The 113004-nt window shown below is 47.2% G+C and overlaps 3 protein-coding genes across 6 annotated transcripts; 2 read left to right on the forward strand and 1 right to left on the reverse strand.

Moving 5' to 3' along the window:
* The first annotated feature begins 16374 nt into the window (after nt 1-16374).
* On the forward strand, nt 16375-19827 carry LOC144094390 (uncharacterized). The gene is made up of 2 exons (XM_077628356.1): nt 16375-16875; nt 17833-19827. The coding sequence occupies exons 1-2, from the start codon at nt 16414-16416 to the stop codon at nt 19825-19827; spliced, it is 2457 nt and encodes an 818-aa protein (XP_077484482.1). The 5' UTR covers nt 16375-16413.
* A 14651-nt stretch (nt 19828-34478) lies between these two features.
* Nucleotides 34479-47551, forward strand: LOC144093848 (3-hydroxyisobutyrate dehydrogenase, mitochondrial). Its single transcript, XM_077627573.1, has 6 exons — nt 34479-39237; nt 40864-41125; nt 43796-43917; nt 45894-46104; nt 47056-47212; nt 47304-47551. Exons 1-6 carry the CDS (start codon nt 39147-39149, stop codon nt 47460-47462), a joined length of 1002 nt encoding a protein of 333 aa, XP_077483699.1. The 5' UTR covers nt 34479-39146; the 3' UTR covers nt 47463-47551.
* Nucleotides 47552-47673: 122 nt separating this feature from the next.
* Nucleotides 47674-82614, reverse strand: Lnpk (zinc-ribbon metal-binding protein lunapark). 4 transcript variants are annotated; one of them, XM_077627569.1, is made up of 10 exons: nt 82412-82614; nt 79593-79634; nt 79165-79352; nt 73311-73497; nt 70083-70128; nt 66010-66186; nt 57575-57769; nt 56520-56687; nt 50709-50950; nt 47674-48842 (listed from the first exon to the last, which is right to left on the reverse strand). In XM_077627569.1, the coding sequence occupies exons 1-9, from the start codon at nt 82436-82438 to the stop codon at nt 50748-50750; spliced, it is 1233 nt and encodes a 410-aa protein (XP_077483695.1). In that variant the 5' UTR covers nt 82439-82614; the 3' UTR covers nt 47674-48842; nt 50709-50747. The 4 variants fall into 4 exon arrangements, with proteins under 4 accessions (XP_077483695.1, XP_077483697.1, XP_077483694.1 ...); XM_077627571.1 differs by having other exon boundaries at nt 57575-57748; nt 82412-82613; XM_077627568.1 differs by lacking the exon at nt 50709-50950 and having other exon boundaries at nt 82412-82612.
* Nucleotides 82615-113004: the final 30390 nt, after the last annotated feature.

A 113004-nucleotide genomic window follows, 5' to 3' on the forward strand; every position in this document is an offset into this window, starting at 1 on the left:
ACTGTAACCTCTGCTATAGAGTTTAGTTATTTGGCTTAAAAAAAATGATATGTGCATTAGTAGAATAACCGTGTTATAGGTATTTTTACTAATACCCTCGAAATGTTGCACCAGCTCCCGATGCACGATCGGTGGGAGTCGTGAGACATCGCTCGAACAACAGCTGTCAATGAACGGCGCCATCCTTTGCCAATGATTGGCCAGAAGACACGTTCTGAGCGAAACAGCGCTCGCAGACAACGGACGACAACAAGGAAGACCACACTGCAGGACAACACAAAGCGAGGACAAGCTCTGCGAGCGCTCTTTTGCTCGGAATGTATCTCAACCAACTCGCCCAGAAATACGCACTTTGCCAGAAGACCCGGCTCTGATTGAATGGTTCTTCGAACGGCTCACTGAACGAGAGAGAAGCGGCCCTCCAGAACAGCCGCACGGCTCACTGAACGAGAGAGAAGTTGCGGTCGTTTGTATCGGATGCTGTCGTATATCAGGCATGTGAGCGTGCGTCGTTTTTACGTCGGCAAGATGCATATTTTCTATTTTGTACTCTTTTTGTGCTCGTGAACAAACTGCAAGAATGCCAAGCTGCTGTTGCGCTCCAACTGCAAGTCCAACTATGCTGGAGAGCCGCGTATGTGTGTGCACGTGTTTCCGAATGACCCTGCGCGGCGAGCAGCATGGACAAGAGCGGTTCCCCGGAAGAATTTTACTGCTACGAAGAACACAGTGGTAAGCTATCACACAGTAGTATATGATATGGCTTATGAGTCGATTCGGGGGCTTTTTATTAAAGCAATGTGTGTTTTTCCAGCTGAACGTATCCAGCAACAGCCGAATCGGCTTGCTTGCGTTGTCGGAGCCTGAAACGTGCTCATTCTTTTTGTAGTATCGAAAGCCGAATCGAGCCATTTATGTTTCTGGCGGTATGAAACGTATATGTACAGAATTTTTTTTTTGTCATTTCAGCTCTGCGAGAAGCATTTTGCGGCAAGCGATTACGTCAAAACATCTAAGTACACAGATGTGAAGACGGGGAACGTTATTGAAGTGCCGCTGAGAGTCTTCAGGCTGAAGCCGGATGCGGTACCAAGTGTGTTCCCTAATAGCCCCCAGTACCTTCCGCGGCAACATGCGAGCACTCGGGAGGCTCCGGAGGATAAACGAAAACGTGTTGAGGACGAATCACTCCGCATTGCCATGGAAAAATCTCTGGAAGAAAAGCAACAATACCAGCTTCACGCTCTGCCAAGCTTTAACACTTCGCCGTTTTGGTCTGTGATCAAAATGGAGTCCAAGGTTCTATTCCTGGATTTGACTGTTGATCAGGGCGCCTCTGTACGTTTGTCGGTGGTAGTTCGTGACAACATGTGTGTGGAAGTGTATTACGGGGAAACCCGCATTGTGGAACTTCATGGTGTCAGTGTGCCTGCAGAGTTGCAGGATTTTAGACAACTAAGTGATATCCTTCAACGTGTTGAGTCTGCGCACTGCTCATTCTCCCAACAATGACCAGCGGGCTCGCCATCTGCTTGCAACTGTGGTGGAGATGTTGGAAGAGTTAATATGCAATGATCAGCCCCAGCTACACGGATGACACCTCGAGGTCGTGAAGTTTATAAAATCCCAAGTAGACCTAATCCTCAACAACGCTGCACGCTACTCGTCAGACCTTCTGGTATTTGCAAGCCTCCTTTACACCATTTCACCGCATGCGTATAAATTCCTCAGAAGTTCACTGAAGGTAATGTTGCCTCATCCAGAGACAATAAGACGTCTCTGCTCTGCTCAACAAGTTAGCCCAGCCATAGAACAGCAAGGCTCCTGTTTCCTGTCATATGCTAAGAAGGTTGCTACCACATTGAAAGAGCAAGGAAAGATGGTAACTTTAATGATGGACGAAATCCACATTGAGTCTTACTTTGATTTTAAAGCTGGGTCAGTAGTAGGTGCAGCAGTCAACACTGCAAGCCCGGCAAAAACAGCGTATGTCTTTATGACTCAGAGTCTGCTTTCAAATAACAAAGATGTGCATATTTTGCCAGTGGCTACAATTGATGCAAAATGCTTGCATGATTTTCTGCGAATGCTAGTCGTCAAGCTTGAAGATACAGGATTTAAAGTAATTGCCATCATCTCTGACAATAATTCCATCAACAGAAAGACAATGTCGTTGTTTTCAGGCCCTCCGAGACTAAAGATAGTTTATCAGCATCCAGCTGACAGATCACGACCTTTGTTTTTTGTCATAGACCCTGTCCACGTGTTGAAATGTGTGAGAATTAACTGGTTAAATCAACGCAATGCAGGAAGGCGCATGTACTTCCCAGATCCAAAAAGTACAGACCCCGAACCCAAAATCTTGGCAGCATCATTTAACACTTTATGTGAGCTGCATGAGTCCGAACAGAATGAGCTTTTTAAGATTGCTGCGACATTGTCACTGAAGGCATTGAATCCTTCAAACATGGAGAGGCAAAATGTAAAGTTGGCATTGAGAATATTCAATTCATCAACTGTCGCAGCACTTCATAATACCAACATTCAGCTTGCTAATGGCACGGCTCAGTATATCAGCATGATGCTAACATGGTGGAATGTTGTTAACATTAAAACTCCCCGAAAGGGCCAGCGGCTTTCAGACGACCTGCAAAAACCCATAACGTCGACATCTTGTCCCCAGTTAGAGTTTTTGGGGAAAATGATGCAGTGGCTCGACTACTGGGAAAGTTTGAATCATGATTCAGGACATTTGACAAAAGAAACACACTGTGCTTTATGTCACACAACTCATGCGCTCCATGAGCTCACTATCTACTGCCTTGAAGAACTTGGTATGCAGTATGTTTTGCTAGGCAAATTTCAGACAGATTCCCTCGAGGATCGCTTTGGTCGGTACCGTCAGTTGTCTGGTGCCAACTATCATGTGTCAATTAGGCAGATTTATGGGGGCGCTGCAAGCAGCCGAGGCGAGCGGACGCGTGTTACATGCGCTCCGCAATTTTCGGGTGTTTTGACCCAGTCAACCCTATTGGATCCACCAAATTCTTGCTGGATCCGATGCATAAGAGGAAGAGGACCACGAGGACACCAAATTCAAGCCGGTACGTCCAGATTTTTGGAATCTACCGACCTCTGAATTTCCCACGTGGGCGGCCAGGCGTTAAGCCTAACGAGGGTTAGCACGAGTACGGGGCCCGGAGGCCTACCCCCGGCGACGGTCGGCCGGGGAAGCGGACCCGAGTGAAGGCCCGACGCGACAACCTGAGTTACGACCCCCACCTCCCATCACTTTCAAGGGATTCCGGCATGGAAACCCAGGATATTATGGATCAAGACCTGCAAGAAGCGACCGCCGACACCGCCGACGCTGCCACGTCGACGGCAACGGCCACGCTAGGCCTAGGCCATAGACCACCCCAGGCTTTATTGAGCGGCACCCCAGCCTCAGCGCCGGCCTCTGGGCCAGCGCCAAGCACGCAGGCGCACCAGTCGGTTCAAGACACGGACGCAGACTGGGAAATCGCGATGTCGAAGAGACAAAAGAGACGCCAGCGCGGCGGGCCGGCCTCGGCGGGATTGGCGCATGGCAACAGCCAACCACAGAGCTCGATCGTGACGTCAGGCAACACGCCACCCGCACCCGGGGAAGGAGGAAAAGAAGGAGCGCAGCTGCAGACGCCGCCAAGGCGAAGACTGTCGCTGCTTCCACGCGAAGACTTAAAGGTCGTCCTGAGACCGAGGGGACTGCCAGTCAAAAAATTGCACACACACCAATTGGCACGAGCAGTAATCACTGCCACCGGCCAGACTTGCAAGACCGAAGACTTTATAGTACGGCTACGAAACGGATCGAACATCATAATTATCAGCACTAACAACGAAGAGGTTGCCCGAAATACCAGACGGATCACCGAGCTGAATTTTGGCGGGAAAGCCTTCGCAGTCAACTGCCATATGGCGGCACCGGAGGGAACGCTGCGCGGGGTCATCCACGGTGTAGACCCGGGAACCCCGGCCGAAGAACTTAAGGCACACTTGCGAGTACGCACCCAGGGAGTCAAAATCCTGGCGGCGAGAATGCTCGGGCGTTCGAGTACCGCAGTCATAACTTTTGACGGCCCGCGTCTCCCCAAGCAAGTCATCTATTACGGCGGGGAGATGTGGTGCTACCCATACCGACCCACGAGGCAAGTCTGCTACACCTGCGGACAGCAAGGACATCGAACGGACGTCTGCCCGAATCCAGATTCCAGAACCTGCCGACAATGCGGAGAACGGAATCTAATCGAGGAGCACGAGTGCATACCCAAGTGTCTGCTGTGCGGCGGTGGCCACGTGGCAGGAACCAGGGACTGCAAGCAAAGACTGAAGACAGCGAGCGAGCTAAGATGGGGGAGACCCCAACAGCAGCAGCAGAGGCAAAGTCGCAGCAGGAGCAAAAGCCGAGGCGGCGGAGCCAGACGCCAGAGGTGGTTCTCGAGGGAAGAAGGGGACCATAGCGGGTGGAGCAGCAGCCGCAGCCGAGCCCGGGACGGATCATGGACACCGCCACCCAAGGGGCAGCAGCAGCAGGCTGAGAAACAAACAGCAACAGAAGAAAAGCGGCGGCACGAAGGTGAGCTGGGGAGCCGGCCCTCCCATTACAATTCACCCAGATACTCCGCACTCAAACCCAAATGACCACACAAACAATGATAAACAAATTATAAACGAGTTAAGAAAGGAAAATCAACAGCCGAGGAAACAGCTAAATAACATAATCAAGGAACTACAAGAGATCAGGCGACAGGGTCTAACACCGGCAACACCATACTCAGCACCCATAAGGGTGGCCACTCCGCCGCCTAAGTCCCCTAGCCCCGAGCCACCGGCAGCGGAAGGGATTAGCGAAATCAAGAACATGCTACTAAATCTGCAGTCACAATTTCAGAACATACAGAAGGAAATGCAAACCACACAACAAAAAGTAGCCCTACAAGAACAGGGATTCCGCAATTACATAAAGAACCAGAACGTGCAAAAGATCCATGACTCTAGAGATAGACTATACAACGAGCGCCGCTTCGGCGGGAACGCAGAAACCCCAGGAATAGCTAACGCTAATATTCACAATAATACCAACGCCCCAATATGGCCGGAGGCAACAAATTAGAAATTTGGCAATGGAACTGCAGGGGCTACAGGCATAAACAGGGGCTCCTGCAACAATTCATCAATCACAAAGGTACGATGCCAGACCTAATACTATTACAAGAAACCTTCACTACTCCGACACTTAGGGGCTACACGTGTTTGGAGAGAGGCAAGGTCGCAACCCTCATAAGCAACAAGATAGTCACCATCGCACACGACGAGATTAAGGACACAAACATCGAACACACAATAACGGAGATCATTCCGAAGAAGAAGAGGAAAGCGAAAAGCACTTTTGTAATTAACGTATATAGTTCACCAAAACAGAGGAACGGAGAGTTTATAAAGCTCTTCGCCGAAGCTAAAAAACTAGCGGGACAAAACACGCTAGTCGTAGCAGGAGACTTCAATGCCAAGAGTCCACAGTGGGGTTACGCGAAAGACGAGAAAAAGGGTAGAGAGATTAGCACTGCGGCAGAAAACGTAGGATGCGAGCTCCTAACCGATGAAGACCAACGAACCAGAATAGGAAACAGCGTCAGTGTAGACACCTGCCCTGACCTAACCTTCGTAAAGAATGCCAGAAACGTGGAATGGGAAAATACGCTCGAGAATCTTGGGAGCGATCACTACATTCTACGCCTGCAACTGGAGGCAGAACATACGAAAAGGACGATCGGCACAGCCAAGCTAACGGACTGGGACGCTTTTCGAGAACACTGCAGAGGGATGAGCGGCGACATAACCTCCCGGAGGAATGGAGCCACCAGCTAAAACAGATCCAAGAGATGTACACCCGAGAAGTGGACAGGACCGAGGAAGCACCGGAGGTAGATAGACGGCTGCTTAGGCTATGGGAGGCAAGGCGCGGTCTCACCAAACGATGGAAAAAACAGAAACTAAATAAGAAACTCAAGAGGAAGATTGCGGAGATCAGTAAGAAGGTGGAAGAGTACGCTACGCAACTGGCTAGACAGGGGTGGCAACAATTCACAGACTCGCTGAAGGGCACCCTCAGTACAGCCAGAACGTGGCAAATACTCAGAAGCCTGATGGATCCCAGCAAGAGCAAACGGGAAAGCAGCAATTCTATCCAAAGATTAATACACCAGTATCAAGGAACGGACGAGCAGATGCTCGAAGAGGTTCGCAAGAAATGCTAGGGAACGGGAGAACCGGAGGGATACCACGGTGAATACCGAGGCGAAGAAAACCCGAACATGGATCGACCCACTCTAGGAAAGAGGTCATTGAGGCAATTAGATCAGCCACCAAGAACACAGCAGCGGGAGCAGATCGAGTACGGAACTCCCTCATTAGAAACCTCAGCGACGAAGCGATAGACCAGCTAGTCCGCTACTTAAACAAATTATGGCAAGAAGGGAGAGTCCCAGCGGCATGGAAACTCGCCGTCGTAGTGATGATCCCCAAACCCGGCAAGAAAATCCAAATCGATAATCTGAGGCCGATCTCTCTCACATCGTGCCTGGGCAAACTCTACGAGAAGATAGTCACCAAACGCATCCAACAACACCTGGAGAGCGAAAAGTACTACCCAAACTCAATGTTCGGGTTCAGAGCCAACCTCTCGACGCAAGATGTCCTGCTACAGCTCGAGAAGGAGGTCTTAGAAACTATGCCAAGAAAGGGCGAAAACGTGGTCATGGCGCTCGATGTCAAAGGCGCCTTCGACAATGTAAGCCACGAGGCCATCATGGAAGGTCTTATCAACGCGAACTGCGGGAAGAGAACACACGATTACGTGAAGGACTTCCTTTCAAACAGAACGGCAACAGTAGGCCTAGGAGAACTAAGGAGCGATATCTTTGCAACGCCTAGCAGAGGTACGCCCCAAGGCTCTGTGATCTCGCCCGTATTATTCAACGTGGCGATGATTGGCCTAGCAAGAAAACTCGAGCAAATCCAGGGAGTCCGACACGCGATGTACGCGGACGACATCACGGTCTGGGCTACCGGAGGGACCTTAGAAGAAAAGCAAGCCGCACTGCAAGAAGCGGCGAGATGCGTAGAAGACTACGTGACAGCTAGAGGCCTCAACTGTTCTACCGAAAAGTCTGAACTCCTGAGAGTGGGCCGACACCAGACTAAGGCGAAACTGGAAGTCACTGTTGAAGGACAACTCATACCGGAATGCAAAATGATCCGCATCCTCGGCATGTGGCTGCAGGGTAGTAATGCGACCACACGATTTCCCTACTCAAGAAATCAACAGAAAGTGTCAGCAGAATGATAAGCAGAGTCTCTCAAAGAAGACATGGGATGAAAGAAGAAGACACCCTAAGATTGGTCAACAGCCTCATAGTAAGCAGAGTTACGTACTCGCTTCCCTTCCACGTAAGGACCAAAACGTCTAATGAAGAAATCGAAACCATTCTAAGGAAAGCATACAAGACAGCATTACACCTGTCAAGAAACACACCCAACGAAAAGCTCATGCAGCTTGGCGTCAACAACACCTTCCTAGAAATGGTGGAAGCGCAACGAAAATCGCAAATTAAAAGACTAGGAGGGACCTACACTGGAAGAGCACTGCTCGACAGAATAGGCTGCGAATACATCGACACAAAGCGGTACGAAGACATGCCTACCAAAATAAGGAAAACATTTTATGTCAGACCCATTCCAAAGAACATGGACCCCAGGCTCCACGAAGGCAGAAGGAAGGCCAGGGCAGAACACATTGAAAGAGCACTAGCGGGGAAGGATAACACCTTCTACACGGATGCAAGCGCTATGGATGTAGCAAGCGGCAGAAGCAAATACATAGGTACGGCAGTGGTAGTAAACAAAGATGGAAAACTAACCTCCGGGGCATCCACGGAAATCTGGAGTATAACGGACGCCGAGGAGTTAGCCGTAGCGCTGGCGGCAGCAAAAGGATATAGGGAGAACAAATCATTGAATATTCTCACGGACTCAAAAGAGACCTGTCGAAATTATACGAAGGGCAGAATTAGCAAAGCTGCTCTTAAGGTGGCGGTCCCACTCTGGCGGTGAGCGGGAACCATTTTTGGTGATATTTGTACGTCGACTGTACCTCGCTCATTCGCTTCATAAATATGGTTCAGATATCTCCGAAAAGCTAGTTTTCTCTGCTTTCAAAAGACGCATTTGTTTTAACGGTAGCTGCAAATTTGTTTCAACTGTAAAAGAAAACGCAAAGATGAAAACTGGCAGTTGAGCTCAACTTGTCTCAGGAAATGCAAAATTGTGAAAAACCTCTTGCACCTAGAGAAATATCTTTCGAGATACTTTGAGATGTGATGCCAGTGCGCATATTTAAGCATTTAGAAGTACGTGTATAGATTAGTTTATTAGCCACGCTTGTTTGAAAAGTATAGAAAACAGAACAATATAATCTGCAATAACTTTTGGGGTATGCATTGCACTGCGGCGAGTTCTTGTAGTTTGAGATCGTCTAATTGCTCATCTATTCTGAAAATTTCATTCATCTGCCTTGTTTAGTTTAAAAGTTATTCCTGATCAAAGTTAGCGTTTTTTCGAAATATTTAAAAACGGAATGCAATACTGTTCAGTTAACCAGCACTTCACAATTCTGAGATTTTGCGTGAAGAAACTTAGTACTGCGCTCTACGCGGCTAAGCATCGCCTTTACTCTACGGCTTTTGGGCAACGTGCACTGTCTAGTTGAAAAAATGTTGATTTTAGCTACCTTTTTCGTTGTGCTTATGAAGGGCACAAGCTCTCGGAACGTTCCGCAGCTTCTATTTTTCAGGTAAATATACTCTTAAAATATCGGGCTCTTATTCTTTTATTCAACTTGTAAAAATTATCGACTATAAAGTCCACAAATTACAGACAATAATAGCAATAACGCAGCGACATGCGATAAATGTAGTAAGTAGCGCCATCTACATTAGTGCACATGTACTAAATGGTCACAGTTCAGAAAAATGACAAGTGTGGCGCTGCCAAACACCTAAAATCAGGAGGTGTTCACGAGAGCGAATCATTTCTCTACGATATTTGCACGTTCCCTTCCATTTTGCCCTCTGTAGCTTCCGAGCAGATTTACACCATATTGCTTTGCTGGATTGCTTTTTGCGAAAGCAACACTATGCGAGTTGCCTAGCCATTTCGCAGAGTTGAGGAAAGGAGGTACTGCGCATGCGCGAGCAGTGACGTCACACGGCGCCCGTCGTCGCTGCGGCGGTGACTCAGAGGTGCCGCCACCGCACTCGCCAGTTGCGCATGTGCAGTAGCGGCGCATAGCTAGCGTGCCGGGGCCACCGCCGCTGCCGCGCGCTCTCCATCGCCTCTCCCGTCTCTCCCTGACGCTACGAAAAGCATTCTAGGCGTCGTCTTATTTTTCGAGGACAGCTTTGGCATTGCTGAAGAAGGAAGGAGACAGGCTTTTGCCTCGTGCCGCCGGTTGTTCGTTGTTCCGGCTAGCGCTGTGGAGGGGAAGTTGGAGAGCGCTCGATTCGCCTGCACTCGCTGTACCATTTCGGCAAATCTGTGCGGCGGTGCCCCTGAGTGTGTAGCGCTAGTTCCGGCAGTTTGAGCCACGGTGTAAGAGTAGGCTATGTCTTTCACCGTGGTTTGAGCGCAGTTTGGCACTGTCTGCTTCCAAAACGGATGGTCGAGTGCAGGCCTAATCGTCTGCTAGCCTTGGTGACGCCAGTGAATTGCAGCCAGCTGTTTCTGTTTACACCCCACATCAGCGGCTGCCAACATCTCGTATCTCGTGAAGAAATCTTCAAAGAGCACATCACAATAAAATGTTGCCATGAACCAGCCTCGATGCGTGCATGTGCACCTCGTGACAGCTGGCGCGAAACGACGCGACTGAACTGCGTCGACGTGCATCATGCTGCATGCACGTCTTTGTTTTTTACAGTGATGTCAGTTACGTGTAGCCGTTTTTTTGGAGAACTCGAGCAGTGTTCTAGCTTGTCGAAGAGTGGAATTACTTGAGTCTCCGCCGTTTATCACTACGCGCAAACCATCATCTGCCTTCATGGCGGCTGCAGCTGCACTATTTCGGCACTAACCACCGAGAAGGGTTGCAGTTTTCCTGAACTACACTCGCACTACTTTCAAACGAATGCCGTGGTTCAGAGCGCACCGTGTTTCACCGCTGAAATGAAGCCATGTGAGCTGGAGTGCCGCGGGAACCAGTTCATGTGGTACAGGCGAATCGAACGGATCTATAAGTCGGGTACAACCAGTGTTGTAGGCGTTATCGAAAAAAAGTAACTAAATACGTTACTCGTTACGCTAAAAAAAAAACGCGTTACTGCCTAAGTTACCTACCATTGCTGAAAAAAAGGATCGCACGTTACTTTGCCGCTACTCCATGGCCATAATTACACTGCGGCTTCGCTGTAAGAACTGAAAATAACAATTTTATAAAGCTCATTTTTCACATAATTCCGACCTCACAAAGAAAACATCGCTGAACTCAACAAATTTACAGTAATTCTGGTGTGCTCCTGCTTACGAAATTACGCGGAAATTGTGTAGCAATAAAGGAATGCTTAGTTCCGGAAAAAAAATGTATTTGCGCACATGAACATTTTTTGCCACTTGAACCTGCATAATTATCACAAAAATGTTAGTGTTTATGTCAAGGTGTTCAAGGTCAGCCTCGCTCGCTTAGGAACTCAATAAACAGAAACGTAGCCGCAGTTGCAGATAGAAATAAGCAAAATTTATTTTGAAAACAATGTTGATAAACAACGACAACTTTCTAATAGTTACAACTTGCTGTTACTGCAGCTGCACTGCAAAGCTGTCATCGGACAGCTTGCCTCGCTTCCTAGTGGGGTTGTTAGTGGGGGAGTGGGCTGTTCCTTGTTCAAGATAGGGGAGAAAGGGGGGGGGGGTGTTATGACTATGAAGGGAGAAAGTTGGAGTGACAGTGTTGTTGAGCAGAAAGTTTTTAGAAAGTTTAGTATGAGGTAGCTCACTACTGCCGGCACAGGGACAAAGGCCCATTTCCTTCTTTTTTCCGATACTTCAGTGCTAAAGCCGGTTGACTGCATTCCCCTTTTCTGTTCTGTACCATTGTACTCTTTCAACGGCTCTCTTGGCGCCATCTTGAAGTAAACTGGCGACATTCCTGAGTTTACTCAGAGGGGGGAACTGCTTCCACAAAGAATGCGAGAGTGTTGCCTAGGATCAAGACCTTTTGGTTGGAAAACAAGCTTACAGAGAAACTGACTTACAGATTTCTGCAAATGGTCTATTGGTGGCTCGGCATGCGTGCACTCTTTAGAGAGTTCCGTGCGTGAGTGGTGTGGGGACAAGTGTGTGAATGCGTGTTCGTGCATTTTTTTTTTTACTTGAGTGCATCGTCAAGGGCAGGTGTTTTCTGGCATGCATGCGAGCCCCAACAAGGGTCGTTGAGAGCACCTGTAGATGTTGTTTATTTGCAACAACATTTTCGACGTTTCTTTTTCTGAAAAATAGGCGGAGCGGGGCAATTGAAATAAGAAATAACTAGTAACGTGACACCTCAAGTTATCGAAAAATGTTAACGTAAGTATGTTACCCGTTGCAGTTCCGAAATGGTAACGAGTACGTTACAAAGTTACCGAAAAAAAGTAACGCGTTGCCGGTAACGTCGTTACTTGTAACGCGTTGCCGACAACACTGTTGAGTTGTACCCAGTGTTGTCAGTAACGCGTTACAACGGCGTTACCGGTAACGCGTTACTTTTTTTCGGTAACTTTGTAACGTAATGGTTACCATTTCGGAACTGTAACGAGTAACGTACTTACCAGGGGCGCAGCCAGGGGGGTGGGGGTGCTTATGGGGCTTCAGTCCTCCCCCCCCCCCCCCCAACCCCCCGAAATTTTTTCGAACTGCCAGCACCGCTCACCAAAACAACCACCGGAAGCCATTCTGTATTTTGTCACATACAATGTCTTTTTCAGACTAGAAAAGACATTTTGGCGCGAACATTGCTAACACAGGTCGTATTTCGTGGCAACGCCCATGCACCTGGAGTCACGTAATGCAAGCATCAGTTAGCATAATGATCAAAATTACCCTCTGAATGCGAAAATTTTGAGGACATCAATAACCGGCCTTGATTGACCTAGCTTATTGAAAGCCCTGCCCACGCGGCGTTTCCCAAAATACACACTTGGATATTGGTTATTTCAACTTGCGGCATCATTCGTGGCTTTCGCTTGTCCTTCTCTTTGTTGTTTATCTAACTGCTTTTATTTTTTTCTTTGAACCAAAGGAATGCCCTTCTGTAATTATGGGTGCAGAATAATTGTCGCCGTGCAGGCAGTTGAAAAATACATATTTTCCTATTGATTTCTGCATTGTTCCTCCATTATTCTAACCATATGGTGCCGTCACGACCGCAGCATGGCCCAAGTACATATCGCGACTTCCGCTATCATAGTTTTGGTCTTTGCTAAATCGTCTGTCTTTCCATGTGCAAAGTTTAATATTTGTGATTGCGCAAGATGTTTATTTGCCTTGTTTGACGCCTCATGAAGAGTGAATGGAGACATACGTGTATTTACATATCTTGTTGCGAGGTTTTGTGTATAAATACAGTGACTTTGTTTTCATTGACACTTTTTTGTCCTTTATCAAGTTTTATCTTCACATTTCTAATACTCCATTTTATCTCCGCACTTCTAATGCATATTTTGCAGAACTCCTCGTTTATACATGCGCTCGCTGTTGCGACTAAAATTTCGGTGCAATTACTCGCAATATATGACCGGTGACAGCTGCTCTGCGCAGTACATTGGAACGAAGAACAGCGTCGTTGAGATTGTTTCCTGACCGTTGCACATGTACAAAAATGTAAAGGTTCTTGAACGGCAAACAGTCGTTAAATAATTGATAATTCCATGGCCCTTACGTTGTTCATATCAGCGGCGTGCACTGCTTTGCTGGTTTCGGACGGATATAGATTTAGAATTCGTGTGATACTTTCTTGAAGTATTGGCATCAGTTATGTCTGCCACGGTATTTACGACATACGAATACATTCTTTTATCTAAAAAATACGTATTTCACTTGTCTAGATAGTGCGTAGCGTTATTAGTACACAATGGCATTGCCAATATGGCAATGCAGTTATTATTCTTGCGTTTGATCCCTGCACAAATTCTATAAGGAGGCCGCGCTGCAATGTGCGCAAATATATTTTTCCGGAAATATGCCATTAGCATTCCTTTATTGCTACACAATTTCCGCGTAATTTTGTAAGCAGAAGCACACCAGAGTTACTGTAAATTTGTTGAGTTCAACCATGTTTTCTTTGTGAAGTTGAAATTATGTGAAATATGAGCTTTATAAAATTGTTATCTTGAGTTCTTACAGCGAAAACGCACTGATTAAAATTTATGGCCTTAGAGTAGCGGCAAAGTAACGTGCGGTACTTTTTTTCGGCAATGGTAACGGTAACGCGTTATCTTTTATTGTAGGTAACGTAGGGCGGTAACGTGTTCTTTTTTATAGCGTAACGAGTAACGTATTTAGTTACTTTTTTTTCATAACGCCTACAACACTGCAACTCGAGAACGAAGCAACACATGCCCATCAAAGGAGACCGCCCAGCCAAGCGCGTAGACCGAACAGTTTTCTGTTCAGTCTCTACCTGTGCGCCACAACAGCACCGGCAGAGACTGAAGTCGCCACGACCGACTGTTGCCGAACACGACCCCAACGAGAACATTCAGCGCTTTCGCGCGGACATGTGGGAAAGGTGAGTGCCCCCGCGTCCTCCGCACCTGCAGTGGCCAGTGAAGCTGAGACAATAGACAGGGGTGCCATACCTACTACTACCCTCTCCTTTCTCCCTCTCTTTTCACATTTTTATTTCCCTCCTACACCTGTCAGCTCGCCTCTCCTGCAGGCAGGGTAGACTGGTAGCGCCAGCTATAAAAGGCACAGAACAGATTGGAAATGCCTTGCTTCTTGACACCTGTTTCATCTCTATCGTATAGCGACCGAAGAGGTGCCTGTTTTTACATTTCGTTATTGCGAATGTCGGTGTTAGCGCCAAGCAAGCGTAATTTGCTTCTGGAGCACTAAACAATCGTGACGACTGAAAGCAACAGAGAGAAGGCATGGCGAAAAACCGTTACCGGCCTCCGCCGAGGAGAAAAGGACCGAAGGCTCGTCGAGGAAGGGCTCAACTTGCCGTGGCAGCACGTTGGAGGTAAGCCTTTCGTTTGTATTGGGCTCATTTCCGATTACTATTGCCCTCTAGCTCCTATTGCATGTTCTGCTTGTTATATATTTAACGGTTAGCGGTGACGTCGCACTGCGCAGTGCTCATTCGCTCATCCCCATTCCCGCTTTTTTTTACATGAGCAAGAAAGTTTGTTCAGCAACGTGCGATGTATTTGTTGTCGGCAGGTTGTCCTTGTCCGCCGGTGCCAACACTTATACGAGTGTCAAGAGTTGCCCGCACAGACCAGATGTAATCAAATTTATAGTTCTCGAGCCGCTAGCAGTCCGTGCACACGAACGTTCAAATCACACTAGAGGTCTAACACCTTCAGTATGTGCCGCATTGGTTCAGTACTCGCTTGTACCATAGATTCAATTCTCGTTATTCGTTCGTTTCCAGTTCTTTGTTACTTGCAACAAGTTTTTATCCATTGAACTTTTTGGAGATCGTACTAGCCCTGCGTTGGCTTGTGTCACGACGTCCTTACTTCCCCTCGTGTGCAACAGAATTTTTCAGATAGTTTCTCTGGAGGTTATAGTTTTGTCTTTGTAGAACACTAGGCAAAGCCTTGCCAAAGAAAGCTTATAACACTTCAAGCTGCAACCCTTTGACTTCGTAAATATACCTACAACAACCTATTGTTGTGTTTCAAGGTGCTGTAATGTCCAGGCTGTAGTTCCTCAATCTATCGATTCATCAACAGAAACAAATCTCAATCCTAAACGCTGCCAAGATGCTTTCTGCTGGCCTGCGATGGTTGAAAAGCAGGCGCCGGCAGTGTATGCCGAAATCTGTGAGTCGGCTGCTATACAAAGATTGCTTTGCAACCGAAAAGTGTCTTTCCCAGGCGACACTCTTGCATTCTTTTTACAAACGTAAAGACTCAAGTCCCCCTTTCGTAAACTGTGGTTTGCCGCATGCTTACCAAAATGACTCCGCGCTTGGTCCCTCATGGACGACTGGTGTTGGACGATTCGTTGCGCTCCGTACCTGGAGAGGGAAGGAGCTGCTCTAGACAGGGAGGGAGCGCAACAAATCGGTCAAAACCAGTCGCGAACAAGGAGCGAGGCACAGGACAACCATCCGTTCACTCTCTTCTACTGCAAAGGGGGTAGTATAAACCACTGTACCCTTGCACCTCTGCCTGCCCTTACGACACTATCATTGTCCACTGTCGACATTCCAGCGCCCCTGTGTGGGTCGTTCCTCGTCTTTTCGTCCTGTCTCTTGAGCTTTTACGTCTGAGGGGATTCCTCAGTTGACGCAGAAGGGGAACCTCGACCCTTTTCGTTTCCACAAAGAATGTGAGAGCGTCCTCTGGGAACGAGACCTTTTAGTTAGAAAACAAGCATTGCGGAGAAGCGTACTTAGATTTCCGCAAACGGTCCGTTATGGTTGCGCTTGAACCATGAATCTCTTGCCCAAACATACTCGAGTAACAGTGTGTAATTGGCTTTTTCCAGAAACAAACCCTACGCTCAAAGGTAGAAAGTGCCGAACTGTTACATGTTGAAGCACCCCACCCCCCCTCCTCGCTATCCTAACTTATGAATGACGTATTTCACATTCATAATAACAGCATACTGCAGAAAGGGCGCAGAAGAGAAAAACGACAGCGAGTGCTAGTTCTGACCTTTTTCGTTTCTGCGTCGGCTCTACACTGCGCTGTTATTATGGTAATGGTAATTATGGTATTATGGTATGGTAATATTATGGTATGGTAATTATAAACGTATACACATCCTTAGCCCGTGTTTCTCAACGTTCATGTAAGATAACCATCTATTTGCTTTTACTACAGTTCCCTTTTTTTCCGGCGCCGTATTGAAGTGTCGTGCTTACTAGCACAGTCAGCCCTTTTCATCTATAATGCACACGAGGTTTACCTAAATTGCGATGCTGGCAAAATTATTTGGCATCTTTGTTTTGCCTTGCCTCATTTTAATATTGTTTGTTTCACTCCTCACATTGTGCTTTACAGAAAACAGGCAGCGCTACCGACGAACAGCAGCCCGGCATCAAGCAGAACACAATGCACATCACCACAATCTGCGTCATGTGCTTCTAGCTGCGAAGTCACAATGACTGACTACTGGGATGGCCTAGGAATTGAGAATCCCTTGCCAGAGCTCGTCTTTCAGAGGGACAGCAGCTTCCCGACAGCGCAGGATGCGGGCATATGTGGAAGAAGAGTTGTGTCTGTGGACCACTTCGTAAAGGCTGTACAAGAGCTTGGCGAACACCGCTGCCCTTGTCCTAATGGAGGGCGCTTTGAGTATAAAGAGGAAAGAAGGATCGGCCTCTGGTCGGAGTTCAAATTCCAGTGCAATGGTTGCCATGAACTCAGAAGAGTCGCTACCGACCCTGTTGCAGAGCCAACGCCTCTCACAGATAAGGCAGCTCTTGGCATAAACGATGCTACTGTGTGGGCATTCACAAGCATCGGGTCTGGCCATTCGCATCTGGAGGAGGCAACGGCGGTCATGGAGATCCCTGTCATGGGCAAGGGAACGTTCCTGCGTCGAGAGGAGGCACTAGGAAAGGTATGCGCACTGGCATATTGCCAAGTTTCGTTTCCATGCGACTTTGTATGTGTAGTGCGGAATATCCCATTTTGTGCAGCTGTTGCTCTCTTTGTCCTGTCTTTTGTGGTTCCTGCCTGATTTAGAACTATAATTGTTTCAGGTACTGATGATTCCCATTACATTTGTTTGCGCTGAATTAAGACAGACGGCCAATCCACAATATGCGGTAAACATGCGAAGACCTCAACACTCAACACTCATTGAAGCACCAGAAAACATACACAAAAAGGGAAAATTACCGCCACACAGATAATTCAGCCTTTTCCTTTGTTCCAATGCACAAATCCTCTCAAAATGTACCAGCACAAAGAATGAACTGCACCGTTCCTACATCCATATTTTCAATTTTTGTCCCCGTACATAAAAAAATGCACAAGACATTGTTAGCTACCATAATAACTGTATTCATCTTACACGTTTGCTCTTGTTAGCAGGTGTCCTTCACGTGTCATCCACGTGCGTTTTCGATTGTTTTTTGGCGAGGAGTCATTTCGAGTTTAAATTACCAAAGTAATACATTTTTTTAAAGCCTCCAAAAGTCTCCCCACGCTTTATATTCGTCGTCCCATATTATGTGTGCAACTAGGGTATGTTGTCATGAAAGAGGGGAAAGAGAAGTTTGTAAAACCAGTTACTATTATGTCATGGCTTGACATGTCATTCTAAGCAACTCATTCGATCTTCCATGCGCCTAAGGGTGTTACATTTATTTGTAGTACGTCGTGCATACGAGAGGCAAAAGCTGAAATTCGAAGGATATGCAGTCTCGTCCTGATTTCTAGTTGGGCGTGAACCTTTCCATGTGCTAGGCAAAATCCAAAGGAGGCTGACACTTGCGAGAAACAGCACAATAGGGGAACGAACTTTCAACCTGTTGTGAAGAGACATGCTAACGTATGTTCGATTTTCTTTCAGCAATGGAAAGCTGTGCTCCTGGGGCAAATGACTGAAGCTGGCAAGGAGGAAAAGAGACTAGCAGAAGCAGCTGGTGATTTCTGCGAGGATGGCTGCACCCCAAAGATAACAGTGGTAGTTGATGGTGGCTGGTCCCACAGGAGCCATGGCCACAGATATTGTGCCAATTCTGGCGTGGCCATCATAATAGGTAAGCGCACAAAAAAGCTCCTCTACTTGGGTGTGAGAAACAAGCTGTGCAACACTTGTCACTTTTATGCCAGGAAAAACGTTGAAGCAAAGAAGCACACTTGCTACAAAAACTGGGACCAAAGCTCAGGGGCCGTGGAGGCAGATGTCCTTGTTGAGGGTTTCCAGCGAAGCATGGAGATGCACGGTGTTCAATACCGCACCTTTATAGGAGATGGAGACTCGTCTGTTTACTATCAGATTCAGTCAAAGGTTAGCTACGGTCGTTTCGTCCGAAAGCATGAGTGTGCTAACCATGTTGTCAAGTGCTACACTTCCCGCCTCTACGCCATTGCTAAGGAAAGCAAAGGTGGCCGGCCCATGTTATCGGGCCCGAGAATAAAGCGCATAAAGAACGGTGCGCGCAAGGCTGTCAGTCACTATGCCGAAATGTTACGAGAGGATCCTGCTGATGAAAGACAGCTTGTTCGTGATTTGGCCACTGACTTGAGAAATGGCCCAAAACATGTGTTTGGGTGTCATGATGGCTGTAAAAGTTATTTCTGTGACCGCACCAAGGGTGAAGATTTATACGGGACGCATCCTACCATGCTGAAAACAAAGATAATGACTGCAGCCAACAGTATTGCGGAAAAAGCTGACCGTCTCATCAATGATGACACAAGCAACCTTGCGGAAGCCCTCATGTCTCTTGTTGCTAAGCTTTGTGGCGGCAAGCAGATAAACCGGTGCCAGAAGGGTTCTTATGAGCATAGATGCCAAGCTGCTGGGCTAAGCTTCCAGCTAGGGCCCCAGTGGCACGCAAAAACTAGCAAAGCAATGATTTGCGAGAGCCCCGGTGCTGTCTACAAGAAGTATGCTAACAAGAAAATGGCTGCAAAAGACCGGCGATTGCCTAGAAAAAGACTTTTTGACAGCCAGCATGACGGGAAGATCCGTGCCGCTTGCACCTCATCACCTCACTATGGAGCCAATTGTATGAAGCCAGACATGCCACCTGATGAGTTAGCTGAGAAAGCAGAAAGGCAGCTACAGGAGCTCCAAGTTGATAAGGAACTATGCGAACAGATTGAGGCACAAACACGGGGACAGGCAGACCATTCGAATTGGTTCGAGCAAAGGAGGCTCAGCCTCACTGCTTCAAATTTCCACGCTGTCTGCATAAGAAGGGACTGCACACCCTGTGACGCACTGGTAAAGGCCCTGCTTCATCCAAAGAGCTTCACAAATTCTGCCACGGAGCACGGCAAGCAGCATGAGAGCGTTGCACTCCAGTTATATGGAGCACAGATGAACAGAGTTGTTCAACCATGCGGGCTGTTTGTTGACCTTGAGCATGGATTTCTGGCAGCGTCACCTGACGGGGTAGTTGACGAGGACCGAATTGTAGAGGTGAAATGCCCGTTAACTGCAAAGGAAGATGAGCCCCTGGAAGCTGCGCGAAAGTTTTCAGAGAAGAAGGAAAAAGAAGGTGATCCAGTGCTTAGACGATCGCACAGATATTTTTACCAAGTGCAGGGCCAGCTTCATGTCACCAGAAGGAGTATCTGTGACTTCGTAGTGTATACAACAAAGGGAATACACGTGCAAGAGGTACGCCGAGATGACAATTTCTGGGCAACGAAAATGAAGCCATTCCTGGTACGTTTTTATAGAGACTGCCTTCTTCCAGAAATTGTAGACTCCTGCGTTGCTCGCTCCATGGAAGTGCGCCGCCCAGACTGGAACAGGATTGCTGTAGAGGCCAGGGAAAAAGCAAAAAAGAAAGCACTGCCTGAGGTAACCAGCAGTCAGCCCAGCAGCTAAAATGACTGCCTTGCCTCTTGACATGCCCTGCCCTCTGTGACGGATGCGGTGCGGCGGAAACTCTAGAGCCCCTGCTCTTTCGCTCTACCGCGTTCGCCGATGATCGTCGTGACATGTTCGCAGCCTAAAGGGCTCTGGGCATTCTCCCAGACGCTCTCACGGTGCTGTTGTGGCCGCAGGGCAGTGCGCGCGTCCGCGAGCGAACAGTGGTGAGCCTCTGTGCATTCCTCAAACAGACGGGGAACGCTCCGCGTGTGCTACCTTGGACGATGAACAGCTGGACGCCCCCACTCCAGCTGTATTGGCTTTATGTCGTGCGCGTGTTTGCACTGTGCTGTACAAGACCTTCACGTGCGTGCTACCTGTATATATGTTATCATGTTAATATGTAAATAGATTTATTGCCAGTGTACCTCTCCCCCTGACCTTTCTACTATCCCCTCACCTCTTTCATTTCACTTCTAGACACTGCCTGCTATCCTTTATTTCCGCTGCCCCAGCTCAGGTGCTTCCAGCAGCAATGGCAGTTGCCGGGGCTAGCAATAATCTTTTTCCTTCCATTTATCATGCAATAAAACCACTTACCTTACCTCTGTGACATCTATTAGCCTATTCATGAATTACCATGGGGAGCCGAATAACCACTACGATGAAAGTGCATGCCGTCTACAGTAAACTAACTGGTTCGACCAGTAAAAACTGTGCATGTAATTGCTTTCGCCTTCTTTTTACTTGACAAATTCATTGAAAAATTGGCGCATTCCAGATCCGACAGAATGCGATCTGGTCGGTGCGTCTAATCATTTAGTATTTGCTGAAAAAAAATGCTTCGCACGCAATGGACGGTGTTGTATGGAATAAAAATCGTAAGCGAATTATTTTGCTGCGAATGTGTGAATGCATGGAAACTGGCCCATCTCAAAATGATTTGCTACTAACCCATGAAACCAAAGGGCGGGCTCAACACGAAAGTACAGTCATGAAATTTATGAGCGTGAACACAGCAGCGCGTGGCAGATAGCCTCGAACCCTACTCTTGTCGATACGCGGCGGTCGCCTTCATAAACAAAGTGGAAAGGGATGTGTGTCCTTCTGCTTGCTGGAAGCAGGCAAGGCGGCATAGCCCTTTCCGCCACGTTGATAAAAGCAGCCGCCGCGTGTCGCCACAAGTAGGTCTTGAGGATACTTGCCATGCGCTCCCGTATTCACGCTCATAAATTTCATGACTGTACACACGTTTCTTGCGTGTTCCCTGTGCAATAAATATGACAATACACTCCGGTTACATTGAAATAATGGACAGTAGTCCGCCCAATATATTGGTTCGAAAACTACAAAGGCATGCACTCTGCTTTTAGCGCGTGCATTATTACGGGAAGCTGAAGCAAGACAAGGAAGCAGCTGCCAACGTTCTTCCATAGCGTGCCGCTCTTGACATCGCATTTCAGTGTAAAATAAAATATCGCGGGAAAACAAATATCAAAAAATGACTACAAGGATGTTATAGTTGCCTGACAACGGACGGTGTGAAAGTAACAGCTGTCGCTTCAATTTCCAGGTACGCGTGCGTGAACGCGCACACACGCACGCACGCTTTTTCTATCTTTGACCAACCCCAAATCGGGGCAAATCGACGCAAGGCGAGTAAGATATACATTTCAGCACGCGATGGAAAATTCTAAAGGCAGTAAGCAACCTAATAAGGCAAACTGGATGCAAGAAGAAAGACGTACAGTCCCCGTCAAAAGTATACAGCCCAAGGGGTTTACTTCTAAGCTGTTTAGCGGGGCTCCCTAGCACATCTAGCACTCCAAAGTTTGGGAGGGTTGAGGAAGCGATGCTATTCCTCTCTCGAGAGGTCACGGTCGCTGAGCATGCATAACGAGGCACGCAGCATGCCTCACAAGCAAACCCCTTGGGCCGTATACTTTTGACAGGGGGTGTACGTCTAACATAAATAAGAGCACACAATTCAGGGTCCAAACGGGAGAGGGGAGGGGGACGCCTACAGGACTATCCCTTTATAGCTGGCCCCTTTTTTGACAACGTTTCTTTCCCCCCCCCCCTCCCCCCCCTCTTCTCGTTCAGTGTTTAGACTTAGTCCGCTTCGTGAATGATATGCATCTATACTGCATTTTTGTAAACCTTGGCAAAATTCTGTTCAAATTGACCGTCCCGAATTGGTTGCAAGATAACGCCGCATGTACGACGAATATTTTTTTCTGAGGCGAACTCATTCCGACACGCTGCGGTGATAACCCTCTCGGTAGCAATTTCACGTTTTTTGTGCAATATCGATTCATCTCAGTGGTAAACAGAAATTGACAGTTGCCCACTTCTCTAAACCTTGTTCTTCACCAACCCTAGATTCTATGGTTGGACAAGCATCCGTCGAGCGTTGTCTGAAGTTGTCTAGCTGTCTTTGTTACAGTTGTATTATCATAGATGTAACATTATTTGATAAAAAAATATTCTTTTTTCAGCGCTCGAGTTGACAGGTTACACTCTAGACCAGGAGTGTTCCGACTACTACTAATATTACTATGCATCAACAAGGACGAAGTGATTGTACGCGCAAAAGACGAGGGCAGAAAGAAGAACACAAGAAAGGCACCGACTTCAACTATAAGGTTCATTGCAAAAAAAAAAAAACGCCAGAAGTATATACCTGGAACATAAAAAAGCATGTATAATTTGCATGATATCACACCTTTCTATTTTTGTCGTCCGCTTTCCCTTTTCACTTACTGCGTGCTGGGCAGCATTATTTTTCTTTCTTTCTTTTTCTTTGCCAACACTAATATATGTATCGACATTGAAAATAGAAAAGTCTGTAGTCGGGTACAACGCAAGAACGAAGCGGCACATACCCTCAAATGAGCCAAGGCTAAACAAGAGAGGGAGGGAAGCGGTCCTTTGTTCCCGTGCCGCGCATCCTTATCCCGAACAAAGATAATCCCCCCTCCGATGCCGTTTGGGCAAAGACGGTACCCTCTTTGTCCCGGCTCTCCAACTTTTTCCCTTCACCCTTCCACAACCATAACCCGAACAAAGGAAGCTCCACTCGCGACGACAAGGCCCTTCTTCCCTCTATGCTTAGCCTTGGCTACATAGCCGCAGAAGGCTACCGTGTGTGGTTGAGAAAAAACCAGCAAGGAGCAGGCAGAGAAAGAAGCATGCCGAACCACCCCAGCCAACACCTCCCCCCCCCCCGCACGACGGGGACAAGCAGCCGGGTTTGCCATGGTTCATCTGTAACCCTCTGAAGGCAGGCGCAGCAACAAAAGAAAAGCGTTCACGCAGCGCGCGGGTCAAGAAAGGACCGGAAACACATCTCAACCAGAACCAGTCTCGGGTCGCTCAGGGGCAAGACGGGTAGACACTTTCCCAGTCATGGATCAGTGTCGTAGCCTGGTGGCAGAATTTGAACTACTCGCAAGATGGCGACAGTGGAACCGCCACCTTAAGGTGCTCAGAGAGTGCAACCTCTCAGAGAGCATAACAGTCCAACATAATTTAATCTGGATACTGTGGGTTTCTCAGTAGGCACAGGCCACTACCCACCGCGGGTTCGAGCTTCGCGCGAGCCAAGGGCCCCGATCAGCCGACACCACACGCACCCTGGGGCACCGCTGCGGCGGCGTTCAACCTCTGAAGAGAGGAGAGCGGCTCGCCGCAAGAAACAGGCCTCCAAGTTCACGAAGGAGACGTTTATTGACGCCGTCCTCCAGCGGTACATACACACACTCAACAGTCACCCCGTCCCGGGGCGCGCTCAGAGCAAGGCTCCGGTGCGCGCTCGGGGCAACAAGAGAAATGCGCGCCGCTAGCACGCCGCTGCAGGAGATAGTCCCCGCGGCAGTGCTGTGATCTCTCTCGTGTCGGTCGTTGGGCCGTTTGCGAGAGAGAGTGGGCAGTCAACGCAAGGTGCGCCTGTCAGAGGTCGTTGGACCCCTGGACAGGCTCGAGCCGCGGCGGATCGAGGACCCACGCTGGCGAGCTCGAGTATGAACTGGTCCGAACGTCAGAGGCCGGCCCGGACGAACAGTAACGTACGCACCTTACTCTGTCTCGGAGGGGTCTCCTCTCTTTCTCTGGGCCCCGCTCGGAAGGTCGCGCGACCACCCCAAACGGGTCCCGAATTCCCGCCAAAAGTCACCAATGGCAAAGGTCCTTGGGAAGCCGGGGGCGGAGCTGCGGCCGAATGACAGCGATTAGCCACCAGCCGTCTCTCCGCCGCCCGAGGCGGGAGAAAGGGAAAGAGGGCGACGCGGGATGCCGCGCAGACGCCACGGCGGGAATCTAGCAGGCTTCCCACATCCTCCTCTCCTTAAATGCCCTCCTACCCATCGGCGAAAGCATGGGGCAAAATAAAAAACAAAAAAATAATCCACATAAAACTACCACACTTCAGTTCCAGCCATACCCCAACGACAAACAAATAAGAACAGAAAACCAACAACACTTGCAACACAAAACTAACTACACTGTACACAAGACCAGCTGACAGGTGGCCTGCAGCCTCATAATGTTCGGTGGCGTGGCCCATTGGGCCTGTCGGCGGCCAACTCGCGCCTTTGCTGCCTTCATGGTCCCGGTGGACGATTTATTGACGGCGGTCCCATGTCCTCCACAAGGTCGTCAAAGTTGAGCATGAGGACGTCGACGACGCTCGACGACCCCGAAGAGGACCCGCAGCCCGACACCTCCTGGCCTGGAGTTTCCGATCCGGGTGGACCACTTGCCTGGCCGCCGCTAGGCGCCGGCACGCCGGGGGCCAACAGCGCGGCGAACGCCGGGCTGGCCTCCGCCCTCCGGCGGCACAGCGCCGCAAGCTTGACGTCGGAAAGATCGCTCGCCGTCGGCAGTGCCGCCACACTCTGGCTCCCAGCGGCAGTCCGCCTCTTCACTCGTTGTCGCTCCTCCTCCCGCCGCCTCAATTCCTGCCTGTGCACTTGCCCCGTGAAATGTGCTTGAAAATACACGGCCACCCGGCACATATGGCAGTAGCCGACGCCATCTGGCACAGGAAGCCCTGCTCCCGCCGACACGCGGTCGTGGTCCGCCACGGTGTGACCATGGAAGAGCCGTGGCACGCAGTCCAGCGGCACCCCGGTCATCACCCGGCGCTGCTCCTTCCATGGTGTGTCACTGACAAAGGTCAGGGGCGGCTCCTGGCCGTCCTGGCACGTCCACACAGCGACGCTGCGTTTCTTGGGTGCCGGCCTGATCTGGGACGGCGGCGCGGCCCCGACGACCGGTGATCCCGCACGCCCCTGTCGACGCCGACGAGATTTCGGTTGACCCAGCCTCGCCGCGGTACATACACACACTCAACAGTCACCCCGTCCCGGGGCGCGCTCAGAGCAAGGCTCCGGTGCGCGCTCGGGGCAACAAGAGAAATGTGCGCCGCTAGCACGCCGCTGCAGGAGATAGTCCCCGCGGCAGTGCTGTGATCTCTCTCGTGTCGGTCGTTAGGCCGTTTGCGAGAGAGAGTGGGCAGTCAACGCAAGGTGCGCCTGTCAGAGGTCGTTGGACCCCTGGACAGGCTCGAGCCGCGGCGGATCGAGGACCCACGCTGGCGAGCTCGAGTATGAACTGGTCCGAACGGCAGAGGCCGGCCCGGACGAACAGTAACGTACGCACCTTACGCTGTCTCGGAGGGGTCTCCTCTCTTTCTCTGGGCCCCGCTCGGAAGGTCGCGCGACCACCCCAAACGGGTCCCGAATTCCCGCCAAAAGTCACCAATGGCAAAGGCCCTTGGGAAGCCGGGGGCGGAGCTGCGGCCGAATGACAGCGATTAGCCACCAGCCGTCTCTCCGCCGCCCGAGGCGGGAGAAAGGGAAAGAAGGCGACGCGGGATGCCGCGCAGACGCCACGGCGGGAATCTAGCAGGCTTCCCACAATACCTGCGCACGAGGGCATAAGGGGCAATGAGGCGGCGGATGGTCTAGCTCGAGCTTTTTGTTTTCGAGTCGGACAGCAGCAGGAGAGCCGTGGTCTGAGCGCCATGATCCTCGGGGACAGCTATTCAGAACTACTCCAACATCACAGAGGGGTGAGATATAAATATCCGCCCCCGCATAAAGCACTAACCAAGGAGGAGGCAACAGATTGGCGTAGATTACAAACAGGTTCCTTCCCCAACCTCTTTATATACAACAAGATGTTCCCAACGCAATATAGGGGCACATGCCCATGGTGCGGGGCCACACCCACACTATTTCACATAACATGGGAATGCGAACGAAACAACGCATTCCGAGAACACAAACCCCCGAGTGCGGAGCACTGGGAGAGCCGGCTCGTCAGCTGCGAGCTCGCCGTCCAAAAGAGGATGGTAGAGCACGCAAGGGATCCAAACTCAGTGGAGCTCTGGACTGAGGGACCGCCCTTTGCTGAAGAAGCCTTCCCTGCAGCGCAGCGTGAAGACAGCGACACGCGAAGCAAGCAAGAAGACTTCTGATCGCCTAAATACGTATGATTCAATAAAAGTTTTCCTATCCTATCCTATCCTAGGCAGATTTATGAGTCCGAGACAAAGCTGCGGCTTCAGAAAGTGCTCGAATTACCAGACATTGACATGGTGTGCGATGTTCCTGTCATTAGTTCCAACTCACTGCTGAGCCAGTTTGATGTCACAGTTAGCGACAGCGATATTGAGAAGAAAGTGGCAAGGCTGCCAGCTGTGACATATGTTGCTGGCTACTGCGCACATGCAGCTGTAAAGAAACTGTTGTGTCAGTCATGCAAAGAAAATCTGGTAATGGATGATGCAGAGATGGACGTTGCTAGAAATGTCCTTATTACCAGCATGACCAAAGGTGGGCTGAAGTTCCCACGCGAACTTGTTGTGAATGCTGTCCTTACCACAGAAATAGTGCTGGACAAGCTTAGGAGTCCACGCTTCGCCAAACAGTTCTTTACACTTCCTAAGCAGAAAGAAGTACTAGTGGCTCTTGTGTATGGCATCCTCAGTGATAATGATGACCTGGATGTTTGTGTTAATGGGCATGCTCCTCAACAAGTCATGCATTACATTTTGAGTGCAGCAGCAAACACCCTTTTAAACAACTTGTGCAAAGCAGCAAACAACAAGTTAGCAAACGACAAGTTGTCTGCCACAAAGGCAAAGCAAAAACTTTGAAACTGTTAAAAGTTGAGGTATCATCCTACCTTCATTCTCAGGAAGGCTTCTGATGTTCTAATCTCTTTCTGTTCTGAGTTGCGAAAAATTGTGCATGCCTGGATTTCCTTGCTTGAAGCAATAGTGTGTGCCGAAGCAGTAATGTGTATTCGCAGAAAATTTACTCAACCAACTTTTTTTTTCCCGACACCGACTTGCATCGCATTTATGTGCACTTGTAACAATAATGTGTTCTTGTACAAAGAAGAAAATGTCAAGCTGTGTATAATAAAGGATATAATATATGGATATAATAAAGGTATTGCTATAAGCAGAAATGAGTTGGTGTCATTTTATGATCGTTGATTTCTTCCACTTTGAACTCTTGACATTTTACTTTCATGTAATGCCAAATTTTGCCATTTTTATAATGTCCCTAATAGGGCTTTAGAAAGTAAATAAAGCATCGAAGTGTTAAATATAATATAATCATGGCGGTAAGTTGAAAAGTGAATAGCTTATAACTACACCACATAAGTTGATGCCCAACAGTGATGATAAAATTTTAGATCAGTCGCTTCCAATCAGTCAGAAAACGGTTTCTTACATGTGTAAGCATGCAAAACGCCTCCCTAATGCACGAGGCTACAAACTGTGGCGATTTTTCCCGGCCAAGCTTCGTACATAACTGCAGACGCAGCATATTAGTTAGTCCCTACTTGTAACAAGAGCGAGCGAATTTAATTTTATTTCACGGCAACGCGCCGCTTCGCGGAGAGAGCGAGTGTAGTGAAGCCCACTTCCAGGACGATCTGACCTGCGTGACGTCACGCCGCCATGTGGGGGCCTTCAGTTTTCTAGGTGGTGTTGCGCCGGCCCGGCGGACGCGTCACTTCTCGTCTCAACGTGTCCGTGCGTCGCCGTCTCGTGCGCCTCATCCCGAGCCGTTCCTTCTTGCCCTCGACTCCGAGAGTATAAAGGCAGCTGCCCCGGACGCCAAGAGAGAGGCTTCAATTTCTTCCGTCCAGTAACGTGGTCGCCCGTTTCTCCACTTTGGTCGACCTGACCGGCTGCTCTTTTGCGATGCTAGAATAAACAAGTTGTTCTGTTGGCAGTCGACTCATCATTTGCCAGGACCTTCGGATGTTTCCAGCTGTGCCCCAGGCCGCCAGGCCAACGCTACCCTTGGGGCTTGCGACCCATTTGCAACAGTAGCTAGAGCTTGCTGCTGAAAACACCAAGTTAACTTCGGCTAACCAACAAACGAACGCGTCTCGTTACAACAAGAGCGCCGTAGTGAAAGCGTTTCATGAAGGAGACTTGGTGCTCGTTTTCAATGATAACCGGCCAGGAAAGATGTACCGACAGTGCCTGGAGCTGTTAAACAGGAAAGTACCAAGAAGACTTGTACTACGTGGAGACAAATGAGGGCTGCCGTAAGCTGGTATATGTGAATCGACTGCACCCCTATCCCTATAGAGTGGCATTGGCGGGTCTCATCTTCGATGACAGCAGTGACTTTGAGGAAGTTGATTACACTCCGCGGTTGGCTTTGCCCCACCCATCACCTCCGCCACTGATACCAGAAAAAATGGCGTGAAAAGTCGCCGGGCAAATTGAAGCAGTGTTCGCCCAATATTGGAAGCATTCCTCCAACGAACCAGGGATGGCCCACGTGGGAAAGCATCATGTGAAACTGGTTGAAGGGGCTGTTCCCAAGCATGGTTAGTCTTGCAGGATTCTGGAGGCACTGAAGGCCGAGGTTAGCACGAAAACTGATGGGCTCTTGGAGCTAGAACTAATATAACGATGCGAGAGCCCATTTCCACACCCAATCATGCGTGTACCAAAGGATGGATCCGTGCGACTATACGTAGACTACCACGCTCTTAACGCAATAACAGAAACAGACGCTTATTCAATGAAGTATCCGCAGGAACTGTGGGATAGACTGGTATCCCCTCCTCGTCCCCCGCGCCAGCGGAGATCGTGACTTACATGTGCACGCTGGCCACCAGGAATGTGGAGAGAAGGCACCCCTGTGACTCTGCTCATTTCCGCCCCAGCACTGACGTGACATCACGGCAGCACGCTGCCTTCTGCGGAGAGGGTAGCATGCCTAAGCTTGACGGCAATGATTTGCTGCTAGGGAGCCAATGACCGAGGAGATAAAAGGGGGAACGTGCGGCGGGAGGGGGACTCTCGCTGCCGGACCTGACCTAAGTGCCCCAAGGAACCCTTTCGCTGCCCGCTGGCTCCCGAATCCAACGCCGGTCGACGTCAACGACTTGGTGAGCTGCTGAACATCTATTTTACGGATAGAACATTCTTCCGCAGTGCGCTTTACCTCGCATTAGGATAATAAACTATTTCCTAGCGTGCCCTGCCGTTGCCTATTTCGTCCGGACCTGCCGCGGCTGCGACTCTGCGCCACAGGTTGGGGAAACGTGTTGCGTACTTGAATAATGCCTGCCTGTAGCTGGCACGGAAGCTCGCCTTCCTGGCTGGCTGGACGCAGAGTGACCCCATAGAACTTAACATGCGCATAGGCACCGCCATGTTTGTTACACTTTTTGACCTCTGTCGTGGATACTGGAAGATTCCCTTAGCAGATCACTAGCATCTTTATACGGCATTCGTGTCACATTGCAGGCAATTTTCGTGGCATGTGATGCCTTTCGAATTCAAAAATGCTGCGGCAACGTTCCAAAGGAACATGAATAACCTGCTTATGCAACACAACAGATACGCATTTGCGTATTTGGACAACATTGCAGTCTTTAGCCAATCCCTCGAAGAGAATGTCGATCGCCTATACGTAGTGTTTACCACGCTCGCCAGGGCAGGCTTAAGGGCTAACCTGGAGAAATGTCAGGTGGCACAGATTTTCATGAAATACCAAGGACACATGGTGGGCGGAAACCATGGTCCCCACCATGAGAAATTGAAGATTATCGAATGACTCCAGGTCCCACAAACGAACAAGGACTGAGAAGCATTCTTGGTCTGTGCAATTACTACCGGATCTACCTCCCTAGCTGCTGGCGTAGCACACCAGCAAAAGAGTGCCAAATCGAATACCATGTTCAACTGAGGCCAATGACTGAAAGCCTCAAGCGAGCTTCATGCACGGCTGCATCATCAGCTACACCTCAACAGGGGAAACATACATTCTTTACACTGACGCATCATCAGTTGCTGCTGGAGCTTGCTTAGGTCAGTTAGCCGAGGACAGCTTGGAAATTCCGATCAGCCTAGCAAGTCACCGGTTCTCACCAACGCAGACGAGGTGGGCTGCAATTGAGCGAGAGGCATTCAGGGTGATCTGGGGCCTGAAGAAATTTGAAACATGGGTTTCTGCAACCCAGGTAACTGTAGTCACTGAACAACCTGCTCTCATATCTTGCGAGCGCCGTGCTGCACGGGGCGAAACTGACACACCGGGTGTTGGCGCTACAATGCTACGTGACCATTCAACATTGTCAAGGCAGCAGCCATGCTAATGCTGGAGCGCTGTCTGGTCTCTCCCATTCCTTCTGGGACGAAAGCTTGGCTCTGACATGATAGTGCCCGCTCAGCGGGTGTGACTTTGGGACTATGTGCACGACAGTGCACTGATATCAAGTGGACTTTGAAGAACGACACTGCTCGCCAGACATCCAGATGTGCTGTGTTCTTGCAAGCTTGTGAACGTTTGAGTGCTCATAATATGCACATGTACAGGCTCTTTCACACATAAAGGAAAACTGGGAGCGCATGGCCGTTGCGCTTCGAGTAACGCAACGGGCGAGAGGCGGCGAGAATTGGTGCCTCAATGCGCATGCGCGGAAAGAGCAACCGGCCGTGCTTGTTTTCCACATGCGTCTTTACAGCCAATTCTCCCCCGCTGTTGGCAGCAGTGCTTCGCGAAGCGTGGTGGCCACGCGCTCCCAGTTTCCCTCTAAGCGTGAAACAGCCTGCACACACATATAGACACATACTTACAGAAGCTTTTGTGCGCTAATCTCAGTTAATCTTTGCAACCGAGTCTAGAAGGGCAGGTGTAAGGTTCGACACGTCTTTTTTTGTTGTCTTATTTCCTGCAAGTTGGGCAGAAACCCAGACCTTATTTTTCACTCTACGGAGATGTACAGCGTTTCTTCTAGCATGTTTACAGTGTGTTGGCAGCTAGCGTCCGGTTTGTTCGGAATCCTGAAGGTTTGTGCTCACCCCGTCTGTCTTTGTGCACGGTTGTGCGTATGATTTGCTATGTTACACAATCCACGAATAACTCTACAAAAGAGAGTGGTTAACCCTGACATCACTTTTGACAAATTGGAAAGTTCCAAACTGATGTCAGGCAGAGCTCTAGTTTATCTCTTACTTTTATGTGCAAAGAGGGTGGGGGACATTTCCCTATTTAATCACCACCACACTATTTTTCAGGGGTCCACTTTTCTGGAGCTAGGTGGGCAGACCCCACACTCGAGTAGCCGTGGAGAAGGTCCACGGGGCGGCCAGAATTGCAAGTCATTAATACTTTGTACATATTTTCTACTTACAAATAATTTGTCTTATTTCTCCGAGTTTTCGTAATACCCGTTAGTCTGAAGGAGACAACAGGAAATAAGAACCTATCTTCACTGGAGTGTTGCCTTCCTATAGGTTAATTTATAGCCCATCTGCAATAATTTTTTTTTTCTTAGGACAAAGAAACCCTTACGGGAAATGCTGACATTGGCAGAGTTTGCAACGGCAACAACTGGTCTACAGGTCCAAAATGAATGGAGAAATCTCGAAGAGCTTGTATGAGGACTAAAGCGAAAGATGCTGCATCTTAACATTCCCGCACCTGCTGCGAGCATGAAGAGCAAGTGTGTTGGTCTATTTCGTAATTTTTGTTTTTTCAAGCTTTTCAAGTATGAAAAAAGGCAACACATTACAACGACTGTGCTCCTCACACCGGGACAGGCAAGAGAAAATAGCAGGCGGGTTCCTTTACTGACAGTTTTCAAGATACAGCTATTCAGAAGCTAAGCATTCCGTTTCCTCACCTTCTAGCAAGCCAACTGAAAAGGATAGCCCAAGCTGTGTGGAAGGGGAGCTGCAGCCATCAACGTCAGCAAGCAAAAATTCATTGCCAAGGGCACATAAAGAAGGCCCTGTGCATGCCCTGCTTGATGAATTCAGGGAGACATGCTAAGAATGAGCAGAACACTTAAAAATGGCTCATAAAGGTTTTCAAGAAAGCAGCCTGATAAGAGTGGTGACCGAGGTTGGACACAGTAGAATTTCAATGATACGATTCAGTTGATACAAATTTGTAACACGCCCTGGCCAGAGTGCATCGTGTGCAATGGGCAGTAATTCGGACGTTAATATAACCCCCCACTGCAGACAGCACGAACACGCGAGCTGTGACCACATCCTCAGGCACCAAGTAGTATTTTGTATTTTGTCTTTTCCTCCAATCATAGAAAAGAAAATCCTATTAGCTACAGTATGATATGCTTCAATAACGAAAAATTTTTAAGTTAATGCACAAAAAAAGATTGGCGAACACCTCCCTGAAATTTCCTATTTTCCACCGGTAAGTGAAGAGTTTAACTGCTCTCACATGCTCTTCACAAGCCCGTTTTCACTGCCCGCCTTCCTCAAGCAACATCAGACACATGACTCAACTAGCCTTTTCATTCTGTGCACGGCTGTGCACTAAATGAACAGTATGCCTTCAGGTCCCTTGAGGTCCTCTGCCCCTCTAATGTCCCTATTTAGAATAATTATGGTCTCTTCAATTTGTCGTCCAGGACTGCATGGAACTGCCCGGAACCCCTGTCCGCCATTTGATTTGCAAGGACAGCTTCACCCAGTGTCTCACTGCTGAGGAACGTGCTCTTTTTGACCAGGGAATAATTCAAGGGGAGCCCGGAACTGTCCTCAGCTGCCCTCGCATTTCTGGGCAGACTGGATCGGACAGAGAACTGACAACAATGCAGTATGCGCTGCTTGCGGCCATACTGAAAGAGAGTCGTGTTGTAAATGCTCCGCGCTGCGCAAAAATTGTTTTCAAAGCAGAATATGATTGCAACATTGATTGCAACAGTTACTTTTCACATTATTCAACGCACCTTTCGGGGCACATAGCGGCACTGCAGGCTCTTCAGATTCGTACACATTTCTTCTATTTGTCGTCTGCTTTAGCGCAATGGCGAACAATCACTCTGGGGTGAGCGCCAACACAGCAATGAGAGTTTTCCCGCTGTTTGACGGCAGTGGGGCGTCTGTTCTCGAAGGGGGTAGGCACGAGTATGTAACGGAAGGTACGCAGGCATCACAGATGGTCCGCATAGCAGTCTAGCACGTGGCGATTATCACTGTCACTGAACATGACGCGTTCGCTTTTACCGCAGATGGTGCGCTCGTGCTTTTGAGGTCATCCCAGAAGGCCAGCGGTACCGAAGAAGCAGCTTAGATGTAGAAGTAAGCGAAGCACTGCGTTTATGCACATGTGCACTGTAGACTCTGAAACGCCAAATTTGTCAGCTATAGCATATGCTCTCTTGCAAGCCAGTGTCCGCCAATGTCACCAGGACAGTCTTTCCCGCGGAGATTTGTCGACGCCCTTGCACTACGGTCGGAAAGAAGGGAGACTGCTCGAAGCGGGTGGTCAACGCTTCAGCCATTCCTCTTGACAGCCTGAAAATGCGCTTAAATTCGTGATCCAAGTATGTGCTTACCTTTTTTTCCGAGTATCCGGGAATGCGGTGCGTGATCTGTCGCGCGAGGGCAGAGAAGAGAAATGCTATTACTTCGTTGTCAGTCTCTTCGCTCGCCTCGAGCACCCTCGCGATTGCAAAAGCAATCAGACATGAAAAAAATGGATGAGCAGCTCACCTTTTGTCCCGAAGCATGCTGAAGGCGTGCTGCTTCTGAGGGAAAGAAGCAGCGACCAAGTTCCACCTGAACCACTGATGGGAATGCAGTGTCGTCTGAAATATAGTACCAATCAAAAGAAAAACGAAAAGTATAAGCTAACAACATTTACTGCAAAAATTCTCCAAACAACTAGTTTTCGAAAATTTTCGTCCCTCTTGAGCTCATTTTATAACAGTTTCTTAAACTTATTTATGCAGATACACGTCTTCTGATGTGCGCCGTTTATGCAAGCAGATGACAGCGCAAGCAGACAACGGCGAGCGTATCCTCAATTTGCAAAGCACGCCGGATCCGGGATTCTACGGGACAGGCTTAGGCTGCTTCCATGATTCATGATTCTGCTTCCGGTCCAGACACAGTCCCGAGCTGCCCCGGGTACAGTTACAAACTTGGCAAATTGAAGATACCATTACAATATCTGTTGAGGCCTATGACAAAGCACACCAATGCCGGAAGCTTACGAGCTTGCATAACTTCTGTGTTCAGTAGCCTGGACCTTACCTCCTTCAGTCAGCTCCTAGAACAGGCAGCACATACAAAGTGCAGAATTAGGCAACCACAACGAAATCTAAGCTGCTGTCTATGGGTACAGCCAACTTCTCAAGTAGTAGCTAGTGACACGTCCACCTCAGTCCCAGCTTGTCTGCCATTACTGCAATAAATTGCAGTGGTATGCTCGAACGCTGCCTGCAATTTTTCTCGCAATGTTCAATTCTGTGGAACATTGTGAAAACATGAATATGAAAAGAAAAGACTATTCGCATATCCCAGGACAATGTGGACTGCGCCTCCAAAATAAACACCCATTCCCAGGCCATATAGTATCATATGACACCAGATGGCATATTCCTGAGAGCATAATATCTTGACAAACATGGTCGAGGCCCATCTGAACAGCATTCTCATTAGCTAGCAGGTTAACAGAACAGATTTCAGTCACAGCACACTACAATAGCACAAGTTACCCAAAATAAAGATCGACATACTAAACCACAAAATTTTTTTCAAATGTAACTTTACAAAGAGGTAATCTCACATGCACAGAGAAAGACTTTTCAGTCATTTAACACAGCAGACTCTGCTCAATGACTCTTGTGCTTTGAAACTTCAATACCTGAATAAGAACTTTCAATGACTCATGCATATTTCAGTTCTAAGCACTTGAAGTGATCCAAAGTGGCTGTATGAGTGCACATTACTAAGTCACATAGGCAAAAAAAAAAATGGAAGAATGTGTTACAGAAGCAGAACCGAAAGTTGAAGTTGTTGACATGGGTTCATTGCAAGTGCAGTAGTGCCAAAAAAATGAGAGACAAAGGGAAGCAGGACAGGCATGTCATGCATAGGTTTCCCTTCGTCTTTTTTTTTTTTCACACTACTGTACCGACAACTGCAGAAGCAAACACAGACACTGGACTGGTACCAAGCATTAGCGACAACAATAAAGAACATGGCCACATTCACCAAGTCCAATTTAACAGTACCGTCAGCTCTCTAAATAATCATGCCAACTAAGCCAGCAACAGCCTAGTACATCTCGCACAACCAGCTACGAAGGGACTGCGAAACATAAGCAAAAAAACTTAGCTGCTAAGTGTATCTGAAGAAAGCTGCCATGCATACCTGGCAACCTCTGATGTCATGAGCTATGAGAAGACAAAAAATGACCCTGGGATAGGTTAACCCCAGTAGCATAGTGCCAGCAGCATACAATGAAAATAGCTACCGCCAGCATGACATTTTGTATGATAGTAGCAATGATAACAGCGAAATTATTGTTCATAGCTTGAACACTAAGCTCGTTGTCCTAAGTTAAAGCCGAATATCAATTATGAAAACATATCCTGAACTCCTCTACTTTCCTTCTTACCACTAACTCAGAATGAGCTTCCGTTTCACTAGTTTCTTTTATTCCCTTTTCAAGTCTAGGTTAATTAGAGACCTTACTATCATGTGGCTGCTACAACACACCGCTCCGAGGACCGCCACATCCTGCACAACGCCAGGGCGAGTGCATAGTATGAAGTCTAATTAGTTTTTAGACTCACTAATGAGGCTCTTCCTCGTCCCCTTCCTGTTCTCTCGTTTGCGGAAGAAGGTATTCATAATCCATAAATTATTTCTCTTTGCAAACTCTACTAATTACTTCCCCCTACTATTCCTAAAGCCTCCTGCCAGCTTCTCTCCTGACTTGGCACTGAAATCAACCATCAGTACAGTGTTTTTCGTTTGCTCATTGCCAATTCCATGTCTTCATAGACGCTTTCGACGATTTGGTCACCAAGGCTGGATGTAGGCGTGCACGCCTGCACTACATTCACTTTGAACCTATCAAGCCTAATTACAATAACTGCCAGCCTCTCTCTAACACTATAGAATTCCTCTGTTGCCAATTATATCCGAATTGATGAGAAACCCCACACCGAGTACTTATCTGTCCACTAATCCACGATAGCACAGTACATGCCCACCTCTTAACACTGTATATGCCGCATCTGTCCTAACCTCACTGAGTCCTATTACATCCCATTTAACACCCGCTAGTTCCTTGAACAGCACTGCTAGGCTTGCCTCACTGGATAAGGTTCTAGGTTCAGTTCAAACATTGCCAGGTTCTGTTTCCAATTTCAGCCTGTCCGGAGCGAGAGATTCTTAGCACCCTCCGCTCAATACAGGTCTAACTGCCGCCTTGGTCATTTGCAGCCATCAGGGACTGAAGGCCAGGAGTTAATTGGTTTAGTCATATAGGAGTTGTGACAAGTTTTACACCACGGTGGTCAAATGCTGTTCTGGCGAGTTGATATTCATGGTATGCGCTCATAACCTTGTCACTGGCCCTCTTCAGCGATACGAGCACATCCATTGCTTCTACGCTTAACTAGAGCAAGAGGAGAGGTGGAGTTTGCAATAGCCTAAACAACTAATTTAGTGACACTAGGTAGTTTCATAGGCAGTGGCATTTTTGGGCAGACTACGCCTGCAGCATCCTTTTTTTTTATCACGGGAAACAAGTCTGATGGCATGTGGTGACAGCTGTAACACTGGCGAGCGAAAGCAGACACGTTATTCTTTGGAAAGTCAAGATGGCAGCGGCAAATACCCTCATAGGAGGCCCTCCAGCCACTGGTGTCAACCAGCTGTCACGACGTCGCGGTTAATCCCATTTCATGGAGGCACCTGCCTATCACCAGCGATTTCACGATATAGAAACAGACAACTTTTTATGGCGATGCAGCAGAGGCCAAGTAGGAAAGGAAAGGAGATGGCCCTTTGTCCCTGTGCTATGGAGAGTGGGCTCCTCAGCACTAGCAAGCCTGCACCCTCTCCCCAACTTCTCACCTTCACCTGACCCTCAGCACACCTAGCCCCAACAAAGAACAATCCAGTCCCCACAGACAAAGGATCGCCTCCTTGGCTTTCTGCCTAACCTCTACTGTATTTCAACCATAACATCATGAGAACCAGTCAATGCCATTGGCTGGAGGGCCGCCTTTGAGGGACATTCACTGCTGCCTTCTTGACTTGTGTCTGGCTGCAGTGGACTAGTAGAGGGAGTACACCACTGCTAGCAGGGACTATCGAAAAGTGATATCCTCATCGGAAATGAGGATACTCCAAACTTTTATTTTAATCCGTAATGCCCATTAAGAAAAACGAAAAAGTTAACAGTGCCATCAAAACTCTATGAGCATCCACTTCAAATGGTCCCTCAAATGTAACTAAGGACAAGAACACAAAAAGAGGCAGTTGCCAACTATCAACTGACCTTTACAGTTGGCACATACAAAATATAAAAGATTCGTTTAATCTATACTTCAGCCGCCGCGGTGGCTCAGTGGTTATGGCGCTCGGCTGCTGTCCCGAAAGACGCGGGTTTGATCCCGGCCGCGGCGGTCGAATTTCAATGGAGGCGAAATTTTAGAGGCCCGTGTACTGTGCATTGTCAGTGCACGTTAAAGAACCCCAGGTGGTCGAAATTTCCGAAGCCCTCCACTACGGCGTCCCTCATAGCCTGAGTCGCTTTGGGACGTTAAACCCTCACAAATCTATACTTAAAAGCAGAAAAAAAAACATAATTCGTACCATACTGGCTCGTGTTCTCATTCACAGGGCCCGTTCTGCGTTTCCCACAACGCTGGAACAACCAGCTCAAAAGTTTCTGGTAAATACTTTGACATATATTCGAATAACGCACGACAACCACTGCATTTTTTGTTGTCTAACAAAACGGTCACTCGTAACTAGAATGCATTCCAAAAGCACACGTTAGCTGCAAGTAAAACAGCACTCAATGTCACAAACTCAGATCTATACAGGACCGTGGCACAATGGCAAGGCTAACATTGTCTTCTTGCTCGTCGCTCTGCTGTGCATAAACCGCGACATAAACTACAAGCGTTCGAAAGCCAATAAAAACATGTGAAGGTCAAGGGGGGCTTTGATATCACTGCGACAGCAATTTGACACAGAAGCACTGCAAGCAGGCAAGCATGGTGCATTAGTGTTGTCATGCGCGTCATGAAGGTGCACCACACACATCATCTACGGGCGCAGGTCGGAACAGTGGGCTACAAGGGGATAGTGCAACCGTTCTCTAGGCATGACATTACATCGTGCGCACAAACCGGGTCTTACCAAAATACAAGCAATGGCAGTTCACCACGCCACAATTCATGCACACAATCAGTGGAGAAGGCATAGACAAGTAAAACAAGTTTTGGGTACAACAAGCAGCCACATGAATACATTGTTGTCCATGTGTTCTTGTACAAATTTCTGATTTCAAACGCAATGCAATACTGACCTGGGAAACTAGTCAGACCTCAAGTCCAGACGAGCCACACAGTGCAACGAACAAAACGGTAAAACTAATTAGGTGCCAATCCTACAGTTAGCCTTAAACAGCTGCCCGATTAAGAGCTGAACGAGGAAACAGACTCTGTATACCATGACAACCACAAGCACCGCCAGCAGCTTTCAAAACATTCCTCCATGTTTCAAAACAACGAAGCAGCCGGCCTCAATCGCACGCCGTTTTGTCTACGTCTACGCTCACACATGCTCACACTGAACTCAAAAGTGCTAATCTTAAAATTGAACTGTAACTAAAGAAAACTGTTGCATTATGGCAAAATATTGTATATATATAGGAATTTACTCACAGCGATATTCAGAAAAAAATGACTTTTTCTCGTTGTGCGGACCTGTGCATAGTGCGGACTAGCTCTCCACGCTCTCGCTGCTCTTCCTCATTCTTTCCCTCTCACGATTAAACGCTATGATGGTGCCGTCTGTGTTGGCAGTGTGTGGTCGTGTATTCCCGAAAGTATTAAGCCATGGACACATTAATCTCACTACCTCAGTGTCAAGTGAGCATTTTGACATATTATTACATTTGCAACGTTTGTGCCTCCAGAAAATGCAACAGTGGCGAGCGGTTTGGCGCAGATTTGTTGACTCGTAGTCAGTGTCAGCGTTGAGATGTTTGTCGCAAGCTCAGCCGCATTTCACAGTTTTTCACTCTCAACTGGTCACTAGGTGTCGGAAACCGCTGCGAAATCACTCCCTTGAGGAGCATGTTGTTTCTTTTACTTTAATTAAACGTGGTGTCCAAAGGAACAACTTCGATTATCTGAGCCCTCTTTGCCACCAGTTGTGTCCAGCGTCAATTTTTTTTTGTTGGTGCTATTTTTGTTTTCATTTACATTGCCCTTTTTTTTTTTTTCATTGAGGTCCACTTCACTTTTCATGAAAAGTTTATGCCGGACGCTTGTTTGTCTGATCTGTGTGAGGCCATTGAATTGACAACTATAGCGAACTATGGCTTGTGAGCAGCTGACCAGCCTTAACAGAGCACAGCTTCCGTCTATGCTCGCCCCCCTCTCTTCAAGAGCCGGACATTCGTCAGGATGTCAGCTGACTGAGGAAAAAGTGCGGGAAAAGAGGGGGAATTTTTTTTTCTTTACGTGCTCATGTATCGTACACGACGCGATTATAAACCCCTTGGGCAAAGCACCCTTTTTGGTTTGCAGAGGTCCCAGGAATCGACCGCGTAAAGATGTGTAGTTAGCGACATGTTTTGCATGCGCACATATATGGGAAAGATCGCATGCTTCATTGTGGTTCTCGACTTAAATATTGATCAGTTTGCTACTAGATAAGGCGCAGCATAGCTGTCTTTCGTGCTTTACCGTCACATTAGTTTTAAGATGCCAAGCCGGTTGTGCTGCTGGCTAATCAAGTCAGCTGGCTAGATTTTGCATTTGATTTGAGTCTTGTTCAGAGACTGTGCACCAATTCCTCGCTATAGCGCTGTTATGCAGATGAACTAATGTAAAGTCTTAGTACAGTTGCGCTCTGAAGGGCATGATGCTTATGCCTGTTTTGTGTCTACGTTTATACAGCTGCGGATGAGCTAGAGAATTTACAGTGGAACCCAGTATCTGCTGTATCTGCTTCAAAATTTCACTTCATTACTACGTAGAGCACCATAAGAGCCTTCCAGACAAGTGTCCTCGGATCTCTACATCACCAGCTGTGCATTACAGGACAGTGCACCAGCACTGCAGATTTTACATGCATATGTGCAGGATATGCTGATCCTTATCTCTGGCACCACTGTAATTCTTTGTGGCTGCACCACAGCGCTGGCCTAGTGCGGGGTTCGATCCCCAGTGCTGCCGGGTACCCACCAGTGATACAGTGGGCACAAGCTTTCCCCTGGCCTGGTGGTCGGTTTATTCGGGGTGAAATGCTCGGGAAATGTGTCTCTGACTCAACCTTGTATAGACGAATATGCCTTGTGCCATAACAGTTCATCATCATCATCAATTCTTTGTGACCAAATTGAGAAACTGGATGGGTGTGATACACGATCAGTATATGGTCATATAATCCTAACATAATTTCTGGACATCACTTAACTGATAGTTCAATGGCAGTGCAGCGTGCACTTAGCACACCACACAAATTTTTTCCTTTGTCTTGTTTTTCAGGACGAGCAGTGTCACAGGTGCCCGTGGGGTTTGTCGGCCTGGGCAACATGGGCAGCAACATGGCGAGTAACCTCCTCAATAAGGGGCACCGACTAGTCGTGTACGACGTCTACCCAGAGGCTATGGAAGCCATGGCCAGCCAAGGTGCCATTACTGCGCAAAGCCCAGCCGAAGTGGCCGACCAATGTGACCGCATCATCACCATGCTTCCGTCAAGTCCTCATGTGAGAGAAGTGTATGCTGGCAAGAAGGGGATTCTGTCGTGAGTTTCTCATCAACTGTGAACCTTAAAGACTTCCTGTTTGAAAAGGCCCTGAAGCACTCTTGCTGGATTCTCTTTGTGCTTTTTTCTATTCTTTGCCATCCTGTGTGGGTTCCACTGCATCAAAAGGGCTGAAAACAGAGCGCCAAAGCTGCTTGGTTTCTTGTCTGAGGAGCGAAAGAGAGAGCACGTGGAATGTGTTTGGTGAACTTGAATACCTTTCTAATGGTCCAAATTAGAGGGTATGCAAGGTTCCATACATGCACCAATGAGAAACAGGGGATAGCCACCCAAAAAATTTGATGAACGCTTTTTTTCAGTCCCTGATGAGGCGTTTTTATTTGCTAACAAGTGCCTTAAACATCTTAGATCCTGCATTCAATTGCTACAGGCAAGGAAATAAGTGAAGCTCTCATTGCTGTATTCTATTATTTATCTTTTGAGAAGTGATGCTATAGAGCCACCATGTCAAACAAAAATTTGCCTATTCATCGTGCCTACCCTGTAAAATAGCTGCATTACTGTGGTGCCTGCAGAATATTTGTATAGGATAGGCTGTCGAGCAATGAACTTGCTTTGTAGGAGAGTACATGCTCTATACATACAATCATTTTTGAGCACTCCTGTAACATAACAGGAAACCCCGTGGGATCTCTTTACAGCACCTTTCTCCGAAGATGACAAAAATGCATAGAAGACAGTTTGCAGCGGGGGTTATTTTAAAGGGTCACTGAGGACAAATTGATGTTGGCCTGTATCGACAGGGTACCACATTCTAACAAGACACTACTTTCACTGAAAACTGAAATTTTACAAGCTAGAAAATACAGGGGTTGCCACCAGTGGCCAAGTTCGCAAGCAAACTGCATACATAAACACAGTTTTTTGGGCACGGATGCCAGAAGCTACACTGTACCGCCACCGTAGACTCCTTATCTGTATAGATGTCACGAGTTTGAATCGAGTGGCGGGAAAATTTTGAAATACAATTTTCTAGGCGATAAATGTATCTTTTGCTGCTGGACAAACATCGGCATACTCAGAAGAAGCAAATCAATTTTTATTAGGAATCAAAATTGGTTGAAATTTTCCTCGGTGTCCATTTAACACTGAACATTGTATAGTGGGAGCTGAGCTTAACCCTTAGCATAAGATTTCAATGCACCATGAAGATGTTGCAAGAATTCTTTACAGTACAACTGTGCATAGGTCACAGAGGTTCAGCCACATACATGGCCCTGAGTGCCTGAGTTTAGGAAATGCTATTGTTCTGTGGCAATAGGAAATCTGCTAGGAATTTACCATTCTGAATGGTACTAGCTTTTCTGCACCGAATTGCCTGCCTTCTCTGGACACACAACTGATTTTATACTTAATGCACAGCTATGGCTGTTTCACATCACATGTAACATTGAAAACTGAATTATGTCAACATCACGACTCTAACCTCAGCCTGATGAACATATTTGGACCTTGGTGTGATGTAGCTTTGGCATTGCATACAATGAGCTCTTAAAATTTTCTAAGGGAACTGGTCTTGTATGCACCCTGTGAAGATTGCACACATGCGTGCATGTCTTCGCACTCATCTGGAGTAGCTTGCCAGATAGATTACCAGGCTAACATATCCAGTGACCATTAAAGAATGCCTCTGTCTACCTGCTATTTAGGTGTGCTCTAAGGCTGCAATGGTAGCATGGGGAAAGTGCACTATAGGTCATACTTTTCTGTTTTGTTCAGGAAAGCTTTGTACTCTTTTATATAAATATGGCTCTGCTTCAAGATGCATGTTTGATTTTGCTGCCATCACAGTGTTTTGTGTCAGCATAAATAAAAGTGATCTGAACAGCTGTGGGCCGGTAGTATTTTCCTTCCAGAGTTGAATTGAAACACTTATTTTTTTTTTAATCGAAAGAAAAGCCATTTTGGTTAAATGCTCTGTCTATAAATGAGTGTATTGAATATTAGTAGAAGAAACCTTTTATGCCTGGCTTTTGGGAGATTTGTGCTGTAAGCTGCTCATTAGGTATACTGTTGTGACTAGCAACACAGAAGTAAGCCTGAGAAAACAGTGCATAGTCTGTCAAAAGTGCCTGGCTCACATGGTTCAGAACTGTGCAGTAGGGCACGTACAGCACCTCTGCAGCTCAAAATTCCCAGAGAGTGAGTCAATCCCTGCTCAATTGCGAACCCTATGAGCTAGACACTTTCGATAAAGGACATGCAATAATATATTCGCTGCGTGACGGGTTGGTCACGTCATTTATTCATGCTGTGCGCCCTTGAGCACTGTGTCACACAATGAAGCCGTGGGAGAGAGTTTATTGAGGCCCTCCTTGTTAGACCTCACAATGAAATCTGGCTGATGGTTTCATCACATGACCCAGTATTCATGACCGCACAGTAAAATAAGTGACATGATTTGCCAGTGACCCATGACACAGTGAACATGTTAAGCAGTCTGCTGTGTGCTGAATATGCAGAACTTCTGCATGCAGCAGTCTTTAAATACAAGGAAGTGTAACACAAATATTGCAGCAACATAATTTAAGAGGCACATCGTCCGTAAGCTGGCTATTAGGGATGTTCTTTTGAAGAAGGGCATCCCTGCATGTGTCTGGGGAGTGCTTCTTATCGATCCTTAATCGTGTCTTCCTTTGCTGCTTTCAGGACAGCTAAAACAGGCTCTTTGCTGATTGATAGCAGTACAATTGACCCATCTGTTTCTCAAGAGATGTCCAAGTTGGCTGAGGCAAAAGGAGCATTGTTCATTGATGCACCTGTGTCAGGAGGTGAGAACTTTTTTTTCTAAAGTGAACAGTTACAGTAGACTGTGGTGTGTCATATGTTTTTAATGCATTTAGTATCGGACCAGGCTTACCTCACATTGCAACAGTTCTGGCTATATACACGTACCCTTGAACTTGAAACTCCAGGGTCTCTCGTGATTTTTTTTGGTTGGCCGGCCTACTTTGCAATGCTTGCATCTAATAAAAGGACTTTTCGAGTACAGTGACTGTGAAGATACCACTTTCAGTGTGGAGGACAATTTGTTCCTCCTTTAGAGGACGCAGGTAATTCATTGATGACTTAGTGAAGCTGAAGGTGGCAAAAAGAGATCCTGTTGTTGACAACATGTAGCGAACACCAGGCCTCTATTTACAGTGGTGCTTTAACTGTTTCCGACAAAGTCAACGCTAACACGTTTTTGGCGGGCTAGTTGGTTAGGCATCTTGAACAAACAGCGCGAACAAAGACGAGCACAAAAGACAAGAAAGCGAACGACACGGCGCTGACTAACAACTGAGGGTTTATTGCTGATCACACAAGTATAAATACATGGATGTCGGCAATGAGGGAAAGGTTTTCAAAGTGCAAAAAACCAAAAAACAAAACGTAAATGTGACAACAGCAACATAAACACGCTAGAAATCAGCAGAGATTATCAACCCCCAGGAGTGACAGCTCTTTTTGCAGAAGTGTTAGCGAAGGGGTACTTATACATGCATTTCCCTGCTTGAATATGTTGTATGCCTCGATAATTTCCCTCGCAGTTTTTTCCCGATTTTTGGCAATGACCTTGGTTTCATGATATAGCGGTACGCACTGTTTTTTCTCTTTCTTTGCCCATTCACAATCCCGGCAATGAATGCCGAGATGACCTGAAACTACTTTTGACACTTTATAGCTGTGTTCGCTCAGCCTTTTATTTATGCAACGTCCCGTCTGTCCAACGTACTGCCCTCCACAAGGCAGAGGGATGTTATAAACAACCCCCTTATCACAAGGAACGAAGCTTGACTAATGCTTAGTTGTGCACTTCGCCACTTTTCCTTTGAACTCATTAACAGATCGGCACAAACCGGCCAGACGATCAGGCGCGGAAAACACAACATCAACACCTGCTTTTTTCCCCACTTTTTTCAGGGAGTGTGAAATTCCATGTAGATATGGAATCACAAAAAAAAAAGTCAACGCGACACTAAAAGGGCCATTGCACAAATGCACAGTGCAAATACATTGCACAGTGTTTGTACACAGCCAGTGCTCACCTTTGGGCTTGTAACCTGGATGCTAATGAACAGGGTTGAAGAAGAATTGAGAAACATCAAGCCATAGGATTAACATAAAGGGGCAAAGGGAGAAACGTAGATTAGAGAAGCTTGCTTTTGTTGGAGATAAACAGGAGCAAGTAGACTTAAGCAGGCCGTTCAGTGCAGAGAAAATAGAAGCTCTTTTTCGGAAACCGAGTGGATCCTGGGAAAAGGAAAACATAGTGGGTGTGCTGCAGAGTTAGGTGGGCTGATGAAACAAGAAAATCGGTTGGGATAGGGTGTCCACAGCTGGAACAGGACAGGGCTAATTGGAGATCACTGGAGGCTTTTGTCCCGCACTGTGCATAACAGAGTCCGGCCATTGATAATGTGTATTGCAGTGGTTTTCCTTTGAAGTATAATAAATTCACAATTTCCATGACATCTGCGAAGTGTATGAAACATCAATGTCATAAGGTATTGTTATGCTCTTGGCAAGAACACAAAGTTCAGAGCTACTTACAACAGGACTGCTTCCGTCATGTAGCTCTATTTTCATGCAAGAAGTTTGGTCCTCGCATCGTGAACGTTTTTGTCAATTCTATTAGCATTCCGTGTATCAGCATTTTCTTGAATGTAGCCCCTTTGCTTGAGATTACTGTTCCGAGAGAACAGACTTTTCTGGGGCTTTCAACACACGTGTGGTTTCGTCCTTTGTAATTATATTATTACAGGAGTAAATGCTGCAAAGGCAGGGACACTGACGTTTATGGTTGGAGGCAAGGAGTCTGAAGTCAGCGCGGTGCAAGAGCTTTTGCTCTGCATGGGCAAGAATGTCATTCACTGTGGTGGAACCGGCTGCGGCGAGGCTGCAAAAATCTGCAACAACATGATGCTGGCTATATCGATGATAGGCACCTCTGAGACAATGATCCTCGGACAAAAGTGAGAGCCCCACCTCCCTCGTTTCTGCGAGACGTTATGCTTCTAGCAAAGGCAGCCACTTCACCCAACTACGACTGCACCCTCTATGCTTGTCTCCTGCTTACCTGGCTCATGTGATCTATCAACTGCTTGTGCAGCACTGGTGATATGAAGACAGCCATGCACTTGAGATGCATTTTTGTCCTGTTCACTCATAGCACTTTTTTCTAGACTTCAATTTTCTGTAAAGGTAAAGTCTGGAATGCGGTTATAGTATCTATTGTTTTGAACTTAACGATATCGTTACGTAAAATGCCCGCAGAATTTCAAAACTCAGAAGTCACGAAAAAATGCAGCTTTTTGATGCTCAAAGCATGCAGCTGTGAACCAAAGGGTGCGCTCTGCATTTCCTCGCACAGCCTACACAGTGCAACCTCTAACATCAGGGCATGTCTCAAGTAGAGAGAAAGTTGAGCTCTTTTCTGGGTTCCATGTTCCGAAAAATTCAGAGTTCTCTTTAAAATTCTCCAACAATACAAGTGCTTGTCGATTTGTGCTTAGTAGGGGTATTACCAGTAGCACTTGGCAGTTAAGGTATGGATAATGCCTAACATCATTTGCTTTCAACACAAAGCGCTTAATGAAGTGTGCATTTCAGAGTAATTATGTGGCCTTCAGTTTTGCATGGTGGAAGCTAGTTACAGCAAAATTTCCCCTAAGGGCTTATTGCTGTTTCAGGCTTGGGCTACTAAAAGTTCTAACAATACAAGTTCTCGTTGATTTGTACTTGACAGGGGGTAGTACCAGTAGCACTTGGCAGTTAAGGTGTGGGTAATGCCTAAACATCATTTGCTTGCAACACGAAGCACTTTAAATGAAGTGTACATTTCAGTGCAATTATTTGGCCTTCAGTCTCGCATGCTGGAAGCTACTTTCAGCATAATTTCCCTAAGGTGCTTATTTCTGTCTCAGGCTTGGGCTCGACCCAAAAGTTCTGAACCAGATCCTCAACGTGAGCTCCGGGAAAACGTGGCCTAGTGAAGTGTACTGTCCTGTCCCAGGAGTGATGCCCAACGTTCCTTCCAGCAATGACTATGAAGGCGGCTTTGGAGCTGCACTCATGACAAAGGCAAGTACAGGGGAGTCCTGAATTGAGAGAGCACAATGACCATTTTGCTGCACCCAGGAAAACGACTTGTGCCGCGTCTGTATGTTTTCAGGATCTCGGCTTGGCACAGAATGCCGCGACGCACACTGGCTCGCCCACTCCCTTGGGATCACTGGCCCATCAAATCTACAGACTACTTCTGAACCACGGTCTTGGACAAAAGGACTTTTCTGTGATCTACAAACTCATAGAAGGAAAAGTGGCAAAGTGAATGTGTATGTGCAAACTGAAGAACAAAAACTCCTTTCTTTTCAGTGTTGGTAAGCATTCCAGTGGACTGATAAAATGTTTTGCTGTTTATAGCATCGTGACATTTTCTGAATTCACAAGTTACTGTAACAGTAGTTTAAAAAAGGGGGGGGGGGGGGGGGGGGGGTAACAACTGCTGTGCTATGTGGCACAGTATGAAAGCAGGCAAAACATCTTTTTACGTTGATTTATTCCACTCTGAAACAAAACACATAAAACAGTCCAAATAAAAGAAAACATTAAATGGAGATGCTTCCTTAAATAGGTTTAAAAGTGAGTGCCATGATGCAAACCAGCAATAATGCAGAGCAACTGCCCTTGTTTTCCTGTCAACACAACATTATTTTGCTAGTTTTTAATCTTCCTTCTAACAGTGAGTTAACAACATTGGAGCAGCAATCCATAAAGAAGAGTGCGTTCATTGTTCAAGCACTCGGGAGTTAAAAAGAAGTATTGCAACAGTTTAGGAAAAGCCTTCTAAATAAAACCAGAACACAAATCAATTTGTACACTACTGAGCAGACCGCCTAGGGTCGCCAGTAAACATCTGCCTCCACAAAATCTCTATTACAAACTGCACAGCAGCTGTTAAGACTATTGGCTTCACACATCCCTTTTAGAAAAGTTTGTCAAGCTGGGTCCAAGAAATTTCAAAGCATAATGCAAGCATTCATCTTAAGCCTGTACTCCACGTTAGTAGAAGAACAAAAACATTCAACAAGACCCCCCTAACTGTACAGGCAACCGATAGGGAAACAAGAAAACACCTGGCGTAAGATATGAAATAATTTACTATTCAGTCTTACTCACTGGACACCGACTTCAATATGCTACCTGTACAGGGTCGAGACAAAAACAGATATTGCTACAGACAACATGTGCACCCCCCCCCCCCAATGAAATCACCGTCAACACCCATATCAGAAACAAGTGCTAAAACACATACAGTGCATACTCCATTAATCTCTCTCACAAGGGGTTTCATGGTAGCACCTCTTTTTTTCCTTTTATCTCATGGCCCCACACACTACACAGCAGCAAGTCTCTGTATAGTTAGTAGGAGCTTGGGAAGAGAAAAAAAAAAAGGTGCACTAAGGCACATCCAAGAAGACACACGGTCTCTAATCCTCCTTCTTGCTCTGCGGGTTCTTCGGCAAAGGTGCCACAACTGCCTGCTTTGGCTGCCGGGCTATCTCATGGGCACCCAGAATGTCACCCGATGCGTCCACGGGTAAAACTTTGGCAGCTGGAAGGCTGTCGTCCAATGCACCACTGTCGTCCTTTGCCGCCTTGCTCTCGTAGCCCTCGTCGCATGTTTCCATGTCAGTTTCGTCCGCATCTTCTAATGGGGGAAGAAAGCGTCACGTCAGCTCGTGAACTGTGTCGAAGTTTTTGGATTCAGTTTTGGTTATGGGCTTGGCTGATGGCCAAACAACATGAAGCGGGGTAATTTTGTACGTACAGAAAACACAACCCTAAAAAAAATCACCCAATGAAAGGTTTTGGCAAAATTTTTACCTTGGAGGCTCCTGCATAAATGTGCGAGAGCAGAGGAATGGTTTTGCTCAGAAACTGTTGAACCAGTTTGAACATAGCTTGCTGCCTTCAAAAGGGCCAGATAAAAACTATTCACTGTTGGAAGCACTTTCGAAATTTATGCCGCTACCGTCCCCTCTCTCGTTTTCAATCAAACGTTTCAGGAAAGCTCACCTAAAACATGAACAAGGTATGAGGAAGGCTGGACAAGATGCGACGCTGTTCCCTTATCATGCTGTTCCTGAAGCTCCACAATTTCAAAATATACCAGCCAGCTCATTTGCAAATGGTGGAATATTTTGGCTTTCAAATTTATTCTTTACACAAATGTAAGTACATAATAAAAGCAGATATGAATACTTTATAAACTATGCTGTCTAGAGTGCTTAAAGCAGAAAAAATTAAGCTTTCAGGAAAAAGAATGTAAGCCCTCAATCAAACCTTTTAAGCAGCCATAGGATCCTAAATTTTTGTTTAAAGGCACCCAACTTGGTTGTCTAATAAGAACACTACTGCATTTCCCAGTCATACAAATGTCACGACTGGAGCTTGGCCCACACAAATTACGTATTGAATGTTCCACAAGTTCAGGGGAGTAACATTTCATGAAACCACAGGCACTGCAAAAACTCAAAATTTAGCCCCCCCTCAGATATCAAATTTTTCTGGAAGTGTCGTGTGACCGAGTCCAGTGAGCGGAGTAGACACTGGGGACATCAGCAGTAAGCCCCATAAATGCATGTTGAAACTCTGGCAGCAGTATACTGCAGCAATGTCAAATAAAGCAGCTAAGGATTATGTGGTGCCAAGAAGTGGGAGGCATACACAGCGACTCGATATATTCTTTTCTTAAATCTCGCATTGCCACATGTCGGCTGTGCCTCTGTGGACAACTGCACTAAATTATCCTTCTCAGTAAAAATTGATTCTCTGGCTCTTTCAGGGTATGTCAATGCTTGTCCTGCCTCAACAGACACATTCAAGACCAAGAAAATCGAACTTAAAAATGGCTGGGTTTAACGCGACTTGAACCTAGTTATACGAGCGAAAGCTCTGTCTAGCATAGTCTCCACTGTCTCAAATCAAATGTCATGGTCAAAGGTCAGGTACCCAGAGGTCATAGTCATATGATCACATGGTCTTACTACCACAGCTTGGGCCATGCCACCACACAGTTAAGTTCAGTTTGACCTTGTAAGGCACTGAAGGTCGCTGTCTCATCCACATTGAAATCGGAAGTTGTACCCCCAGGAGTAGAGCTCTTGCTCTAGAATTTTCTTGCCACTCACTTGCCACTCAATTCAAACTCCTGGCAACTACACTGATGGCTGGTTGCCATGGCATCTTGAAGTGAATGACGGTGTAGTATAGCCTCTGGGATCCACGACAAAAATTCGATGTCAACGCATGCAGTTTATTTGCGAAATCGGCCAGCGATGGCGACACATGTACTTCATAGGCTGGTCTATTCCAGTTATAAAAGCTCCGCTCTTCGCGAGTGGAATCTCTGTTGCTAAAATGCCACAGTATGGCGAGGCAGGCCAACGTCATTTTGTCCTCAGTGTCCTCTAATAGACAATGGCCACACAGCTAAATATGCACACAGCTAATTACTTAGAAGAAGCAAGCCACGCATCGCACTGCTACTGGTCGGAACCACGCAGATTCTTACTGTGAGGCACAAAATGGTAGCGCTCATCTTTGGCAGTTCTCAATCCAGAGGCTCACTCAGAGGCTCCCTAGTGGGTCCAGAAGTCTTATCAAGAGACGTGGTAGCAGCGGCAGCAGCAAGCGCAGTGCTTTCCATTTTCATGCTCAGAGAACCCATCGTAGCACAGAACTTTCGCGTCCATGCTGTTGCTGGTGTTAGTCTTGTTAAACGGGGAAGCGTAGCTTGAACGACGACCGGTTTTCCTAAAACGAGGCAAGTGTACGCACGACTGATGTCAGAGGTAGGCATGCCACCGACGCACTTGCTTCCCAGCTACTAAAAATCTAGCAGAGAGTACTTCTTACTGCTGCTGGATTCTTACTTGAAACTTCTTGCTACTTCCACATCTTCGGAAATTTGTCTCTAAAGATGCTGCATTTCCTCTGCATTGGATTTCTTGTACACAGCAAGAAACAGGGAGGTGATTCTGTTTTAACATGAGTATCGAAAACTGAGGACAGTAAAACTAGTGTAACAGTAAAAAAAGTGTGGTTTGTGGTTTGTAGTAGGAGCAACAGTTTACAAAGTAAATCCATATTTATGCAATCATTACAGCCCTTAGTTTCCCACAACATCATAAATTTGGCGGATTTTAGCATCTTTCATGGAATTCTTTGTGCACATAAGTAGGAATAACAAATAATATGATGGCAGTGTGATTAATTTAATCATTTGAATTATCTCGAAACAAACTTATGCTGGTGCCCTGATAAATTTGCTCCCCCATATACACTCAAGCAAGCTAGCACGTCAAGCGCTGTGGGTCTGGTAACAATGTGCCCGCACGTTTCTATGGGTAATGGAGCCTGTCGAAACCAATATTACCGTATCTGCACAAATATACTGTGAATTTTTTTTTTTTCTTGAATCGCCAGCTCCAGAAAGTACCTCACGTTTTTGCTATAACTAGGCTTATATATTTAGAAGGCAAGCCAATTTTTTTTTTACTTGCTGTTTTTTGAGATACCCACAGCAAACTCGCCCACTAGCAAGGTGATGGTTCGGGCTAGTGGGTATGCATTATGATCCATAGCGCAGCAACAAAACAGGGGACAAACAGCCGTAGTGGAAGTTTAGCGCTTGTGTTTGTCCCCTGTTTTGTTGCTACGCTATGGATCATATCACCCACTAGGCTTATAAGCTGTGGAGAAAAGCAAGCGCTAAAGCACAGGAGGCTTCATGCAGAATATTACTGATTCTTTATACTTTAGGCTACATGGGGGTGGCAAAAGAGGGTGCGACCAAAGATTAACGTGATTCCTCAGTTTTTTAAAAGCCAATGTGATAAAAAAAAATCAAGGGGAATATGGCCAACAGCAATATTTTTATTGCTCGGTTTACGTAAAATTTCAGCTTATAATAAAAATTTTGTGACTAAAGTTGCAAAATTTCAGTGTTATATCTCAAGAACATTTTTTTCTACAATGTATTTATTTTTCCCTAAATCTTGTGAAAAGCCTACAGAAGTAAAAATGTGTGGCACAAAGCTGGTTCAACATTCTACAAGACAGTTTTTTTTTTTTTTGTGTGTGAAACACCACTTTTCAGTTTTTAATTGTTGCAATGCAGTGTCCATAGATATGTCTAGATTGAGAAGAAAATGTCATGCAAGAAATATAAAATTCATAAATTTGAAAACGAAAGAAAGAATATCTTGACCAGCAGTATGGTTATAGGTGCGCAGCAAAGCAAACACGGTCAAAATATATCGAATAGTCGCAAAGGAATCGGTCACATAAAATGGACAACAAGGGACAAAAACGGTACTTTTCTTCGAGGCACTGTGGTTGTTGTCCCTGGCATCTTTTAAATGCAGTATTTCTTGGCTGCCTCTTTCCGTGCATGGTGCCCTTTTCAGCTGCTTGTTATCGGCTGTTGTGTGCCAGCAACAGCGCAGCTCAAAGATCTGGGCTGCACGTCCATGGCATCCACCGATCAAACCACTTTCAGCAGATGCACTGCATCCATGATGCCCTCCGTGATAAATTGACTTCCAGCCCACAGAGAAGTCTTCTTACCATTCTTGGTCAATGGCAACATTCCCTTCCTGCTGCCCTAATAGTGTGCCATCTTGTACTTCTTTTTAAAGGAGCATCCATCAATTACCACAAAATTTAATGCACTGCCAAAACAATGTAATCCGAAACAATCAAGCGAGTGTAACCAACCGACTGCAAAAACAGACACCACTTCATAGGCTGGTTGCTAGGGGCAACCACAGAGGAGATTAGTGCTGATGCATGGTAGTTGCATGACGAGACTTGAAACTTCTGTGGAGTGGAGCTGGAGCACTAGATTTGAAGACGAGGAAACAAACTTCCCCAGTATTTCAAAGAAATTTGGGATTCGAAGTTGAAAAAGTTTTTCCCACCCTCCGATTCAAACTCGGCGCCCTCTTATGATGTCATAGGACGGAGTGATGTGAAACGTGGCGTAAACGCAGACTCCATGATTTCTGACAGCTAGTGGTGCGGTCTAGCAGCAGCCGAAATGAAAGCTACCACCGCCGCACATTGAAGGCATCTATCGGGGGTCACTACCGTCGCTTCGTTTAAGTTTGCACCGGCGTCTTGCCAGCATTACGATGTATCCCGTTCATGAACCCGACGAAGTTCTCGCAGAAACTCTGGCCTGCATTTCAGCGACCTCAGCCCCACAGAGCGTGCGACGATGCTTTTGAGGGAGCATGGTTAGGTTAGGTGCCGGCAGGTCGTTACTCAGTGAGCAGCCGTTGCTAATAAAATATCTTGACCCAAGTGCGGGGAGTCGCAAGGGGCATGGGCAAGGTCGGCGCGTCGCGCCCATCGGAGGCTGCACGACGCTTTAGGGCCAATGGATTGTGATTCCTTGAACGGCGCTGTTGCACGGTGCAGCAGGCGGCTTCGAGGTCTCCCACGGTTGCAAGGGCCAGGTTATTTATTTTTTTCTGCCACAAAAAATGGATGGGTGCTCACGGGCGCTCGCGTTTAAAGTTGGCAGCTTGAAAGTAAAACCGATGCACGACGCTTCAACAAGTTCCGCGCGTTTCCGGAGGAACGGGGTCCACTGGATCGGGCTCAAGCATTAACCGTCAATAAAGGCGCATCTAATAAATGCACTCTTCCGATGCAGAAGTCTCCGCGCTTTCGCATATCCTGGCCTAACAGAGCTAGGCCACCAATTTTTTTTCTTAACTGCCTTGCATCTTTTCTTCCTTCCTTAATAACCAATTTCCGTTAAGTAGTTCGAAGTTGACTGGCACAGTCGGGAACGTTTCGCCGGTCAAGCGTACAAAGACACAAGTGATCTGTATACTGCTAACTGCCTTGTACGATCACCGACCATCATGTCATCATAGTTTTTCATCGACCGTGGCGATCATCTGACCAGCCTTATAAGGCTCCTTCAAAGGTTAACTAGCACTTGAAGTGGCACTTGAAGTTCCTCTGCTATTCGGCGCTTGTAAATCGAGGCGCGTCAAAAACAAAACCACGGGGCACGCAAAGCTCATAGACGCGAAGCGCCATAACAAACCGAAACTCTCCTGGCCGCCAGTGGTGCCGCCAAGCATCGGTTTTCTTTGCTTCCAACATTCAGGTTGTCTTTTGTCTGTCTTCCTTGTGTGATAAAAGTGCACTATCGGTTTCAAAACAAAACTTACTTCAATATTGAACTGCACAACCTTCCTTTGTCAGCCTCAGAGATTCGTGGTTTCAATGGAGGAAGGAAAATTCCTCCAAGGTGGCGTCTCTTGTCCTATGACGTCATCATGCTTGTACTTGCGAGATTGGCCTGTGGCGGCGACAACTGTATTTTGGTTCTTGCTATTTTCTACCTTACAATATCTTTGTTTTCAGTAAGAGTGGTGTTTTTGTGATCAGGAGGTGGTATTCTATCGATACAAGCCAACTTGATTTCTCCTCAGTGTCCCTTTAAGCGGGTAGGTACAGACTGTGATGTACTATTTGATGAAATAATATATTACAACTGTATTTGAAGGAAGTGAGCCCAGATGAGGCTATCAGCAAAGTAGCACTGAAGTGTGGTGTTCCCACATCACATTGTGATGAGAGCTCAACATACAACGAGCTTAACGGTAAGTTCATAACATCACGGTTGAAGTGTGAATGTCCATACTTCCTGTGCATCCAGATGTACTAGTGCTCATATGTACAACGCATGTCCAAGTACAAAGTTCAGAAGCAAGCAAAGAAAAAACCAATGTAAAAATGTTTGATGACTGTCCTTGTGAAAGGAATAGTAAGGCACTCAAGATCAAAAAGCAGCATAAATATGCGCTAGCACATTTGCATATACAGTAGCCGACTGGTAATTCGGATCGGCTTTGTTAGTTTATATAGTCCAGCGGCGTGCGTGGAGATATCCCGCTTGACTTCACTCAGGTCGACCCGTCGCCATAATTCGGACTTGTAGGATATTTCGGACCTCGATGAGGCACCATCAGTCACCCCATAGAAGTGCATACATATTCGCAACGGATATTTCGGACTTCGAAAGTTCGATTTTTCTGACTAATTTCAGTCACCTGCGGGCCAAAATCTGCCATTTTATCAGCTTTTCGCCGGCGCGAAAGGCGCCATCTTGGATCGGTCGGCAACTGTATAGGGGTACATGGAATTTTGTTCCTCATACACCTCATGACTACCTCAGGAGTTTAGGTTGCGCTGAAGCTCCATCCACATCAAAGCTGCTCTTCCACTGAATCTGAGGCCCCCCACTCAACATCTCGTACACAACTGGAAGGTACATGACTGCCAAGAGCCAGTTAGCATGAGGATCACTCCCATCCTTTGATCAACCGTGCACTACTCCACGGCGTCTTATTTTAGTTTTCTTCTCTGACAATGTGCCGGTGAACTGCTTCATCCCACCTGCATTCTTAAAATGAAACTAGTTCACAACGACAGTTTTGTATTGCCAGTGATGTAACAAAAGAGTGGCAAGCAGTACAAATGCAGAAAGTGCGGACAAAAGTTAGTTTTGTAGCGAAAGCTACACTGGCCACGAACTTGTTATTTCGCTGTGGCGGTGCTCCGAGGAGGCACAGAGACAGACCTTGAGCCATTGCCTAGCAACCGCCGCAGCTGGGCGGACGCCGTGCGCTCGCCGCCCTTACCCTTACCAGCCTTTACGCGCTTAACCAATAACCAACGTATTCGGTGGCGGCATCTATGGGAGCTGCTGAAACCCCCGCACACTCACTGAATAAAAAAAAAAAACTGTGTCAAGGCTGGGAATCGAACCAGGGCCTTTGGCGTTTGAGGTGTGGAGACTCTACCACTCCACCACAATGGCTCAAGGTTTAATCATGAATAAAGGCGCATCTAGTGAATGCACGGGCTTCATATATTAACTCTTCCAATCTAGAAGTCGCCACGCTTTCGCTAGGCATATCCTGGCCTAATAGAGCTAGGCGCTATAGTTGGATACAACTTAAGTCTGCAGTGAAGCTCCGCCCACATTCAGGACCGGCAAACAGAATTCCTTCCCAGCAAAAAAGTAGTCTTTTGTTGAAACTTCTCTTGTCACCCAAAAAAAAGTTGATCACGATAAAAAAATTATAAGCCCTAGAATTTTGACACCTGGCTTGTTTAATAAAGTAAAACATTAAAAAGGTGATTTCGTTCACTTTTGTGACTGGCTAGCGGAGTAATACAGTGTGCCGCGGACCACGGCCCAGTGTTAACAACCGCTGTTTTTTTAAGTTGTATCCTGCTATGCGCAGCTGGTGCGTACATTAAGCTGAAATTGGTTAGATAAGGAAGTGCTTACTCTCATTGCTGGGGTTGTTCACCGTGATGGAAGACTCCTCGGCAGTTGGAGCCGGACTTGGAGATGGAAGTGCAAGCATGCCTGCTGGCGGCATCTCGAGCACCCTTGGCAATTCGGGGCGTTGCTTTTTAGCCTGGTTCCAGTGGAAGCAGTAGCAACACCGGAATGCTAAGGGAAATAAAAAGCATGAAAAAAGAAGCAGAAAGCAAGCCATGAAAGAGAATACTTTTTAAGGAGTTAAGCCTAGTAGACGTGCGGAGGCATGTGTTTTTAGCCTGATTGGCTCACTGATTAGTTTAAAGTGATTGGCCAGATTGGCTCAACTGAGCATTCCTCATTGCACAGCAACTACTCCCTAAGTAAGAGGCCGAAAAAAATTACAGCAGGCTGCGCATAAGGCAAAGGCGAACAAAAACCTCATGGCGAGGGCAAAGACAGAATTACACTCAACCCACTAGCACAGTTGTCCACATGCTTGTCTAGAGCTCTCGAATGGCACGCTCTTTTGTGCATTTATGACAATCGCCGCTGCTTGGAAGGCCCGGCACACTTTTTCAATATATCAGGAGTTAAAACGCAATCCATGGCAATGTACATGCATGATAAGGTCTTGTTTTGAGCCCTAGGCCGCTCGTAAATGACTGAAGTGTGCTCCCTGCTGTGCCGTTCAAGCACTCTAAACAGATGTGTGGATGACTGTACAATAAACAGCAGAAAACCACAACAGTTGATGGTTAAAAATGAAAGCTATAATGATGCAGGTAGCCATTGAGGCAAAAGGTGACCAAAAATACAAGAACGCACAAACTTTAAGCATGGAGGTGCCCGTACCTAATTATTACGACATCACGTGCTATTCCTTTTATGACCTTTTCAAGAAGTATGTGACACTGCCACCACTTCTGTGCCAAGCAGCACTTTACTGCATCACTCTTCCTATTGTGCTAGACTATCCACATTTCATGCAAAGTGACTTTTTTTCACAATTTAAACCTGGCAGGTGTTTTACACAAGTGCAAGAGAGAGCACAACAGCACGAAGTTGGCAAAACTTACACAGGTACTCGTATTCTTCCTTGAGCGCCATGCCGTTGTGGGAACAGCAGCGGTTGCAAATGAGTGCATACCGGTTACCAGGACCCTCTCCCACTAGAAAGTCGATGACCCGGTCAAAAGCTGTCCTCTCTCGAGGGAGGATTGGGCGAGGGAGGGGCGGCACCGGTAGGGGACCTGAATTTGCACAAAAACAAACTAATTTTCATTCAGTAGAAAGAGTCGAGAACTTAAGATGCAACAATTCCAGCAGAATTCACAACAAATTAAGGTACTGTACTACCAGCCAAGCATGAAAACGAGTTCTTCAATGATGTAAAAGCAAAGACAAGTGCGAAATTTCACCACATGCTCAACACTTGAATGTGAGTTTCAATCCGAAATCAAGTGGTACTGAACTCTAGAGCTTATATCAGCACATATTTTGACGAAAACTAAGTACCGTATTTACACGATTGTAAGTCGACCCTTTTTTTTTTAAATTTAAAATTCCGAAGTGGGGGGGGTCGACATACAATCGAAACGAAACCTTGAACTGCCAATAAAAGCAAGAAAAACAATCTATCAGGGACGCTACTGCGACGTTAGAAGTTTTTGTTTGCTCTACGGTTCCAAGCGTAGCATTCAGGTATTCCGCGGGCTTTTTGGCCAGGATTTTTCATTTTTTATTTTAACTGCGCACACCGTTACCCACCGCGATGGTTCAGTGCTACTGAACAGGATACCCGGGTTAGAACTCGACCGCGGCGGCAGCGTTTCGATGGAAGCGAAACGCAAAGGTGCCCGTGTGCTGTGCGATGTCAGTACAGCAGGTTAAAGATCCCCACGTGGTCGAAATTATTCCGGAGCCCTTCACTACGGCACCTCGTTCTTCCTTTCTTCTATCACTCCCTCCTTTATCTCTTCCCTTACAACTGGGTTTTCGCCGATATTTGAGACAAATACTGCGCCACTTCCTTTCCCCCAAAACCAATTTCATTTCATTTCACACCCAGGAAGGGCCGCTGTCCCGCTGTTCCGCTGTTCCAATCGCAGAGTCTGTGCTAGCGCCCGGGAGTGTCGCTAGCTGATGGAAGAGCCGCTATTTCAGTTGGTTGCGCAATACCATAGCCTCCTCTATTTTTTCTGTGCCTGCCGAATGCGCCCTCCGCGGCCGTCGGCGCAACTCGGTTGGTTACGCTACTGAATGACAAGTGGTGGCGCTAGTCACGTCGGGGTCGTGCATTCGTCTTCCGCGGCTGCACCGCGCTGTCGGTCAGTCGCATATGCGCGTATTTTGATCCGTGTACACTGGAAATTCAGTTTATTTGGCGCGCACGTGCAAAAAAACTAAAGCTTGCTGGCGTTCGTTGTTGTGACAGCACTGCTTAGATGCTGACTTCGTTCTTTAGGGACCGAAAATCGGCGACGCTCAACGCATGCTGAACTACCTGTTCCCTTCTAACGGTGAGCCAAGAATTTTTTTTTGTGATAGCAATAATGTTATTTGTAGCCTGCATAAAGTCCTATATCTGTCTGTGGCTTACTGTGTGTTTAATTCGAATATTTGTGGGCGCATTTTCTCAGACTGACATCTCTTAGTTTTGTTTTTGCGCTCGCGCTCGACGAATTTGTGTGGTTGCACTGAACTTTTTAAGCATACGACTGTAATATCGAAGCGCATTGTTAAACCGCTGACCACTGCCTTGCAGGACTTGATGGCATACTGCTGTGTGCCGCGTTGCCGCTCAGATGGGGAAAGGAAGATTCCAGGCACCTCTTTCCACGAGATTCCGGCGGACATGGCGCTACGGGAGCAGTGGTTGAAAGCCATACGGAGAGACAACTGGGTGCCGAACACTACTTCGAATTATTCAAGAATATGTAGCCGGCACTTCAAGGAAACCGACTTTGCGGAGGGCAAGCGGCGCCGTCTCAAGAAAGGTGTAGTGCCCTCCTTGTTTCCGGAATACCCTTCATACATGAAGCCAAGGCAGTTTCAAGAAAGGAATGCAGAAAGCATCAAGAAAAGGGCGTTTCCGAAAACGAAAGAAAAGGAACCTAAGCCGGCTACAAAGCGGCAGAAGTTGCAGGATGGCACATATGCAGAAATGTCAGAGGACAATTGTCAAGAGGCCAGCCCGTCGGCTTATCCAGAAAGAAATGAACAGGCAAAACCTGAAAATGAAAAGGAACCACAGGAGGCTTCAAATAGCACACATGCGAAGGTTTCACACCAAGCAACGCAAGTGAATGTTGGAGTATCTAGCCTACTTGCAACTGAAAGAACAAGATGGAAACGCAGAGAAAGGGGTCTGAAAAAGCAGGTTGAAAAGCTTCGACGTACAGTTGACCAGTACAAAGCAGAGCTTGAAAAAATGAAAAATGATTGCAATTTTGGTATCTGCAGTACATTCGGGAGCAGGTTGAAGAGAAGCATATTTCAGCTGTGTTTTTATTGGATCAAATTGTGAGCTTTCGCCGAAAAAAACCAACTTGAACTGAAGACGTAGTGCGCCACTGCATCGTACTACGCCACCTGTCAACAAAAGCTTACGAGCACACAAGGAGGGGAATGCTACTGAAGCTACCTAGCAGAAGCACCCTTCTGAATTACCTTGGGAGCAGCTTGGGCGAGACAGGTGTCAACCACCTAGTGCAAGCAAGACTGAAGGCTGAATTAGAAAAGCTGGATGCATCCCAATCTAGAACCTGCTCACTAATAGTAGATGAGATGCGGATAAAGCCCAAGCTTCAGTATAATAAGCAGCGAGATTGCTTTGTCGGTCAAGTCGACATGGGCATAGCAAGTGCACCTGACAGTGAGCTTGTTTTGGCAAACTCCTTGCTATGCTTTATCATAAATGGGCTCAGCACTACTTATAAGATTCCCGTTTCATACTTTTTTACGAAAGGGCTAAGTGGCTATCAGCTATCAAAGTTGCTTCTCTATGTAATGAAAGAAGTAGAAGAAATAGGGTTCCGTGTAGTACGCTTGGTGACAGATAATCATAAAGTCAACGCAAGTGCAATGAAAGAGCTCTGCGGTGGGTTTTTGACCTACAGAATTCAACACCCGTGCAATCCCGACCGAGAACTTTTCCTAAGCTTTGATTACTGCCACATAATGAAAAATGTGCGGTCCCAGTTTCTGTCACGAGACCTCGGCAAAGCTGGTGAGGTGTCTTCATCCCACCTAAAGAAACTGTATGAAATGCAGAAAGCATGGATGGTCAAGCCAGTAAGGAAATTGAGCAGGAAACATGTCTATCCAAACAATATTGAGAAAATGAATGTTAAGAGGGCAGTGGAAGTATTCTCTTCAGATGTTACTTCAGCACTCGAAGTTCTTGTGAAGCAAGCAGGCCATAGCTGCCATCCTGCTTTTGCTGCTGCAGGACCGACAATAACCTTTATGAGAAATGTATATCGATGGTTCGTTTTGCATGACACAAGTAACCCCGTGCAACATGTCCAGCAGTGCTTTCCGGATGTGAGGCACTACGACAGCACCGATGATGATTGCCTCGAGTGGCTAGAAGTTACGTTTCCCTTGTACATGGAGGAATTGAAGAGAAATACATCATCTCCTCGTGGATTCCTTACGACTGAAACATATGAAGTGCTACGACATACTCCACTGTTCATTGTGTCCGCTTCCTTCTCACGAGAGAAAAGTTCGGTTTTGTGCTAACAAGGAAGTTTAGCAGTGATCCCATCGAGTCATTGTTTGGGACACTCAGGCGGTCGGTCGGTTGCAATGACCAGTTGGATGTCCGTTCTGCGATCTCGGGGCTCGAAAAAGTTTTGAAGACGGGCATCGCAGCTGTGTCGCAGGACAGTAACGTCCTTTGCGCTGAAAAGCCTGGACCATCCAAGGGGGTTTTACTTGAAACTCCACAGGTGTCGAAGAGCTCAGCTGAGCTTCCAAAGCAAGCTGTAAATGTACTAAAGATCTCAGGCGGCCAAATGTGGCAAAGTTTGCAACACTGCAAGTGTCAGCAACGGTTTATGTTGGTGGATATATTGCCCGTGTAGTTAAAGAGCGTATTGAATGTGATAGCTGCAGTGCGATCGTCACCAAACTTTTGACTAAACAGCCACTTCAGATGTTTACTTTTCACCAGGACAGAGGTGGATTGTTGTACCCTTCAGACAACCTGCTTCATGTCCTAGAGACCCTGCGGATATTTATCCAGACAGCACTTCAAAAATGCCAAACGCTTCACAAACCTCTACAAATGCTCTTAGATGCAGCTGTACCAGCTGTTTCAAAGTCTGGCCTTCTTCACTGCCCCAACACCCAGCGCCACCATGATGTCGCTAAGTTGGTGTGCTCAAGATTCATAAAGCCGCTACTCGTGAACTATGCCTTTGCTGCCACTGACAAGAGTGACATCTACAAAACTTTCTTCCAGAAACCAGTGTCAAGAAAATATGTCAAGTTGTGAACTGATGTTTCACTGTGTTTCCTTTCCATGCTGGGAATAAATTGGTTTCTTGTTTTGCTTAGGCGTAAAAAGAAGTTTGATTTTTCTGTCTGACGTGCACGCAGTGCTTGGGGACCTAAAATGATGCTTTTTATATGTGCGAAGTGCAAGTAGATTGCTTAAGCATGTGCTGCTTATTGTGAACATTCATGCATGCACCCTTCAGCACACGTTCCTGGCAAGAAGCATCCTGTTTGGAACATGAATTATTCACGGACGCTGATAAATTGCACAGGAAATGCACAGAAAAATGCGCAACCTGCCTCACAAGCGGCGCGCGACCACCAATTCGCCGCTGAAACTGCATGCGCAGCACTCCGACGTGAGTGGCGCCCCCACCACGATGAGTGGCAGCGCCGCGCAACTGCAGTGACGGCGCGTCCCCTTTGTTCGCTCCTTGATCCGGCAGGCACAGATAAAATACAGGAGGCCATGGCAATACGTAACAGCGGCGCTTCTGGGGAATGACGATGTTTGCTGGAAGAGCTGACGCCCCAACACCGATCACTCTTTGTTTGATGGTGCTTGGAGTGGTGCTTTTGACTCGACTGCCGGCCGCGTGCTTCGCCATGAGCTCTCCAGGTTCGAAAAGCATTTGGCGCTCATTCACTGCAGCGTTCAAGAGGAAGGCCATCATTTACGCCGAAGAAATCAACAACTGCGCGGCGGGCCGCAAGTTCAACGTTTCTGAACAGTTGGTGTGGGAGTGGCGGAAGCAGCGGACAAAATTTTCGATTGCGGCTCCAAGCGAAGAGGTTTCCGCGGGCCGAAGTCGGGACGCTTTCTGGAGCTGGAGGTCAAGCTTGCAGCGTATGTCACCGAAATACGTGATCGGTCCCTTACTGTGACATGTGAAATGATCACGCAACAAGCCCGGGTCTTTGCTGCGGAAGCTGGAATACTCCGAACAGACTTCAAAGCCAGCAGGGCTTGGGCTTCGAAATTTATGAAGAGGGCTGGCTTCTCTCTTCGTCGGCGTACTAGTGTATGCCAGAAGCTGCCTGCTGCTTACGAGGAGAAAGTTCTCACCTTCCATAGGCACTACCTCAAGCTCCGCGACTCGCGGCGATACCTGCTCGGCCAAATCGGCAATGCGGACCAGACTCCCGTCTACTTCGACATGACGAGCAACACAACAGTGAGCGTGAAGGGAGCTCGCGAGGTTAAGCTTCTCATGACAGGAAACGAGAAACTTCGGTTCACTGTTATGCTATCATGCTTGGCAGATGGCATAAAGCTCCGACCGTACATCGTCTTCAAAAGAAAAACTATGCCAAAGGAAATGTTCCCGAAAGGTGTGATTGTGCGAGTGAACGAAAAAGGCTTTATGACGGATGACTTAGTTATTGATTGGTACCGTCGGGTGTGGCTTTTGAGGCCAGGGGCATCCCTCAAAAATCGCAATCCGAACCTCCTCGTGCTGGACTCATTTCGCGGCCACCTTACCGCGAAAGTGAAGGCAGAGCTCCGAAAAGAAGATACAGATATGCTGGTGATTCCCGGCAGTCTGACGGGGCAGTTGCAGCCGCTCGACGTTGGCATTAACAAGCCATTCAAGGACTTGCTCCGGCGCGAGTACAATGAGTGGCTGGCGGCAGAAGGGCGGGAACTTACGCCAACGGGGCGCATGAAGAGAGCCTCCCTGGCGGCTGTGTGCGGGTGGGTGATTTCTGCTTGGGCAGCCGTTCCACGCGATGTCGTGGTGCGGTCATTTAGGAAGTGCGGGCTTTCCATGGAGGACGATGTGCTGTGGGATCGCAGCGGCGGCGACGACGACGACAGCAGCAGTACCACTGAAGATGACTCAAGTGAGGATGAATAGCCCATCTATGCAATAAATTTTCGTTTTTGAAGCGCTCCACCGGTGTTTTTTTTTCGGACATGCGATTTGGGGGGGTCGACTTACATTCGAATTGACTTACAATCGTGTAAATACGGTAGTTAAGTATGGTGTCTCCAGAAAAATTTGCACAACTGAAAGCTGATGGATGTCGCAATAAATCAGATGTTAGACCTGCACTAGCCGTTCGACCACCTGGGGTTCTCTAAGGGCACTGATATCACACAGCACACAAGCGCTACACATTTCACTTCGATCGAACTGCGGCCATAGAAACCAGGATTCGAAGTTGGACAATATAACCAAAATAGGTTAAAGCCCATATCCCGACTTTAGTGTCCACCACGCCCTACCCTTCTTGAAATTCATACAATTAGCATTTTATTTTTCTACAGGTGGCCCCAGCAGACTGTAGACCAAGTGTCGGCAATGTAGAAAGAACAAAAACAATGAAGTCCTCAGAAATCAAACCCAAAGGACAATACATCGGGCATGGACTATAACCCAGAAATTATGGTTTATAGGTTTATGGGGGTTTAACGTACCAAAGCGACTCAGGCTATGAGGAACGCTGTACTGAAGGGCTTCAAAAATTTCGACCACCTGGGGTTCTTTAACGCGCACTTACATTGATAGTGTAAGAATAAAAACAAACATTTTTTTTTCCGCTTTCACTTGAAGCAGGTTCTTGTCTACATGCAAGGTCAAATTCAAGACACTGCATGATAAGTGCACAACTCAAAAAACCACCATTACTGAATGGATACTTTTTTATGTACACAAGACACAGAAAACTTGTATGGAGCTCTTTACACCTCTGGCCTTTCGCTGAAAAAGATAGCCTCAAGATGTTACACCACTATCAAGCTCTTAAAAGAAGTTTTTACAAAGCAAAGTAATTTTTCTTTAGTAATGTTGGCTTGGTTTTATGGGGGTTTAACGTCCCAAAGCGACTCAGGCTATGAGGGACGCCATAGTGAAGGTCTCCAGAAATTTCGACCACCTGGGGTACTTTAACGTGCATTGACATCGCACAGTACACGGGCCTCTAGAATTTCACCTCCATCGAAATTCGACCGCCGCAACCGGGATCGAACCCGCGTCATTCGGGCCAGCAGCCGAGCGCAATAGCAACTGAGCCACCGCGGCGGCTCTTTTTAGTAATGTTGGTTAGCAGGGTATAGTTGTGAGGACAGCATGCTTGAAAGAATGCATGCTCTCATCACACAGACTCGTTTGGAAGACTGTGAGGGCCTACGCTGCCAAATGATTTTGATTTGACCACTGGGACCACCTATGCGTGGGGGGTGTAAGAGTCAGGTGGACGGATGAGATTAGTAAGTTAGCGAAGGATAAGGTGGCCACATATTGCACAGGACAGGGTTAATTGGAGGGATGTCAGAGAGGCCTTTGTCCTGCAATGGATACATTTATACTGTTGCTGCTGCTGATGACGATCATTATGATGTGGCAGCAGCAGGCTTTAGGATCACCCTGTAGTCATATAAATTGACGCCAAACCCTTCCTGTGGCATTTACAGCGACAGCTGTTAATGACATGTACTCATGGATCCACGACATTGGCGCAGAAATACGCACAGCAAGGGGGGCGGAAGAGCACAAGAAGTGGGCAAGGACAAGAATGGGGTATGTAGAAGAAAGGGAAAGAAACAGCAGATGCAACACACACAACGCGGTGGAACACCACAGCGTAGTGCGACGAGAGCAAGAGGGGAGGAGCGAAGTTGTGCAATGCAGAGCAGCAGGAGGAAGCACCATACAGGCTGCGTAGCACACAGCGAGGGTTCTCAGCAACAACGCAGCATGGTCGGATAGGGTGAGGTGCCATGGCACGACGCAAGAGGGTATTGTACATGCCGCACTGTGCGGCAAGAGGAAGGAAAGGTGTTACATAGCGCAGCATAACCGCAATTGCCAGGTTTTCACATTACACCACCATCATCATCATGATCAGCCTGACTACACCCACTGCAGGAGAAAGGCCTCTCCCATATCTCTCCAATCGCACAGCATAACACGTTACACAGCACAGAGTAAAAGTTCAATTTTTTCGTCTCCCACCGAGACTGGGATAACTGACTGCAGTAGGCCAATGCAGCAGTCCTCACCATGCGACTGCTGGCCGTTCCTCGGCACGCCCGGTGCAACAACCATCATGCGGCGCTCCTCAAAGGGAGCACTGGGCAGTGAGGAGGAAGGCATCTTGAGGTTCGTGTGGGGCAGCCGGGCTCCGGGGCGGAGTGGGGCACCCTTGACAGGTGGGGGCATCATGCGGCGACGCACATCTACACGTGCCCAGCACACACACACACATTCTATTTTAGCACACAGTACACATACACATACATACATGTATGTGGACAAAACCGCTTATGTTCTTCTAAGCAAACTCAGCCATTGGTGCCATATCAAAATGAATATGAGCACACTATCACTCTAACCTCCCAATTCTGCCCCTGACTGTCATTTTCTGAAAATATTTCAGCATCCAACATAATGGTTCAAAAGTATATACCATATGTACTCATGTAATTTGTACCCATGTACGATTTGTGCACCCCCAATTTTTTACCTAGGTTTAAAAAAAAGAGAAACTTTTACTCGCATATTTTGCACTCCCTGCTGCGCAAGCACACCAGTGTGCACACAGATGTGTGCAGGACAGCCTTGGAAAGATCGGCACAGTGACGTGCGGCTACGAAAGGTAAGTGGTGTAAAAAAAAAAAAGAAGTCAGTAATTTGTTTGTAAATTGGTTCTGGTAAAGGAAAGTCGATTGCGTGCCGTTTACCCAGCTCGCATGCGCCGGCAGCCACTTTCCTGTAAGAATGGCTGCAAGAGCAAACTTCCAATAACCGCTGGAGCGTACATTCCGCTGGAATCTGAAACTGCCGAACTGTTAGCTGTTCCGCTCGCCACTACTCAGCCAGGCCGCATGCGAGGAGTGTGCCATTTTATTGCCTTTTATCTCCATTTACATCTGATTGCTGGCTTTGTGACTCTGCATCGATCATGCAGGAAACTACCCTAAAAACCAGAATATAGGTCGAACTTTTTTTCAAAAAACCATGGCGAAAAGTAGACCCCCCGTCTTATATACCAGTCATTGGCAGAAAACAGAAAAACTACGGAAGTCTTGCAACAATGGGCAGCTGAAGTCAGTAGCCTCCACCACCATCGCCATCAGCAACAGTGCGGCGTGGCTGGCATAGCGAAGCACCGCTATTTTACGTTTCCGTTGTTACAAAGCTATTTAGGTTAAAGGCTGCTTTTTCACATTTTGTTTCAAAATGAGCAGCAGCCAACGGCAATTCACCATTGCCTTCAAGAAAATCGCGACTGAGCATGCAGAAGCTCACAGCAACCTGGCAGCACAGCGCGAATTTGGAGCATCCGAAAAGAGCATTCAGTACTGGCGGAGGCAGAAGCTGCGTATTACAACTTGCAGCAACTAGAAGAAAACATCATTTCGTGGGTGGACCGCAGCGTATCCAGAATTGGAAGGAAAGGTTGCACCGCGTGCAAGATCGCTGCCTGTAACTCCCGAATGCATCCGCATGAAAGAGGTAGAGATCGCGCGTGCCTCTAGTCTCGCGAGGGTGCAATTCAAGGGCTCGCCATCCTGGGTGCGGCGATTCATGAAGAGGAAGGGCTTTGCTCTACGGCGCCGTACTTCTGTGTGCCACAAACAAACACGCGGGTTGATGGGCGCGCAATACTACTAAAAAATTGGCTGGGTGTACCTATGAGTAGCATTTAAATGAAAATGAAGACTGTCACCATTGTGCAACCTGTCAAGTCGCATTTATTTCAAGATAAGGGTGTCTTTTGGTACTTTTTCCACTGAAAAAGATTTTTTTTCATTTTCAGAATTGGTTAGTTGAGGGGTCGACCTATAGTCCGGTTTTTACGGTACACAACGTGGGTCTGGGATGGGTGTGAAGAGGGGGTGGTATGCACCTGCGTTCCTTTTTTTGGCCAGCGAGAAGTGAGAGTTGTGGGCTCGACTTACACGTAGCAATATACCGTATACATGTAGAGTTTTTAGAGTTTTTTTGGATGTGGTCACAAAATCTCCACGTAATTTGCGCACCCCATATTTGAAGCCTTAATTTTAGGAGAAAAAAGTGCACAAATTACACGAGTACATATGGTATATATTTTTAATTCACCAATACAGGCTACAGGTACAAGAACTGAAAACAAAATGATATCCAAGAATTTCGCCACTTGTTACACCACGGGCATCAAGGGAGAGCAAATGGTAAGCATCATTTTGTCTTTCATTTTGAAGTGCTACAGATTCCTGCCACTTAAATTATTAGGTACATGGTTTGATCAGAACTGCAGCAGAACTGTGCACTCAGCAGAAAATTAACTGCGCACACAATTATGGGGGCAGTGTGCAGGGTACTGGCATCTTATGGTCAGGTGCACAGACGCATGGCACAGACAGAGCAGCACCTTAACCATCGTTTAAGGAGGATAGCTTCTCTACAAATGCAGGTACATTTCAGCATTAGTATCCTCCAGTTTGAGCATTTACAACTTAATAAAAAACAGGGGCATGCTTCAATTCACATGAATATGGCACTTGTGAACAGTGAACGCAATCTTTCAGTTAAACTCAAAGCCATTAGTAACTCCACCTGATATTAGATGTTCTATATTAACATGGCACTAGTTCACACCCCATGCTGTTACAAAATTTTTGGCCCTGATGCTATCCACGACTCCTCTGCAACAATTCTTGTGATATCCGTTCTTGCACTGTGGTCCAGCATGACAAGAAACACCCTAATAGTATTCAAATGCAAAATGCAAACGTCATTTTTAACTGTGCATGAAACTTGAAAAAGTGCAAGAAGGTTTGTTCTTGGACATTAAAGCTACTTATTACAGACTCAGGCAGGAATGGTTCCACCTCATCCTTGGACAGTTACATTAAATGACTATGTACTAATTAGGTGTTCCCAATCACACAGGACTGCACTTGTGGCCATATCAAGGCCTCAGCTGTACTAAACCTAACATTTGCTCTTTGAATGGATACAATGGCATTTCAGACAGGGCGAACCCTCGTAGTAAAAGTGAAAATTCATTAATTGTGGCAAATTAGCTTTTAGCTGATTGATTTCACAAATAATTTGTGGCAGCTTTTGGGGACCCTGAAACACATTTCATCTTTCCACTCCACAGAACAGTTTAAAAATCCCGAAGCAACACTCAGGAAACATGCTTTTTAATAAAGGTCCAAGAGCAAAAACTCTGAGCTACGTCACGCTGTATAAATACTTCATTTTCCACGCACCCGCCTCTCTGCATTTAAAAGAGTGGTTTCGAAGTGATCCACCAGCAACTCAAACAGTCTTTCTGCATATTCTTTTTTTTTCACTGCTCACTGCTTATGTGTAAACCAGTCTGCTTTTTGTCTCTTCAACTGTGATCTATGTCTGTGTTCATCTTTCCTTTGCTCGCCATCTCGTTTTCCCGAGATGTTCAAAGTGCCGACCATAGCTACTACATTGCTTTCCCACATCATAAACTGATTGACAGCCTTGTGTGGCCAAGTTCTGAACAACCAGTACCACGTGCCCAAAAAATCTTCAGGTCACTACGCCCGCTGGAGTAGTTGCAACTTCGCAGAGCAGCGCAGCAATCGCCACCACTCATGCGATACAGCCTGCTATTGTTACAGGGACAGAGATGCACAAACAAGCACGACACTTCCACCTTTTCTTTCATGCCACTCCAAACTACTCAAAAAGCTTCGTGGCGACCTCCACTGATTTGACTAATCAACTCAGTTTGTTTGCATTAGCTTGCAGCTTGTATTTTCACACACCATGAAAAAAATGTTGAATCTTGACGCACACCTTTGTTGAGCATTTTACTCAACAGTTTTAAATCGCAAAGAGCCAATGGCAACACCATCAAAGGTGGAACATTAAAAGTGAGCAGATGCCTACTTATAATTTTCAGGGCAGTGTTAATTTACGCTCTCTTAAAATGTTAGACCATATGGCATGCATTCAAGCTATTAGCACCAGAATGTGATCAGCTGAAATGGTATGACTACAGAAAAATGGGAACATGCCCGGAAAGCTTTTTTCCCTACGTGTTGTGCCTGGCAAACAGAAGAAAATATGAAACAGGCTTGGTCAGAGGATGAACAACTCTCACCTGACTCGGTGCCAAGCAGTGGCCTCACTGTTTTCTCCTCCAATTTCTGAAAGAAGCAAGTTCCAAACAGTAAGCTGAGCAACCTGAGAACTCTTTAGTTTTCCTGAAAACATCCGTGTTGTGCTACCCATCATCACGAAGTCTTAACACAAAACAAGCAAGTATAATGCAAAACTCCAAATTGGAAAAAATATATATACAGTAGATTTATGAGTGCTTGAGGTCCCTATTCTCCTTTGCATGCATTCACCATCAACCTGATTAGATCCACCGCTGGACAAGAACCATCCTTCAATCCTATGGCCACTATCGTTACCGTACCCCTGCAAGTTTCCTGATCGCATCTCTCAACCAGACCCTCTGCTGGACGTAGCTGTTTTTTCCTTCGCTCAGAATCCATTCCGTTGCCGAAACAAGCTATTAGTTGTCTGTTAGCCAAATTAAATATTCTGCTCAGGCCCATTCTTTCCTTTTATTTGCATTAGAATAACATTACCACGAGTCTGTTCCCTAATCCACAAAAGCTTTTAGCTTTTAATCCAGAAAAGGTTATGTCTATCATTTTCCTTACCACTGCTCGCCACACTGGTCTCAATTTATGTTGGGGGTGTTTTCATTAGCCTCCATGCTTTCACCGCCCAGGTGAGCACCATATTTACTCAAATGTAATGACGTCTTTTTACCGGAAACAGAAATGAAAAGTAACCCCTCACATTAAAATCGAATATCATACGAAGATAAAACCACACTATGCCATATTTACTCGCATACTGGTTGATGAGTCGCACAGGTAGATGCCCAATGTCGGAAAACGAAAAAAAAAAAAGAAATTAGAATGCCACACTAGTCAACCAACAGAAGCTCCGAGCCACAAATACCAATCAACACATACAGAAGCAGCGGCCAAGCAACCAAAAACTTCTCGCAAAAGACGACGCACATGCACACCGTGCGTGAATTCAATGCATCATCCCGAGGAAATGCGACAGAATATGACTAGAAGGCATTGTAAAGGCAATAATTTCTTTTTCTGGAAGTTCAGCAGACTCTCTCAATGTTTGCAGCACTGCCGACACGTCTTCACGTTTCAAAACATTTTCATTTTCTGGGGTGCCACTGCCCCATTAAACCGCTGAAAAACCAACCGTCTGGCCTGAAACATCTTAAAGGCTCTCGTTCTGAGCGCCACACAACTGGGTTTTCGGGCCAGCGTGTGCCACTGGTCACTAGTAAACGCACTTTGAACCAGTAGCATACTGAGGAAACAAGGTATACTTGCTAAGCAGCAATTCACTTCCTTATTTCACTGAGGTATGTTTGAGTGAATAACAAAGGAACATGTTTTGTTGCTAGTTCTAAGGAAACCTACGCAGCAGCATTGCATAGCAGAGGGGTTTGGAGTCGCACCATGGAGAAAAAGTTGAGTAAACATTTAGTGTACACTGAAGCAAGAAGTAGTTAGTCGAGTTCAGGAAATGATTACACATCATTTCTGAACAGGGCAGGAACAACTGGATAATGGTGTGCACATATAGCATTCTGGAGTACTCAATGTCCTCTAACCTTCGGCAGAAAAAGAGGAATTATTCCATAATTCGAACCTGACTTATTTTCAAACTATACCAAAAAGTAGCCAAGTAGACAAAATCAAATTTTTGCAGCCAAGAGGCCCCGAAAGTAGCTAAACCTGGCAAACCAGCACAGGACGACAACTCAATTAAATGTTGCTGAGAAAGGCCACCGACATTTGGGAGGCACGACTCACTGTTTGGTTGAGCGACTGGGAGGAATTTCGTTTATTATGACGAGGCAATCAAAGCGCACGATCGACGTCGTGGCGGCATGGCAAGACTCCGTACTTATCTATATACAATGGTCTTATGTCAATCTTTTGTGCGACTCTTTGAAACAGAATTCACACGTGCATTTGTTGAAGTACTTTTGTTCATAAACTTCATCTTTCTACATACAGTGGCATCGTTCCTCACGTTACATTCGTGTTCTTTCATTTTTTTTTTCCTTTATGTGCCCAGAAAGTCAACCCTGTCGTTAAAATCGCGGTCGCCTTACATTCGGTAAACAGAGTACTCTCAGGATACTAATTTATATGCCTTTCTTTTCAGGAATGCCAATAAGCTGCCGGTCTCAAAATAAATGCAGTGGTCATTCATTGCAAGGCAAAATAAACTTACAGCTCAATTTTTTTCACACCATGAGCAAGCTTCATTAGAATTACATTCAACCAAACTTCCTGAAAATATGCACCTTCTAACATGCCATTTAAAAAGGTGTGGGATGAAAACAATGAAACCTTGAGACATGACTAAATAAAGCAGGATTATGTAAAGAAGATGGGGTCACAAACAAAATAAAACAGAGCTACTTCATCCTTGCCTTTTCACAAAACCTAGTACATAAAAACCATGCACTTAAGTTTCACTGCATTACACCTCTATCTTATACCTTCCATACAAAACAGTCTATACTTTCACACACTCGTCACAAGAAGTTGTGAGTGGAACAACCTGCCTGCAACATTTTATGCATTTTAGACAGCATCACACACACCGGTAATTTATGCAAAGCACTCGCTAACGTAACATAAGGCACTGACCCAACGTCTTCAGCAGAAAAAATTTCACCCGTGTTGCAGTACCTTCAGGTGTCTACGTTTCATTCTCTTTTAACGCTTGTGTGTTCCTTTAACTGGAGCTTATTTTAGTTTGCTCTTTCGAAGCATGCTACGTACTAGCTGAACAAATCATTGAGCAAAATGCTGCATTTCTGTGTGAAGACTGGAGTGCTAAAGGAAAGCAGACCAAGGAGAGATGCAGTACGTCCCCTCTGCAAAGTTTTTTGTAAGCCCTGAAGATGTTAATAAATGGATAAATTCTTGCTGTCCAAATGAACACTGACTGAAGGTAACAGGAATCCTAGACTAGTTCTGCTGGCTCTACAAGCTAGTATTCATCTGTTTGGCATCCAGATGAAGACTAGGGTCCTGGTTGTTTGGTGTCTCCCACCACAGCTGACTACACCATGCACTTCCACAACTTACATCCCGTTTTACTCACTCCACTCCAAACTATCACTCAAAACTGAAATGTTAAGAATATCAGCATTCTGATGGAGGTTCACCACAACGATGCATGCGACCCAGAATACACCACACTAGCATACTTTTTAAAAATATTAAAGACAGGAATGTGTCCCATGTCTTTTACTTACGACACTTTTCCTGAGCGTTTCTGGATCATACTTCTCCAGGATTTCCTTGGCAATCTTGTAAGTCTCGGTTTCCATGACATTGTCAAGTACCGAGCGCTTCTGCTTTATCAGATCTGTGAGCTCCTCATTTTTCCTCTCAATTTTTCTCCTGAAGTACCACTGCAGTAGCTTTTTCAGAAGTACTATGCTGTAAGGAAGAAAACAAAAAAAATTCCAAGAGCAGCAAAACATGAAGCAGACAAGCAAGCAACAGTCGGGTGTACAGCGACAGACCAAGCAAGGAATGCAGAACAACAAAACCACCATACAAAAGTACCAGAGGAGAGAGAGGAAACACACATGCAGAACCACTTTAGACAAGCTTCACGTAGCAGGCAGTTGCATGGATAGTTTTACTGGCACGTACCACAGAATGGTGCCAAGTTCATTTGATGAGTTCACTTCACTGGATTACACTGGATGATTTAATGTCATTCAGTATGAATGGCATTAGCCTGTAACGTCACTGATCACCGGCTAAATATTTCTGTTTAATGTAATTCATTACAATTGGATGGCATTTGCAATCAAGAGCGCACCAATTCCATTCACATTTGATTTTAATCTGAATGCTTACTCTTAATGTTGGGTCAGCACCAAAAACAAACACCGCAAAATAATAATCTGAACACCATAAAAAAAAGAGTCATTATTCCTTGAATTTTACAACACTCAAGCTAATGTCACCAAGGCTACCTATACTGCAAGCTGTCAAAGAAGGCTACAACCCTAAGTCTCAGCAGCACACAGGCACCACCATGCGAGCAGCCCATATCCATCTTGCATCAGCTGTATGAACACAGTTGCAATGTTTGCATGGCAGTTGATATGGTTGCCAAGGGCCTGCTCATTAACCCCTTAAAGGCACAATTTTTTTCCAAAATGGCACCAAAATGGTCGTTTAGTACCCACGCTGCCATCTGCTGGCAAACCCAAAAAATTCTTTGTATGAGCCCTCACCATAAACCAGACACAGGTTGCCGGGAAACACATGACAAGCTGGATTATTCAGCTGCCAGAAATGACAGTCTGCTTATGATGAGCCTGGCCCGTCCAAGTCTGCTAGGGGGTTAAGCTGAGCATTTCTTGCAAATGGCATCCCCAAACAAACACAGCACCTTGTGCACGCACTGCTTTGATTTACTTATATTTTTATTCTACGATTGCCACAGCTGTTATCTGTGCTGTGAATTTATACTGCATAGCAGAGGAAGAAGGCAATAGACATGTGGTGTAGCGAATCTCATTCACTTTAAATGACGTTTAACATTCCAGTGTGACAGCGTATCAAAGACTGAAGCAAATGGAATATAGAGAACTAATATATCAGGGCATGGACAGTGAAACCTCGTTAATTCGGACTTCAGGGGCAAGGTAAAACAGACATGTAAATTATCCGAATGTCGTATCAAATGGCCCCAAAAACTGTCAAAAACCTTTCACATGAAGGTAAAATTTATCTGGTGAAAACCTGGGCAATAGTCATATCCTTTTAAGACAAAAACTGTGACAACAGTGATTCTTCGCAGTTCCGACAAATGACTTAATTGGTACCCACTGCCGGGAATATCGGAAGCAGAGCTGCTTCATAATTTGTTAAGGGTCTCCGCGTTTTTTTGTTTTTTTTCGTGTGCGACGCTGTAGCGCTGGAGCTTCTTCGCACATGGCGCCACACGTGGGGAGGCTTCACCGCACGAACCGCAAACAGCACGTGATGAGCGCGGAGTTTGGGCGCGCCAGAAGAACAGAAATACGACACAGAGCTAGAGAAGCATGAACTGACGCCCGAGTGGCAAGACTTTCTAAAAACAAAGACAAAAAGATCGGTGACAAAAGATCATTGTTCTAAACAGCCAGCAGCTGATAGCCGCCGTCGTCGTGGGTGAACGGTGGAGCCCTGAAAACAAAACTATGCAGCTGGACCAGCTGGACATTCTCTGAGCCTATCGCCGGGGCTCTGCCGATCGCTATCACGCCTGCCGTTGCGCGCGCTCAAGACAGGAGCGGGAGACGATGTTACATGCAGTTCAGGCTTTAGGACAAATATATGGAGAATCACCTGTCGAGCAGGGCGCTACTTCGGGAGCCTCTCCGAGTTAACCGAAGCCAGCCCAAGGGCGTCCAAATAAACGAGCCTTCGACGTCATATATAGGAGTTTGGTGGGATTCCAGCGGAAGTCCGAATTGTCCAAATTAACGAGGGTCAAAATAACGAGGTTTTACTGTATTATCAGGCTTGCATAGCAAAAGCACTGCCTCCGGGCCTATGATCAGCCTGCTTTGCACAACTGCAGACTACAATACTCCACTATTCTTCATTCTTTACATCTGGATAACTGGCCATGCTTATTTGTGCACTTTTTATATGCTTAATTAAATTTAATGACACATCTCCCTTTACCTGCAGAGTAATAAACGGGTCATTACTCATTAGCGTCCACCCAAGCACACCCATACAGCTACAAAGGAAAGCCATGCTGTTACAGAAACTTCATAGTTAGAGGAAAATTTGTCCTGGTCTGTGGCTTGAACCCAGGACTACCACCTCACCGCAGCAGTCACTTTACCAACTTAGCTAACCAGGACGGCTAGCTCAGTGGGAGCTGTTTAGCTTTCCTTCGTAGCCGTATGGTATGGCTGCGCTTAGGTGGATGCTACTGAGCGACGACTCCTTATAATAAATCTACACCAGCGTGGGGGATTCCCCCAACATTGGGTCATTACCTGAAGAGGCCTTTCCCAAAGTGTTCATGACATTTGCAAGGAGATCTTAGTTCATTACCAACTTTGCGACTTTCATTTGCATTTCAATGTGTAAATAGTAATTAGTGGTTCAAGAAACTTTAGCAACGTTTATGTAGCTCCAACAAAAGCTTACTCACATGCCTATTTTTATTCTGTTGGCAAGAAAAGCCTTTCTACAGGATGGAGCTCTGCTTTCAAATGAAGTTTCAGTTTTATTCAGACACGAGACCTCTACAAAGGTGACTGCTGTCCCAATGAGCTGGCGTTAGCAACATAACTGCTCCTGCGATTCATCGGTAATCTTCTCTAGTTACACAAGAAATGGAAAAATCAAATGAAAACATAGCTGTGTACCAATCTCACATTTCTTGTCACCAGAGAAAGCAGTATGGAAAATCCCCTACTAAAATGACCAAACTAGTCTTGGGTAAAGAGATGTGAATTACTGCCCTGCTCAAAAGACCACTTGCTTAAAGGGACCATGCAATGAATAAAAAGTCGCTTGTAAATGTTTTCAATGCTTAGAAATGATGCTAGGAAGCATTCACACCAAGTATGAGTCTTCGGAACTGAGCCGGCAATTTATTATGAATTTTTAAAACCCGTGATTTTGAAATTTGCGGGCCGATTGGTGTGCTCGTAGTGACTGATTTTGGAACTAAAATCGTGAAAAGAGACGCCACTGCACCCATGACGTCGCCAGGCCACCACACGCTCTCATTCGCTGGAGCCACGGCAGCCATGACGTCACGGGCACACTTCTGGTAGCCGTGAAAATCGTTTGCTCGTGCCACCACGCGACCCTCTCGGGCAAGCCCGAGCCAGGGCATTGCCTTCGCGCATATGGTTTCAGTTTTCCTCTGCCGCCTTCTTCTGTCGGGAGTTCCGGAGCCGCTCGCAGTGGCTCGCCGAGTCACTACTGCCGTCGCTGGCGTTCAGCCAGTACAGCGTGAACACATAGGGCTCGATGCCCATCGCGGCCATAAGAGCGAGCAATCGCGCCTCGAGGTCCGGGTCCATTACTGCTAACTACAACAAACGACAAGCAAAGAAACCCGACGCGCGCCGCAATCACGCCGCTGACGCTGCTGCTGGGTTGCTAGGAGCGACAACCGAAAGTTGCAAAAGGAACGTCAGTGGATAACGTAATCATGGGCGGGTCCCAGTCCCAGAGCTGTTTTCTTTATTTTTGTCTGGCGTCCCGTGTGTACGGGTTGAGGGGGGAGAGGAGGAGCGTAATTTTTAATCGTCTATATCTTCGTTGTTATTGATGCTAGCTTAAAAATTCTTGCGTTGGGGTGACGAGTGATGAAATGCCTATCTCTCGTCTGCTTTACGTAATCTCAATTAATTTATTGCATAGTCCCTTTAAAGGTTAGCACAAAGCTGCAATGTTTCCTGAACGACAATGGTGGGTCTTTAGTTTACAAAGAAATACAAAGGCACCTTGTTGGCATCATTCCAAGAACAGCATTCTCACATTGTGAAAAGCATTAAATCACCTAACACTACCAGCAGGAATGCACAAGCTGGCCAGAACCCAGGTAACTCATCTTAAGCCAATACTTTAATGCGGTAGCACTGCTAGGCGCATTTTTTTTATTTCAGGCATGCATGCATCCCTGAAGCCTGCTTTGTGGCAAGTGGCCCACCTGGCTCACCTGGTAATAGGCAACCAGCCAGATGTGTAAACCTAGCAGGCCTTCACCTGGGTAAAAGGCCAGGTGAAGCCCTTTGGGGTAAAAGCCGTATCGTAAAGGCCTTTAGGGTGAAGGCCTTCATGGTAATTGCCTTCTTGGTAAAGGCCTTTAATTCAAATGCCTTTAGCACTTAAGGACCTTTAGCGCTCACCCTAACTAGTGCTATCCTGTGCTTAGCCATGTTAAACCGTCTGCAATTTTTTTTTGCTTTTTTTCTCAGGCTAGAGCTAGAAGCAACCACCAGGGTGGAAACACCACAAGCATTATTTAGTATTTTGCACTGTGCAAACAAAACAATGAATGACGGGGTGCACAAATATCTGGTTCAGTTTAGTACTGAACATACTCAGAAGCTTAGTTTAGATTAGTTTAGTCTATGGGGGTTTAACGTCTTAAAGCAACTCAGGCTATGAGAGACGCCGTAGTGAAGGGCTCTGGAAATTTCAACCACCTGGGGTTCTTTAATGTGCACTAACATCGCACAGTACACGGGCCTCTAGAATTTCGCCTCCATAGAAATTCCACCCCCCGTGGCCGGGATCGAACCCACATATTTCGGGCCAGCAGCCAAGCGCCGTAAGAACTCAGCCACCGTAGCGGCTATACTCAGAAGCTACAAATAAATAATTACAAAGTGTATGAAACTTAGAAGTGTTCTTTTCCCCTTGAGCTCTCTTCATCTCTGAAGCCTAATTTACCTATTACTCATTCAACATATTCCGACATTAACACTGGACGGCTCTTGCACCCAGACACATATGTGGCCGATAGGCATATAAGCAACTGCCCTACATATTTAATACCTTCTTTGCATTGAAAATCAGCAATCTGCCAGGTTCACTTGCATAGATACGTGTTACACATGTATCTGAATACATTAGTTGCATTTTTAGCAATCAACTTGGCGCTCATTTTACACATTCGGTGTCTAAAACGCACTTTCAAGTAGATATACTTTTGGTGCACAAAATGAACTTGCTTTTAGCCCAAAGAGCTGGTCTCTACAGTTCTGCTGACCATGAGACATTTTTCTCAAATTTCCAGACACTGGTATGCATTTCTGAAAGATGTTAAGGGCGTATTTTGTCCATCAGTTGTCACTGCCATCAACTGGAAATTACAGTTTTGTTCCAAATGTAGCACCACACAGCCAATGTAGCACCTGATGAATTAAAGCTCATTTGCAATAAAGGTAATACCACAACTGCCCACTTCCAAGCAGTACCACAGGACCAGATTTATTGCAACACACTGTTATGATCAAAAGTATAGCACCTTCTAAACACCTTTGCACTTCAAGTTTAAACAGGCATAAATATGAGTCCTGGAGACAATTGCAATGCACTGTAAAACATCAAGGGTGTACTTACACAGCAGGAAATAGTGCTAGTGGCACAACGCACAAAACTTGGCCACGAAGTGTCCTCGGGAAGTACCACACATAGGTTATGACCATGCACAAGATGTAGAATAAACATGAGTAGAATATTAGGGCTCCTACAAGCCTCTTCTGCTGTCGCTCTGTATTTAGTTTGTATTCGTTTATATTTTTCACTCGCTGGAAAGGAGAGAGGAAAGACAATTGAACAGGTCATTTTCATCAACGTGTGCTCGAGTCATGTATGACAAGAGAGGTAGGATGCAACAGAAATGTGTCACATAAATCATGACAGGAATATCCAAATAACATTTATGAAGTTACAATAATCAAGTTCCCAACAAAACGCAGAATTCTCTGACATCTTCACTCATTAAAAAAGGCAAACAACATGAAATGGCATGAACTAAGCCACAATACCTTTTCAATGTCATCTAGTAGCTCCTTGGTTCCAGGCTTGTGCTACAGGGAAGAGAAATCACAAAATACTTATCAAAATAAAATATCGAACCACTACAGGAAGACAAAGATAACTGCAACAACACGGATATCAAAACATTTCACATCCTTTTCAGGACTGACAAACGTCTAGAGACAAATTTTTGCAGGCAATTCTACAGAGAACATGCATTTATTTTGCCCACGCATTAATTAGTGCACGAAGAAAAGTGGCAGTGCAAACTACAACATCAACATTACTTTTGGTTTCAGCTTCATTCTTCAGTGCTACACAGACTAAGACGGTGTGTTAGTGTATATTCTTGGCCGAGTCGGCAACTGAACATTGTGAAAGAAAGAAGCGCAAAAGACGAAAAGAGAAACGGAAAGACACACACGAACGCTCATGAGTGTTTTCTTTTCTTGTCGTGTCTTTTGTGCTTTTTCTTTCACAATAGGATGCTGTGACTCACACTGCTTACAATCCCCAAAGAAGCTAAAAGAATCTAGACAAAATATAGCACATGCTGGACACAAACTTTAAATGCAGCTTGTTTCATTTTAGGGGTCAAACTTTCCAGCACACAGTTGCAGTACGCATCCACAATCATGGTGTCTGTCTGTTTTGCACAACATATGCAAGTTGTACTTCTTGAAGCAATCAAGAATTTGAGAGGAGAGCAGAAGCACTTGGCTTCCATTAGCAGGCCTCATGTGCAGCTGTGGTAAATCCATGCTCTAGACCCCTGTGCCCTTCATTTTCAGTTAACCACTGCAGCATAACAAAAGTTCTGCTCACGTACATGAGAAAGGAAGTGCACTTGAAGGGCATTAAATATACGGCGCCTGAACACATTGCGGCTCAAAGGCTGCACATGCTCAGCCTGCTAATGAATGCTATCTCAGGTACCATACTTCCCGAGCTATTCGGAGAACTTCTATGCCGATATCACAATGAACACATTACACTGACACTCTCATGACATATACAGGCAGACTATCACAATTGCACTTGGTGAATCTGTGATAGCAGACCAACACCTGTGCACTTCGGTACCACACCATAAACCTTCATCCAACCTTGCACATAATGCTACCACAATAATCCCCTAAAACCCACAGCTGCCTCTGCACCAATAAACCCCAACTACCACCCAATGCTGTAGGAAACAGTGGACTGATGACACAGAGCAAAAATTTTTGCCCTGCTTCAAAAAACTTTGCTGTTTTGTTGCAGTTGCCTTGACCACTCTGATCACTGCTGTCACTGCCCTCACACTTTTCCAAGAACAGTGAGCTCACAGATGACAGTTATTTACATCAGCCCCAAAAAGCCTTCGATTTCGCCTTTTAGGAGAAGCTGCGAAAAATGTGGTTCAAGAAATAGAACACAATAAAATTCTACCCGCACGCTATTTGACCACAGCTGTACAGCCGCATTAAAATAACTGGAAGGGTGAAAAAGAAAACACGTACTATGTGTTGAAGTATACAGCATTAGCACACTACTTCTAACAGCACTGTTATGCACAGCAATTCGACCATGCAGCTTTGGCTGCATGGTCACCAAGTTGTCTGCTAGGATAGTGGAAGTTCCTCTGTCCTTTCTTTCAGACCTAACACATACACCAACAATGCCCCATGCACTGATAAAACCCTGAAATATTAATACAGCAGACAACTAAGAAACTTCAGAGTGCAGAACATAAACAAGTGCCCTTTAATTTGCAACATGCACTCTCAACTGCAAATATAAAGTTAAATATGGGTACAGCTAGCCCGGGACAAATGCAGAAGCAATGAATGTAAAGAGTCCCTGCTTACTCCTTTAGAAATCCGCAAGTTGATTGAATCCAGGAACAAAATTAAACTTTACTTCACATTGGTGCGCATCTCGTACAAGTAAAATGTGCGGAACGCAGTACGTTAAAACTCGGGCACGTATTTTGCGCAAAAATCGCTGCACGAAAAATTGCCACAAGCACGGCTTCGCGAGGAGCAACTCATGCTCGTAGGCCGAAACTACTTACGCAAAAAAAAAATATATATATATATATATGTACAAATGCATGAAACGAAAGGTGGGCGGGGCAGAATCCGAAGTCAGAACCTATAAACATCTACACCGCACAAGGCTAAAATAATAAGGAAGGGGCAAGCTGAAAACAAGCAACAAAGTACACTGACCACTCGGCAGCACGTTGACCACGCATACCTGTCGAGCAAGTCTGCTCGGCAACGTGTCACCGCACTGTTGCTTCTTTTAAATTACTCACTGCAAAGACTGATCTCGATTCGCAAAAGCGGCCTGAACTAGTTTTAATCCAGCATCCAACACGAACAGCTTTTTAGCGATTGCCGACCGTACAGGTGTCATTTTTCATTCCACTCAGCGAGTTTCAAGTAATCGCCATAGCGCGACCTACAAGCATTGCGTCTGCGACTAAAGCTCGTGCTAAAGACTATTGCTGTAAACAGAACTACATAGAAAAAGGCGTGCCCTGTGTGCCCAGCTTATCTCCTAAAAGCGCCGCAGCGGATGCGCTACTCTGGTACGGCCCCAAAAAGCAACAAAGCGTCTGAGGACGTTGATCTTTGAGGAAAGACTAACAGCGGTGACATTCAAACTACGAGCGCTTATTTCAACCTGACAGCGTTTCTTGCCAACTACGCTTGAGGGATTGAATAAGTGAAAAGAATGATAGGCTGTTTTCATGAAAATGCACATGTGAGAGCGCTGTCAACGGAGGCGTTACATGAAACTTGTCGGTGATCGCGAACGAGGATCCGCCATACTTCACCTTGAATCTTGACCAGAGGATTCCCATTTTGCTCGCTTTTTGTTGAAGGCGCTTCCGAGAAGCTTTAGATTTAGAGTGACATCGGTGACCACCACAAGATTTTGGCTCTAGGACACCGGACAGCCTAGACGTTCATCCTTTCGAATACATTTCACTCACAGAGATTTTGCGGAAACACGGAATGACGTTAGCGGAAAAATGGTGCTGCCATCTATGCAAATAAAACGAAAGCGAAACCTGGAATGAGAATTTTAAGGAAAAATCAAATCATATTATTCCTAAAACAATGCCCATCAAATAAAGTTTAAAAAATAAATTTTAGGAATTGCATTATACGAAGCAGGCAGGAAGTGCGTAAAAACACATGGCAACAAAAATATGAACACTTTAATGCTTCTATATTAAAATGCTTATCATATATTACGTAGTAAAATGTACAGAAATAACTAATATTAATGTGTTTAGTTATTAATACTACCTTCTTCAAATAAACAACATACAAAGAAAGAAACTGAAACCGAAACCGAGTTGCAGCAATTCTTTCGTAAGAATTTTTAATTTCGTTTGTTTATTTCTTTGTTACTATTCGCTATTTTCTGGCGCCAGTCAGTCTTTTCAGAAAAAGTAAACAACTTTTTCTCTCCATGTTTATCTGCCTGAATCTCTCCTGCGGAGGCTCGCGTATATCACGGAGGGCGAGAGCGATTCACATCAACCTTGAAAGCGGCGTAATGAAAAATATTTAAAAATAGCGAACGAGCGCTTTTCCTCGTCGTTGAAACTGCCTCAGGCGAGTTTTTCTCTTTTCATTTTCTATGAAGTGCGAATCAGGAAGGAGCCTTACGTCAATGAGGAACACTCCGCGGTGTTAGGAGGTTGTGGGTTATGCAATTACACACGTTGTCGTCAGTTGAGAAAAAGGAAACGAGACGAAAAAAATAATGTGGACAAAAGGACAACAACCCACCGCATGGCCATTAGTGCTGCGGCGGCAGCTGTTCTGTTTTTTTAAGTACATGTTGACATTCATTATATATCTTTTTCTTGCTTTCCCGACATTTTGCGTTTTGCTTTTGCGTGAAGCAGAGTGTGTTAATTGTTGTCCATATGTGGCAGTCCGTACATACGCGCGATCCTTTTCGCATCAAAAAGAAATACACAGCAAGCACCAGCTCTAGAAGACAGGACAAAACCCATCGGAGAAGGAATTAATCTCGCCGAATATTTTCCTCGTTTTTTATCAAGATTTGGGGAAATTATTTTATACCGGGGCGCTCAGACTGTTGGCATATGTTGTTTACTTGAAGATAAAAACTGTCATTGAATCTGAATGCGTTCCAACAGCACACACACACACACACACACACACACACACACACACACACACACACACACACACACACACACACACACACACACACACACACACACACACACACACACACACACACACACACACACACACACACACACACACACACACACACACACACACACACACACACACACACACACACACACACACACACACACACACACACACACACACACACACACACACACACACACACACACACACACACACACACACACACACACACACACACACACACACACACACACACACACACACACACACACACACACACACACACACACACACACACACACACACACACACACACACACACACACACACACACACACACACACACACACACACACACACACACACACACACACACACACACACACACACACACACACACACACACACACACACACACACACACACACACACACACACACACACACACACACACACACACACACACACACACACACACACACACACACACACACACACACACACACACACACACACACACACACACACACACACACACACACACACACACACACACACACACACACACACACACACACACACACACACACACACACACACACACACACACACACACACACACACACACACACACACACACACACACACACACACACACACACACACACACACACACACACACACACACACACACACACACACACACACACACACACACACACACACACACACACACACACACACACACACACACACACACACACACACACACACACACACACACACACACACACACACACACACACACACACACACACACACACACACACACACACACACACACACACACACACACACACACACACACACACACACACACACACACACACACACACACACACACACACACACACACACACACACACACACACACACACACACACACACACAGTATTGTGCGTTTTTTATCGTGAAGACTTTCAAAAGTTTCCCCACCTCAACCGCTGGCTCATTTGCGATGAAACTGCACGCAGAGCTTGCGTACTATGGTAACTTTTGTATCGAAGCAAGTTTGACAACGGTATTTACATAGTTGAGCCGTGCATGATGCGAAAACGTAATCATCTACGCAGAGATCAGCGAACCAAAACCCGCAGACGACGTTTTATCGCTGAATGGCGGCAGTGATGCCATCTGTTTTCGGCAGTCGAAAGCTTCACGGCAAGGCCGCCGAGGCGAGCGTTGCAAGAAGCGCGGGACCTTTGATTGTGCCGTTCTGGCCGTTTCGTCAACTTGAAAGGAGGATATTCCCTCCTCCAGACAAAGCCTTTAATAAGGAGCAGGGGACCACTTGGAGGCGACTCCAGACGCGATCCTTCATGACGCCTTACCTGTTGTCAAAATTCTACCCCGGTGAATACGACCCTGCATGTACATTATGTGGTGATTTAGCCACTTATTATCACATATTGTGGAATTGTAAAGAGGAGCCGCCCCCGAAATCTCTAATACAGGTTCCTACTCTCGATCAGTGGGAGGCCGTGTTGGTCAGCTCAGACTTGGGAGTTCAAACCCAGGTCATTGAATGGGCTACCCAGGTCGCTGTCAGCCGTGGACTGATAGCCACCTAGCACGGATCGTCTGCATTCTGCCTTTTCTGACGAATTAAATGTTTTCCAATCCAATCTGCTTCAACTGAAGCGCTTACAACATTTTCGGCTAATTGAGCGGAAAAAAAATATAACAACTGATTAAACGAGGCTTTACCTTTCAAAGAATATTGTTTGCAACGCTCGTCTCGGCGTCCTGACTCTACTAGCGACTATTTTAGTAATTGACTTTGGAAGACGACGAAGTGCATCCTTGTGGAACGCTCTCAGTCAGTCTCCAGCTTTTTTCTGTGTTTTTGCGTGTATACTGCGGGGACGCCGTCCTCCATTATACGGCGATGGATCTGCACCCACCGGGGCATCCGAATGGCCTAGCGGCCTCCTCCTCGAGCTCGTCGAGGAAGCGGTGCAGCCGTCCGAGCGACCCCGACAGCGATGACACCGTAGAGTCCCTCAGCGAGGCCAGCAGTGAGGACGGCTTTGAGACTTACCTCAGCCGGATGACCAAGAGAAGACTGTTAAGAGCCGGGTCGTCATCCAGTGAGTCCACTGTAAAAACAAGAGGCGACACACCGGCACACAGCATCCTCGTCCTTCCTGTGCAGCCAACCGACAACGAGGCGGCTTAACAGGCAAGTCGTCGCCGTAGAACTCGAGGCCCTCGTGCCTAACGAAATCAAAGACGTTCGAGTGAATGCACGGAAGAACATTGTAGCCGTTGATGTCCACCATGCGGCTGCGCTGGAACCACTGCAGGCCATAACTCAGCTCGACGGATTATCAGTACGTACTGTTATCCCCCTCGGCGGGAACGAGTCCTCTTCCGGCGTTTTTATGATGTTGACGAGGCTATCACGCGAGTTGATTTACCCATACTCGTGAAGCCGGCAAATGATGGCACTGTAATTCTACGGGTATCACGTCTGGGTAATTCCCGTTGTGTGGAGATTTTGCTCCAAGGCGACAGCCTTCCATCACACGTGAAGGTGGGCCATTTCCGTCATGCCGTGCGGCCATTTATTACGAAACCCCTGCAGTGCCACAAATGTTTGAAACTGGGTCATGTGAGCGGGGTCTGCGGCAACACGAGAGTGTGTTCTCGTTGTGCCGGAGCTCACAGCGCTGAGTCCTGTAATGCACAAGCGCTTAAGTGTGCCAACTGCAACGGGCCTCATGACGCCTCATCTAAGAATTGTCCGCGCTTAAAAAACGAGCGTGCCATTCTAAAGCAAATGGTTAGGGACAATTCTACGCGCCGTGAAGCTGCCACGACTGTTCGGAAAAGGCGTTCTCGCCGCAAGAACGCAAGAAAGTCTATTGCAAAAAAACAACCACATCGACGCGTCCACGGCACCTCCTTCTCAACCTCCTCCCGTGCCGCCACGTACGAGTGTGTCCAGTCCGCGAAATATCACCAAGGATAATCAGACCTTTTCGTGTGCGGATGCTTGGCCAGCGCTTCTGCCGTTACGTCCTGCTGAGCCTCCTCAGCGCAAGCTCCCATCGCCGAGCTCACCTGTCGTTAGAGAAGGGCTCCCAGAGCAAAATCGCCAAGCCCTCGTGATCCTCAAGACGGTGATCAACGCCATTCGCCCTCTGATACAGGCCCTGCAATCGTCAACCGCCCGAAGCGTCTTACTGGTGCTGGACTCTCTGGTTCCAGCACCACAAGATCTTTAAAACAGAATGGCTGGCCAGCTTCCCACGTTTCGTGAGGAAGTCAGGGGCGCTGCGGTCTTCCAGTGGAACGCAAGAGACCTAAAGTCACGAATCGCAAGTTTTCGATCGGCAATATGTTTTCAACAATTAACCACTTTCCGATATTAGTCATCTGTGAACCTAACTTATCCCAAGCAATCAGGCTTTCCGGGTACGAGCCCTTCTTTGCTCCGTCATGCGGAGGGCGCAGCAAAGTTCTGGTCTACGTCCGCACCGACATAGCGTTCGTTTGCTGCCCAGTTCAGCCCCACAATGACAATCAGTACGTGTGTTTCATAGTCAAAAAAGGGTCCATAGAGTTCACACTGATTGCGGCGTATGTCTCCCCCTCTTCTCAATTGGACTGCGAGAGGTTGAAGACAATTATGGAGGCAACACGGGCTCCTGGGATTATTAGCGGAGATTTCAACGCCCATCACCAACTGTGGGGAAGTCCTATAGTCAACGCCAGAGGGAGAAATCTTGCCTTATTTGCTTCAGATAATGAACTTTACGCAATGAATGACAGCAGCCCGACATATCTGCGAGGCAGTTCATACAGCAGTTGCCTAGACCTGACGATAGTTTCGCGGTATCTGCGCCGGCGTGTCCAATGGTTTTGTGATGTGGAGACCCACGGGAGTGACCACATACCCATCTACCTCAAGATTCCAGGTCTTGGGGCGTCCGGCCCAGCTAAACACGCGCACATCGATTGGACGGCATTTAAAACTCGAATGGAGGATGCGTGCAAAGAAGCCCTCACTTCCAGTTTGGAGGACATTATATAGCAACAGCAATGAAGGCTGCTAGAGGCTTCCTTACGTCAACTAGAATGCGCACCGAATTTGATACAGAATTAGACCACCTACGCACTATTCATCGGCGTGCAGAAAGACGTTACAGACGGACCAAATGCGTAAGGAACCTGAGAGGGGCGCGTCGTGTGCAGAGGAAAATCAAGCGACGAATGGACACGCCGGCGGAACAGCGCTGGAAGTCCTCCTGTCAATCTCTGGATCCCCGAAAGCCCATGTCCCTCATTTGGCGGACAGTGCGGGGGCTTCGAACGCTTCCACAGCAAAGACAGCCTTTCTACGCGTTGGCTCTATATCAAAACCGTCATCAGATTGAAGTTGCAACTGACTTCTGCAGGACGATCGCGGGTGCAGTGACTACCTCGGGTTCTCAGCGTGTTCCTCCTGCATCACGGGATTCAGCGATGGATGTTGTCTTTACTCGTGAGGAACTTGATGCTGCCCTTGCAGAATGTAAGCGTTCGTCTGCACCAGGTCCAGACGGCATTACATATGCCGCGCTGTGCCACCTTGGCCACGACGCACGTAGAGAGCTATTCAGCCTTTACAACCACTCGTGGCAAGACCGAGTTGTCCCTCCCCAGTGGAAATCCAGTCGCATGATACCATTACTAAAACCAGGGAAATCCCCGCTCGACCTGTCATCATACAGGCCAATAGCTTTGGCCACTTGTGTGGGAAAAGTCATGGAAAGAATGCTTCTGGCGCGTCTTGAGTGTTACCTTGAGCACAACAACGTGTATCCTATAATGCCATGGCGGGTTTCCGACGGGGTCGCTCCTCTATAGACAACGTCATTGATCTCGTGTCAACAGTACAGCAACAGAAACGCCAGAAGCGCATGTGCGCGGCATTTTTTCTTGATATCAAAGGTGCATACGATAACGTGACACATGAGGCCATCCTTGATGCGCTAGAGGCTGTTGGAATCGGTGGACGGATGTATAGGTGGATCCAAAGCTATCTGACCAAAATGACATTTTTTTATTATGTGTGAAGATGGCTCCACACCCGTGCATTACACCTACCGGGGCGTGCCCCAGGGCGGAGTGCTCAGTCATACTTTGTTTAATCTTCCACTTAAAAGACTCCAGGAGTACCTACCTAATACCGTCCATATCTCTATGTATGCCGATGACATCTGCATCTGGGCCTCCTCTGTGACGCGTCTCCAGGTGCGAGCAAGACTTCAGAGGGCAGCAACCATAACTTCCTCCTATCTCTGAGAGCAAGGTCTGAGCGTGTCAGCCGAGAAGTGCGCTATAGTGGCATTCACGCGCAAAAGTATGACTCGTTATCCACTATCTATTGATGGTCATGTCATTGCTTATCGTGCATCTCATCGTTTTTTAGGAATTGTTATAGATCAGAATTTATCATGGAGCCCGCATTGCAGCATTGTAAAGAAAAAACTAATCTCTATCACACACATGCTCAGATTTCTTGGCAGCAAATCATGGGGATTGTCGATTCTATCAATGCTGCAACTCTACAGAGCACTCTTTTTGGGATTTTTGCGGTATAGTGCACCAGTGCTTTCAAGCACATGCAAGACGAATTTGCGTGCCCTGCAATCTATACAAGGTCAGGCACTTCGCACATGCCTGGGTCTCCCTCGCAGCGCGTCAACAGTTGCTACCATTGCAATCGCCCAGGACTACCCACTCTCGACGTATATAACCCTTGACATCCTGCGGATCCACATACGGCATCTAACAAGGATTCTCGAGCACCACCTTGTGTCAGTGGCGAATCAAAGACCACACGCAGCGTTTTCAAAGGTTATAGCAGCTCACCAGTCGTCCATCCCATCACAGTTCACCCCGGCAGCCTGGCCTTCCTCTGCTCTGTGGTGTCTGCGGGAGCCATGCGTGCGCCTTACAGTTCCGGGGATAACAAAAAAAAATCGAACTTATCGACACCGGCCATTAAACAGTTGACACTCTGCATACTCCACGCCGCATATAGTGATCGTACTCATGTGTATACAGATGGTTCGGTCCCAGGTACAAGTTCAACCTACGCCGTGGTCATTCCTGCGAGACAGACCAGTATTATCCAGCACACTTCGCATCGGACAACCTCCACCGGGTCAGAATTGGCCGCTCTTCGTGCGGCTGTGCAGTACATCGGTGCACAAACACCCCACAAATGGGCTGTATTCTGTGACTCAAAAGCAGCCTTACAGTGTCTTAATTCTGCTTTACGCCATTGCGATCACGATCAACTCGTAGCTGAATTAAGACATCTCCAACACCAGGCGCAGGAAGAGGGCCATGGCACTGTCTTTCAGTGGATACCAGGACATTCTGGCATTGTTGGAAACGACGCAGCTGACGCTGCAGCTCGAACGGCTCACGGCAGTGCCAACATCGTCCAGATACCGTTGACAAGAGCCGACGCAGCAAGACATCTGCGAATGCTTGGACGAAGAGAGCTTTTAGCGTCATGGTCCTGTACTAGCAACTCCACATGCCGTCTGCACCGCCTAGACCCCTTTCTCCAACTCAGTCCTCCGTCCGGCCTCTCCCGCTGCGATGCTACGCTGTGTCGCCTGTGGCTTGGAGTGGCGTTCACAAATGTCTACTCCCACTTAATCGCAATGGCAGACTCTCCTGCGTGTGAGATCTGTGGGTGCGACGAGACTATAGAACACCTTCTTTGTAACTGCCCTCGGTTTCAGCGTGAGCGTGCACTCCTGGCTGCAACACTCCGCCGTTTAGATACTCGGCCCCTTACTGAAGCCAAGATTCTGGGTCCTTGGAGTAAGCCTTCATCGCAGAGGACAGCTTTGAAGGCACTTTTCAAGTTCTTGAAGGACTCAGGACTGAGTGCAAGATTGTGAACTATCAGTGTGTGCCCTGTGTACAATGCAAGTAGCGGCCAACGGACATGAGGAAAAGTGATCATATCCCTTTGTTCTCTCTCCTTTCTATCTCCCCCTCCATTTCCTTTTCCCACGTGTAGGGTAGCATACAAGGGGCTGCCTAGTTAACCTCCCTGCCTTTCTGTCTTTCTCCCTCTCTCTCTCTGTTAGTAATTACCTCGTAGGTAACGGACAGTCAGCTGATCGGTATAATTTTTCAAGCCCTTGGCGTATCCTTTCTTATGGATTAAGATGATGTTAGCGTTACTCGACCCGCTGCCGTAAAGAACCTCCTTAACAGTTATATCTTGAGTGAAGACGGCATACATATGCATACAGCAGATGTCATGTGTCGGAAAGCGGGTCTGGATCGAGATGCCATGTAATTATCCTGGAGCCGCTGCTGTTCTGCAGCTTTCGAGATGCGCGTTGTGCTGTGGAGGGAGTAATTCTCGAATGACAGCGTGTACCCGCCGCTGACTACCGGCGCGGTAACGCGGCAACTTGCTTCACGAGGAGGCAACAAAACGCACTCAGATTTCATTCCAATGTCAGCAGCATGTAATGAAGAGTGGTTTTTGAGATAAATGAAAGGCGCAGTAACTGACTCTTCGGTGGACGCCTCAACCGCGCCGTGAGGCAAGGGAAAAAGATTGAAAAATGAAAGAGGTGTCGTATACTGAAGCGGTCCATAATTAAAATTTCGACAACTTGGGGATTTTTGACGTGCGTTGACGTCGCACAGCACACGGACGCCTTTGCGCGTCGCCCCCATCGAGACGCGGCCGCCGAGGCCGGGATCGAACCACGGATACTCCTGCTCAGTAGCAGAACACACCAACCACTGAGCCACCGCGGCGGGTATCAAGTCATCATCATAAGCAGCAGCCTGGCTACTCCCACTGCAGGGCAAAGGCCTCTCCCATGTCTCTCCAATTAATCCTGTCCTTGCCAAATGCGGCCACCGTATCCCCGCAAACTTCTTAATGTCATCCGCCCACTTAACTCTCTTCCGCTCCTTGCTACGCTTGCCTTTTCTTAGAATCCCCTCCGTTACCCTTACGGACCATGCAGCGGTTATCTTGCCTTCGCATTACGCGCCATGTCCATGCCCATTTCTTCTTGATTTCGACTAAAATGTCATTAACCCGCGTTTGTTCCCTGACCGACTCTGCCCTCTGCCTGTCTTCATGTTCCTTTCCTTTCCGTCCGGTGTTCATAATCATCAGCCTGACTACGCCCACTGCAGGACAAAGGCCTCTCCTATGTCTCTACAATTAACTCTGTCCTTTGCCAGCTGCGCCCACCGTATGCCTGCGAACTTCCTAATCTCATCCGCCCACCTAACCTTCTGCCACCCCTGCTACGCTTGCCTTCTCTGGGAATACACTCCCTTACCCTACGCGCATTTCTTCCTCTTGATTTCGACTAGGATGTCATCAACCTGTGTTTGTTCCCTCACCCACTCCGCCCGCTTTCGGTCTCTTAACCAGTGCTGTAGGCGTTACCGAAAAAAAAGTAACTAAATACGTTACTCCTTACGCTAAGAAAAAAGGAACGCGTTACCGCCCTACGTTACCTACAAAAGGAGTAACGCGTTACCTTTACCGTTACCCAAAAAAGTACCTCACGTTACGTTGCCGTTACTTCATGGCCATAAATTTTAATTAGTTCGTCTTCGCCTTAAGAACTCACGATAACAATTTCATAACGCTCACATTTCACATAAAACTTCTAGCCCAAACAACGATTTTACGCGAAATCCTGATTTAACGAGAATACTTTGCACAAATATACAGGAGCTTAGCAATGTTATAGTGGCCTAAAGTCGCCTGTAGAGTTAAACGTGGTGGATTCTTACTCTGTGGCACATGGTGAAGCCATTTTCTGAATGTGACATTAAACGCAAAATGACACTTCATCATCAATTATAACTTCACAAAGAAAACATCGCTGAACGCTCAGCAAATTTACGCCAATTCAGAAAAACGTGATGTTCAAAAATGCGCGGCATGCTTCCACTCTGTAGAGAGTTGTGTGTGTGAGTGGTTCAGGAAAGGGAGGTAGGTTGTGGGAAGCCTGCTAGATTCCCGCCGTGGCGTCTGCGCGGCATCACGCGTCGCTCTCTTTCCCTTTCTCCCGCCTCGGGCGGCGGAGAGACGGCTGGTGGCTAATCGCTGTCATTCGGCCGCAGCTCCGCCTCCGGCTTCCCAAGTGCCTTTGCCATTGGTGACTTTTGGCGGGAATTCGGGACCCGTTTTGGGTGCTCGCACGGCGCGCGACCGTCCGAGCGGGGCCCAGGGAGAGAGACCCCTCCGAGACAGCGTAAGGTGCGTACGTTACTGTTCGTCCGGGCCGGCCTCTGCCGTTCGGACCAGTTCATACTCGAGCTCGCCAGCGTGGGTCCTTGATCCGCCGCGGCTCGAGCCTGTCCAGGGGTCCAACGACCTCTGACAGGCGCACCTTGCGTTGACTGCCCACTCTCTCTCGCAAACGGCCCAACGGCCGACACGAGAGAGATCACAGCACTGCCGCGGGGACAATCTCCTGCAGCGGCGTGCTAGCGGCGCGCACCGGAGCCTTGCTCTGAGCGCGCCCCGGGACGGGGTGACTGTTGAGTGAGTGTGTGTGTGTACCGCTGGAGGACGGCGTCAATAAACGTCCCCTTTGTGAACTTGGAGGCCTGTTTCTTGCGGCGAGCCGCTCTCCTCTCTGCAGAGGTTGAACGCCGCCGCAGCGGTGCCCCAGGGTGCGTGTGGTGACGGCTGATCGGGGCCCTTGGCTCGCGCGAAGCTCGAACCCGCGGTGGGTAGTGGCCTGTGCCTACTGAGAAACTCACAAGGTGAAGGCAAATGTGAGAAAGCGTGTTCGTGCTCGTGTTTCGTGCTTTATGGCTATTCTGTCTGTTTATTTTTTTTTTTTGGGGGGGGGGGTGCGTCGTCAAGAGCAGATGTTTTCTGGCATGCATGCGAGCCGCAACAGAGGTCGTCGAGAGCACCTGTTCGTTTATTTGCACTATCAACTTAGGTGCTCTGCGCTTTTTTCTTCTAAAAAGGGGGTGGATCGAGTGGAGGACAACTGGAACAAAAAGTAACTAGTAAAGTGACGCCTCACATTACCGTAAAATATTAACTTAAGTACGTTACGCGTTACAGTTCCCAAATGGTAACAAGCACGTTATTAAGTTACCGAAAAAAAGGAACGCGTTACCGGTAACGCCGTTACTTGTAACGCGTTACAGCCAACACTGCTCTTAACGTTACACCCATCATTTTTATTTCCATAGTTCGCTGCATTGTCCTTAGCTTAAGCTGAACCCTTTTCATTAGCCTCCACGTTTCTGCCCCATAGATGAGTATCGGTAAGATACAGCTGTTTACTTTTTTCTTGAGGAATATTGGTAAATTGCCATTCATGATTTGAGAGAACCTGCCATATGCGCTCCACCCCATTCTTATTCCTCTAGTTGTTTCCCTCTAATGATCCTGATCAGCGGCCACTACCTGCCCTTACAAGTAGACGTATTCACTTACCACTTCCAGCACCTCGCTACTAATTGTGAACTGCTGTTCCTTTCAGGGGCTGTTGCACATTGGTTTGGTTTTCTGAACATTAATTTTTAGGTCCACAGAACTTCTCTGGCTGCCTAACTCATGCTTTGCAGTCCATCTCCTGAGTGACCCAGCAAGGCAATGTCAAGATTATTTTGGTATTCTCCTATTAAGTATTAGGTATTATTTAGGTATGAAGTAATTCCAGCTAATGACGGTGAATACCTCCCGGCAGCACCTCAGGTCTCACGAAAAGGATTGCTATTTCGGGCAGAATAGGTGAAGGCTTCAATGGAACTCATGTGCGAGTTAATTGCAGTTACTAGCGGGCCGAATAAAGGCACTGTAAGGACAAAACAACGGCTGAGATACAAGTACCGATGACCCTGAATGGATGTTGATGTGGACAGTGTCATTATGATAAGCGCCAACTCGCTTTGCTGAGCACCGTGCAACACGTGCGGAACATTTTTCTCGCCTCTAGCGGGACCCGCATGGAGAGTTTTTTTGGACGTCTCGTCGGCGTCGGCGCGACAAAATCTACGCCAAAACCAAAGTTCGCAGCCTCCTGAATGATGTCGCGCATATCGGTACATGCAGCCCGCTGGTACATGTAGACCTTTGGAGTTCCTCCATTCTTCAGCATATCCCATATATAGAGTTTCTAGCAGTACACTAAGGAACTTTATAGCATATCCCTTCTGCACACGGCCCACTGCGAGCGCGCTGGGCACCTAAGGTGTCGTGTGCAGTACGGTTTCCGTTTACAAGGTGTGGCTGGTTAGACCGTTTGGCAAAGCGTTTGGTGTGCTTCATGGATACTATATGTCGCTGGTGCGACACATCGTTAGAAGTGCCAGAGAAGGACTTTGACGTAGCTTCGACCTCACGGTTTATAATCCTCGGCAATGATAAAGAAATCATTAAAGCCGTCGCCAACTGTGCGAAAGAAACTAGAAAGAAGTTGCGATCGCCTGTATTCGATGCATTTGAGAGCCCTTTTCAAATGATGTTTCGCTAACATTCAGTCTGGCGTACCCATTCTCCGCAACACACCACTGTGATCCAGTGAGGTACTGAGGCCCACGTGCTTGTACATCATGCGGAGAAGCCAATCAAAACGGGCACTCGCGCTGAAAGCCGAAATGACCGCCGCGCGCCCTCTTTCATAGCAGGCCGTATCGGCCTCAGCGCCTAGAAAAAAAGAGGAGAAATATTCTGAAGCGTTGTCTTCCAGTCTTCTCCAGCATTATTACTCACGACACGTTTTCTAGGCACTGACGTCAATGATGAACGCGGGAAAGACGTGCTCACTTTAGTAAGGTGGCGAGGCTAACATATCCGGTTCGTTCACCTGTATTCGGCCGCTACAGGGGCGCTTGGTGCTCGTGTTGAGGGCTCCCTTCACACAAATAGGCGGCTATGTTGTATTCGCTCTACACGGTGGCACATAGGCCTGTTGGCAAGCGATATATATATAGTTGCGGCTAAGATCACCTGCTTCTCTAATGAAATAATGGCAATAACGAGGAGGTCGCTGGGTCTCTTTAACTTCGTTATAATGAGGTTCAACTGTATAGTTAAATATTCCATGAAGCGGATAAAGGGATTCTTGTTCTGCTACTCTAGGGACGTGGTTCCTACCCATGAGGTAGCTCTTGGTTAGTTACGTCGACGCTACCACAATGTTGTATATTTCATAACGAACTTAGTCAAATCATTGTGAATCAGGAGCATTTCTTTTTTATTATTATACACCCTAATTGTATTGCTGTATTATCGGCAATAAAGTGTTCTCTTAAATCTGATTTATATTCTATCAATTAAGGACAAGCAATTGGATTGATGAGGAGGAATTACGACATCATTCTTCTTTCACTTGCCAATCTATTCTAATTCTGATTCTTCCAAGTCTGATTGTGATATACGAAGAAATCCACATTTTCCTCTAAGGCTTCTTTTTTACTCTCCCTATTTTGTCATCTCTCGTTGCTTGCTGACTCCGGCTGCGGTAGCTACGCAAAACATGTCGCACTGATAGATCGCCGCGAGTTCTTGTACCCCTGCCGGTTAAGCGATGCGCCATTGCAACCGCAGGTGGTTGCTTCAAGCACAGCCGCCGGTGGGGCTTTCGAGACCAAAGTTGTTCCTGGCGAGCAATGTGAAGAAGGAATAGCTCCTGCAAGCCTCATTTTTGCATGGACAGTTGTTCGGGGGCTGTCAATTTTAAAAGCACGGGGGCCTGCTATTGCCCCAGCTATTGTTATTAATGACAGTAGTATAAGCAGAACTGCGCTATCGAACGCGTTTAATGATCATTTCATAGAAGTTTCTCACTTCCAGTGTACTGATGCTGCTTATCCTTATGCGGCAAATCAGATCTCTGACAGACTTTTCCTTAAACCAGTTTCAGAACAAGAAGTAGTGTCAGCATTTCTCGAGTGAGCATGGGAGCTGCCACAGCGACAGCATGGCCAACACGATTCTTCTGTTCTCGCCGCATGCATGTCCCATCTTTGCGGTTTGCTTCTTCCTGACCCCTTCGCTGCTCTTCGGACCATCGTTACCGGGATACGTCGTCATGACTCCTCTACCGGACGGCGCATGCGCCCCTGAGCGGCCCCCAGATATCTTCCATCCACCTGGTTCCTTCGACCACACGTTTTCATTCCCTAATGGAAAGGTTATCAGCGGCTTCCCTGATAGCTTCCGGTCAACCATGTCAACGCCCATTCCCACCGGCAGTACAAATTGGCAGCACTCTGTCTTCATCGTCAGTGAGCATGGGAGCTGCCACAGCGACAACATGGCAAACACGATTCTTCCGTTCTCACCGCAGGTGTGTAGACGCTCTTCTGTATACGCTAAAAAATCCGACAATCATTTTCTGGTCGTGCTCACATGTTCACATACGCTTTGTGATTTAATGAGTGATTGCTTCGATGTAGCGCGATTGTTGCTTTGTTCTGGGTATATTGGGACCAATCCTGGTCCCAAGCTTCGCAAGGCCGGCTGCAAGCCCTCGAGAATAAAATAAGCACCATAGATGTCTTTGAGCAAAGCCTTTCGACCATCCAAAGTTCCACAGGAGATCTCATCTCCCAACAGGCTGTTCTACAGTCTCGCTTAGACGATCTTGAAGCTAGATCGAAACGGAACAATCTAATCTTGCGTGGAATCCCTGGCGAACGTGAAACATGGAATGAAACAGAGAAAAAGGTTATCTCTGCGTTATCTCCTGTCGCTGACCCTGATTCACTGTCCTCATGCATAGAGCGTGCTCATCGTTTGGGCTCTTTTTCAGCCTCGAAGTGTCGCCCTATAATCATTAAGGTCTGCTCCTTTGAAATCAAAGGAAAAATTCTGAACTCCCGTGATACTCTTAAGGGAAACAATCTTTCCGTATCTGAGGATTTCTCGTACGCTACTCGCCTAACGAGGAGCCGACTTGTCGAATTTGGCAAAGGGCTGCCTCACTCCCCGAAGTTCCAGCTTCGCTACAACAAACTGTTCCTCAACAATCAATTCTACATCTGCAACGAAATAACTGAGAACGCTGAATCATTAAATCGGTCACGAGCTGAGTTACAGCCCAGTCTCGAACCACAGGCCAGCTCCTCGCGGCATGTTTTTTCAATATTCTTCACTCACCGTCAATAACACGCCCTAGGAATACGAGAGGGTAAGTAGGAAATTGTCACCGTCCCGCAGCATATCTGTCTTACAAGCTAATTTATGAAACATTATTAATAAGCGTGACTCTTTTCATTCCCTTATTGACACAGGTAACACCGACATCATCGCCCTCACCGAAACATGGCTTCATTATAAGATTCAAGGCAGTGAAGTAATAAGTGATTTATCGCACTTTTCCGTTTTCCGTTGCGACCGCACGCAACGCAGGTGGTGGTGTTCTGCTGGCTATTTCTAAAAATATTAGGTCATATCCGATACACATTGCAATGATACCAACCCTGAAACCATCTGGGCATGCGTTGAAGTCCACCACCGTAAAATAATCCTTGGTCTATGTTATCGCCCCCCGAACTTCACATCAAACTTTTGCGAACAGTTGCACGATGCTATTAACAGCGCCTACTTCCGACATCCTAATGCTGATATTTTTTTACTCGGTGACTTTGACTTCCCGAACATTTCCTGGTCTTCCAGTTCGCGTACCTTAATCCATTCTCTTCTGTTAGTAACGATTTCTTAAATCTTTGCTCAGTTTTTTCGTTATCTCAGTTAGTCACACAACTTACTAGGTGAACGCAAGCCATCGCTAGCACCTTGCATTTAATACTAACATCACGCCCTGATCTCGTCCCGCATGTAACGTACATGCCCGGGTTAAGTGACCATTTAGCTATTCATTTTGAAATATGTGCACCACCCCTTGAAACTAACAGGATAAAAAAGTGATCAGGGACTACAACAAAGCTAATTTCGAGGTCATTAACAATGAGCTGTCTCTATTCCTTGACACCTTCCTGGATGGTTTCGAAAACCGGTCAGTGGAAAATAATTGTAGCATCTTCAGTAACAAAATCCAACAACTAATCGACAAGCACATTCCTCTACGAACCATTTCTTGCAACTCAAACGCACCTTGGTATAACCTTCACCTCAAAAGATTATCGAACAAGAAAAAACGCCTGTTTCCTAGTGCTTCACGTTCCCCTTCAGACGCCCGGTGGAGCGCCTATACGGCAGCTGTTTAACCGCATTCAAGAACGCCGAAAGTAATTTCCTAAACATCTTACCCTCCATGCTTTCTAATGATCCCCGAGAATTCTGGCGCGCAGTTAACCGAAGAAAAGTCGACTCAGTTCACTTAACAGATCCTGACGGACTCCCTATACCGGATGCGGAGCGTGCCGACGTCTTAAACAAAACTTTCAGTAATATAACTTTGTTATTTGTCCTATCACAGCATTACCACCCTCTCAGTCATATGCGTACCCGATAATGGACCCTGTTGCAAAAGGGTTGCAAGCCCCGAGGGTAGCGTTGGCCTGGCGGCCTGGGGCAAAGCTGGAAACATCCGAAGGTCCCGGCAAAGGATGAGTCGACTGGCAACAGAACAACTTGTTTATTCTGGCATCGCCAAAAAGAGCAGCCGGTCAGGGCGACCACGTTACTCGAAGGAAGGAATCGAAGTCTCCCTCGGCGTCCGGGGCAGCGGCGTTTTATACCCTCGGAGTCGAGGGCAAGAAGGAACGGCTTGGGAAGAGGCGTCCGATACGGCGACGCTTGAACATGTCCAGACGTGACGGGCGCGTCCGCCAGGCCGGCGCCGGTCAGACCTCCTCGCCTCCCAGTTGGGGAGCTCCTCTCCCCGGCTGCCGCGCTTTGACAAGCGTGGGCACCAACATGCACACACACACACACGCACGCACGACGACACGTGGCACTGAAACCTGCCTGGACGCGCTTGGCGAAAGGCGTTGCGGCAGCGATGAACGGGTCCAAATGACCGCCGCTTTGAACAAAGCCGCGGCGTCCGTTGCATCCGCGCCGGCTATACCGCGCGTCGTAGGCGAGACGTAACAGACCGCCCCGCCGGGAGAAGGAGATCCCGATGGTCAGGGGACTGCATCCGCTGTCCAGAGGGATGTCGCTCGATGATGCTCGTAATCGAAACCGGTCGTCCCTCGACGTTGCTTGAGCGCAGCGCACAGAGAAGGCCTCGTTCTCGGGTTCAGGATCACATAGGACACTGCAAAGTCACTTCGGGAGAGTTGCCATTTCTGTGCTCGTTCCCAGCAAGCGTTAGAACTACGCCTAAACGCAACCGCTCAGTCAGCAAGCACGAGACAACCCTCACTAAGCTCTGCCAGGCTCTTTCCCCTTTTATACTACTGCCTAGTTCCTTACAGTAGTCAAGCAGCACTCAGAACGCGTCCACAAATTGGAAAATTGCACTAGAAAGCACATAATCACTTTGAAACACTAAACAAAAGCAATATGTTAAAAATCCTGCCTCAGGAAGAAAACATCAGTAACCAACAACTTTGAGGCGGATTCCTACGTTAGGGGCTTCGACTGAAGCCATCGGCGTTACCGTTCAGACTCCCCTTTTTGTAACGCACCTCAAAGGAATATTGTTGCAAAGCGAGGCTCCAGCGCAGGAGGCGGCCATTTTGGGAGATATGGTCTGCAGCCATTGGAGAGGACAGTGATCCGTCTCAATGATAAACCTCGAGCCGGCTAGGTAGCATGACAATATCTGAACGGCCCACACGAGACACGCACACTCTTTCTCAGTGGCGCTGTACGCCTGCTCACGACAGGTCAGCTTACGACTAGCATACAGGACGGGGTGTTCCACTTCTCCATTGTCCCTTTGGCACAGTACAACGCCCATGCCTCGCTCACTAGCATCGCACTGAACAACGAACCCTTTTGTGTAGTCTGGCGATCGTAGCACAGGCTGGCTTGTTAGGGCGCTCTTTAAGGCGCTAAAAGCTCTTTCCTTTGTCTCGCTCCAGACGACTGTTTGGGGCTCTGTTTTTCTTAGAGCATCCGTCAGGGGAGCCGCGATATCGGAGTACCTGGGGATGTACCTCTGATAGTAGCCGGCGACACCTAAGAACGACCGAATATCGGTCTTCGTGCGCGGTTGCGGGAAGTCTCGCACAGCGGCCACCTTTATTTCAGAGGGGCGGCGACGACCCTGTCCAATCACGTGACCGAGGTAGACAACCTCGGCCTGTGCTAATTGGCACTTGGGAGCCTTGACTGTCAAGCCCGCTTCGCGCAGGCGGGTTAGCACTGCCCGCAAGTGTGCCATATGCTCAGACCAGGAGGCGGAGAATATCGCTACGTCGTCTAAATACGGTAAAGCGAATTCTTCCTGTCCCCGCAACACTTTGTCCATGAGGCTTGAAAAGCAGTATGGCGCGTTCTTCAAACCAAAACTCAAAACTTTAGGACGGAATGTTCCCATTGGTGAAATGAACGCCGCATACCTACTAGCCTCTTCTGTAAGTGGAACCTGCCAATAACCCCTGACAAGATCTAGGGTGGAAATAAACTGAGCGCTACTAACTTTCTCAAGGCGCTCCTCGATGTTAGGGATCGGATAAATTTGATCCTTAGTAATGGAATTAAGCCTGCGGTAGTCGACGCAAGGACGAGGTTCCTTGCCCGGTACCTCAACTAAAATCAAAGGGGAGGTATAATCACTCTCACCCGCCTCAATAACACCGAGCTGTAGCATTTTCTTTACCTCGGCCTCCATAATATCGCGCTGGCGGGGTGACACCCGGGACGCCTTGGATCGTACTGGCTCTGGGGAGGTAAGTTCTATATCATGAGTAAGGACAGAAGTCCTACCAGGCCTCTTAGAGAACTGACCTTGAAACTCTTGTAAGAGTTGGTGTAGTTCGGTTTTCTGCTCAGCCGACAGCGGTGCTTTAATGATTAAGTCACTAATGACCTGATCAGTGTCTTCCCTGTTCGTCACTGAGCCTAGTCCCGGAAGCTCGACCGGAAGCTCTTGTAACTTTCCCGTGTCGTGCATTTCCTCTCCAGTACCTGGTGCCTTCAACGCTACAGGCTCAATTTTATTCAGTTCGGACGTGCTCTGAATATCAGCTTGCTGCGCCTCCGACCCTTTCTCATTGTTCGACAACGTCGGCCCCGCAACTACCGCCTTTGCAGCGAGCTCCCGAACTCTCGATCTGGTTAAGGCCTGAACGCTAGCCTCACCAAACAAAAGCCCCTTCTCGCGCAGGAGGTGATCGGACCTGTTCGAAAATAGGTACGGGTACTGGGGGGGCAGCCTAGATGACACTACGGCCTCCGTCTCAATTGCTCCGAAAGGTCCTTCAATAACCACTTTTGCTACGGGAAGACACACGCTGTGAGCTTCCACTGCTTGCTTGATCCATGCGCACTCGCCCGTGAACATATCGGGTTCTACGTAAGAGGTGTGAACTACATCCATTGTAGCTGCGGAATCACGAAGCACTCGGCACTCTTTCCCGTTCACGAGGAAGTCTCGCATGTAAGGCTCGAGAAGCTTCATGTTCTCGTCAGTGCTACATAATGACAAACACACGACTTCTCTTTTTGTTTCTGGACACTGCGCCGAAAAGTGACCCGGCTTCTGGCACGTATAACACACGCGCGCTTGCCTCGCCTCGAACCGCTTTCTGCGTTCGGCTTCGGCTGCCGCCGTCTCCTTACGTTCGGTCGGACTGCTTTCACTCGCATCCGCACTACGCGTGTCCCCCCTTGCTCTCATGGGTGTGAACTTCGGCCTCTCAGACTTGGAGCCAAATTCACCCTTTTGACCGTCCTTAGCTCCGCGAGCCCGACGCGTCACAAACTCCTCGGCTAGCTCGGCGGCTTTAGCCACTGTACTAACGTCTGGCCTATCCAAGACCCAGTACCGCACGTTCTCAGGTAACCGACTATAAAACTGTTCCAGCCCGAAACACTGCAGAATTTTCTCGTGGTCACCAAACGCTTTCTCTTCTTTGAGCCACTCCTGCATGTTTGACATAAGCCTGTAGGCAAACTCTGTATATGACTCATTTCTGCCTTTTTCATTTTCCCGAAACTTCCGACGGAACGCCTCCGCTGACAGCCTGTACTTTTTTAGCAGAATCGATTTCACTTGGTCGAAATCCTCTGCCTCCTCTCTCTTCAAGCGAGCGACTACGTCGGCCGCCTCGGCGGGTAACAAAGTGAGCAAGCGCTGTGGCCACGTTTCCCGAGAGAACCCCTGCTTCTCGCACGTTCGCTCAAAGTTAACCAGGGACAAACCAATGTCCTCTCCAAGCTTAAACGGCCGCATCAGGTCAGTCATTTTGAACGATACCCGTTCTCCTGCACCGTGTGCCTGACTTCCATTACGAGCGCGTTCCATCTCTACCTCGAGACGCTTCATTTCCAAAGCGTGTTGACGGTCGCGCTCTTCTTTCTCTTTCTCTTTTTGTTCTTTACGTTCGCGCTCGTCTTTCTCTTTTTGCTCCCTCTCCTCAATGGTCTCAAGGCATTCCGACAGCTCGTCATCCTCAGCCTCCAACTCAAGAATAGCCCTTAGCAGTTCTGGTTTTCTGAGTTTGTCTGAGACATTCAGACCCAACTCTCTTGCAAGCTCCAGCAATTTCGGTTTGCGCAACGACTTCAAATCCATGGCTGCTCCGAATGCTGCTTTCTCTACTGCCTACTATTGTCTTGCCGCAAACTAACCCGGCAGCAACGACAACACAATTACCAGCTCTGTTTCTGACACTAACAAAAGCCTGGCAAAACTCAGAAGAAGAAAGTCCCGCACTCACCAAACCTCGCAGCCAAGAATTCAGCGCAGTCGTTCCGCTGCAGGCAACCAGTCATCACACAGGGCTCGTTGCACTGCTCCCGGATGGTCGTTGTGCTGCTCAGCATACAGTTGACCGCATATCTTCGCTGCTGGCCTCCGTTGTCGGGATCTCACCGCTGGCAACCAGTTGTTGCAAATGGGTTGCAAGCCCCGAGGGTAGCGTTGGCCTGGCGGCCTGGGGCAAAGCTGGAAACATCCGAAGGTCCCGGCAAAGGATGAGTCGACTGGCAACAGAACAACTTGTTTATTCTGGCATCGCCAAAAAGAGCAGCCGGTCAGGGCGACCACGCTACTCGAAGGAAGGAATCGAAGTCTCCCTCGGCGTAGTAAGTAGTAAGTGGATGAAAAGGGAAGAGGAAAGGAAAATGCACGGGCCTGTGACTGGTGTTAAAACACCACCACCACTGCCGGCGTGCAGATAGAGAGAAGGATAGGTAGGGTTTCAGAGGAAGAAGGAAGAACGCGCGCGCAGGGGCGCGCGGCCTCCTCTCTCTCTCCCTCGGCGTCCGGGGCAGCGGCGTTTTATACCCTCGGAGTCGAGGGCAAGAAGGAACGGCTTGGGAAGAGGCGTCCGATACGGCGACGCTTGAACATGTCCAGACGTGACGGGCGCGTCCGCCAGGCCGGCGCCGGTCAGACCTCCTCGCCTCCCAGTTGGGGAGCTCCTCTCCCCGGCTGCCGCGCTTTGACAAGCGTGGGCACCAACATGCACACACACACACACGCACGCACGACGACACGTGGCACTGAAACCTGCCTGGACGCGCTTGGCGAGAGGCGTTGCGGCAGCGATGAACGGGTCCAAATGACCGCCGCTTTGAACAAAGCCGCGGCGTCCGTTGCATCCGCGCCGGCTATACCGCGCGTCGTAGGCGAGACGTAACAACCCCGTCTGCACTGATTCTAACGGCATCATGAAATTAATTGACAACCATAAAACATCATCTAGCCCCGGCACTGACCTAATTAACAGAAAAATTTTTGAAAAGCACCCGAACGTACTCATCTATTATGCTTTGCAAGATTTTTCATCAGTAAATCGACTCCTTCACTCTTCCTGCTGACTGGAAAGTCGGGAAAATTGTTCCGGTCCACAAATCAGGTAGCAAAAGTTCTCCACTCAACTGCCGCCCAATTTCATTAACCAGTATTCTCTGCAAGTTACTAGAGCACATCCTGTACTCCAATATCGCTAACTTTCTGGAAACTAACTCGTTCTTCAACAGCGCCCAGCCCGGTTTCCGAAAATTTCTTTCATGTGAAACGCAATTAGCATCATTCACTCACAATCTTCATATCGTCATTTATAAAGGCTCAATAGCTGACTGCATATTTCTTGATTTCAAGAAAGCATTTGAAAAAGTTTGTCATCGACTCCTCCTCTTCAAACTAGCCAAACTAAACCATGAACCTAACATCCTACTTTGGCTTGAACAATTTCTTTTAAACCGTTCCCAGTTTGTATCACCTAACAATCGCAACTCCTCATTATGTTCCGTTGGTTCCGGCGTGCCTCAGGGCTCTGTGTTAGGTTCTCTGTTGTTCCTATATATATACATTAATGACCTACCTGACTGTGTATCTTCTAAGATTCATTTATTTGCTGATGATTGTATTGTCTTTCGGGAAATTAACAGTTCGGACGATACTAATGCATTGCAACATGATATGGATGCTATTACTAATTGATGTAGCTTGTGGAAAATGGACCTTAATGCATCTAAATGTAAAGCCTTACGTGTCCTGCAGTCCTAGCGTCTATTACCCAAATAACATTGCGCTCGAATCCGTCACTTCCTATCGTTATCTCGGCATTGAAATCTTTTCCGATCTTACTTGGTCCCTTCACATTAACACCATAATTAACAATGCTAATCGCATGCTTGGTTATCTTCGCCGTTACTTTTCTTCTGCCCCCAGCTCACTTAAAGTCCTTCTGCACAAGACACTAAACAGTAGCAAACTAGAATACGCTGCATTCATTTGGGACCCTAGTTGTGCTAACCTAACCTATGCCCTGGAGCTTGTCCAGAATAACTCCGTTCGTTTCATTCTGCATAACTACAATCGTACTGCTAGCATATCATCAATGAAACTCATGTTAAACCTTCCTTCATTGGCTTCTCGCCGGAAATTTTCTCGAATTTGCTTATTCCACAAAATTTTTCATATTTGTCCCAAGATTCGTAGCGCACTCATCCCTTCGCCTTCGTACATCTCATCTCGTCTGGACCACGCACACAGGGTTGGAATTGCTCCACTCAGGACGAAAACATGCATCAACTCCGTCATTCCTCGCACATCCAAAGACTGGAACCACTTTCCCGGATCGATTGCCAGCATTGTAGACATTACTCATTTTAGAACTGCATTGGCCACCATTGTATATGTCGATCATTAATTTGTCGCCTTCGTGTTCTCTTTTCTGTATTGTATTTATATCATTCAACCACTCCCCTCTGCAATGCCCCAAGCCTTGAGGGTAAAATAAATGAATAAATAAATAAATAAACTGAATAATAGCTCCACTTGTGACGTAAATGAAATTCAGATCAAACCTATCAAGTATGTAATACATCTCATCTCCCCACTCTTGACTTATCTTTTTGATCTTTGTTTGCAACAAGGAATTTTTACTGAAAAGATGCAGATTGCTAAAATTGTTGCAATTTACAAAAAAAGGCGACAAAAACAATTTAGCGAATTACCGGCCTATTTCTATATTGCCTTGTTTCCCTAAAGGAATTGAAAAATAATCCTCTCGCGTGTAATTAAGCTCAGCGGTAAGCACTCTCTTATAACAGATTTGCAATTTGGTTTTCGAAAACATAGATCCACGGAATTAGCCCTACTTCACCAAAAAGAATATATTTTGCGTAGCTTTATAGACAAAAAATTGTACTAGGGGTATCTGTTGACTTTTCAAAAGCCTTTGATTCCTTGAACCATAACATATTATTACAGAAATTGGGACTGCACGGCATAAGAGGCCTCCACTACAGCTCCTCCAATCATGCCTCTCTCATCGCCAACAATACCTCAGCATAGATGGATTTGATTCAAAAACAAAGCCAATTTGTTGCGGCGTGCCTCAAGGAAGCATACTCGGACCTATGGTCTTCAGTTTTTATATTAATGATATATTGATCATAGACAACTAAGCAACTTTCTTTATCTCTGCCGATGATACCAGTCTATTTTTTTCAGCTCATAACTCTGATCACCTAATAGACAAGGCTAACGACACACTCTCCCGTCTAAACGCCTGGACAGCTCATAATGCGTTAAAAATCAATTCTGATAAAACCAAGGCCGTTATATTCCGTCCAAAAAATAAGATCCTAATCATAAAGAAAAATCTAGTACTGAACTCTAACGTAATCAAAATTGCCTTCAATTCACTTAGTGCCATCTTTCATGAAAAAAAAATGTTGTGGGACTGTCATATCGACAGCATTCTTCCGAAACTTGCACGAGTAGAAGGGCAAATGTATAGGCACAGAACTATTCTTCCAGTCAGTATTAAAAGAAAACTTCTGTATAAATCATTATTCTGTTCTCAGCTACAATATTGTCACCTTGTCTGGGGTACCACGTCCCTGGGTAATATTGAAAAAATATTTGTTCTCCAAAAAAGGCTATACGATGCGTATTTCAATTAAATAGAGAACAAGGCACCACCAACTATTTCAAAACTTTAAATGCACTGAAAATCTTTTCCTAGTACAGCTTTAAGTCAGTGTCGTGCTTTAAGAAGGAAGTGCGAAATAATATGCAACAACTGCAAACTTTGGCCTCATTAACTAGAAATAACCAGACGCATAACACGCAATATTTTTCCATGGCATATAGAAACTATGAGAACAAATTATGGAGAACAAATGCTATCCTATCAACTTCCAAAACACCTTACTATACTGCAAAACAACAACGTTGGTTTAAATGTCAAATCTTTTAAGGCCCTTTTTGTATATGATGTCAAATCACGGTTATATTTTTTACTCCGTTTTTCTTGGTTTTATTAATTTTGAATCTATTCCTGTTTTCTTTTCTCATAATGTTATTTTTGTATAAACATGTATTATTGTCTTTGTAAACTTCGCTTGTACCGTGCCAGGAAATAACTCTCTGAAAAGAAAAACCATGCTTGCCGATATCTAAATTTGTTCCACGGGTCGAGGGCCTGTCAAGCTCCGTGGCTTTTTTCCTCGACTCCTTTTCATATCGGTCGGCGTGAATAAAGATTATTATTATTACTATTATTTTCTTCTCAATCATTTTCATTTTTGCTGAGTCATTTTTAGTCCTGCGTCCCCCTCCTCCCTCCTACAAGTGTAAAGGGGGAGAGAGGGACGGTTGGCGCGTGGAAGGTGGAGAGAGGGAGCTCCCCCTAAACACCACCTGTCACATGCTACGGTTGCTGGCGGAGGCTTCGTTCACACAGGCGTCAGGCGCCGGACAGTTTTCGCTTTCATGGCCCTCCTAATGCTATCGCAATAGTACTTATTTCACGTGAACCGAAGAAATGCACTGCTGCGAGATGTCCGACATCGTTTAGAAATTAAAATCTTATGCATTCCTTTAAGTAAGAAGGTTAACCATTTAATTGTTAAGACATATTCCTTCGTGCTATTTATATTCATGTTTGTTGACGTTACATATAGAGGTTACAAATCACAATATTTCTGCCCCTCTAGATGCTGCACAAAACTGTCGGGTCGCGCCATCTGTGACCTGTCGTAGCAGCTGCCTTCCCTGCAGCAATCTTCGCTGGGCTCTAGATGCCGCCACTGACGCTTTTTGCCACAACCAACATAACGCGCTTCTTTTGCTCTCTCAGCCTCTCCTACTGACTGGCGCATCCACTGACTGGGGAGCCTGACAGGGATATATGGCCTGCAACGAGCGGAACCAAGCAGCCCATAAACGTTTTTCAGTGACGGCAATCTGGAATGATGCCATGATGCCATTTTTTTTTCTTTTCTTCGCGTGTGTATGGTTATATGCGTGTGCGCCCATCTGTGACACGGTGCCCATTTTGAATCGGTGCCCATTGTTTCAAGCGTGAGCTCATAGGCCACGCTGTTATTAGTCGAGGCATTAGCTCACTGCTATTTATTTGTAAGACGCGTGCTTTTTTAGATCTGCGCCCGGATATGGGCCAACGGCGGAATAATTAAGCGTTTGATTTGTCGGTATATAGCGGCCAGTGGATGCTGAGTAGGTGCAACTAGAGTCACTAAATAAAGACTTAGAGTACCGGCACTCTTTTCTCCTATTGTTCTGTGCCGCCGCCACGATCATTGGTCAGTTTGCATCACGTGATACTTGTTTACACTGCGACGGTTCATGGGGGCTGCCATTTTGTGGCTTATGCGTTTTCAGTCGGGCAACTGTGGTAGTCCTAGTGCTGCGACGCTGCGAGTGCTGCCGGTGACCGACTCAGTGACCAGGGATTCCGCGCCTCGCAGCATTTCAGCTCCGCATGACGAAAGCATAAACTGAAGGCAACAGCTGTACCGTTTGCATCTGAGCGGCTCCATGCCGTACGGCTACGTTCCCTCCGCAGCGCAGGGTGGCTAACAGCGTTGTTTACAAAATGGCCGGGCCAAAGTTAGCGGCGAGGTCGCCGAAGCGGCAATCTGCCAACAATGATAAACAACAAAATGGCCGCCCCTGCTTACCGCCGTGCTGCAGTGACGGTACTCTAAGTCTTTATTTAGTGACTCTAGGTGCAACAAAAAGAAAACGGACAATGTATAATTAATTTGAAAATTAGCCAATAATAATTTACGGCAAATAAAATGAGCCAAACAATTATTTTATATGAAATACAGCAGTGTAAAATTCTGGAAGTGGTACCTAACTGGCGAATAAATAGACTACATCACCAACTAAAGCCATAATAATAACGCCAAAGACAGTGATTGCCTAACTGATCGACAATAAAGCTAGCTCAATCCTTGGCTGTATTGCTCTAGTATTATGCGATCGGAGACAAAGTAAACGGGCTCGGAGGTGCACATACTCCTCATGTTAGCAAAACTCTACAGTTTTACAGTTACAGTTACAGTTACTTTCGCTGCACCTCGCAATAAGCTAAATGTATGCAAAAAATATGCAAGGCCGTAACAACTACTTGATACATTGAGCAAACATTTGAAGTTTTGTGCATTTTGTAAGACGAAGCCGCCCCGGTGGCGCACCGGTTATGGCGCTCGGCTGCTGAAGAAAGACGCAGGTTCGATCCCGGTCGCGGCGGTCGAATTTCGATGGAGGCGAAATTCTAGAGGCCCGTGCACTGTGCGATGTCAGTGCACGTTAAAGAACCCCAGGTGGTTGAAATTTCCGGAGCCCTTCACTACGGCCTCCCTAACAGCCTGAGTCGCTTTGGGACGTTAAACCCCCATAAACCATAAACCAAACCGTAAGACGAGTTCAATGGGCTCAAACCAGATTAATGGCAACCAAGGTAACTGCATCGTAGAGTTATAAATTATGCTCAAAAATAAAAGCCCCTAAACTACCCTCGCATTCACTCAGCAAAGTAATGAACGTGATACCGCGAGCCTCTGAACTTGCTCTCTCCTATTACTACACATCAGCGTAGCCCGTTCATATCTATCTTGCTGATAAATGTATTCCGCGTATCTGATTGTCAGTGTTATTTGGTCTAAAGGCAGCTGTTCTATATTCAGCAAAACAAACCGAGCTTTTTCGATGAAAGGATATCCGACGAAATGCTTTTTATGACGTGGGCGTATCCTGCAGTCAACTCAAGAACGCAGCGGCACATGCACTTCAAAGGAGGCCCTTCTGCCAATGACGTCGACTTTTCGTCACAACGTCGCTGTCAGCCGCATTACACCTGGAGCTGCTAGCGGCCGTGTATGGTGAAAGGCGGTTGGCCGTGACGTCATGCCAACGGGTCGGCGTCGTTGGTTAGAGGGCCTCCTTCGAGAGGCATTTGCCACTTCGTTCATGTGTTGTTCGGCTATAATTGAAACGACATTCAACGAATTTTTTGTTGGGCCCGAGGTTCGCAAACGCTTGCAATTAAAATGCACAGTACCAGATTCGGAGATAGCGAAATACTAAATGAAGAATAAGAAAATACATGGAAATGTTGAAATCATCTGGCAGAAAGCTTCACTAGCGAAGAACGTGATCAATGTGAAAAAAAAAATGTCGGGGAAATGTTTGTCAGAGCTGCAGCCAGATGAATAAGCCCAGCCAGAGTCAGGTTTCGAACCGCTTCACTGCGCAGCTCGCGTTAGTGGAGAATGAACCATGCACAAATGCAAGACAGTGGTTTCCGAATTTCGCTCCAGGACCAGATGAAACTTCCGCCATTAAGCAAACTCTATATCTCTTCAAAATATCGATATTCTCTCAAATGTTGTTGCTTTCTTCTTGTTGATCCACACGACGGACGAAATCACTGATTCCGACCGCGGACGGACAGTGCAACGTGTCACACGACGTCACCAGCTCCGCCTCGTCCGCGGGCGGTAGCGGCTCGCATGCACATTGGCGGATGGCGAGAGCGGACGACGCGGCGGACGGGCGGGAAAGCCAGCTGTGGTAAGCCTTTCCCTCCCGTGCCGTCACCCTCTCCTTGCTTTCCGCTGTCCTCTTTGCCCTCCTCGCACTTTCCTCCCCTTCATTCCCAAGAGCCAGGCAAGTGCCGCACCCAACAACCTCCCACACAAACGCTTAATATGGGTACCAGGTCACCAGGGCATCCCAAGGAACGAGAGCGCACATGCCTCAGCCCGAGCATTTCTCCCCCGGGCACCCAGTACGTATGTCGTGAAATCTCCTACCCCACTACTAACTTAAACCGATGTACTTCAGCAGTGAAGATTAAACCGTCAGGTCTACCCTCCGCCGGCTAACGGCCGTTGTACGATCGTTTCGGAGCGCCCTCCGCCTCGTCCGCTTCGGGAACGGTCCGCCAGTTTTCGGCCGCCAGGCGGACGTGAGGCGGAAAGGTGTTGTACGATCACTCTGGCGCTTGCGAGCGAGGCGGATGGTCCCAGCATGCCGATTGGCGCGCCGGGCATATCCGTCTGTCCAATAGCCTTCTCCGGCTGGTGGCAACCTAGCCGGCGCGAGCGCACCGCCAGCATCGCTCCACGCGCCGAAACGGGCTCCCGCATCCCAAGGGGCAGATCGGTATGCGCCCGACTACCTTCTCCCTTGCCTCCTTTCCTGCCCCCCTCTCCAAACCCCGATATCCCTGCGCTTCCACCCCCCCCCCCCTTTCCTACCTACTTCCCGTACGAGCGCCCCCCCCCCCCCAAATAATAACCTCTTTTCGTGGTCACGTGGTACTTTTTTCCGTTTTTTTCCAAGACGCACAAGACTGGCGACGCTGCTGTTGTCGCAGCAGAAAACACTGCGACGGCCGTGCAGCCAAGATCGTGTCAAGTCGCACACGCAGCAGTTTGCTATGTAGCAGAAACAACGTCGTGGGCTCGCCTCGGTCACGATCACTGCAGCCATCGCAACGGAAGCGACCAGCTGCACAGCTCCAAGTTCATTTCAACATTCGGAAAACGGCGGGCGTCGCGAGTTTTTCGCATATGAACATATCGCTGACTTGACGGGAAAGCACTCGCACCGACCATAATCACTTTCACTACGCGGACACTTGTCGCTATGCTGTGAAACTTGCGCACGCACAGGAAAATAACTCGCAGCAGAAATTCAAAACGCTTGCCACAACCACAAACAGCTCGAAATAAACACTTCGTGACACCGCCATTGCACAGGTCTTGCGTCGGTTTGCAGAGCCGCAGCAGGAATTACAAACGCATGCAAAAACCAAAAACAGCTCGAAATAAACACTTCGTGACACCGCCACTGCACAGGTTTGCATCGGTTTGAAGAGGCGCTCTGTCAACTCCGTCAACGTAGATGATTACAGAATTCAACTAGTGGAACTATCGCTCGCCACTGCTGAACGCGGCGAAGTTTGCAGTCGCTCTGAACACTGGTAATATCAAGATGTGTACAATATATATGCTTCGCGACATCGCTGCCACTGCCCAGGCCGCGCTCCCCAGTTCAGTCGACGGATGGCCATCTTGCCCCGGCAGGCCGGGGCAGAGCAGAACCGAGGCGGAGGGAGGAGGGGCTCGGACGTCACTGACGTCACGGGAAAAGCAGCCAATAGCTGCAATCCGGTCCCCGGCCGGATGCGCTCGTCCGCCAGAAAGTTGAAGTTCACCAACTTTCCATCCGTTCGCCGAACGAGGCGGATCCGCCAGCTCCGCTCGCGAAGCGGACGAGGCGGAAGGCGCTCCGAAACGATCGTACAACGGCCCTAAGACACTAGGCAA

The sequence above is a fragment of the Amblyomma americanum genome, chromosome 6 (genome assembly GCF_052857255.1).
Source record: "Amblyomma americanum isolate KBUSLIRL-KWMA chromosome 6, ASM5285725v1, whole genome shotgun sequence".
NCBI classification, from domain to species: Eukaryota; Metazoa; Arthropoda; class Arachnida; order Ixodida; family Ixodidae; genus Amblyomma; species Amblyomma americanum.

Coding starts and splice junctions, on each gene's coding strand:
- Lnpk (XM_077627568.1), bottom strand. CDS start 82,438: ATGGGAATCCTCTGGTCAAGATTCAAG. Junction 73,498..79,164: donor CTAGCACTATTTCCTGCTGT/GTAAGTACACCC, acceptor TCTTCCTTACAG/CATAGTACTTCTGAAAAAGC. Junction 57,770..66,009: donor GAACGGCCAGCAGTCGCATG/GTGAGGACTGCT, acceptor AATGAAAATTAG/TTTGTTTTTGTGCAAATTCA.
- LOC144094390 (XM_077628356.1), top strand. CDS start 16,414: ATGACTGACTACTGGGATGGCCTAGGAATTGAGAATCCCTTGCCAGAG. Junction 16,876..17,832: donor GAGAGGAGGCACTAGGAAAG/GTATGCGCACTG, acceptor ATTTTCTTTCAG/CAATGGAAAGCTGTGCTCCT.
- LOC144093848 (XM_077627573.1), top strand. CDS start 39,147: ATGATGGTGCCGTCTGTGTTGGCAGTGTGTGGTCGTGTATTCCCGAAA. Junction 46,105..47,055: donor ACAATGATCCTCGGACAAAA/GTGAGAGCCCCA, acceptor TTTCTGTCTCAG/GCTTGGGCTCGACCCAAAAG. Junction 47,213..47,303: donor GAGCTGCACTCATGACAAAG/GCAAGTACAGGG, acceptor GTATGTTTTCAG/GATCTCGGCTTGGCACAGAA.